Source organism: Crotalus tigris, unplaced genomic scaffold (assembly GCF_016545835.1).
Source record: "Crotalus tigris isolate CLP2741 ecotype Arizona unplaced genomic scaffold, ASM1654583v1 scf7180000017611.44802233496:7321179, whole genome shotgun sequence".
In the NCBI taxonomy this organism is placed as follows: Eukaryota; Metazoa; Chordata; class Lepidosauria; order Squamata; family Viperidae; genus Crotalus; species Crotalus tigris.
The window spans coordinates 2,244,935-2,348,520 of NW_024096511.1; the positions used below are offsets into that span (position 1 = coordinate 2,244,935).

The 103,586-nt window shown below is 40.6% G+C and overlaps 1 protein-coding gene across 4 annotated transcripts; it reads left to right on the forward strand.

Annotated features, from left to right (window-relative positions):
* Positions 1 to 7,158: 7,158 nt before the first annotated feature.
* On the forward strand, positions 7,159 to 97,043 carry SGK1 (serum/glucocorticoid regulated kinase 1). 4 transcript variants are annotated; one of them, XM_039323619.1, is made up of 14 exons: positions 7,159 to 7,928; positions 37,322 to 37,537; positions 67,962 to 68,037; positions 89,413 to 89,488; positions 90,174 to 90,249; positions 90,485 to 90,589; positions 91,042 to 91,125; positions 91,490 to 91,621; positions 91,957 to 92,069; positions 92,379 to 92,502; positions 93,358 to 93,453; positions 94,231 to 94,386; positions 94,488 to 94,577; positions 95,721 to 97,043. In XM_039323619.1, the coding sequence occupies exons 1-14, from the start codon at positions 7,794 to 7,796 to the stop codon at positions 95,886 to 95,888; spliced, it is 1,647 nt and encodes a 548-aa protein (XP_039179553.1). In that variant the 5' UTR covers positions 7,159 to 7,793; the 3' UTR covers positions 95,889 to 97,043. The 4 variants fall into 4 exon arrangements, with proteins under 4 accessions (XP_039179553.1, XP_039179569.1, XP_039179577.1 ...); XM_039323635.1 differs by lacking the exons at positions 7,159 to 7,928; positions 37,322 to 37,537; positions 67,962 to 68,037 and adding an exon at positions 83,851 to 84,018; XM_039323643.1 differs by lacking the exons at positions 7,159 to 7,928; positions 37,322 to 37,537; positions 67,962 to 68,037 and adding an exon at positions 85,131 to 86,895.
* The last annotated feature ends 6,543 nt before the right edge of the window (positions 97,044 to 103,586 follow it).

The window sequence follows — 103,586 nt, forward strand, 5'->3', positions numbered from 1 at the left end:
CAGGAAAAAAATAATTAGCTACACAAATGAAGATGAGAGGAAAGATTTAGTTTCAGATCATCCTAAGTTTTGCATTGTATTACTACCAGAACAGGGTGAGTAGCATTTTATAAGGATGGTTAAAAAAAAATAACAACATTTGGCCAAAGCCTGATGAACTGGATTAAGAGGTTTTAAACTGAGTTGTATGGGAGTAAACAGACAAAAAACAAAACAAAACACTGAAGTCAGAACCTCAGATAAAGAGTTGTGATTTATAAAAGGAAATGGGAATGTTGCTGCATTAGGGATCATTAATACCTGAATGTATGAAGATTAACAAGATACATTTGACTCATAGTACAGGAGCTGAATAGGCATATAAATAATTTATTAAGTATATCAGAGACTTGATGGGATTGATTGGTATCATGGTATGTGGGAATGACCTTGGGAGATGGAGGGAAGAGATGCTGCCTGGGGAATGATCAGCTGGGAATGTCCCAGTTGCATTACAGGCAGAGAAAGGAACTCGGAAAGTATCCCCCCTAACTTATCAGGCTGTAAAAAAGAGATAGTGGGAGATTTCTACTTTTGGACTTATAAGATTCAGTTAATATAGTCTTACAATAATATAGAATTAGCTCATCTGGTCTGTTTCCTGCCTGGGAAGGCTGACATCAATGACTGAAGTAAGTAGTGGTAGTATACCATTTGTTATAACAATCAGAAAGAATCTGACAACACCTTTCTCTACTCAATTCATCAGATATATACAATGGATTAACTGACATAGAATTTCGTACTTTGCATACATTTCATACACTGAAATCACATACAAACAATTCTCAGGCTATTTCAACAGATGTAAACCAAACAAGAGTCTTCCAACATATTACAGTTCTTAATTGATAAGGGAATCTTTTTTACATGTAATCTGCACCTGCATAGCCAACCTGTTTCCCCTTCTGTCCCACTCCCCAATTTAAATGTGGTATCAATCAAGCCATTCTATGGATCTGATGGAGTGAGTTCCATCCTATGAAAAACTATGCTTATGTTGCACTACATGTTGAAGGCACTGTACTCCCACCTGCTCAAGTAAATAAATGAATGGGGTGATAATGTAGAGAGCATCAAGGCTAAAATAAGTAGAAGTACTAATGTAAATTGTAGATCCTTCATCAAGACATAAAATGGTAGGGATTGAAGAGAATCATGACTTTTGACTTCTCTTGGGAGACAAACTTTACCAAATATGTTCCTTCAGGGAAATTCCTGATTTATTCTGCTGACAGCTTTCTTCTTCTGAGGATGGAGGAAACCATCAGAGAAGTAGCTATCTATTCTTGATTTGATATGGAACAATAGGGATAACTTAACAGAGGAAGTAAAACTATCTTTGAAGGAAAGTGATTGTGTATTGCTACAATTCTAAAGGAAAATGAGTAGAATGAATTTTTGAACTGCAGGAAAATGTTTTTAAATAAACTCAGAGCAACAATTCTGAGGTTCCATAGCAGCAGCAGCTAATTAAAAAGGAGCTCAAGATGGATGGAAGTTCTTAAAAAGGAGGTATTGAAAGCACAATTACAAACAATTCCAGTATGTGGGGGGGGGGGAAATAGAAGACAGCAGAAGAAATCAATGCTGCTGCACTAAAAGCTTAGTGAAAACACAAAATGTTACATATAGGATATATGCTGCTCAAAAAAAAAGGGAACACAAACGTATAGGATCCTATACGTTTGTGTACCCTTTATTTTTTTGAGCAGTATATAAAGAGACTGAAACCACCAAAGACTTACCAAGGAGTAGGTTATGGTCTACTTTATCAAATGCCTTACTGAAATCTAAGTATACTACGCCCACAGCATTTCACTGGTCTACTAGTTTAGTCACTTTATCAAAGATTTATTCTATTTAATTTATTCTATTTAAATTTCTAGAGTCAGAAAAAATAAACTTATGACTGCTATGATTTATGATAGTTGTAAATTCTGGGCTCCATTATGGTTGGGCATTGGGCAGAATTGCTAATAATTTAAAATAAGGAGAGTACTTATGAAGATTTCGGTCAAACTGTTTCAGAGAAGGCTGACATAGTAAATCGCAGAAGTTATAAATTATTCTTTATGAAAACAGACTGAAGGAATTGGGAATCTTTATTGTTGAGAAGATGAGGGAAGATTTGATACCATTCTTCAAATATCTGGAAGAACGTCACATCAAAAGCAGGATCTCTGGCATCTAAGTGTGCAGGGTATGAAATTTAAGGAATGGAAAGAAAGGTTTTTCTTGATTATTTAAAATATTTCTAATTTTAAGAGCAGTTTGAATATAAAAGCAATTACCCAGAAAAATAATGGTTGTGTTTAAGCAGAGTCTAGACAACAATCTGCTAGGGATACTATCTACAGTAACTGATTCCATACAATTCTATGATTTATTTTATTCAAATAAAATATGTGTGCAGGATGCAGATTGCTTCTGTTAACCACACCAGAATGTGTGAAAATAAAAGTGGAACTGACAAATTTTCCATTTTCTCTGGTGCACAGATGAACAGATAAATAATTGAATATAGTAAGAAGGTGAACAATAAAAAATAGATTCTTCTAAGAAAATAAAAAAAACTTCAATATTTTTAGGAGGCAAAGCTATGGCTTTGATAAGGAACACTTGTACGAATTCAAGCAAGGATATTATCAACAGAATGTTATTAGCTGTTTAATGAAGTGTTCGTTTCCTCACTAACAGGAAAGTGAAAGATTTATTGTTATTTCCTGTCAAAATCCACAAACTCTTCACGATGACAAAATGAAAATAGTACAAAGAGGAAAAGAGCTAGGTTTTCCCCATTCCCTAAGACAGCCTTGTGCCATATGTAACTGATATCTGGCAGATGGACTGTCAAAAGTTTTTATGGATTGCCACGTCGGTAGGTTTATTTTCAGGATCAGTTTATCAGACACTTTGTGTAATGAAGTTGATTGCCATTCATTTTGCATAACTCACTGGCCAACCAGGACTTACCCTAATGGGGTAATAGAAATCAGCTTAATCTTACTACTGCTAAATCATTTCAGAACAACAACAGAAATAGAAACCTGAATATTGTGTTTGGATAATAAAGTGATATCCCAAACTTTTGGAAGCTAATGAAAGGGAAAATAAGTTTTCAAACATTTGTGGCCATGTAAGGAGTCCTGTAGCAGTAGGTACAGTTAATCTAGGTAAAATGAAAGCATTGTTCCTGTCAGGAAAAGGCATCACAAATTTGTGATGCATTGTTCATAAGCTAAAAGAACAACCGCATTTAAGCAATTTACAAAACAGCAAAAGGAATGAAACAATGTTATAAAAAGAAATACACAATTATATTAAACTACAGTAGATAGAGAAAGACTGAAAGGGATGGATCAGATTTCATAAATAAAACTTTAAGGGAAAACATCTAGGAATTCATTCTTATGAACTCCTAACTGTGACATGAACATACTTTAATAACACTTTTTATATCATGAATCAATTTGATGTTGCCTTTTATTCCAGCCCACAACATACGCAGTTAAAAGATAGCAATAACAATAGCGCTTAGACTACCCTCTCTAAGTGGTTTACAGAGTCAGCATATTATCCCCAACAATCTGGGTCCTCATTTTACTGACTTTGGAAGGATGGAAGGCTGAGTCAACCTTGAGCTGGTAAGAATCGAACTGCTGACAGTTAGCAGAATTAGCCTGCAATACTGCATTCTAACCCCCTTGTGACCATGGCTCTCTAAAGAGGTCTTTAGTTGTATCTGTATTAATGTACAATTTTCCATATCCTCTTGACTCAGTTTTGGCCACGATTATATTCTTGCATGCTTTATCAATGATGTAGTTGCTGATGTGGTCAAAGACAGGATCTGCCCAGCTCTCACTGAACATTTTAGGCTGCTGAAGACATGTCCTCTCCTTTCTGGTCCCTGGGAGTTGCCTTCCATGAAAAACTGAAACAGGCTACTGTGGAAGCATGGACCTTAACCAATGGTCTTCAAAGTGCCCTTTGGATTCTATGGATGCATGTTATATATATGGCCTTCATTTTGTTTTGAAAGAATGCTAGACCTGGGTTGAAAAACAGGATTGGTAATCTGAGAGCAGTAGTCTTGTACTGCATAGAAGATCAATTTAAGCAAGAAAAGAGAGCCAGCTTCTGTCAGATGTATATTGCTGATTCTGTGATAACAGATTTTAGGCAGGTAAAGGGCTTTTATTACTCTGGTGGGAGAAATATCATTCCATATTTAATATAGTTGTTTCAAAACAACATACAATTCATATTAATGTAACCCTCAGAAATTCAATCTTATTCTCAATTTTGAGGTCTTTTTCATCAAAGATCTTTGCTCTTCTTAATCAACATTTCTTTTCTTTTGATTATTTGCTTTAAACCTGGCTAGTGCACCAAAGTCCTTCAAGTTCTTCATTTTCTGTGACATTATTAGCTCTTGTACTAGATCAGGAGTCCCCAACCTTTCTGGGTTGGCAGCCTGGTGGGAAAGGGAGGAGCAGGCACCTTTATGTTTGCATGCGCACAGACAGAAATGTGGCTGCGTGCACGCAAACAGGGCCATGAGCATGTGCACTTTGCAAATGGGGTTGCTAGTGCCAGCAGGCAGCTCAGCACTGGCAAGAGGCTCGCAGCTCGGCTAGCACCGGTGCAAGGAACAATAAGTGCGCCAGCCACTTATACAACCTGGTGGCCAAGAGGCCACATCCCGCTAGTGAACCTTGGCCCATAGGTTGAGGACTTCTGTGCTAGCTCATCAGCAGAGACCCTCAATTTATGTCTCTTTTTCAATTTTCAAACCCATTATTTCTAATGTTTAATATCTCAAGGGAAGTCCATGTTCTCTTGTATCCTTTTCTGATAGCTTGGGGGATTAAAAGTGGGTACCCTGGTTGTGCCCTTAGTTGTTATAAGAAATAGCTGACTTTTGGCAATATACATTGCATGCAACTAATTCTATGCAGAAATGTAGACCAAGAAGTCCAGGTGAGGCATGGTTCCAGAAAAGTGTACACATGGAGCTGAATCAGACAGTGAATGGGTTTATTTTACACTGGGAACACCGATGTGTGAGATCATTTGTAAAGATTTCTACTTTGTCCTACCTTTTGAGGGAGATTTTTAAAAAAATGTATGGGGAGGAAAATTTTTGATGGCTTCTGTGAACAAAAATTCAGTTTAATCTTTCTAATTAGTTATAGAGAAAAAGCAGTAATGCCAATCAATTCTCATGGAAAGATGTTCTATTTTATCCTGAGCAAAATAAATTTGCAGCCTTCCATGGGCCAACATGTACCCCAATTTATTGTATTCTTTTATCTGAAAAACCAAACCTCTCAGCATGAGGGATAAAAGTATTTGGCTCCATGGCATTTATTAAAAAAAAAATGAATAAGGAGAAAAGTTTTGAGCTCTGCTATATGTTTCCAGAGCTTCATCTCTGTGCCAATAGAGAACTGGAAAGTGCATAAAAGGATTTCACAGAGTATTCCAAAGGATCTTTAATTTGGGATAGTACAGAATGGTGAATGGGATTTGGACACAGGTTAACAAAGATTTGAGATTTCTTATTCTGTAACTTAACTTACTTTGGCTATGTCATGTGGAGAAATTTACTGGAGAAAGCAACTATGTTGGGAAGAGTTAGTGGTAAAAGGAAACTAAGGTGCCAAAGAGCACGATGGCTGGACACCATCAAAATTGACACTAGCCAGTGCATAGAAAAACTCAAAAAAAAAAAAATAGTGTAAGATTGGAAGATGTGGCGAGACCTGGCTCATAGAATTGCCAAGAGTTGGATACCACCACCACCACCATCATCCTGTAACAATAACAATAATAAAATGATTTTCCCTTTAAATTACAAACTGAAATGAAAGAAGCTTGAGACAAGAATGTAGAATTTTTCTGTGTCGCAGACATGTAATTCTGTTTAGTTTTTTAAAACTCAAAACATTTGGTAGTCCAGGAATTCTTTCCTAGTATATTGTTGTTCAGACTTTAAGTTAATGGATCTCAGGGTACTGTCATGAAACAAAGTAGATTCCACGGTGCAGAAATGGACGTGAATTATTTTCCAGCCAGGTCTGAAGAACCTCTAATCCCACCATGCAGAAGCCTTTTCTAGCACTTGATTCATTCCAGACCTGGCAAAGAATGGTAGCAGCTGTAGCTCCAATGTGCAAGGTGTCAATTTTGGGAAGGCTGAGTGAAAAGGGGCAAGGCAAGGCACAACCAGAGTTCTGGAGAAGTGTTTGTGAAGATAGAAGAATTGGAAGACAGGAAGGTCCAGGGAGTTGCCCTGCTACTCAATCTTGCTCATATTGTGGCCGCTATCCCAGAAACATCACTAGACAAATATATTTATCTTTGCTAGCTTGAGAATTACATTCCCTAAGCAGGAGAAATTGAGTAACCTCACTTCGATCTTGCACAAGAAACCCATTTGGATAATGGAACTGAAAAGGTCCTGAATATGTCCAGACTATAATTTTAGAGCGAAGGGGAAAGCCCTTTGCACATATTTTGAAGTTCCTATGATGGTTCCTAAGATCAAGTGTGGTGTATTCTGATCTATTCTTTTGATTGATTGATTGATTGAGTACCATCGAGTCATTTTTGACTTCTAGTGACTACATAGATAGGTTTTCTCCATAACAATCTACCCCTAACCTGTTCTTTCATATCTCCCAAGGATGCATTCATTGCCATTGTAACTTAGTCCATCCACCTTGCTGCTGATCTTCCTCTTCTCTTTCCTTCCACCTTTTCTAGCATTAAAAGAAGCTCCTCCTCCTCCTCCTCCTCTTATTATTCTGTCACGAATCCCCCTATGAGTACAGCAGGAGATAAATTTGACTAAGAAACAGTGTCGCTCAAGGGCTGAGCCATGATGCTTCAACAAGGACCTGGTCCAGATAAAAGCTCTGTAACAGCAATACAGGCTTGAACACTTCCCGCCTGTCATCCCTGCAGCAACTGTAATGGTTTTATCAATAGTTCTGCTCCCTTCGTCGTACCACGTTCCTCACATCCTCAAATCCATCTTTTGGGGGGGGGGGAGGGAAAGAAAGAGAGAAATAAAAAGAAAACGGCGGTCCTCCTAGCTCGCTTTGCTGGTTGCTTTGCTGCAGCCCTGGGCGGGCAATAAAGAGAGCGAGTCAGAGGCAGCCCAGCACCCGGCGTCTTTCTCCCCTCGGCAGCACCGAGATGTCTCTTCTGGACGCCCGACCTGCCGGTATCCGGAAACACATCGCCTGGGGCGCTTTTAGCTTCCTCTCATCCCTTGCCCGGCTTTCTGCTCGCGCGCTCCGACTCTCCGGGGCTCCGCATCTCCCTCTGGAAGTTGCCCGGTCAATCTCTCTCGCCGCCTCTCCAGCCGCGCCGAATCACCTCAGCGAGAGCCGCCCGGAAACGCGCCCGCGTCCAACCGAGCCGCGCTCCCGTTTCCACAGTCGAGGTTGAACTAAGGCTCTTTCGGGTTGCGGAGCAGCCTGGCCGATGCGGATAGGGGATGCCGGGCAGGTTTTAAGCGAAAGGCGGGGGGGGGGGAGAGACGAGAAGGCAAAGCAAGGCAAGGCGGGAGAGGCAGCTGGTGCAGAAGCAGGCGCAGCAACAATGAAGGTGTGAGGGCGAAGTCGCCTGAGCTGCCTCTCTGGTCCTCCTCCTCCCTCTCTCCCTCCTCCTCCTCCTCCTCCTCCTCTTCCTCCTCGGTCTTCAGTCGCCGTCTCCAGGAGGGGCATGGAGGGAAACGGATGTCCGACTCGCTAAGCAAGCCCTGCTTTGGATCTATCCCCGTGGACGCCCCTCTCTCGAGGAAAATGGTCAATAGAGACATGAATGGCTTTCCTGTCAAGAAGTGCTCTGCTTTTCAGTTTTTTAAGAAGAGGGTAAGAATGTTTTCAACACATGGCTGGTTGATGATGCCAAAAGCCTACTTGATTGACGAGCGAATCTCGGGATCTCTTGTCTGTCTGTATCTGTGTATGTATATCGTAAGGGTCATTTTACAAGTGCAGTGGAGTGACACCGGGACTCTTTATTTGTTTTAAACGAAAGTGGACAAAGTGGGAGTGCACGGCACTACATAAGCATCGGTTTTAATTTTGTGGTCAGAATGAAGCTGAACGGTAGACTGATGCCCGAATAAGAGCTGTATACAATGTGTGTTTATATAGACTGAACTCTGCTTTCTACAGAAATTCGGCAATAGTGGCTAGATGGAGCTTCCATGCTCAGATGCAGTGTATCTTTGAATATCAAATGGTGGGGACAAAGGATAGAGAGTTTGTTGCCTTTGCATCTTGTGGTGATCCATTGTGATCTATCTAGAGAGTTATCTGGTTAGCTAGCGTTGTAAAGAGTTCTCTGATTTCAATAGATCTTTGATTCGATCCATCACAACTTTGTTTATAGCTCGATAGTCTTCTGTATTTAGCTGTATGGTCTCTGGGGGAGGTTTGTTCATTTTTCTCTCCTTCCACACAGTTCCTCATCTGAAAACGGGAATGCACCCTGACCTACTTTGTTCCCCCTCTAAAATGGGGGTTTGGTCTTTGGACAGATGGAAAGGACAAACATTGGAAAGAACTGTGCATGAAAATAGAAGGCAAAATGATGGCTGTCCAGCCCTGTTACATAGTCTCTCTCTCCCATTGTGTGGCTCTTTTAGCTTTCTCCATTTTATCATTCAAGCAGTTTGTGACCCTTTCATTCATAATCTTCCAAAGTGCTGCATTATTTCGCCTCCATTCATCTCTGGATGCTGAGCTATTTGCAGGTTCAGCAGAACTGTGCCCACAGCCTATAATCTACCCAGTAACCATGGTTTATTCTATTCAATCGCAATCTAGGTGCTAAGGCAGGAAAGAAGAACTGGCACTGATTGTTTACATTGGAGGGCTATTACAGAGCTTATTTCACTAAATTCTCTGGCTCCTTCTTAGCTTGTTGCATGATGTGATGTAACATAAAATCCAGTTTGCTTTTGAGGTGGGGAAAAATTGTACCCATGATGTAATGCTTGGCTGATGATGCCTCCTTGTCTGGGTACAAGCTCACAGCTGCCTACAAAGTCTTCCTTGTTAGTCCTGTTAACAGCATCCACTCTCATTCAGCAGTTCTGGGTACCATGAGATTTAGCTAATCAACCAGGCAACATTTTCTCTCTTAGAATGGCAATACAGAGGTCGAGAACAGATGATTAAGAAACAAGAGCGAAGAGGTTTCCAGCCCTGTTTCTACCTAAACCCTTTCTACAAGGATGTCTCTCTCTCTCTCTCCCTCCCCCCCTCTCTCTCTATCTATCTATCTATCTATCTATCTATCTATCTATCTATCTATCTATCTATCTATCTATCTATATGAAGACCAGATATTTCATGTGAAGTACAATAGTAAGAGCAGGCAGATTGTGCAGTTCCTTCATTCACCAATTTCCATTTATCCTCCCTCTGCCTTATATGGAGGAGACTGTCACTTCCATTTAGCCCAGTGGTTAAATGCAGAAAAGAGATTCCAGCCGGAAGCTCCATCTCTCTTAGCTCGCCACAGCAGCAAGCATGACCCAGTTGCGCACTGCAAGGAACTAGTTTTGATGCATGAAGTGGAAAATTGGAAATAATTCCCACAGCTGTGCATTTGGTGTAACAGAACATGGTCTTCCCCCTCTCCATACGGCCCTATGGTCAGGCTGCTTTCCTCAGAATCTGCTTACCTTGCCATCTTACAAGATTTACCCTGACAGAAGGGTAAAACCCTTGAATTTAATAATGTTATAAGTGACGGTCACGGCCCTAGTCTTAGATAAGGCTACAATTAGCCTTGTAGGTAGGTGCGCTTTCTACAATAATGTTGGCATTGTTGTGGATAAAGATTGAGTATACGGTATTCTATTCAAGTTCACATTTGCTTAGTTTGTTTTCTGTACAGGTAGACTCAATGTACAACCATTCGTTTAGTGACAGTTACAAGGGCACCGAAAAAAGTGACTTATGACCATTTTTCGCACCTAATGACTGTTGCAGCATCCCCATAGTCATGTGATCAAAATTCAGACGCTTGGCAACTGACTCGTATTTATGATGGTTGCAGGGTCCCGGTGTCATGGGATTAGCTTTTGAGACTTTCTGACAAACAAAGTCAATGGGGAAGCCAAATTCACTTAACAACCATGTTATTCACTTAAACAACTGCAGTGATTCACTTAACAACACGTGGCAAGAAAGATCATAAAATGGGACAAAACTCAATGACTGTCTTGCTTAGCAGTGGAAGTGTTGGACTCAATGTGGTACGTCAAGGACTTACCTGTAATTGAATTGTAATCGTACCTGAGAATGGGTCTTTGAAGCTTTGTCAGGGGTTTATCGCCGCAGCATGCCGAAACCTCTCCCCCCTCCCAGTGCTGTTTGGAATGGCATCCCTGATGGACACATGTCTTGTATCAAAAATGTCAGTGCTACTTCAGCTGCAGCCCTTTCTTTTTCTCTCACATGCTCATCACTCTGTACATTCTGGCCGAACTGTGGAATGTGAGAAATGTACGCCACAATAATTGCTGGTTTGTATGAACACCCATGCCTTGTGTTTGGTTCACTTGAGATGAAATTCCATTTGAAGAAATTTCTGGCTTTTAATCACTCAGCGCTCCAGGCCAAGGCAAATTCTCATTTCTCCATCTGCATAGTCCCAATCAGAGACATTAGAGGTCACGGCATTCTATTTGTTTATTTTTTTTAAAAAAAATGTTTCTGCTCATCTTGACCCATCACTATTGCCCTATCAATAGACAGATCAACTTTCTCAGTAGAGACTACAGTGCTTGTGGTGAGTGAATGGATTTTGTCCCATTGATGGCTAGTTAGTCAGTGGAATAATATTTGGGATACATGGCAGCTCAAAACTCACTGGTATGGAATGTGTGGCTTAGGGCAGGGGTCTCCAACCCCTGGTCCATGGACAGGCATCGCTCTGCGACATGTCAGAAACCGATCTGTGCAAACAAACAAAGCCCCATCTGCGGGATGCAGGCAGTACATGAAACCACACCCCCTCCAATCCGCAGAAAAACCTCTCTTCACGGAATCTGGTGCTCAAAAGGTTGGGGACTTCTAGCTTAGGGTATTCTGTTGATACTTGAGGAGAAATATATTTAAAGTTATGGGACATTGGATATTACACGGGAATGCACAAGAGTTAAATATTGTTCTTAAGCTCAACCACATATTCTAAATTTCACTTATCCTGTTTTCTTCCACATGTTTTAACTAGTCTGGTATGTAATACTCAGTAACTGAAAGATAGGTGTGATATTGTTACAAAATATCTGTTGATTTGTGCTGAAATTCCTAATGCTAGATATTGCAAATACAGTCTAACCAACAGTAGTGGATCTTAGAACAAATTAAACTTGCTATTGCTTCCATTGCCACTGGCTTTAAAAGTAAAATGGTTCGCATGTATGTGTATGTGTGTATGGGTGCATGTGTAAAATTCATCTTCAATTCAATGTCAGAATAGTTTCGCAAACATATATTTCAGAAAATAAAAGTGGTAAAAATCATACAATAACCAGTTGGAAGGGATATCACACAAGGAATATCATATGTATTGTTCAACAAAACATGAAGCTAGTCCACTGTTCATTTCTGCAAAAGTTTTGGTAAGGCCTGCTAGCAAGCTATGCTGGTCAAAAGGGAATTTTTGAGGCAAACTGATAGTACAGAGAAACAAAACTACAGTAGTAGTTTACCACAGTTTCCCAGTGATAGTATATTTGACCTTGAAAAATGAACCCCATCACAATTCTGCTGCAAACATCCCATGCAAATCCTGTAGAACCATGGATCTGCATGACTATTATTTTACAGGAGCATGGGGGGGGGAGTGTCAAAAAAGGTGTGACACTCCAAAACCTACAACTTTTTGTGCATTGATGGAAATCCCACCCCACTTGTTTCACCTTCCAGTAAAATTAGCAACATGACCACATGTTTTTCTTAAGCTTCAACAAGCATTTCTCACAAAGATTGGAAGCCCACAAATCTTATAATGCCAACTATCAATGTAACTGTCAGATTTTTGTTAAAAGTGTGTGTGTGGGGGATTGCCTATCTATGCTTTTGAATTTGGCTAAGTCAGGCGTTTTTAGACTTTTTTAGGCCATGGATTTAAACAAAGTCCCAGAATTCCTGGTCAAGAGGCAAAGCTGTGGTGATAAAAACTAGCTGTGTTGGAGTGAACTTTAATTCTTTAGTCTCTCAGATAACATCAGGTTGTTTCAGAACACTAAATACATTTTTAAAAACCCTGACCAAGTCATGCTAGAGTCAAAAGAGAGAGGCAAGGCTTTTGATTGAGGAAACAGGAGGACCAGAGAGTTGCTTGCATAGTACTAACAGATACACCACATTGAAAATCACATTCAGATTAATATTACAAGACTAATTGTTAATATAAAGCCATATCATTCTCTGTGGAATAAGGTTACATACAATATTCTGTACAAATTCTTGCTTTTTCTGGTGCTGATTGAGAGTCGAATGAATAATAAAAAACACTGACAAGGTAAATCCAAAAATAATTTGGATGCAATTCCACATTATCATTCTTTGCTTAACACAAACCTGCATATTTCCCATTTCCATTTTTCCTGTGTACTCCATTCTTGGCATCCCTCAATTTGAATTGAGTTGGAACCCCAAATATCCTGCTACTGAAAATATATTACTGAGTAATATGAATGGCTTTTATTGTAACCCAGATTAAATGTAAGAAGTTTTGAATAGAATCAATTTCCACTAAGCTTTCCATGTTAGTTGAAGAAAGATCTATATATTACTTGCTCCCACGGAGATCTGTGGTTCAAAATTATTCTCACAACAGTGCTGTATTCACACAGCCTATGCCCAAGCTAGAATTCAAGACCTATTACTTTGCAGAGATTGGTTTGCAAGCAACACTAGTCCAGCAATATCCAGTTAGATCCCTAGCATGCTAAAAGTGCACATATAGGGACAAGCAAGCGGATTCAAATATAGTATTAATTATATTCAGCAATATCAGGCATCCAAAGAATCCCTTTTCACTTTGTCCTTCTGATTTATAAAACGTTTTCAGTTATAGTGGAAATGAACTAAGTATTCATAGTATGAGCAATGAAACTGACTTTCAGTAAACAGGAAATAAACGCATTCTTGTTCTTGTCTCCACAACCCTATAGTCATAAGAGCACAAAAGCAATAACGTACAATTCATAATTGATATGCACCCTGAAGCAATATCCTGGAATGCATTCTGTATGCATTCCTGCAGTCTGAGCTTGTTTTTTTTCCCCTGAACTTCATGCCATCAGCTTAAAATATGGTACAAGCAGAGTCTCTGTATTACATGATTTACCAGTATCAACATGCAAATAACTTATACACATAGCCGCCCACATAGTGTTAGGGCTGCTAACTGTAAGTAGAAGGTCAAAAAGAAATAAAATGCAGACAATATAGATTATTTCATTCATGTTTTACATATGTACGGTTTTCAAAAAACAGAAATAAATCACTTTGGCATTCAGTTACATCCATTAACAGATCTTAGCAGTTTTCTTGGCATGGTATGAAAATGGTCTGCCTTTATTTTTTTGTGGGAAGTTTGTTTGTTTCTTTGTTTTTACTTTTCCATCAAGAAATTTGTGGAAAATATTAATTCAGTTCAGAAAATAACCTTTAAAAGTATCTTTAAAAAGAACTAAGTTAAAAACAGAATCCTTTAATTTTTCTGGTGCTGTCAGATATATCCCTGTATCCCTGCAAAAGGAGAGACATTGGCTTATTTCAAATAGAATCTTTAATATTCTATTTATTTATTAAATTTATGTCCTGCCCATCTCTCTCTGCAAAGTGACATCAATTTTAATTAGAAGGCAAAGATCAGTCATCCATCAACTCAGTTCCGTGAACAAACTCATTGAATTAAAAAGCACATACCGTAGTTCCAGAGAAAATAAATACAGTGGTACCTTGGTGCTCAACTCCTTTGAAACCCATCAAATTTGGTATTCAATGTATTTTGACACGAAAATTTTGTCCCGATACTCATCATTTATTTGGTACTCAATGCACAAGCTAGATTATTTACAAGGGTCTTCAAACGTGGCCCTTTTACGACTTGTGGACTTCAACTCCTAGAATTCCTCAGCCAGCGTGCCTGGCTGAGGTATTCTGGGAGTTGAAGTCCACAAGTCATAAAAGGGCCAAGTTTGAAGACCTCTGAGTTAGAACCTGTTGGAGTCACTTTGTAACTCACTACATTATTGCTTATGAGAAGAATTTGTTTGGTACTCATCGTGCCTCCTGGAACCAATTAATGATGAGTGCCAAAGTACCATGGTATACTTTATCTTATGTTTGTCAAGCTAAAACAAATATCTTCCTTTCAAAAACCTTATGCCTCACCATTTGAACTGAAATTGAGGTCTTTCTCGTTCATTCATTCATTCATTTTCTAAACTGCCCCATCTCCCTTGCTCTTTTAACCTCTACATTCCTACTGGCTAAATACTAATAAAAATAGGTGATTTTAGAATTATTCCATTCAGATTTGAGCCATTATTGAAGCAGTCTTTACAAACAAATCTCCATTCATTTATTTATTATTTCTTGTAAGCTGGCTATCTCTGGGTTCTTAATTCCCACTGGTTCCATCATCCTAACCCAGTGGTTCTCAACCTGTGGGTCGGGACCCCATTTGGGGTCAAACGACCATTTCATGGGGGTTGCCAAACAATGCAGTCCGCCATTTTTTTCCCCTTTTCCTTAGCTGTGCTACTCCCTTTTATTCTTTTGGCTTTTGAAAGCCAATAGAATAGACTCTCTTGAATAGAGTCTAATTCTATTGGCTTTCAAAAGCCAATAGGAATTGTCCAGGCTGTCTCTGCCCTGCTGAGCCCGCCAAAAGTCCCAATCTGCAAACGGTGCTGCACCAGTTGAGTAGTCCTCGACTTACGACCGGTTGAGTAGTCCTCGGCTTACGACCGGTTGGGGGTCGCGGCATTAAAAAGGTTGAGAACCACTGTCTTAACCCCTGCAAATTTCAGAAAGATTTTACAAGTAGATTCAGCTACAGGGGGATTTGTGGAAGGATTTTTAGTCAGCGTTTACATCAAAACTCCATGAGTTTGAGTGAATAATCATTATTAGATAAGTGGCTTGTTTGTAGCTTTTATTTTGGTCTGCTACAGGTTCTCCACAATTTTATACTTAGAATGCTTTCTAAGTCAGAAGAAATTTTCCTGGGAAAGGGGAAGCTTTGGAAATCAATCCTTCTGGTCCCCTGGATAGCTGGACCCTCTTAGAGTGCTTCTTGAAGAAGAAGTAATCAATTATAATTGTTAGATAGGTTTTTCTATATTCTCCAAATTTAATTTTCCTTAAAGTTGCAGAATGATATTTTTTTTTTCAAACAAGCACAATATTCTGCAAAATGAGATTGTGGGGAGAATATATTTTAAATACATTTGCTATGTTATCTAACCTAAACAGTTGTCACCTTTTTCTGTAGGTCTAAATTGTCTCCAGATGGTTTCAATAAGAGCTCTTTTGAAGTGCAAGTTTTTATTCTTTCACTTATGTTGGCTTTTCATTCTGCGTAAAGAAAGACTAATTGTTCAGCCTGTTATGATAGACCAGCTCCAAGTTTCATGAAATCATGTGGTGCAAGTGTGGGAGAAAGAGAGAAGAAAGGGAAAAATAATGGCAGTTTCACAACTTCTGAAATGATGCCCTACTTAAGCCCATGACAGATAACCCAACTATCTCCTATCTTATTAAAAGAAAGCTTATTTATCTGCTGGATAAAGGCCAAAAAGACAAACAGATGGTGAATAGGAACAAGAATGTAGCATTCTCCAAAAGACAGAGGAATTAATTTTCTTTGCTTTTGAAAAACTGAAGCTAGGATTTTTGAATCGCAGTGCTGATAATAGATCTAGTTCACTTTTTAAAATTAGACAGTGATTATTCTACCAATTTTGGTGAGGCTGTTGAAAGAAGACATAGAAGACAAAAGAGAAACTTCTTGTTTTCCTTTCATTATAATTTCAAATAAATGTAAAATTCATTTTCAAACTAAATTCCTCCCAAGATACTTTTGAAAAAAAAAATAGAGCTTCACAGCATATGAATATTATGCTTCTTATTGACAGAAATGCTTCTGTTCAAGTAACAAAGTATCTTTCTTTGACTCTTGCATGTTTGATCCATTCTTCCAAGCCTCTTTACTGTTTTTTTCAAACTTGTATGTCTTTCCCTGTCCCAATTTTGACTCTACCTCCCTCCTGGCATGGTCCAGTGTTGATGTTCTGAAAGTATTTCTGAGTGGATTATACACAACTGGGCATAATTTTCATCCTAATCAAAACACATTGAATTTGTTGTCACAATATAATCACTCTCTCCCAATTTGGATTCTCTTCTTTATGTTGCTGAATCTGATAGCATTTCTATTTCCAACATCAACCTACCATTTGCCTCCAGCTGTTTACAAAGAAGTTATAATTATTATGGCCTTTTACTGCTGTTTGTTCGTAGTATTTGGAATGTAAAGCCACTCTGTTATTGAAGAGAACAATTCCATTGACTTTATCAAGCTAACAATTTATTTATCATTAATGAATGTTTGTGCTTTCAAAAACATTTCTATCTCACCCAGTGCCATAGATCTTATGTGCAATACAAGAAGTATAACAATAGACATTAAAATTACAAGCACACTTGCATCACTATGAAGTCACTACTTGCAAACAAGCCAAATCTCACTATTCTGATAATTAAGATAAAAAAGCTTATGTTGGATAAACAATTCAAAGAGCTTTAACCAAGTAAAAATAAAGTCAAGTTTAGCAACAGCATCAAGGTATGTTTGAATATTTTCTACCACTGTCTTCCGAAGGCTGTGCTTGGTAGCTAAAGAGTTTTGGGTCTCAGTAGTACTAAATTGAAAAATCTCCAGGAAATTATAGGACTGGAGGTTTGATGAAATAGGAAAAAAAAAAATCTGGAAGAAGTCAATGACAATTTATTTTCATATAGTTGCCACTTGAGTGTCTCTGAAATAACTAGGATTCAAGCTTGACTTGAACAAAACACCCTCAGATTTATATGAAAATTAACAACAAAAGAGGTAAAAGAGGCCATTTATGTTAACACTTAGCAGCCATCTCTCAACAGAGGGGGAGGGGTAAGACACCACCTATCTCCTGTCTCCAATGGACTCCTTTCAGCAGTTTCACAAAGATTCCACGCCCATTTGCATTCTGATTCAGGTGACCCTGGGGGCAAAAATAACCCCCCAAGTGGCCTCAAGACCTCTCAGGGAGAGTGCTAATGACCAGACGACTGCAAAGAAATACAATCTTTCCATTCCCCCACCCACCAAAAAAAAAAAAAAAAATCCGGTCAGAAACTATCCTTCCATCCCCCCCACCACCACCATCCAATCTCAACTCTCAGCACCTGTCCTCCATGATCAGTCCTTGCAAGAACAGATATTACAGCATCTCCAATAGAAGGCTGCCAGTCTCTGTTTGAGCTCATCGTGCAAAGGGAAGTCTCCCATCTCCCTAAAAAATTGGTTCTGCTCTTACTGTTGGAAATGTCCTTCAAGTGGAATCTGCTTTCTTGTAATGTAAGAGCTTCACTCTGAATCCTGAATTCTTGGATGACTAGAAAAATACGGCCTTCTTCTGTACGAGACCCCTTCAGATATTTGAAGACAGTACGCATCATTCATCTTCTCTTCCTAAACCTACATGCATCACCTTCCTTCCTTCCTTCCTTCCTTCCTTCCTTCCTTCCTTCCTTCCTTCCTTCCTTCCTTCCTTCCTTCCTTCCTTCCTTCGCTTCCCCCTCCCCTTGTAAGACTAACTATTCAATCTTCTTGTTATCTTATTCTTCCCTGAAGGTATTCCAAATATTTATCCAAATTCTTCTTAGTGTGATAACCAGAACAGATAGAATCCAGTCTATTCTTTCAGAATTGTTTTGTTGCACTTTTTTCTAGGATTGACTCTTTTCTCTATTTATAGTTTGCAGGCAAAGAGGAGGGGATAAATTTCAAATGGGTGCAGACTGCATGGAACAGTATACCGACCTTGAAGGCTCAGCTCCTGGGAAATGGCAGGCTGCAGAATTATTTGCCTGGAACTATATTTAAAGTCGTCTGGGGTTGCCTGGCTGTGTTGAATTGCATTTCCAGTTTAATTCATCTGAAAGATTCCTTATGCTTTGTTTTCTTGCAATGCTGCCATTAGAAAACCCAGGAAAAGGTCCAAGAAAGGGCTGCAAACTAGACTCTTTAGGATGATAATGACTTTTCCTATGGGAGGGAGGGGGAATATCAAAAATGCCAGTTAGATCTGGGCTAGCTGCCCATTTTTTAACAGAGTCCTACAGCTATAAAAATAAGTGGAAGCAATTTCTTTCTCTCTCTCATTTCTCCTGTTCTCAGTTTGGTTATAGTAAATAGCATTTTGAATTTTTTTGTTAAAAAAAAAATAGGTGATGCAAATGTGGTTCCCATCATGCTTTGCTCCTAAGACTAATCAACTAAATCACTGAAATTCAATTATTTTTAGTAAAAATAATGCAAATGCGTAGCATCTTTTTTGGCTGAGTCTTAGTTTGCTTTTATTTATTACACCAGGGAAAGCAGATTTCTCTTGGCACTCCATGTGCTACGCAGATGGAGAAGGAGACATGCTTCTGAGAAGCTGAGACTTGTGTACAGATTTAGTTCAAATTGTATAAATAAGCTAATACTAAGGCCAGGCAATTGTTTAACCTAAGTCCAGTTTAGACGTACAAAACACTGAATGACCTGAATAGTGCTCTTCAAATTCCTAAATGTTACAAAAATAAAAGGGATAAATATGAGGACTGCTGGAAAGCTTGCTTTTCTTTGTAGTATGGATTAGGTCAACGGATCATGAAGGATTGGACATTCTGGCTCCAAAGCCTAAGATGCATGGCCTTGAACACCATGCATCTTAAATATAAGCACATGCCAAATTAAAAATATTACTAAACGCTACCTTGTGTTAGGTAAGTAGGAGGCACCATCATTTGCTTCTGCCCCTCAGGCAGCAAAATTTGTAGGGCCTCCCTTTGATCTCTAGCTTAAGGGCAACACTAAAATCACAAGGAAGATTGCTTTGAAACTTCTGAGCAATGATTATGTAAACATGAAAGGAGTAGGAGAAACCTGACAGAAGGCTAAAAAAAAAAAAAAAAGGAATTAGGACTTCTTCTACTCTCATATCTCATCTGAGGCAGTCGTGTTCTGTTTTTATTTCTTCATTTTTTCCTAAACTTTTGTGTCTTTGGGTTTGTAATTACATGAAGGTGATGTGGGACCAGGAAAAGAAAAGTAGAAAAAAGAAAGAAAGAAGGAAAGAAAGAAAGAAAGAAAGAAAGAAAGAAAGAAAGAAAGAAAGAAAGAAAGAAAGAAAGAAAGAAAGAAAGAAATATCATTTTAGGGAGGCCTTTCTTTCACTTTAGGTGGCTGAGGCAAAGGAAAAGATGGTACTTGCATCTTATTTTTCATATAAAAGCTGAATGGATTTGCAGGCTCCACCACATGTATCAAATAGACTAAGAAGAATTGCAAAAGCCTCATTTTAACATGTTTTACGCTACGGTATGTCAGCTATTTCTGCCTCCAGAAGGAGAAATAGGACTCGTTGTATAGATTCCTAGAGTCGCTTGTCTGATTATCATGATTGCAGCTTTGTCTTCATAAATCATCTCAACAATCTCTGTATTCTGGGATCCACCTTACTAGCAAGGCTGGGGCCAAGAAGGAATTGCCTTTCAACCAAAATACAAGTATGTCCCATTGGCTATGAATGCTAAAGATTAGATATTTTCTTCTTGTCACTGCTGAATGTTGTCAACATTTCAAGAACTGTATTTCCCAGACAGCTTCCTTAACAATCTGATAATTGTGCCAAAGAAAGAAGTCTGTGAGTGTGCTTTTCCATCCCTGCCAAATTTAACCAGAAGTCCTAAATATGTGATTGCTTTGCAAATATTCCTCCCTTATGCAATGAAGGTATGACTTCATATACCTGATAAAGTAGACTTTGGGCTTTTCTATAATCTTCCTGAAAGATACTAAGAAGCTACTGTTAGGTAAGTCTTTGAACACTTATTTCACATTCTCCAAGGACAGGTAGTCTTTAACTTAAGGCACAACCGAGCCCAAAATTTATGTTGCTAAGTGAGAAATTTGTTAAATGAGTTTTCCCCACTTTATAACTTTTCTTGCCACATTTGTTAAGTGAATCACTGCAGTTGTTAAATTTAATAACACAATTATTAAGTGAATCTGGTTTCCCCATTGACTTTGCTTATCAGAAGGTTGGAAAAGGTGATTACATAACTAACCTTTGGACACTGCAACCAAATTTTGACCAGGGGGATGTTGCAACGGTTATTAAGTGTGAAAAATGGTCATAAGTCACTTTTTCCAGTGCCATTGTAACCTTGAACGGTCAATAAACAAACAATAAGTCCAGGATTACCCGTGGCAGATACTTTGAAAGAGAATTGACAGCCTAGGTTTAACTGCTCCAGCTTCTCCTTCAGCTAAATGAGTTGTTCATTTTTATATAGACTCCTTAACCAGAGCTAAGGTGGCAGATGCATCTTTTTGACCAAATTGGATCAATACGTATCCTCTCTACACCAACTAATTAGTAGGGAAACCTCCACTGTCAAGCATATTTTTTTTTTAAATTCTATCATTTTCAGTTAAATGATTTCAGTACAAGCTTATCATAAATCAGCCAGACCACAAAATGTTTTAAGTTTGGCCAGTGGTAGATCCATGAATAAGGAATGCTTACTCGACACTTGTGTTGAATGTGCTCACCTTAAGAATTTCTGCATAGAGTGTTGTTACCACTACGTTTTGAAATGTGCCAAGTGTATTGCTGCAATTAACCACACTGGAGGCTGAAATGCCAGTTTTTCAGCTTGAAAAATGTTAACATAGCCTTATAAACACATCACGTCACCCATTGTTGAGGTTATTTTTTCCATTGTTCTGTCCAAAATTCCATAAACATAAACCACCATCTTGCCACGAGACCAACCACCTCTCTGAATCTCAGGCAAAGGAAAATTCATCCTAATTAGCCCTACCAACATTATTAAGTCCCAGACTGACAAAGAAATCCATCTTTTACTTCCCCACTAAATGTCATTGTGTTTTATTCCTATTATGTATCAGTCCTTCCTTCAGCTTTAGTGATTCCTGGTTTCAAATTGAGCTTAGCAATTTCTTTTAAAAAAACATTAATACTTAGCTGCCACAGATTTCTAATGAAAATGTTTTAAAAAAATATAGTACAGGTGGTCTTTGTTTAGCAATTACGATTGGGTCCAGCAATTCTATCATTAATCGAAGCAGTCACTTTCCTTTGCTTTACATTCCTCAGAAGGTTGTAAAGGCAAGGATTAATTGCAAAATTACTTTTTCATCATCGTCTTAACTGCGAACAGCCACTTTATGAGGGGGTTGGTAAACCAAGACTACTTATATACCAAAAATTAAAAAAACAAAATCCTGAACTGTTCCCCAGGCAGGAAAACTGCCCTTTCCCAATTCTATGATAGATTTTGCAGCCCTGGGAAAAAGGAGACCGACAAGAAGATATGTCCCCAATAACCAATTGTCAATCTTCCACCTCAACTTCCATCAGCTTCTAAAACAGATACTAAAAGAGTTAATCACAACACAGTTGTACAATACAAATTTTACATACTCAAGATCCTTTACAGCAGTGGTTCTCAACCTTTGGGTCGCGACCCCATTTGGGGTCGAATGACCATTTTATGGGGGTCGCCAAACAACACGATCCGCCATTTTTTCCCTCAGGGGGCGGTGCCACGCATGCGCGCTGCGCATGAGGGTGGCACCACACATGCGCGCATGGAGGCGGCGCCACGCATGCGCGCTGCGCATGAGGGCGGCACCACGCATGCGTGCCGCACGCAGGGGCGGCGCCACGCATGCGCACCGTGCACGGGGGTGCCGCCGCGCATGCGCACCGTGCACGGGGGCGGCGCTGTGCATGGGGCGGTGCCACGCATGGGGGTGCGTCCTTATGACCAGGGTCGCCGTATAAAAAGGTTGAGAACCACTGCTTTACAGGCATAGGATTCCCCTGCACGACTGGGTTGAGAATAGCTGGCTATGAAGTTTGGTTCCATCTAAGCCAGGTCCAAGGTATATCATCAGAATCAGTTTGATGTACTGGTTAAGGCACTCAGCTAGAAACCAGGAAACCATGAGTTCTAATCCAGCCTTAGGCACAAAACCAGTTGGATGATTTTGGGCCAGTCTCCCTCTCTCAGCCCCAAGGAAAGGGCGGGGCCAAATCACTTCCCAAAAACTTGCCAAGAAAATTGCAGGAAGCAATCCAGTTGTCAAGAGTCAAATACTGATTTGAAAGCAAAGCCCCCCTCTCCCCCAAAAAAGTATTTACCAACAACAGCAGCACTGGTATAACCCAGACTGGACTCCTGGGTAAATGCTCTTTACTTTTAAGTAATTAAGGAAGCTATATATATTTTGCAGGGCAAAGCCAGTGATAATAAACTGGATTTGAATGTAGACTGGAAAGGGATTTACCTTATCCAATGGATAGGCTGAAAGCCACACATTTTGGGAAAGAACATAAACTCTGACACTCTAATGTCCGATCTGTCTCATTATCATGAAATGGTATATGCTCAATGGTGGGATTCAAATATGTGAACAACCGGTTCTCTGTTTGGATGCCGCTTCTGGAAGTCCATTCTGGGCCTCGGCAACAAAACGTTAGCTACCAGTTCTGCCAAAGTGGTGCGAACTGGCTGAATCCCACCACTGGATATGCTTATAGCTCTAGATCTAAGTTCTTGCCTAGGGACAAATTGCAAAGAGAAAAACCATTATCCTTGCCCATTGGTATCATTTCCTACAGGAATAAGGTTGCTGAACAAACACACAAGCTTCTTGATCAGTAGCCTTCTCTAGTAACTGTAAAAGCATAAATCATTTAAAACACACACACACACACACACACACACACACACACACACACACACACAAACACCTGGAGAGCAAATTGACACTTAAGAAAGTAAAGGGCACCAAAATCCTGAAAGTGAATTTGGAGGCTGTATATTTCGTCAGGATTTCATAACCTGGAAGAAGCAAGGGGAAGCAAGGGATTTTATAAGCTTTTTTTCCTTTCCTTTTATGCTAGGCTGTAGTGTGCATGGTCAAATGAAAGACAGCACCTGTGCAAATTAGTTCAGATAAATATCATAAAGGATGAGGGAAGTTACCCCCCCCAGAAGGAAATATTAAAAAGGAAAATATATTTTTCCCCAAAAGGATTTTTTGAAAAGCAGACACCAAACCTGGCCCCAAATTTCTTTGCCCCAAGCAAGAGCTAGCCTCATACAAATGCAAATGTAAAACCATCAGGAAGGTTGGAGCCACGGAACTCAAGACAAAGAAACTCTTAAGAGTCATTAGCCCAGCCCCAGGGTAGCAGGAGATGACTTTTGGGATATAATAGGACTAACCCATTACCATCAAGTATACCATAGAGGCACACCTAAACTCAGGTCAGAATACGTGACACAGGAAATAGCCTCAAAGTTCATGCCACAGGAACAGGAAACTATTCCAAACAAAAGGCTAGAGGGGGTATAAAAACCCCAAGCCCATGTGCTCAGCCCTTCTCTCCTCTGCTCTTTCCTGAAGAACCATCTTTCTGCAATAAACTGTAACCTTCTTCCCAAAGCAGTTGCCATGTTTGTTTATTTATTCCCGGCTTGAATGAACCAGGATGAAGACTTTACTTCTAACAAGGGGATATAATCATAGGAAGAAAAAAACTAGGAATGTTCTACATATCCATAGCTTTTTCATTGGAAATTGTATATGGATGGAGAGGGGATAGCATGCTTTTTAGATGTTTACAAAAAGATAAAGAGCCTGCATCTAGCATCAAAGTTGCCCATCACTTCCTGAAAAGATTCTTTTGGAGAATTCTTGCCTTCTAGCAGGGCTGGCTTCTATTCAGTCCTCATCATTCTCTCCCTCCAGGCACTAATTGCCATTCATGAGAGGCTCTTTTTGAATTTCCTTTGAACTCTTTCAGCATGAAAGGCAAGCAGATATAACAGAATATTTATTTGTGATGCACCTCTCCAATAAAGATAAGAGCAATCTGTCTCCTCCAAACTCTGTCTAACAAATCAAGGGCACAGTCCAGCCAAAATTGAACACTTGGAAGCCTTGCTAATTTCTCTTGGAATAATAAGCTACTGAAATTGAGAAGATTGAAAAGACTACCCAATGGAGGTTGTTAATCCTTCAACGTGATTAGAGGGGAAGTAGCTAGGGTGCAGGGTTCACTGAAGAGAATACATAGCTGGTGTGATTTTGAAGTGATTTCTATGCTTGGCTTAGAATTGACATATATTAGAGATTAAGCAATAGGGATATTCTTCTTACTCCTATGGAAGTGTTTTCAAAGCAATACTTTTTGTAGCTAATAAGTGATTCCAACAAGAACAGAGTTGCTGCCTTAGAAAGCCACTGTTTAAATATTAGTAGACAACACATGTCCCGTATTTCAAAAATATTTCCTTATCTGACAGAAAAACAGAATGACTGAGGGTGGGCAAAAAAGCAGTGGGAGAAGTGACTTCCGATTTCCTGCAGGCTTCCCCATTAAGTTTCCTTGTGGGAATCTGGCTTAGAGCATCGGAAATCTTCTTTCTTTCCCTTCCCAGCAGGGTGGGAGCAGGAGTGGGAGCAGGAGTGAGGGATTGCAAGACTGGCTGAGAAACAGCCGCACAACATTGAAAATGAAGATTAGGTGACCATAGGCAGCAGCCAATAGCACTGAAGCAGGCAAGCTTCCCCAAATTTCATACCCTTGGGAGTCATGGGTCCTGAATTCTGTAAGCATTTTGTAAGTTAGCACATTAGAATTACCTTGGTTCAAAAACTGTTGCCCTATGATGCAGTGTTTCACCCAGTTAAGGATCATAACAAGAGTTTCATTAGCTTATAGATCACGGGTGTCAAACTCAGTCGTGTCATATGACATATCATGATGTATCATGACATTTTTTGCCTTTGTGGAGCCAGGGTGGGTGTGGCCTGTGTGTGATGCATCTGGCCTGTGGGCCGCCAGTTTGACATCCCTGATATAGATAAAAGAGAACTACTCGAGTCTTCCAGATGACTATAGGAATCTCACTCATTCTTTTGAACCTGCTGTTTATCTTGCACTTGTAAATTTCACTCTGAGAGTGGCTTATTGATGAACAAATCCCTTGAACTTGTGTAAGATGGTTACACTTTTGATAATTAGGTTTGCAACTTTGATTCATCATGTTGCTGAATATTTCCTTTAATACTTTTAGTGCTGATTCCTCTTTGAGTCTCTCATTTATACTCTCTATCCTTCCTTTAGTCTGCTCAGGGAGGAAATATTTTTCATTTTGGCTTTCTAACTGGCAGCTGTTTTTTGAATTGTTCCCTAAATCAAGTTACCACATAAGCAAAAATTGCTTTGACAATGCCATTGACTGATTAACTTCAGAACCGGCTGTGGGTTGTAAAGAGTTATTATCTTGTGGCTTGGGCCCCCATTTGGGCAAATTGCCTGAGGCTAGTGGAGGCCAGCATGCATAAGGCTTACCAACAAAATATGTAATGACAGCCATGTTAGGAGTGTAGATTACTTTGCCATTTTCAAGAAACAAATAACTTGTTTCTGAGCTTGTTTATATGGTAGTTTCATAAAAACAAGATTGAACTGTACTTAAATAATTGTGTAGCTATTGCTACCAAGCAGCCTACCATTAAACGTCAGCCCTTTGTGAAACAATGCTTAGATAGTAAATGGGTTCCTTATACAAATGGGTTTAGCTATCTTTTGACAGAGTGCTAGACTGGTATTTTAAAAACAGGACTAGCTTTCTATGTTCAAGCCAGGATTTGCCAGCTGTGGTATTGGTGGTTCTGTCCAAAAGAATGCTTTTTTTTTTTTTTCCACTATTGGAAACTAGAAACATCATATGGCATCTGCATTTGCCATTTCTATATTTGTTTTGCCTACTCCTTTACATTCTGCTTACTCCATTGGCTATTTCCAGGTGCTGCTGGTCATGAAGCCAGAACTGATGACTTAGTCACTTACAGCAAACAAAAGAATAATTCAATTACACATTAATGTAGACATTCCTCTGAGGAATGAATGTATGTCTGTACACCAGCCTCATTAACAGGGCACAATACAAAAAAGGGAAGCAACGCCAATGTTTCATGCAATCTATTCTCCATGGCTGTGATCTATCAGTCAGTCAATTTTTGCATACAGGTTTAGCAGGGTTAGTTTAGCTGATTGACAGATCCTGGAGGCAAGTAGCAGGAAGTACCTAGTGTCAAACATGGGAAAAATCAGGAAGTCCAGGCAGTTCAAAAAAATATAAAAGTTTATTGCAAGCTTATGGTCTCTACAAGAATCTGAACTACTAACAATCAAAGCATTATTATGTAGATAAGAATCAATGGAATTCAAAGTGGGCTGGACTTACTGTAGATCTCTTTTGAGTGCAAAGGAACTTGAGACTGATGGCGTGTGTTTGACTGCTCTCTTAGACTCAGCCTGGTCATCTTCTAGTGCTTCTAACAACTTTACTACCTTGTTTTGTCAGTCATGATTGTGGAGTACTTCCATGCCTCCCATCTATCAAAGACAGCTTGAAAAATAGCTAAACCCTCCATTCTAGGCACCCACCTATTCTTGTTACGACCACTCCACCACATATTAAGGACATATTACTGCTTGTTTTTGCCACCAACATGTACTTTTAAGTGAGAAAACAAAATTGAGGGAATGTACCAATTACTTCTTATAACTTCTATTAAATCTGTATGGATGATTCCAGTTTCTGTCCTCATCAAGGGCAGTACAGAACTTGGTGATTAGAGACGAGGGATTTATGCTATTTTATGCTGTTTTGCTGACTCAAGGACTGGAGGAATGTACATTAATGCATCTATGAGAAAGAGCTTCTGTAAATAGTTTTGCATGGATACATGGAGATCCGCAAATGGGAATCTACCATGCAAAGCAAGAACAATTGTAAATGCTTTGAATAGATAATTTAGGACCACTCTGCTAGTTGCTTTTCTTTATTAAGACAGTGGCTTCAAGTAAGCCATCACAACTGACAATGATTTCATAACTCAGGAAGGTCCCTTGCTGCTGCACCAGATAATCTACACACAACTGTTGTAATCATTTTGGAGTCAACCACCCAGCTATGCTAGCAATACTAACATGCTAGTCCCACTCTATTCACTCACTTAGTCCCTCATCCAAAAGAGAATTATTAATGATCATCATTCATGGCTGGAATGGTGCACTTCAACAGGTAGTGCTGTATATGTCAACTTTTGCTCCTGGAGAAAAGGCAGATGTGTTAGTCTAGAAAATATTCCAGCTTTAAATGATAGCTGCCTAAGGCTACAACATCTATATTGTCTATGTATATGTGTGTGTAATAAAATTAATATTCTAGTAATAGTACCTGCCTGAAAGTAATATAATTCTTTCAAGTTATCATTATTTCTATATGTTCAAATAATATGCCAGCAGAATTGCCTCCAGTCAATATTGAAATAACAAAAGACATATACGATTCCTATCATTAAATGAAGATTGCTCGTAGTACAAATTATTCCTACCTGGGCCTTCCACACATCCCATAACTGATTATATCCTTTGAATATACTTCTAGGAATAGAGAAATGAAAATAAACCTTTAAAAATTCAGGAAGTTATTTTTGAAAGGACATCCCCGCTTTGTTAGATAATCACAACAGATTTGTTAGTGTACCCATGAACATACTGTTATATACTTATCATCTCTTCCTTGGATAGGATAATTTAAATGTGAAAGAAACTTGAGCCATTTTATTTTGAAACATTGACCCCGAAGAATTACATGAGGTTGTATCAGCGCCAAAATGAAATCTTAAACAACTTCCTATTTGTTCTCTATGATATAATGTACCATTTCAGTCTGATGTACAGCTTGCTATCATGCTGTGGAGATTATTCACTTTAGAAATCAGTGACACACATTAATAACAGGAAAAACAATATAGTACAGGTTACGTGAATAGCAGGGCAATTAAAAAAAAGCTACTTTAGATACAGGCTTCACCAGAGCTCAGACTGAAGATGAACATAGTAACCTGCAGTCCAGAATGAATGTTGAAAACAACATAGGATGTGCTTATTTTGCTTTCATTTTATCTAGGACAAATTTTTGCCTGTTAAATAGATTTATATAGCTGCCCAACACACATATATGTGACCACCATGTAAGTTAGTATGGGCTGAAAAAAATGACAATTCAGCCCATAATTAACCAGTGAGCTTCATAATAGAATAAAGGTTTCCACAGAGGGCTCCTTAAATCTAGTTATACCATCTAAATAGTATACCACAGCAGCTATTTAGAAAAGTAGACCTCCCAATTCTTCATCAGTGAGATTATGTGCAATACCGTCAGTGCATTTTTACTTAGAATGGTCCTTTAATGAGTTAGTTGCATTTTAATGACAGTGTATGAAAGAAATTCAGAATCTATATCCCCACATTTCACCTTACAGGATGTGTTACTGTTAATATTGGTTGATCAGGTGCGTCCACATATGGAACCTAAGTATTTGACAGTTTCAGTTTCCATGATTTGAATCACAGCAAACTCAAGGATGAGATTGTGGCCTCCATTTTATGTATAGTTTTTGATTAGACTGGTAATTGAATCACACAGTAACATCTGTGATGAAACTTCATCGTGTAGCAATAACAATAGCACTTAGACCAGTGGTTCTCAACCTTCCTAATGCTGCGACCCTTTAATACAGTTCCTCATGTTGTGGTGACCCCCAACCCCCCATCCAGCTGGCTGGGGAGGAGGGGCATGAAGGCCGCTCTGCCGGCTCTGTCCAGCCTGGGTGGAGAAGCGCCATTCCTCTCCCTCTTTCTCTCTCTCTTTCTCTCTTTCCTCTCTCTTTTTTTCCTCTCTCTCTCTTCTCTCTCTTTCCTCCCTCTTTCTCTTTTCTCTCTTTTCCTGTTTCTCTTTCCTCTCTCTCTCTTTCTCTTTTCTCTTTCCTCTCTTTCTCCCCTCTCTCGTCTCTTTCTCTTTCCTCTCTCTTTCCCTCTTTCCTCTCTTTTTCTCTTTCCTCTCCCCCTTTCTCTTTCTCTTTCCTCTCTCTCTTTCTTTCTCTTTCCTCTCTTTTCCTGTTTCTCTTCCCCCCTCTCTTTCCTCTTTCTCTCTTTCCTCTCTTTCTCTTTCCTCTCTCTTTTCTTTCTCTCTTTCCTCTCTCTCCTCTCTCTCTCTTTCCTCTCTCTTTCCCTCTTTCCTCTTTTTCCCTTTCCTCTCCCCCTTTCCTCTCCCCCTTTCTCTTTCTCTTTCCTCTCTTTCTCTTTCCTCTCTCTTTCTCTCTCTCTCTTTCTCTGTTTTCTCCCTCTTTCTCTTTCTCTCTCTTTCTCTTTCTCTCTCTCTTTCTCTGTTTCTCTCTCTTTCCTCTCTCTCTTTCTCTCTCTTATGGCAGCATTGTTAGGAGTCCCCGCCCCCTGCCTGGCCTCCCCCACATCTTCAGCTAAACGGGCGGGGAGGGGGAGCAGGATGGGAGGCAGCGGCTCCATTGGCGGCGGCATGGCTGCATCGGTGGGAATCCCCGCTGCTCCTGCCGGGACTCCGTGCTGCCCGGCCTCACCCTCCACCCATCGATGGAGCTGCGGTGGGGGCTGGTGCCGCATGGCCCCTGCCAGCCCCTCCGCCAGCCTGGCTGCTCCCCCCCCAGGCACCCCTCTTGTCCCGGCGCCCGCCCAAGCTGCCAGGGGGGGCAGCAGGAGGAAGAAGGGGAGAGGAAGAGGAGAGCAAGGAAACCGCCACAAGCGCCGGGCCCCAGGAGGAGGCTTTCCTCTCCTATCATTGCTGCATCTCCTTCTTCCTTCCTGGCAGGCTGGACTCCAGCGCGCCTTCCCAACCAGCGGGGCCAATGGTCGGGCTGACTGGGGATCCCAGGGTCTGGTCTCCCTTGGGCCACAGCTTGTGGGAGGGTTGGCCCGCTCAGAGGAGCCTCCAGCGGGCCGCTCCCAGCAGGGATTCCGGGGCTTCTCCGGGCGGCTCAAAGGCCACGAGGTCCTGGCCGTGCTTCTCCCAGGGGGTGGGGCACTCGGACGCAGGGCCAATCAGAAGCCCTGCAGGAGATAAGTCCGCCTGAGAGAGAGAGAGAGAAGGGAAGCGAAAGTGCCTCTCTGTCTCTCTCTCTGCAAATGGCGGAGGAGGCCATGCGGAGACAGATGCGGAGTGGTATCTCGGTTCTTCAGACCATTGGAAATATGTGTTTTCCGATGGTCTTAGGCGACCCCTGTGAAAGGGTTGTTTGACCCCCAAAGGAGTCGCGACTCACAGGTTGAGAACCGCTGACTTAGACTTATACTCCAATTCACAGCCCTCTCTAAGTGGCTTACAGAGTCAACATATTGTCCTCAACAATCTGGGTCCTTGTTTTACAGACCTCAGAAGAATGGAAGGCTGAGCCAACCTTGAGCCAGTGAGAATTGAACTGGTGAACTGCCGGCAATCGGCAGTCAGCAGAATTAGCCTGCAATGCTGCATTCTAATCACAGCACCACCACAGCTCTTACCACAGTATATGTGTGTTTATGTTAGGATTGCTAGAGGATCATTGTTCTTCTATAAATGAAGAACAATGTGGTTTAAAACTGACTTTAAAAGAAGGATGCTACGTTAAAATGACTGTTTTGTATTCAGGAGACTACCAAAGATTTATTTATAACATTTATGTCCCTTTTTTTTTCTCCAAGTTGCTCAAGGTGCCTTATTGACTTAGCAACCTTAAGAGACTGGCACAAAATCATTCTTTGAACTTCATGACAGAAATTGGGATTCTATCACTTTTCCTGCAGCAGGAGGCTCATCTACAGAACTGCACAATTTCATAGAAGCTTCTCTGCTCTTACACCTGTGGAGTTGTTAGCTAATACTGGCTTTTAGAGGGAGAGGGAGAGAATCAGACAAAACATGCTGAGAAACATTGCATCAATTATCTTTCACTGCCCAAACAGGCATGGTAACATCTATTATTCAGTCTTAGATAATCTGAGATTGCTCACTCCCAGATTAGTCCTAAATGAAGAACTCATTTGCTTTGTTAATTTTCTCCTCAAATTAATATCTGACTATTAGGAAAATGATAAGTTATACAGTTTAGAATGAAATAGTACCTCGTTGTTTCCCAAATGTTCTTCTGTTATGCCCTATTGGAAAAGGGAAAAAAACTGACTTGGTTTCTCAGTATTCCATTGGGGCATAACAGAACAAGTCAATTTAAAAGCAAAATAAACTGGTATGCAGGCATTACAGGTAGTCCTCAAGTTACTACAGTTTGTTTAGTGACCGTTCAAAGTTACAACTGCACTGAAATAAGTGACTTATGATGATTTTCCATACTTACAATCGTTTACAGCAGCAGGTCCCAACCTTTTCTATACCCCGCATCCCTAGAACACTTCTGATATATTCTCGCACCACTTACAAAAGTTCGAAATAATGGCAAAGAATTATGCATATATCCTGTAATTTTGAGACACATACTTCCACATACTTGTGATTCTATTGTGGCTGTACTATCAGAAAGCTGCCATATTTGGGATCCTTTGGTTTTGACAAAAATCATCACCACTGTTGAGAGAACTCCCTCCCCCCCTCCCCCCCCCGCTTCCTTAGACTTCAGGGACCAAGCATCTAACACAGAGTTTTTCTGATAGTACAACCAATCTTTAGGCAAGAGCAAACAAATCAGTTTGATTGAAGCAGCATTGTGCTACTGATATATAAGCTTTGTCCCTTTTTATATGTGCATTGTGATGATACTCAAATGGCCCAAATGGGAGGAGCTAGCAGGACAATGGTGCCTCGCTATCTTTGTCATTTTAAACATTCATGAAATGCAAATACAGCTTGATATCCTCTGCTTATTTTTTCTGTGTCAACAAAGATTGCTTCACAGAATATGTAGTATCTTTCATCAAACTCCACCTATACATTTTTTCCTGAAAAAGGTATTGCATTAAGTAGCAGACAAATGCTCTCAAATGCGGCTAGGGTAGTCCTCTCCTTTGACATGGTCAACTGACTAACCAATAAAGTATACAATATTATTCTGATAGTCTGCTCATAGCACAGATGCCATAGAAAGAGAAAAGGCCAGTCAGTCTCTTTCTTTGCAGCTCTGTCTACATTGCCAATGTTTTTGGATAGCCGTCAGTGATACGTTATCCCTTTTTTTCCATTGCATGTTCCAATGATAACAGGCATACGTTTCGTTAAATTGTTTAACATAGCCATAGTACAAGGTAGATTTCACGTCTGCCAACTGACAGAACGGCTAAGAAGTTTACCGAGTGCAGAGGATCTTAAATCCAAGAGCTTTGAATGTCTGCTCTGTTTCCAGGAGCTTTTGGCAAAATTCACCCTTGGCTTAAATGACCTTAAAAACCTTCTCTGGGTTGTGGGGTTCGTTTGGAGCAGCTCTCAGAACTGAAACTTAAACTACTTCTGCTAAACTAACAAACCACATAAGTCTTGGCTGAACACTGAACTTATTAAACTACGCCTAACCAAACACAATCAAGTCAGGTTTCCTTGATTCCAGCAGTAGAGTAGGCAAATCTACATCAGCTGGAAGGCAGAAATATTTCTTCAGAGTTTGGAACTAACAGGAAAGCTTTTGCGCTCATTGCTAAAAAAAAAAATATCAACTTTTCCATTCACGTAGGCTTTCTTAAATTATCCAGTTGCAATAAAAGAAGCAATGGATGTTTGCCACCTGGTGCAGATGAGAAGATAAATAGATAGATAACCTTTATTGTCATTTTTTACTGTAGGCACAATGACACACATCAAGAGTTAGGACTGCAAGTACCTAGTGATAGTATCTCAAGATAGTTACACAGGGGTGAGTGTTGGTCCTAATAATTGCCCAACTATGTTAGATGCTGATAGCAAGAAGAAGAAATTCATTTTTTTTTTTTTTACTAACTTACAAAAGCCTTCTCTTTCAGACTAATGGTTGATGCTTTTACCTACTAGATTAGTAACCATATTCCAGTTTTCCTTATGCTTATAACGGGAACTTCTTGGTTTGTTTCTCAGGTTCACTCAAATTAAGTTTCTGGGGTAGTTTTAGAATAAGCCAGGAACAGAGTTAAGACTTAACTGGAAATAATTGTTCTGGAGCAAAACATCCTCAAGCCTACATTGTTTTTGGCTTGACATGGTTTCTTAGGCTGCATCTGAGAAGTTTTAATCCCAAATAAAGCATATCTTTAGAATCCAAAAGCAAAGGAACAGAGCTAGTAAATATTTAATATCATATCATTTTCATCGCTCGTATGCCATACATTCCCGAAAAAGGCTCAAGGGGCAGTTAACACAGTCAACGTAAAACAAAATAACAACCCAAACCCCCAGGTACTCATAAAATGACAAAATCACAAAAAGGATCTAAAAACTGAAAAATTCAAATGTAACGTGGCCACAAGCCCCCACCTTCATTCGTAGCAAGCCCTCTTCCTGTGCCAGGCAGAAGAGGAAGGACATCAACAGTTTCCTGAAGCTGAAGAGGAACAAAGTTGACATATCCCTGTTGGTTTAAAAGAGCTGGGGCTGCTACGAGAAACACCATTTTCAAAGCCCATCAGATGGCACTCCCTAAGCGGGATGAAATGCGCAACAGATTTTGGGAATTCAGAGGAGGAACAAGATAGTGAACTTGGGGAAAAGGACCATTTACAGAGGCATCCAGGGAAGGAAAGCAGGAGGCCCAGAGTAACTCTGCCTCAATTGAGCTTAGGTATATGTTGTTCAGAAAAATTACTTTGGGAAATTTTCCAAACAAATGTCAAGCCCTGAGGGGCTGAAAAACTCAGGAAACTAAAAAGTATTTGGATTTCTAGAAAGGACTTTTATAACCAGAGAGTAATATAACAGGATGTAACATTCCTCTCTTAGCCAGTTTCATTGATATTTGATTGTGGACGAGTGTGGATCAGACCCACCGACCTGGCAGCAGCCAAAATCCCTGGGGCTGAAGGATGTGGATCTCTGGCTCCTGGTGTGAGAACTGAAAGCAAGAAAATGTACTAAACCTACTTTCACTCTCAGGGCCTCTTGCCCGTCACCAAAACCCTATTCCTCTATAACCCTCTCCCCTTAGTGGCCAGCACTTCTCTTCCGCCAAGTAATTCCTCAGACATCTAGCACAGGTCACATCTTAGTCTTCTACCTATCATCAGTACTGGCCACTATCCATTTCCATGATGCAGAAACAGGAGGGAGGGAGGGAGGGAGAGAGAGATTGAGAGTGAAGGGAGAGGGAAAGGGAGGTAAGAAACAGGAAAATAGACATTCAAGTCTTGCAAAGCACACATGATTCAGTCAAACTACCAGCTTAGCCCTGTTGCCAATCTACTGTAACAAGGACTGAATTTTTAAAATTGGCTTATGAAATAGCTGGGAGCAACAAGAGGAACAAGGTTAGGCTTCAATGGAGAATTGCCCTGAATCAGCCCCTCAAGCTGCTGTCTATTCTACATCTCTGTTCTTCTCATCCATTCCTGCTTTGCTTTCATCTGAGACAGGAAAGCCCTCTCGGAAATCTGAAGCCCTGTCCTGGGTCTCAGCCTTTGAATAGCCCAGAAAATCCAGCCCCCCACTTCAAGATCTGAATGGCAATGTCCCTTGAATTTTCTTGTGGAGACAGCTCATAGGAGATTAGTGCTGATATAATTCATGCGGCCAGACTATTCCAGGCTTCATTCTCTTTCCAACCAATAAGAAAAGGATCAGGAAGCTGGAAAACAGACTTCTCCAAATCAGCTTGTAGAATCCTTCAGGTCTCATCAGGCTGTGATATAAATTAGTCAGACTTAGATTTACTAATCACTGCAACACCAACTATGCTCAGATATGCATAACTCAACAATACACTTTATGTTCCAGCTTGAATGTATGTTCAGCCAAGGTTTTCTTTTCTTTTTTTATGTCAAGCTACCAAGCCTTGGTAAATAGGTCAAAGCGCAAAGTTATGATTTCACCCCTAAGAATGTACTTTTAGCTATCACAGACTCATTTGTCTTTGGCAAAAGGAATGCCACGCAAACCTGCCAATTTTTCTTTAATCAAGTTGTTGTGCTTGAAACAAAGGAGACAAATAGCACACACAAGTTTTTAAGAAATGGAGTAATAAAAGAACAGTTCTCGTGTTCTATTAAGGAATGAAGGAATGGTAAAAATATTAGAAGTTAGATCAAAAGCATATTTGTATTTTATATCTTGGAAAACTAATTTGCTTGCTGTTCTGTCCTGGATATGTGAGTGTGCGAAGGAAGGAAGGAAGGAAGGAAGGAAGGAAGGAAGGAAGGGAGGAAGGAGAAAAAAGAAAGAAAGAGAAAGAAGGAAGGAAGGAAGGAAGGAAGGAAGGAAAGAGAGAGAGAGAGAGAGAGAGAGAGAGAGAGAGGGAAAAGTAAAAAAAACAAAGAAATTTATTTGCTCTGTTGGAAAATATAGACAAGATCTGAGTCATGTACCCATCTGCAAATGCTCTGAGATTCTGAAGGATTGAGAAGAACAGAGGTCTCAAAGAAACATCAAAGGTACCCAGTTTTAAACTAATCAGCAGACACTGTGGACTCCGGAGGGGGAAATACAAACATAGAAAGCATGGAAAAATGACAGGCATGCTCTTTATTTGTTTTGTGTCCATAGAGAGGTTTGTTTATGTGATTAAAAAACCCCACATCCCTATAAATGTGATTTGAGTAACTCATCAGTCACCGTTTGAGTCTGTATTTTATAGTAGCTGTTTACCATGCATCCTTGGCAACCAGATGCCAGGTTTACTCTCAGGGTTTGTACAATACACAGGATGATTCATGAAATGGTTAATTGCTTCATTCAGAGCACAAGCCTGGCTATACTCCAGTACATATAAACAAAAGCCATCCCAAAAGCTCTGCTGAGTGACACCATGTGTGGTACAGGAAGTTGCATGGTGAATTGGTCAAACCATCTTGTGTTACTGTAATTAATTAGTCATCAAGTGCTTTCTTCCTCAGCTTAGCAACCCAGTAATATAGTTTAAGATCCATCCCCATGTACAGATACATCCAACTGCACCCTGTCTTCTGGGAGAAGAACAATAAATATTTATCTTCACTGCAACAAGAGAAGGGTTTAACCCCTGCTCTGCACAGCATGGTCTTGCCCTCCTCTTCCTTCATCCCCTATCAATGGCTGCAATTTTAAAAACATGCACAAATACTAATGCACACTTAATAAACAATTCAGCTTGGCTATGTGCATAGACTTCAATGTCTTAAGAATGAATCATTGGCTGTCTTTACTTTTCTATGGAAAAATAAAACACTTAGTAGGTCGACACCAGTCATAGGATGAACATTGATTAAAGGGTGTGTAAGGCACAAAGAAAGATACATACAAATATATGGAGATAAAAGAGAAGACATCTTTCTGATATAGTATTGTTTAAAAAATTTTGAAAAATTTATGAATAGCATGCCAGAGTTTCTTCTAGCCGGAAGCAGTTGGAAATAGAAGGGGAAAAGATAAAGAGATGAAGACAAGTTTCTACAATGTGCTTGTGTTTGTGGGTAACACAATTTCTACTATCCCCAGTCACCTTAGCCAGCGATTATGCTGGCTGGGAATTATGAGACCTAAAGCCTCACAGATATGGATGGGGATGCTTCACTGGAAGCTCAGAATTGACTCTTTCAAATCCTGCCTACATATTTCCATTATGCTCCAATCCATGTAACAGAAAGTAATGAGAAGGTAAATCAGCATGACAGTCCAGCTATGAGCAGAATAAAATAAAATCCGCTGAGTCAAAAAATGAACAGGTACTTCCAAAATGTATCACACCAAATCTATAATGCTTCTGTTATTATTTTTTTTGAAGTTTACATCCCCATCTTGTTTGTCGTGACTGTTAGATTTCCATGAGGAAAAGGCAATAATAGGAAATATCCAAGAAAGCTTTTATCTTTATATTTACAGGTTTTGTTTTATATTTACAGGTACGAAGATGGATCAAGAGCCCAATGGTCAGCATGGAAAAACATCAGACAAGTAGTCTCAAATATCCGGGCGCCACTGTGATGCACATACCTCAGGGGGAGCCTGACATTGAAGTGCCATTTTGCCAGATGTGCTTCAGTGATCACACATTTCCAAAAGGGATCATCCCGCAGGACTCTGAATCCTGCTCCTGGGAAGGACCCCGAAGCTGCAGTGTAAGCAGACTCCTTTCTTGTATATTAGCGATCGGTGGCTGTACTTAGATTTCCCACCCTAAGAAATGGTCACATATTTGACTGTTTTAAATATTCAGTTTATACGCTACCTTTCTATTCAGCCAGACATGTGTGGTAGCTAAGTACCGTACAACTAAAGTACCCCGAGCTTCAAAATACATACTAAAAACCAGTACTAAAATAATTAGCAATTAAAGGCTGGCAAAAGAAACACTACGTTGCTTCTCTTGAAAACCAGTCTGAGTGAGGAAGAGGCCTAATGTACCTCCTGAGAGAGTGCATTTCATAATTTAGGAACAATGCAGGAAAGGGCTCTTGCTCAAAAGCCCCCAAAGGGGCCTCTGAAACAGATATTTCTTCAGCAAGGCTTGGCTTCTACATTTTATTATCAGAACATAATCATAAAGGAACATAGTAAACTTACGGGGATGGGAATGGAGCTGCAGCTCCCTGATGCAAGAGTGAGGGAGATCTTTCAGAAGTGATTGAGTTTCTCACGAAACTCTACCTTGAAAGACAATGCCGGGTGGAAGAACATGTTCTTTCAGCTTCCCCATATCTTGCCATCTCTTGACCCAAACAGTGTAGCATCTTTCTGTTTGTATTGTGTGAAAGGGCTCCTGACAGTTCATGTGAAAGATCCTGCCTGAGATTCTGGAGAAATGTTAAGAGATAGAAGAGACAAAAGTATTGTTTCAATAGAAAGAATGAATACGGTAAATACTGTGATATGGTTTAAAGCCTTGCCTGTGGTCTTAATAGGAACTTGGAAACTGAAAGCAAGGTGAATCCCTTCCCCCCTTCTCCATATGTACGTTCATAGTTTGTTCTAATGTTGTTTGGCTAAATGTGTTTGTATTTAAACCAGCAGTTGTAGTCAATAAACCAGGGTAACTGGCTAAACTTTATATTAAACCAGGCCAACCGTAACTTATTCATCCAAGCATGATTAAGTAAACTATTATTTGGTGCAATGTATTGTCAGAAGAATAATTTACATCCAGATTTTGTGGCATCTGAGATTCATTCTCCAAGCAATTTTAATCATGTGTCATAGGGCCTAGTAGCATTATTCCATTCCAAGAAGCTGTAGAAAATTTGCCTTCCAACTTCGATGACTTTAAAGGTGATTAGGGAAATTCAAGGGGTATAAGATCTATCAAGATTTTTATTTTTGAAGATTTAATGTAACTCCAGGTCCTGAGGTCACATGCTTCCAAAGACCAGCTCCAAGGAATTAATGGTGAGAGAGAGATACAGTTTTAATTATGTTTACAGCTCCCCAAAGGAATCTGATTGGCCACTGTGAGAAACAAATGATTGAAATAAGGTGGCCCTCGGTCTGATCCAGCAGCATTATTCTGATATTCGGAATATGAATATCTTCAGTATGAAAATGGAGCTATTTAGTTTGAGCTATTCATGCTGGTCCATGCTTTCATAAAATAGGGAATATAGCCATTGCAACATTATTAATGGTGAAACTGGTATAGTGAATTGCCAGAAAACAAGTAGTTGTATATTCCTGGGGCCTCAAGGAAGAGCTTTGCAGCAGGAGTCCAGGTCTCTCTGAGCAAAATGAAAGAAAGTCTCCAAAACTTAGCTGACTGACCTAGCACTATTTGAATGGTATGGAATTAAATACACATTTCCACTGAAAATTAAGAAGGGGCTTAAATCCAGAACTTGAAATTATCTAATTGCACCACTGGCCATGTCACAAAAAAATGAATGTGATGTGTAAGCCTAATGTTGGCCTAACTAGAATCTAGTGGAAGTTCAGAGATATCAGAGATATGTCATTCAAACTGGGTAGGATGATAGTCATGGCTGGCAAATAGCCTTGGAAAGCTCCAACCTATTTGGAATGAATAGACTCAACAGAAAGGGTGAGAATGTTTCATTTTATGTAAAGAAAAAAAAAACTATCTTTGCACAGAATTTCAGGAATTGCAGCATGGAGGGTTTTTTTGAACGTGTTGAGGAAAAATAAAAGGAGAAAAACTAACATGATACCTGTTATGTCCCGAGCCTTTGCAAACGGCTCGGGCGTTTGCAGGCAGTCCCGGGCAGGTGCAAAGCTGCCCGGGACCAGACAGGCTGTCGCCAGCACCGTGCGCATGCGCGGGTGCTGGCGCGGGAAAAGTAACCCATTTACCCGGGAGTTGCCTATATAAGAGGCTGCGAGGCGTTTGGGCGAGGCTGAAGCCATCTTCCTGTAAGCTGAACGCTGAATAAAAGAAACTGAGAACTCCAGCTGCTTCTCGTGTCTGTTTTCCCGCCAAGGACGCAACACTGGCGACGAGGTGGGATGCCTTGCACTACCTGGAAAGGAAAAGTGTAAGCTTACCCAAGGAGTCCTGAGCGGCGGAAGAGGAACGGTGTTGACTCGGCAGCTGCCCGCCAATCCAGTGCGCATTCGGGGGTAGGCTGGCTGATAGACCCGTCTCCTGAAGATCCGAAGATGGCGAAAATCGGAAGGCTTTCGGAATTCGACGTCTCACATCCAGAGCGGTGGGAGTCCTACGTATCCAGAATGGAGAACTACTTCAAGGCAAACCAAGTGAGGGAAGATAGCTTGAAGGCCGCCACCCTGCTTTGCGTTTGCGGCCAAGACGCCTTCGAAATCGCAGAAAATCTTGTAGCACCTGTTCCAGTAGAGTCTGTAAGCTACGCAGACCTGAAGAAGCTGCTGAAAGAGCACTTCCACCCCAAGGTGTCCGTTATCTCATGGCGCCACACCTTCGAGCAGAGGGATCAACGGTCCGGTGAAACAGCCAAGGAATACATCGCCGCGCTACGGAAGGCCGCCAAGCCCTGCGAGTTCAAGGACCTCGAGGAACGACTGAGGGACCGATTCGTGTGCGGGCTAAGGCATCGAGAGCTACAACAGAGACTTTTTGCCAAGGAAGAATTATCCTTCCAAGACGCCTTAAGGGAAGTCACCGCAGAAGAAGCAGCAGGCGGCGCCATCAAAAACATGCGGCCGATCAGAAACAGTGCAGAGGGTGCGTCCGTGCACCAGGAAGACGTCCGACGAAACTCCGAGGAGGATCCGGACGAGGAAGTCGACCGTCTACACCCCGCGAAGGAAGAGAACCAGAAGGGAAGCTCTTCGGCTCTGCTCAAGTGCATCGGCTGTGGAGGTCGCCACAGGAGAACCGACTGCAAGTTCCGCTCCGCTACCTGCCGGGCATGCGGCAAACAAGGGCATATTGCAGCTGTGTGTCTGAGCCGACGAAAGGCACAACCCCAAGAAGAACGCCTGAAAGGTACCAGATTCCCCAGCCAGAATAGGGTAGGGTTTTGCGCTTCGCGAAGAAGCATCTGTAGAACAGGCACACACAAGCCCATGAAGAAAAAGCTGTCACTCAACGTGAAGCTACAAGGGGTTCCATTATCTATGGAACTAGACACAGGGTCTGCCCTGTCCATCATTTCATTGCATACATTTAGGAAGATTTGTTCCAGTAGTGGGTCTAAGGCCAAGTTAAGGCCTTCTGATATTGTATTAACAGATTTTCAGAACTCAAGAGTGTGTGTTAAGGGGGAGGCCACCCTTAACGTGCAATACAAGAGTTTTGAAGGTCCACTAGACTTATTAGTAGTAGGGGGTGAACGAACGAGTCTCATAGGACTCGATTGGTTTGAGGCCCTGGGGATACACGTCACAGGACTCAACAGCTTACAAACACTCGACCTACAGGAAGTCTGCAAAGAATTTGCAGATGTTTTCAGCCCCCAGCTGGGCACATTCAAAGGACCACCTGTGTCCTTAAAGCTAGACCCCACTGTCACTCCCATTAGGATTAAAGCAAGAAGGGTCCCTTTTGCTTTAAAAAGTAAGATTGACACTGAACTAGACAAACTAATCCAACAGGGAATCCTAGAACCTGTTGATTCCAGCCCGTGGGAGACCCCCATTGTCACGCCTCTAAAGGCAAATGGGGACATTCGCATTTGTGCTGATTACAAATGCACACTCAATAAGGCATTGCAGCAACATGCCTATCCTGTTCCTGTGGTCAGTCACATCCTGGCCTCTCTCAAGGGGGGGCGTGTTTTTGCAAAGCTTGACCTAGCTCAAGCATATCAACAGCTGCCTGTTGATGATGATGCTGCCATAGCTCAGACCATTGTGACCCACAGGGGAGCCTTTAAAGTAAAAAGGCTACAGTTTGGAGTAAATGTCGCTCCTGGGATTTTCCAAAGCGTAATGGAAAACACACTACGAGGTATACCAGGGGTCTGCCCCTACTTTGACGATGTCTTGATTGCAGGAGACTCCACACACATTCTAGCTGAAAGACTTAGGGCTGTCCTGTTAAGATTCAGGGAATCAGGCCTCAAGCTCAGAAAAGACAAATGCAAGATCGGGGTGCCTTCTACTGAATTTCTGGGATTCAAAATTGATGCTGCTGGGATTCATCCTGCTGAATCCAAACTAACTGCTATTTTACAAGCACCCAGGCCAAAGTCTAAGGCCGAACTTCAGGCCTTCCTAGGCCTCCTGAATTTCTACAATTCTTTTCTTCCACATAAAGCTAGTGTAGCTGAGCCTCTTCACAGGCTACTAGACAAACAAGCTGTGTGGCTGTGGTCACAAGCACATGAGGCTTGCTTTAAAGAAGTCAAGGCCTTGCTCACTTCTAACAGTGTTCTTGCACATTTCAACGAGTCTCTTCCTGTGTGCATCGCTTGTGATGCATCCCCCTACGGGGTTGGAGCTGTCCTGAGTCACCTCAGGTCTGATGGAACTCAGGTTCCTATTGCATACTACTCCAGAACACTGTCTTCTGCCGAGCGCAACTACGCTCAGATAGACAGGGAGGCTCTGGCTGTTGTTGCTGGAATTAAAAAATTCCACGATTTTCTATATGGCAGGCATTTCACGGTCTTCACTGACCATAAGCCTCTGCTGGGACTGTTTACCACACGTAAGCAGACTCCCCACATCATTTCCCCTAGAATGCTTAGGTGGTCTATTTTTCTGTCTGCATATGATTTTTTCATTACTCCACAAGCCTGGGAAAGAAATGGGCCATGCTGATGGCCTCAGTAGATTGCCTCTGCCAGTAGTAGAAGCTGACCCCGCGCCAGCTGTCAACATTCTATCAATCCAAGCCTTGCCCGAGCTCCCTCTTAGTGCCAGGGATGTTACCGCTGAAACAGGTACAGATCACACACTTTCACGTGTCCGCTCCTGGGTTTTGTCTGGTGGCCTGAGCACTGCCCTAGTCCTGAGTTTCAGAGTTTCTGGTCCAAAAGGAACGACTGTCCCTTTCTCAGGGTTGTCTGCTTTGGGGAAACAGAGTTGTCATTCCCACCTCAATGAGGACTAGGGTCTTAGAATCCCTCCACGAGGGTCATCCTGGCATTGTTCGTATGAAGGCTCTTGCACGAAGCCACTTGTGGTGGCCTGGTTTAGATAAAGATATTGAGGCTAAGGTACACGCATGCCACCTGTGCCAACGATCTCGCCCAGAGATGCCCCAAGCTCCTGTGCATAGATGGGAGGAAACACAGTCCCCATGGTCTAGGGTGCACATTGACTACGCTGGGCCCTTTCAGGGGTTCTTCTTGGTCCTTGTTGACAGCCATTCAAAATGGCTTGAGGTTGTGCCTGTCCACCACCACTGCATCGACCACCACCACTGCAAAGACTATTCAGGTACTGAGGGGGATTTTTGCTGCACACGGGCTGCCAGATGTATCGTGTCCGACAACGGCCCTCAATTCACCTCCTCCGAATTCCAAGCTTTCTTACAGGCAACTGATTCGTCATGCCACGTCTGCGCTCTTTTCACCAGTCCCCAACGGTATGCTGAACGGCATGGTGCGCATCGCAAAGGACGCCTTGAAGAGACTCACCTACGGGGACTGGCATCACAGGTTCGGCTGACTTTCTCCTTTCCTTTTTTTTTTTTTTTTTTTTTTTTATTAAAAGTTTTATAAATTTTACAAAAAAAAAACAAGAACAATACAGAACAAAAAACAACATATACAAAAGAAAAAAAAAAAAAAAATTAAACAATACATATAAAAAAAACCCCCCAACCCACACCCCTCCCAAAAACCCTCCCTTCCCCCCCCCTGAGCTTCCCAGAGCAGAATATAGGCTTAAGAAATAATAATAAAAAAAAAATAAAAATAAAAATAAAAATAAAAATTAAATTAAAAACTTTATATTTATATATATAAAAAAGATATCTATAATATATATAAAAATAAAACTTATGAAAAAGCTATATAATATTTTTGTATACCCAATCTAAATTGTATAAATTTTATCCATTTGTCCCAGATAGCAAAAAAATTCTCTTGCGTTTGTTGCTTTAAGAAAGCCGAAATCTTTGCCATTTCTGCCAGATAAGCTACTTTAAAAAACCATTCCTGCAATGTAGGCAAAGATTCCTTCTTCCAATATTGTCCAACTAACAGCCTCGCGGCTGTGATCAAATTTAACATCAATACAACCGCCTTTGTATCACAATCTGTAACAATACCTAACAAAAATAATTGCGGAGTAAATTTTACCCTCCTTCTAAAAATTCTCTGGATATTCCACCATATTTTGATCCAAAATGCTTTTATCTCTCTACATGACCACCAAATATGATAATAGGAAGCCTCCTTATAACCACATCTCCAACATTTAGGTTGCACGTCAGGGTACATGTAGGACATTTTTTGTGGATCAAGGTGCCATCTATAAAACATTTTATAAAAATTCTCCCTTAGATTCTGTGCTTGAGTAAATTTGACATTTCTCACCCAAATAGTTTCCCAGGTGTCCAATGAAACTGGCTCACCAAAGTTCTGCGCCCATCTAATCATACAATCTTTAATTAGTTCCGTTTCTGATTCCAATTCAACTAAAAACCCATAAATTCTCTTAATGTGGGTTTGTCTTTGATCCTTCAGTTGCTTAATAAGATTTTCATCTTCTCTAAGAAAACCCACCTTACAATCCATCTTCCCTCTATCTAGTAGTTGCCTATATTGGAACCAAGAATAAGTAAAATTTTCTTGTGCTAATTCTTCCCGTGATTTTAATTGCCTGTTTTGTCCATCCCATTTAAGTAACTGTCTGTAAGACACCATATCCATTTTAACCCCTCTTTTTATTCCTTCTATCGCATGCCAAGGTATAGCCCAGAATGGTACTTTAAAATCACTTTTATAATATTTTCTCCAAATCCTAAGTAAAGAAATTCTTAAAATATGAGATTTAAAAGCCCAATCTATTTTTTTATTAAATATTAAATAGGCATGCCACCCATAAAGTAAATCCCATCCCTCTAAGTAAAGTATCTCAGAATTTGTCAAATTTACCCAGTCACTAATTAATGTTAAAACCACCGCATCATAATATAATTTCAAATTTGGTACCTTGAGTCCGCCCCTCTCACGGAAGTCTTGCATTATTTTGAACTTAACCCTTGGTTTTTTCCCTGCCCAAATAAATTTATTGAGACCCTTCTGCCACTCATTTAAATTAATCTCATTTTTCAAAATTGGTAACATTTGAAACAAAAAAAGAAACTTGGGTAGAATATTCATTTTTATCACTGCAATTCTTCCCATGAGGGATAATTGCAGCTTTTCCCAATTCTTCAAGTCTTTCTGTACCCCGACCCACAACCTTTCATAATTATTTTTAAATAGTTAAACTTCAGGCCTTCCTAGGCCTCCTGAATTTCTACAATTCTTTTCTTCCACATAAAGCTAGTGTAGCTGAGCCTCTTCACAGGCTACTAGACAAACAAGCTGTGTGGCTGTGGTCACAAGCACATGAGGCTTGCTTTAAAGAAGTCAAGGCCTTGCTCACTTCTAAAAGTGTTCTTGCACATTTCAACGAGTCTCTCCCTGTGTGCATCGCTTGTGATGCATCCCCCTACGGGGTTGGAGCTGTCCTGAGTCACCTCAGGTCTGACGGAACTCAGGTTCCTATTGCATACTACTCCAGAACACTGTCTTCTGCCGAGCGCACCTACGCTCAGATAGACAGGGAGGCTCTGGCTGTTGTTGCCTGGAATTAAAAAATTCCACGGTTTTCTATTATGGCAGCATTCACGGTCTTCACCTGACCATAAGCCTCATGCGGGGACTCTTTACACACGTAAGCAGGACTCCCCACATCATTCCTCGAAGCTTAGGTGTCTATTTCTTGTCTGCATATGATTTTTCATCTACGCCACAAGCCTGGGAAAGAAATGGTGCCATGCTTGATGGCCTCAGTAGATTGCCTATAGCCAAGTAGTAGAAGGACCCCGCGCCAGCTGTCAACATTATATCAATCAAAGGCCTGCCCGAGCTTCCCTCTTAGTGCCAGGGATTTGTTACCGCGAACAGGTACAGATCCACACATTTCACGTGTCCGCTCCTGGTCCTGTTCCCGGGTGCCTAGCACTGCCCCTAGTCTGAGTTAGAGTTTCTGGTCAAAGGATACGAACTGTCCCTTTATCAGGGTGTCTGCCTTTGGGGAACAGAGTTGTATTCCCACCTCAATGAGGACTAGGGTCTTAGAATCCCTCCACGAGGGTCATCCTGGCATTGTTCGTATGAAGGCTCTTGCACGAAGCCACTTGTGGTGGCCTGGTTTCGATAAAGATATTGAAGCTAAGGTACACGCATGCCACCTGTGCCAACGATCTCGCCCAGAGATGCCCCAAGCTCCTGTGCATAGATGGGAGGAAACACAGTCCCCATGGTCTAGGGTGCCCATTGACTACGCTGGGCCCTTTCAGGGCCAGTTCTTCTTGGTCCTTGTTGACAGCCATTCAAAATGGCTTGAGGTTGTGCCTGTCTCATCCACCACCACTGCAAAGACTATTCAGGTACTGAGGGGGATTTTTGCTGCACCCGGGCTGCCAGATGTCATTGTGTCCGACAACGGCCCTCAATTCACCTCCTCCGAATTCCAAGCTTTCTTACAGGCAAACCTGATTCGTCATGCCACGTCTGCGCCTTTTCACCCGTCCACCAACGGTATGGCTGAACGCATGGTGCGCATCGCAAAGGACGCCTTGAAGAGACTCACCTACGGGGACTGGCATCACAGGTTGGCTGACTTTCTCCTTTCTTATCGCACCACACCGTCCACTTCTACAGGGAGAAGTCCAGCTGAACTTCGTTGGGGGCGCCAACTTACTACTAGACTTGACCGGTTGCATCCGGACAGACTGCCTTCATCTACCTCACATCCTAGGGCACCTAGACAACTACTTGTGGGTGCCCCGGTTTGGGCTCGCAATTACGGGCCTGGTCATACATGGGTCCCCGCTTCTGTGTCCAGGATCACAGGTCCTCTCTCCTACGAGGTTGCCCTGGACAACGGTCGTGTCCTGCGTCGGCACATCGACCAACTTCGCTCTAGGCGAGACTTTTCTGCTGAGACTCCTGGGTCTTTTCCAGGGGGGGAGGGGGACCCTTTGGAGCAAAGGGAAGGGCAAGAGCTACTGCCCATCTCCACTGAGGGAGCCACAAACGGCTCGTCCCAAGGTTCTGCAATTGCTCCGAAAAGAAAGTCATGGAGCTTACCCACACAACAGGCACTCACGCCTACTCCAGCCAGGGAGTCACCCCGGGGGCATACTCACTTTCCACACACATCACACAGCACTCCAGCAACGGAGGATACCCGGGGGCATCCCAACAAATCATTCCCCGCAAGAGAACTGGCACACAATTCCCAAGGTTGGCCTGACCTTACCCCAAATCCTACATGGGGTCAAACATACACAGAGTTAGTCGAGGAACCAAGTCCCGACTACAACAACCCTAGCACAAATCAGGGAACACCTGAGTTTGGGAAAGTACAGAAACCCACACGAGCCCGAGCACAGAATGGGGTTCAGGGAATGGACAGCCTCCTGACAGGTCTTGGACTGACCTAGGAGGTTCTACAGAGACGCCCAGCAGCGGCTATCACTTCAAGGGGCCTGAGGGTCTACAGCTAGGTAGGTCAACCAGGTCACAAAGTAACAGAAGCCCTGGCCTGACGAGCCCGGTGGGCAAGCAAGCAGGCCAGGCATCGGGGCACAGTCCTTGGAAGACACCAGGACACAATAGAGAGAACAGGCTCACGCCTCCCTCCAGTCAGGGACTTATGCCAGTAATCCACAGCTAAGAAGGTCACAGAGAGCAAAGAAATCTCCCAAGTACCTAGAAGACTACATAACATTGCTGGCAAGGCAAAGGCCAGTAAACAGTGGGAGCACTGGGGAACAAAATGTCATATAAAATAAATGTTGGATGTTGGTAGTAGTTTTAGCCCGGGGGAAAGGGGTGTTATGTCCCGAGCCTTTGCAAACGGCTCGGGCGTTTGCAGGCAGTCCCGGGCAGGTGCAAAGCTGCCCGGGACCAGACAGGCTGTCGCCAGCGCCGTGCGCATGCGCGGGTGCTGGCGCGGGAAAAGTAACCCATTTACCCGGGAGTGGCCTATATAAGGGGCTGCGAGGCGTTTGGGCTGAGCTGAAGCCATCTTCCTGTAAGCTGAACGCTGAATAAAAGAAACTGAGAACTCCAGCTGCTTCTCGTGTCTGTTTTCCCGCCAAGGACGCAACAATACCATTATGTGAGCTTATTATGAACTGCAGAAGAAATGGATAAAGCCTTTCTACATCAGATGGTAAGTCTTTCATGAAACAGTGATAATGGGAATCCAAATTAATCTGACATCGGTTGGGAATATAATTGTGCCAAGAATCAGAGATCCAACAAATATTTGCCCTTTCTTGCTGATAATTTTGTCTATCAGAAAGTAAAAGAAAGACAAGAGGGTCTGCTATCTGGACTAAATCTTTACCGAATGGGAGGAATTTGTTCAAGAAAGGAAGGTGATGGGTATCTTGGGGGAAAGCAAACATTATCACTGAAATCATGATACCCAGAGGGAGGAATTGAAAAGAATCAGGCCTACAGTATATATGGGATTCCAGAAGAGTAATTTTTAGTGAGATCCAAGGGAAGGTAAGCCAGATCTAATAAGCCTAGAAGCGAAAAGTGTCTGGAAGTGATGGAAGATTCTGTAAAATAAGCTACTGAAAGCACAATCACAATTTTTGAAAGAATGGAAAATTTGAGATATTTCAAAAAACCATCATGGATACAAGTAGAGCTTTCTAAAATACTCAGCAGAAATAGAGACATGTACAGGAAATGGAAGAAGCAGCACATAAGCAAAGAAGAAACAATAATTTCCAGAAACATAGGAACTGGATCAGGGAAATTAAAGCTTAGATGAGTTGAGACTAGCAACAGAAACAAAACACAAAAAAAGAGTTATATGAATACATTAGAAACAAAAGGAAAACTGAGAACATGCAGGTGTGTTAAAATAGGGGTCCCTAACCCCCGGCCCATGGACCAGTACCGGTCCATGGCATGCCAGCGACTGGTCTACACAAACAAGCAAAGCCCCATCTGTGGAATGCAGGCAGCACACAAAACGATGCACTCTCCGGTCCATGGAAAAACCTCTCTCCATGGAACCGGTCCCTGATGCTCAAAAGGTTGGGGATCTCTATTTTAAAAGAAGAAAGTGGTGAATTGGCAATGGGGATTGGCGAAAAGGCAGAACTTGTATTTTATATCTGTCTTCTCTTAGAAGGGTGATGGAAATCTAGCTGGTCATTATCACAGTATACATTCCTGGAGGAAAGAGGAAACTGCAGTTTAGGATAGAAAAGGAAAGCCTAAAAAAGTATTTTTGAGAGCCAGTTTGGTGTCCAGTAATGGTTAGAGACACCCAGCTAGAAGATGGGAAGCTATGAGTTCTAGCCTTGCCTTAGGCAGAAAGCCAGCTGGGTGACGTTGGCTGTTTTGCTCTTTCTCAGACTTATGAAGAAGGCAAAGACAAAATATATCTGAAAATGTTTACTCCAGGGTCATGTCCAGTAGTTGGCAATAGTCAAGATTGACTTGAAGGCATACACATACACGTAAGCTTAGCTAATTTCAAAAACTTTAAGTATCCAGGGCCAGGGTACAGCCAAAGAAGTTTTATTAATTTAGAGCCATAGGGCAATATCCTGTCCTGTCCAATTTTTTGTATATGAGCCAACAGCATGATCCAGCTGCTGAAAAAACAAATGCTATCTTTGGCTGTATTAACAGGAACATAGAATCCAGTTCACAGACTATAATAACACAGTACTACATTTATCTGTCCCAGTCAGATCTCACTTACAAGATTGACTTCAGTTCTGGGCACCCCAACTTTAAAAATGGAATGACAAATTGGAGCAAGTTCAGAGGATAGTTGTCAAGTAGGTGAGAGATCTGGAGATCAAGCTTTTTGAGGGACAATCAAAGGATCTGGTTGTTTAATAGAAGAGACAACATGAAAGCAAGTTTCAAGCATTTGAAAAGTTGTTGTATGGGAGAGAGGCTGTAGCCCCAGAGGGCAAAACCAAAAAAATATATTCAAACTACTAGGAAGTGATTTGTGTTAGACCTCAGAAGGAACATCTTGACTGTATGAGGTGTCAGTGGAGCAAATTGCCTCATAATGTACAGTAATGAGACTTCCTTTCCTTATATAGGGGTGCGATGGCTCAGTGGCTAAAGACATTGAGCTTGTCAGTCAGGATTTGAGACCCGAGCACCATGTTACAGAGTGACCTCCCATTACTTTTTCCAGCTCCTGCCCGCCTAGCCATCTGAAAGCATGCAAATGTGAGTTGATAAATAGGTACCACTTCGGTGGGAACGTAACAGCATTCCGTGTGCCTTGGTGTGTAGTCATGCTGGCCACATGACCATGGAAATATCTTTGGACAATTCTGACTCCCTTGGCTAAGAAACAGACATGAGCACCACCCCCTAGAGTCGGACATCGTTGGACAAAGGAAACCTTTATCTTTTTCCCCATCAGAAGCTGATGGTCATTTGTCAGAGATCTTTTAGAACAGCGGCTCCCAACCTTTTCTATACTCCACAACCCTAGAACGCTTCTGATATATTCTCACACCCCTTACAAAAGTTTGAAATAACGGCAACGAATTATGCATGTACACTATAAATCTGAAAACCCAAGTTTTCGCACCCCCTGGAATATTGTCTCCCACCCTAGGGGGTGCGAGCACCCCTGGTTGGGAACCCCTGTTTTAGAGGATCCTATGTTGAGAAGTAGGTTGAACTAGATCAGGGTAGACAACCTTGGCTCTTTTATGACTTGTGGACTTCAACTCCCAGAATTCCTGAGCCAGCATGGCTGGCTCAGGAATTCTGGCAGTTGAAGTCCAGGAGTCATAAAAGAGCCAAGGTTGCCTACCCCTGATACTAGATGAACAATAAAGCCCCTTCCAACTGTATGACTCCATGAATTAAAGCTGTATCCCTACAGATTTCTTGGTAATATGTCCTGCTTGACAAAACTTATTTCTGAACGGATGTTCTATAGTTACAGTAATCTTATTATGGGAATAGAATGCAATGGATCAATGAACATTTACTTGTAATAATTAATATCCAAATGCACTTTTTTTTTCTATGTGTGCATTCTGGAGTCTAAATTCAGGTTTCTCAGATAGCAAAGTTCACACCGTGAAGAAGTCATCAAGTAAAGTGCTAAATGGACAAATCTCAAAATAGCTGAGCTGTTTGGGCTTCGGTGGGTAGTCTGATAATAAATTAAAGTCATGGAAGGAGAAGAAAGAGCAGGAGAGACCATAAAAATGTGGACTTATATCATCTAATTATTCTTCAAAAGCTGGACTCTAACAGTAACTTTTCTAACTAATATGGTATTTTACAAAATTAATTAAAGAAATAAAAATTCACTTGTGTAACATTATGCCAACAGCAAGTGTAGGCATTCTTGTGCAAGTTATACAAAAGCACTGCAATAACTGGTTTTTATTATGCTTGTGTGCTCATGGAAAAGTTTTAGCATAATGTGATTTGTTCCTCAAATTTTTTTCCCTGTACTGTAGATAGTAAAGAAGATTTGAATTAGCATAAGGTTGTATAAACCAGAAATAAAACTTTATAATCTTGCCACAGTTTAAAAAGGCCACTTAAGACAACAAAAATACCCATTTTTAAAGCATGTACAATTTACTTATAGAAGATCAATAGGCAAGGATGAAGACAGACTCTTGACACACAAGGACTGATTATATATATTTCATAAATAAATAAATGATGCCATCACACAAATGACACTAACACAACTTGTGGCAATCCCAGACCCTCAGTAGTTTACATTATTTAAGAATATAAAACAGCAACCATCCTTACTAAAACATCACTGGCAAGAACTTAAATTATCCAATAAGAACCTAAGAACATAATTTATGAACATTGGAAACCCATAGACATCCCATCACACATAAGAGGTCCTCTGAAGTAATTTGATTTTCAATAATTCTGGAAGGTGAGCCAAGTTGGTATACAGTAGTGGTTACCTAGAATCCAGGAGAGTGTGAGATGTGGACCCGCCTTAGGATGAAAGATGGCTAGGTGACTTTGGGCTAGGATAAAAATATAATAGTTGGCATGGCAGTACCTGAAGACAACAAACTAGAAAAGAAGAAACTGGAGGAAATAGCAAAATACAAAGACCTGCAAATAGAAATAGGACAACTGTAGCAAAAGAAAGCAAGGATAGTACCAATAGTAACAGATGAAGTTGGGTGCAATCCCAAAACAATTGGAACACCACCGGCATTGACAAATTCATCATCAGTCAATTGGAAACGGCAGCTTTACTTGGATCAGCTTACGTCCTGTGACAATACCTGTAACAGCATCAAATGTCAACATCTGCCTATCCCAGGTCCTTGGGAAGGACTTAATAGTTGGATAAAAAATGCCAAATCCAGTCTGAACATCTGGCTACCTATGTGATGGGCCATAACAATAATAATAGCAACATGATTTCCAAAGAGAGGCTATTTCATAACATAGGCATTGTCTCTGAAAAGCAGTGCTTATGAGCCAAATATGGGGAAGTGAGTAATCAGTGGAAACATCTCCCAGGATACATAGGCCAGGTAGGTTGTGTGCCCGAATGCCAAATCACAAAGGCTTCTGACCTCTCACAGATACCCAAGGGCCTATGCACTTTTCAGGGGTCTCTGAGCATTAACCAAGGTGTACTAGGGATAATCTTTTTTTTGCCAGATATCTGAATCTTCACTGCTACATCTGAATATTAGTAATGTTGATACACTAAAGACATATCATTTGCTCTTAGGTAAGGTGACCAACTTTTTTACAACAAAAAGGAGGACACGAATAAATTGAAGAAAAAATATCGTAAATAAAAGAAACATTGTATTTATTGCAACAATAATACAGAATACACTATAATATGATCAATGCATAATAAAAACATTTGTAACAATAACATTTTATATTGTAATTATGCTTACATGCCTATTAATTATTTAAATGAGTACTTTTCCATTGAATGAATATTTTTTGTCAATGTATCATCTTCTAACAATATATTGGAAATATCTGAACAAGAAATGTCCTTCATATTGAATTTTACAGCAAGTGCTGCAGCTAGAGTATCAACATTCAATCTCGATTTCTCACTTGTCCAAAAATCTACACTGGACTGCGCGGGGGTGGGCGGCAGAGGCAGGTGTTGTGAGCCAGGCGCTCCAGGATGGCCACGTAGATGCGCAGGGTGAGGTGGTGGCAGCGCAGGTCAGCACTGCGTAGACCACCAGCTGGCGCGGCCCATGGAAGGTCAACTGCCCGCCACGCCCCCACCCACAGCCGCCCCGCCAGCACCGCTGCCCTGCCTTGGAGAGCTGGCCCCGCGGCTCGCAAAGCACCAGCCGAGCCAGCTCCGGCCCTGAGCCGCCCCCCAGCACCACCGCCCACCCTGCGCATCCCCGTAGAGCCGGCCCCACGGCTCACAAAGGCAAAGCACCAGCCGCACCAGCTCCGGCCCTGCAGCAGCTGCCCCCCAGCACCACCGCCCACCCTGCGCATCCCCATAGAGCCGGCCCCATGGCTCGCAAAGGCAAAGCACCAGCTGCTCTGGCTCCGGCCCTGCAGCTGTCCCCCCAGCCACCCCCCAGCACCACTGCCCACCCTGCGCATCCCCATAGAGCCGGCCCCACAGCTCGCAAAGCACCAGCCGCGCTGGCTCTGGCCCTGCAGCCACCCCCCAGCACCACCGCCTACCCTGTGCATCCCCGTGTAGAACCGAACAGGGAAGATCAAGAGAAACTTACCGCTCCAGTCTCCTCCAGCTATCTGCGGAACTAAGTAAGAGATGGTGTAGTTGGGTAGCAGTGAGGGGTGCAAAGTTCCTGCAACTTGCACGTGCAAAGTTTGCCGCCCGGGTGTTTTGGCGCGCTCAGCAGCAATTCCTATTGGCTTTCGAAAGCCAATAGGGGGAGTAGCACAGCTCAGGCAAAAGTTGAAAAAAACCATCAAAAAAAGTCCTGGAATGCCTTCTGGGCGTTCTATGAGGAAAAAAAAGCCCTGCAGATAAGTCTTCAAATATAGAAAAAGAGGACATTTAGGAGGACATTTTCGAGGGAGGACAGAACTCACAAAAGGAGGACTGTCCTCCCAAAAGGAGGATGGTATATGGAAAAGGAGGACATTTAGGAGGACACTTTTTGAGGGAGGACAGAACTCAAAAAAGGAGGACTGTCCTCCCAAAAGGAGGACGGTTGGTCACCTTATCTTAGGACTTCTAATTGTGCCCTAAAACAGAATATACATTTGAAATGTAGATACCATGTTTCCCTGAAAATATGACTGGGTCTTATATTAATTTTTGCTCCAAAAGACGCATTAGGGCTTATTTTCCAGTTAGGTCTTATTTACAGGGAAATACGGTACTAAATGCATCCATTTGACTGATGATCTTAACTGGGGCTTATTTTGGGGGGTGGGGCTTATTATTGCGAGTGTCCTGAAAAATCATGCTAGGGCTTGTTTTCCAGTTGGGATTTATATTTGGGGAAACACAGTATAAGAGAAAATGTCAGAACAGTATTGCAGAAATCCTTCCTATGCCATCAGTTCCTGAGCCATCTTAATCTTTTGGACACCTGCTATATCACCTTGATTTTTGTTAATTTAGCCCTAAAATTCTGGCATGGGTGCATGGAATGGATTGGAGGAATGAATGGACAGACAGACAGGTTACACAGAATTTTGGAAGATAAAACAGCCAGTTGTAAGTGAATAAGGAAATACTGTTTCACAATCTACTGGGTAATTTTGACCAAGCTAAGGAATATTACATGATTATTTTTTTTTATCCACTTGACTTCTGACTTTACGTAAACTTAGTCAATGAAGGTTATACTTAATTCTGCACTTTGTTTTGATGTATTTCAAAACAGAGGAAATTATGCATTATTATATAATAGAGGCTACTGTGAGTAATCTAGCTTTGAAAGAGCTAACAAAACAAGTTTGAAGACCAGTTTTCATTTAACTTAATATGGGTGATGTTTTCCTTCTCTAACAACAGGTTACACAACTCTTAGATTAGCATGGAAATGCTTAAGCCCTTCAGGAAGATTTTCTCAGCCAAAATTAACTGTCTTGTTTCTTTGTGTGTTTGTTTACTTACCTTAGGAGTGTGATTAGCAAAATTATAGCCATGTGATATGCTTATATCAAAAAAGAAACAGGAAAAAAGGCAAATTCCTGATTTTAGTGTTTCAGAAAAACTAAACATTTCAACAATCACCTCCAAATATTTTCTCCATAGATTCAAAAGTTATTTTATTAAATGATGCAGATACATGTTTTAATAGCATATTCATGTACACAGTTACAAGAAAGTAGGCCCCAAGTCATCTAAACTAATTTAATTTACTTAGAGTCATCTTTTTTTAAAAAAAAGCCATTAAACATGCAGAAAGGCCAAACAAATATCTATGGTAGAGAATTTACATGGTATATAGAGGGCTGCAAGTTTAATCCATGTCATCTTTATTTTTAACAGAAGTTTCAGAAAAAGTGCTTTACATACAGTCCCTAAAGCATTTCTGATATCATAAAATATCGCATTGCCCCACCCCACAGTCACATGACCACATTTAGGCAACTTGGCCACCAGCCTGTATTTGCAAGTGGTTGTAGCATCCCGTAGTCACAAATTGCAATTAGTCACTTTTTTATATATATATTTTCTGGTAGAAAAAAGCCATTGCGTATGCTGGATTCACTTAATGACCTCAAAAATCAACTAATAAAAAAATCAACTAACAAAAAAACCCCAAATCTTCAAATAGTTAAAAAAGTTAAATATTTGGAATTTATCTAACAGCAAGATGTGTAACAATAAAAGAAGATAACTATGTAAGACTGCTAAAACAAATAAAATTGGATTTGGAAAAGTGGAAAAACTTCCAGCTTTCAATGTTGGGGAGAATAGCAACAGTGAAAATGAATATCTTACCAAAAATACTCTTTTTATTTCAAATGATTCCTGTAAGACTGGGAAAAGTCTTTTTTGATGAACTGAATACAATAATATTGAAATTTATCTGGCAAGGAAAAAAAGCTAGAATTAGAATGAAAATGCTACAAGAAGCGAAAGAAAGTGGAGGATTTGGACTGCCAGACTGGAGATTATACTACCAAGCATCTATTTTAACATGGCTTAAAGAATGGATAATGCTTAGAGACAAAAGCCTATTGTACCTAGAGGGGCATGACCTACAAATTGGTTGGCATGCCTTTCTGTGGTATGGGAAGAATAAAATACATAGATACTTTCAAAACCATTTTATAAGGAATGCACTTCTTTCAGAATGGGAAAAAATAAAGGAAAAAATTTATATTAAGTTATCTGAATGGCTTTCAACAATGGAAGCTTTTGCTTACCCAAATTTAATTAACTACAATAAAGTTGTGACTTATAAAGATATTTTGGACAATGAAGGAAAATTGAAAGACAGACAAGATTTACAAGAACAAGGTATTGATCTAGCATGGTGGCCATATCTGCAAATCCAAATGAGATATGAAAAAGACGTTAAAACAATGGGATTTTATAAAGAACAGACAGAATTTGATCAGATACTGCTAAACACAGATGAAAAGTTTATTAAGAAACTCTATAGACTTCTGTTAAACTTAAAGATGGAGGAAGAACAAGTAAAAGAAACAGTGATAACATGGGCAAAGAACTTTGGATATAATATAGAATTAGAAGATTGGCAAAAGTTATGGGAAAGAAATATTAAATTAACTAAAGCAGTGGCATATAAAGAAAACTTATATAAAATGTTTTACAGATGGCATATGACACCAGTGAGATTAGCAAAAATGTTTAAAAATACTTCAAACAACTATTGGAAATGCAAACAAAGACCAGGTACTTATTATCATATCTGGTGGACATGCCCTAAAGCAAAAAGATTTTGGGTTAAAATACATTTATGGTTGGAGAAAATGACTAAAAACAAATAGACTTTAAACCAGAATTATTTTTGTTAGGAATAATAGAAGCTAATTATGAGAAAGATTGCAGATATTTAATACTACATGTACTAGCGGCAGCAAGAATTGTATTTGCCCAACATTGGAAAAATAAAAATTTACCAGCTGAAAAAGTACTAATTAAGAAAATTCTAGAGTGTGCAGAAATGGATAGATTGACTTTAAAGATAAAAGAGAAAGAAGATTCAAGTGTACTTTAGATTAGAACATGGGATAATTTCTATCAATTGCTAGAAAAACGAGTTAGAGAGAAAGGAATGTGATATGTAATTTTGAATATATATTAGCAAGAAGAATGCTATTGAGTGATTAATTAACATATTGTTTATGATAAATAACTATTGTCTATTATTGTTTGTTAAACACATGAACCCAGACATTATGCTGTTTGCTAAATATTGAGAATGTTATTTGGAAAAACCCCAACCCTAATCCTAACCCTCACCCAAATCCCAACTCCAACCCCAACCCCACCTTATTCCTAACCCTATATAAATTAATACAATCTATACAAAAAAAAAATGATGGCAAATGATACCATCATGATTTGATGTTCTAAATTTTGGAGTTTCTGATCTGAGGATACTGGGGGGGGGAGGGATGAACAAATGGGATTCAGAATTGACACAGGTTCCACTGCCTTTGGATCATTCCTTTTTGTCCTAAATGGGTAGCTGAATACACATGGGCAAAATAAGTAAACAGATGAATCAATACAACTTGACACCTGAGTTTTTCTTGAGAAAAGCATGAGGATAATTTTGGCTAGGTTTGGTAAATTTGTGAAACTGATATTGTGGCTTAAGATATAGATATCCCTTCACGCCCTGAAAATTCTGGCAGCTCTTTAATTTTACATTATTTGCAATTTTTCTTTCTTCCTTTTCCCTTCTGCCCTAGAAAATAGGTTACATTTTTGCTCATTTGCTCCATCGCAGAGTTTAGCTATTTCTTCTGAAAAGTTAACATGCTGCTAGAGAAGCAATTAGAATTTGCCATTTTCAGTGTTCTTCAGTGTTAAGTCCAATAGCAGCTGGCGTGCAAAGTGTTATGTTTATCTGACTTGGCAAAAGCCTTTAAGTCATTGTTTAACTTGGCAGACCAACACTCTGAAATGGAAAATACAGTTTTGCAGTCACAGTTTCAAGTTATTTCCTAAATGGTCCCTTCTCAACAACTAGGCTGACAGTTGATGTAAACATTGTGCTAATTTGATTTCAACAGAATCAAGAATGATCAAGTCTTTGCCTCTGGGGAGATATAATGGGGAAGAAATATATGTATATAGTGTTTTGTTTGTTTTGTTTGGACATAGAATGTAATCTAGTATTGCCTCTTCTACAGCAGCCTTCCCTCTTGGGATGATTCTGCTCTCAAGTAAGTCTTAAAAGAGGAATTCACTGTTCTGTCCTCTCAGCTTATATTCATCTCAGTCTCTGATCCAATCACATTGCAAAATAGACTGAAAAACAGGCTGAAAGACAGAATAGTTGCTAGAAAGATCAAGAGCTTTTGCTTACTTGTTTATGAAAACCTTCATGCGTGTATGTTTGCATCCCACATCTGCACTGGACTACAGATAGACCAGTGGTTCTCAACCTGTGGGTCGGGACCCCATTTGGGGTCGAATGACCATTTCACGGGGGTTGCCAAACAACACAGTCCGCCATTTTCCCCCCTTTTCCTTAGCTGTGCTACTCCCTTTTATTCTATTGGCTTTTGAAAGCCAATAGAATAGACTCTCTTGAATAGAGTCTAATTCTATTGGCTTTCAAAAGCCAATAGAATTGTCCAGGCTGTCTCTGCCCTGCTGAGCCCGCCAAAAGTCCCATTCTGAAAACGGTGCTGCACCAGTTGAGTAGTCCTCGACTTACAACCGGTTGAGTAGTCCTCGACTTACGACTGGTTGGGGGTCACGGCATTAAAAAGGTTGAGAACCACTGAGATAGACCTTGGTTCTCTAATGGCACTGAATAAGTGATACTTACAATCGGTCCTCAAGTTGTGGCTGTTGCAGCATCCCTGCAGTTATGTGATCTTGATTCAAGCACTTAAAATAGTTGCAGTGTCCCATGGTTATGTGATCACCATTTGCAAGGTTCCCTGGTGGCTTTCTACAAGCAAAGTCAATGGGGAAACCAACAGGCAAGGTTGCAAGTCAGTCCTTTTTCTCCTGAGGAATCCTTCTATAGAGTACAAGATCCTGAGGATCTCTAGCCTGCTGCACCCCTCTGCCCACACTCCATAATGCATATGTGCACACATGACCATCCTTGTTCCATCTCACAGCACCCTTGCAGCTGCACTTGCACTGGGCCACAGCATCCATCCCACCTGTGATTGGGCCTTCCTAAAGCCACCTCCTCCTCCACAGTCATGCCTGCATTCATCCACAGCACCTGCCCCCTGCCTACTCAGACTAAGCAGCACTCACCTGCCCACCACTTTCTCAAGTCTTCCCCATTGACTTTGCTTGTTGGATGCTGGCAGGAAGTTGCAAGTCCCAGCCATGTGAGTTCTTCACTTAATGACCCACAATCCTTAGTTAACAACAGCAACAGGGACTCCCAGGATTGTTGTCATTAAGCAATGTGATTATGTGATATTGCACTTTGCAATCACATTGCTAAGCAATGGAAATTACAGTCCCAATTAGTGTTTTTAAATGAGTCCTACCTTGTAGTTAAGAAATGTTTTTTTTCTTTATTTTAAATATTACTATTGTTCTTTTTCACATAGCCCAAATAAAATTAAAATACTTTTTTTAAACGAATCTTTAAAATATTCAGATTAAACCCATAACCGAAACTGTCTCAAGTCTAAAACCTATGCTTTCTAGTAGCTCACCAAAGACCATCCAGAACAGTGGTTCTCAACCTTTTTAATGCCGCGACCCCCAACCGGTCATAAGTCGAGGACTACTCAACTGGTGCAGCACCGTTTGCAGAATGGGACTTTTGGCAGGCTCAGCAGGGCAGAGACAGCCTGACAATTCCTATTGGCTTTTGAAAGCCAATAGAATTAGACTCTATTCAAGAGAGTCTATTCTATTGGCTTTCAAAAGCCAATAGAATAAAAGGGAGTAGCACAGCTAAGGAAAAGGGGGAAAAAATGGCAGACTGCGTTGTTTGGTGATCCCCGTGAAATGGTCATTCGACCCCAAATGGGGTCCCGACCCACAGGTTGAGAACCATTGATCCAGAAGAAAATGAACTCTACAGAGGCATTTAAAGATGGGCTTATCATTTTGGGGGATTTTGTAAAAACAGAGAAAGCAGGTCTTCTTGCCATTTATAATTTAGATAATAAAAAATAAAGTCTGAATTAAAATCTTGATACTAGTCACAGCTGAGGAGGAGCCCTTGATAAAGGCTATGAGACTCCATAGCTCCACATTCAGCATCAGTTTTTGGTTATTATCAAGTCATTGTACTGTACAAGTCATTGTAGCAATCAATCCTGGATATAGCACCATTTAAATAAGTGTTGAATTTAAATGAAAAAGAAAAAAATGACCCAAATTGAAAACGAAAAAAATGACTTTTAATTTTCTTTATTTGCATAGTTGAATCAATTGGGAGCAGAAGAATCAACTGGGAAAGCAAGATGTGCATTCTGAGGTTTATTTTAAGTTAAGGATATGCCTTCATGGCTTTATAATGGACTAACATATTATTGAGGATAATATTTATCTATCCAAACAGTAGTGCATAAAAGAGTGATCAAATAGGGAATGGCAAAGGGGGGCAGCCTGCAAACTGGTAGGATAAAATTATGTGAGACTCTAAACAACAACATAAAACTCTACAGTACACAGCTGCTGCTGCTGCTCCTCCTCCTCTCTGCAAGTAATAAATAGAACAAATGACACAATAAGGCAGGGGTGTCAAACTGCCGGCTCGCGGGCCGGACGTGTCATCGCAAAAGCGCGCCCACCCCATTGCCAGCAATGGCAAAAAAGTTCTGATACGTAGCGCGACGTCACATGACGTCGCGAGTTTGGCATGTCTGCACTAAGGGGAGTCTATAAATATGTTGCATGACTCAAAGTGGAGACATGGTAGGTCAGTTGCTTATTATATAAATAAACAGTGACTTGTACCCAACCATTTATAAGCCAGTTTTGAATTGGATACGTTGCACAGAATCATCCTGCATCAAATTTTACTGGTATAAATGTGATTGTTACTTTTTTCCAAGTGGAGAAGAAGGAACATTGATCTGGTTAAGTAAATGTAAGCATAAACAAGTAAAGATCATTGATTACTAGCAAAGAGACTGACTTTAGATAGCCAGACCAGACATACCACTACCGTATCTCAACAAATGTCAAGAAATATTGCAGATGTAATTTTATATATCTGTAGTACAGTTAGGACATTTTCAGTCTTTTTGACAGTGAATTTATTACATCAAAATTACCCTGTTCTTAGTATAATAATGCACACTTACTCTTTTAGATGCATCAAGAAACACATTTCCAATTAAAGTTACAGAAGATGTTTGTCAAATGGAATGTACTGTATGTCTGATCTGAAGACATCCTATAGGATTTTGATTATTTGGCTAAACATTATATAACATTAAATTAATATGGAATCATTAAGTTCTGTTTCCACATGTTTCTCAAAAACAATATTCCCACAAATATCAGAGTATTCTCCATCAGTATTTTACAGTTATTTTGAGAAATTTCTATGCGGGAATCTATGGCACAGGACAAAGATTCAAAATTAAAGAAACTTTACTCTTCCCTACATATATGAAAGCCTTATTTTGATACTGTTGCTCAGGGCTGATCCAGATATCAATTTTTGATCAGGATCTTAGAAAGATAGTAATGATGATGGAACCTCAGCTGTTGAATACAACCAAGTCTTAGGATTTGAAATCACCATTTGAAAAAAATGACTTGTATGTTTCATGCATACCTGTCTAAGTGAATACTTTCTATTAATATGTTAAACAGAAATGTATTGTGAAATCTTTAGAATTTATAAATTTAATGGTGGTTTCGTATGAACTCATTATATATAAGGTTTTCATTTCCAGAGGTGAGCTATGATTAATTAAACAAAACTGCTTTCATTATATGGCATATTATATTACACCAACTTAGATAGTCCAAATCAATTATTTCAAAGCTATTGTTTCTTCATGTCTTTTTTTAAAAAACTGATACATTGATTTATATTCTTTCTATTTCGTCAGTTAGCTCTAGTGATTAAATAGTGAATGAAAATGTAAAAGGGTATGTTGTTGTTTCGTTGCAAATGATGAAAGGCATGAAAACTACAATACTATTTCAAAAGTTTGTTTGTAAAATTGTATGTTGTTGTTGTTAATTGCGAAGTCGTGTCCGACCCATCGCGACCCCATGGAGAACGTTCCTCCAGGTCTTCCTGTCCTCTACCATCTTCTGGAGTCCATTTAAATTCACACCTACTGCTTCAGTGACTCCATCCAGCTATCTCATTCTCTGTCGTCCCCTTCTTCTATTGCCCTCAATCTTTCCCAGCATTAGGCTCTTCTCCAGTGAATCCTTCCTTCTCATTAGGTGGCCAAAGTACTTGAGTTTCAACTTCAGGATCTGGCCTTCTAAAGAGCAATCGGGGTTGATCTCTTCTAGGACTGACCGGTTTGAACGCCTTGCAGTCCAAGGGACTCGCAGGAGTCTTCTCCAGCACCATAGTTCAAAGGCCTCAATTCTTTGGCGCTCAGCCTTTCTTATGGTCCAACTTTCACAGCCATACATTGCAACTGGAAAAACCATGGCCTGGACTATACGCATTTTTGTTGGCAGGGTGATGTCTCTGCTTTTTAGTATGCTGTCTAGATTTGCCATAGCTTTCCTCCCCAGGAGCAAGCGTCTTTTAATTTCTTGGCTGCAGTCCCCATCTGAGGTGATCTTGGAGCCCAGAAAAATAAAATCTGTCACACCTCCATTTCTTCCCCATCTCTTTCCCAGGAATTGAGTGGGCCGGATGCCATGATTTTGGTTTTCTTAATGTTGAGTTTCAAGCCAACGTTTGCACTCTCCTTCTTCACCCGCATCAAGAGGCTCCTTAGTTCCTCTTCACTTTCTGCCCTTAGAGTGGTATCATCTGCATATCTTAGGTTGTTGATATTTCTCCCGGCAATCTTAATTCCAACTTTTGTTTCATCTAGCCCTGCCTTTCTCAGGATGTGCTCTGCATATAAGTTAAATAGGCAGGGCGACAGTATACAGCCTTGCCGGACTCCTTTTCCAATTTTGAACCAATCAGTGGTTCCGTGTTCGGTTCTCACTGTTGCTTCTTGACCCGCATATAGGTTTCTCAAGAGACAAATGAGATGGTCTGGTACGCCCATCTCTTTAAGAACTTGCCACAATTTGTTGTGATCCACACAATCAAAGGCTTTTGCATAGTCAATGAAGCAGAAGTAGATGTTTTTCTGGAACTCCCTAGCTTTCTCCATGATCCAGCGTATGTTGGCAATTTGATCTCTAGTTCCTCTGCCTCTTCGAAATCCTGCCTGTACTTCTGGTAGTTCTCGATCCACATACTGCTGGAGTCTAGCTTGTAGGATTTTAAGCATAACTTTACTACGTCTAAATTGTAACTCAGACTTTCCAAATGGTTGTGTTAAATCAGTGGTTCTCAATCTGTGGGTCGGGACCCCATTTGGGGTCGAACGACCATTTCACGGGGGTCGCCAAACAACGCAGTCCGCCATTTTTTCCCCCTTTTCCTTAGCTGTGCTACTCCCTTTTATTCTATTGGCTTTCAAAAGCCAATAGAAATTGTCCAGGCTGTCTCTGCCCTTCTGAGCCCGCCAAAAGTCCCATTCTGCAAACGGTGCTGCACCAGTTGAGTAGTCCTCGCCTTACGACCGGTTGAGTAGTCCTCGACTTACGACCGGTTGGGGGTCGCAGCATTAAAAAGGTTGAGAACCACTGTGTTAAATAGTATCATGAAAAAACAGCAAGAGGCCTATTTGATTATGTTCCCATTGCTCTACTCTTGACCAGTGATTCCCAAGACAATCAAGGTAAATTCCAGGTCTAAAGCATGATTTAAATGGGAAAAACAGTTTAATCTAAGAGTTGGCTAGAACAAGTATGCAGCGTTTATAGAAAATTAATGAATTCAAAATATTGCTAGTACTTTATTTCAACTGTTGTATGCAAAAGCAAATATATTAGTATCAATTTTTTTTTGCTGTCCAGAGTCACTTTGGAGAGTGAGAAGGGTAGCACTTAAATTAAATGCATAAACAATAAAGAAATGCATAAACAAAGAAACAAACAAATAAATAAATGCAAATGCTGTCAGTTACATTGATTATCCAAACTGGCCAAGGGTCTTTATTGTTTGGTGGGGAGATCTTAAATAGAAAGTTGTCCATTGAATCTGAATGGAGCCCCAGATGATCAAATTTTTATTCCTTATCCCTTTTCTGCATTTGATATAACATAGTTTGCCCCTTATGAGAACAGCATTCTGGGTTTTTATATTATGAGACTTTTAGTATTCTTCAATTGTTATTATTCTTCATGACTTGGAAAAAAACTATTACAATCATGCATATTACTTGTAGAGCTGAAAAAGATCTCTGTACATATGCTATGAAAAATATTAGTCGAATTTGGGGTGACAATACAGTACCTACTTGCTTTATCTCCAATTAAATATTTCTGCTATCTGGTAAGCCTAATATAAGGCAGCTTAAAAAAACTTCTGAACAGTTCCTCATTGTCTTTGTAATTGCCCAGTCAGTACTATACTGATCCTTGGTAATCCTGCAAGCTGAAGCATAGAGGTCCAAAATCTTCAGCAAAATTTCCAGTTCCCCTTTTAAGTTGCTTTGGCCATAATGTTCATGCAGAGAGAATAGAAAAAACTTGATTTTACATGTTCTTTTGACCAAAGTAGAATGCCCATTGCATTTTTTGTTCTTTTTCTGGCAAGAAACCTTCCTTGGTTATCATAATCAAGAGTCAGTTAAGTGCCAGGACCAAGGTTTCCAACTGGCATTTCATTGCCTGACAATGAAATATTATAATATTATATTATAATATTATTATATTATATTATATTATAATATGACATATTATAATATGACATATTATTCCAATAAGCCATTTGTCCAAAACAGCTGTTTTTGCATGGCTGGGCTGCTGCTGTGATCCTCTGGTTTTTCTTAATTACATTTTTATTCTGATTTTCCATCAGAAAGATACAGAGAAGATTCTACACACAGTAATTCTTTTACAGAGTTTACTGGTGGAGTCTTTAATTGTGAAGTTTGTGGTTAGCTGTTTTTATGACTATTGTTATCTGATTTTGTGAAATAAAACACTTGGCATCTTTTTGGAAATTGCTTTAAGGAAATTTCCAAAACAAAAGCCCCTTGTAAGTTAAAAGACTTTCTTGTATGGTATTATAATGTGCTAGAAGTGGTAATGAATTCATAAACATTTTCCAGTAAGGAATGCATCCCACTAACTCAATAATCATTGGGTAATCTTATTCCATAAATGAGAATCATTTGGGTAGATTATGTCCCAGCTTGTACTATATTGTATTTCTGTTGGTCAAAGGTGAGTCAACCTAGAAAATTGGTGGTTCTGTTTGTAATGTATTATAACACAGTAGGCCTCACAGAGTTTGGGAATTCTGATCAACCAGTCTTGCTAGCACTTTAAAATATCTGACCAGCTTTAGCCATAATCTGCCAGAGCTTAAGTGTACCAGACAATCACAAAGAAGAAATCACTTAATCACCTGATTATCCAGACTAACTTAACCTAATCTAAACCCTGCAGCTCTATCCCTACCTCTACTTTTATTTCCATATAAAAAAAAATAGGTAATATTTTGGGAAGTATCAAAAAAAAAACCCACGCAGGGTTTCTATTTGCTGTAGCAAATGTGTTTTAAATGACAGAACTGAAGGAGGAAAAGATACATTCCTTTTTGAAGGAGGTGGTAGTCCAACTGCTCTTCAAGAAGCCATTCTTGGATCCAACAGTCCTAAATCAGACTTGCAGCACGTCCTTCCTATCAAATAGGATAGGATAGGCAGAAACCACTGAAGAAAGATGGTTGTCCAGTTTCAAATCTTCCCTATTTGGGGAAAGTTGTTCAGACGGTGATAGGCTAACAGTTTCAAAGGACCCTGGAGGGAGTGAGAGCCCTGAAGTGTGCAATACTCCAGAGTTCAATTCCCACTCCACTCTTACTCAACATCCACATGAAGTTGTTGAGTGAGGTCATTAAATAGCACAGGATGGAGTGTCATCTTTGGCCTGGGTTGTACAAGTATGCCATCAAGGTTCTTTCCCAGTACCTGCAGGTGGTGAAGACCCGGACAATGAAGAACGAGCTATATCTCAACTCTAGCAAGGCTGAATCATTGTGGGATTTGGGACTTCCTGAAACTGAAGATTTCCCATTCATCATTAAATAGGGTAGTTCCCCACTAGACAGTTGATGTATGATCTGCGGTCCTGGATTGAATTGGGTTCCTGGATTGGGAGAACCTGTTCATAGTCCCTTAGACATTAGTCACTTCCTGAATGGCTTTGTGAATTCTACCTGATGCTCCCTTTGAAAAACACTGGAAAGCTTTAGCTGATCCCGATGAAACTGCATATGTATTATTGGATGCATCAAGGTGTGCCCATATGATGCTAGAGCTGCATGAGCTGCTCTGGCTCCCAATATGCTTCCAGGTGTAATTTTAGGTGCTGGCTATCATCTTTATAGCACTGCACTCTAAAGGGTCAGATTTCTTATGGAACCACCATCTCTCTTCACTGTATGGTTTCTTATGTGTATTGTTTCTTAATTGTCAGAGTTATCAGAGTTTAAAATAGGCAGTCATATAAACTGCAGTGAGAGGGGAGGGGAGAGGAGATGGGAGGAGAGAGGGATGGGATGGGATGGTGAACCAAACTTGGACTGTATTATATCAAAAACACCACTAGCACCAAAGCAAAACAAAATGCTGGATACATCTCACCAGTCATAAGGTGATCCCAACCTCACTCACACAAGTGTGCCCAATATAGTTCACTGTGATATCCCAGGAGATTCAAAAATCTATTCTCAGTAAATGCAGGAAGTATGTTGAGACAACTAACAAGGCCTTCCTCCTGCTTTCAGCTTAGTCAATTCTCTGCAACATCACATAGGAATGTTTTGAACCGAAAAGTTGCTGGGAGGCATAACTTGATTATGGATTCACTCATAAGATTGTGGTTAGTACTAGCATCCACTATCAGGATGTGACATTTGTTCAGGATACATACTTTACATTAGTGTTTACAAACATCATGTATACTAAAATAGCCTTTTTAATCTGCTGCCCTCTGGGTGGTGCATCAATCCCAACTAGAAAGCTAGGAGATGGCTGTATTAGAGGAATCCCTACAAAACCTATAATTGGAGTTTCCTACATGTAAGGCTCTCTTATTTTTACTTAACAACATGGATTTCTCCTTTGGGATATCAGGATTCAACCCTTCCAACTCTGGTGATTAGGCTGAATCTTAGGAGAAATTGAATAAAGACCTCCATTCTCTCTCCTTATTACAATACTTATTTTAACCAGCAATCTATGCTGCATGGAAGGAAAGAGGATGGAGGCAATCTAACTTCTCTCTTAATCCACACAGTGAACTTTAATTTGCCAAAGGGACACCAGTTAGGCATGTGCAAACAGCTAGACTGGTAAGACTGAAATAAGATTCTTTTCTAACACTGTAAACTTTAAATCAATCAAAGAAGGAAATGTAGGGGGAAAATTTTCCATGCTGGTTGATTAGGCTTATATTTCATGCAGGTCTTATTTCTTCCTATGCTTTTTTTTTTCTTTAAAAGACTTCCTTGTTTCATAGAAAGGGTTTCTAATGTTTTCAGGTCACAATACTCTACAATAAGTTCTATTTTTTTTCTTTATTTCTGGTTTATAGATAAAAGAACTCTATGGCAAAGAAGATTTGCTGACTCCATCTGATCAGAGAACTTTCTGGAATAGTGACGACTCTGGTAAGCATAGAAAAGTTCTTGCCTTTAATAAGAAAGTAAAAACATAAGCTTCAAAACACTACTTCCTTCCGACAGTCCAGAAATGCATAGCTATATATAGACTGTTGCTCCCCAACCACAAGCAAAGTTGAAAGACAAAACCTCTGGACGATGGTTTAATATTTTTGGTTTTAAGGTTTAATTGTGGGCTTATAGCTAAGCACAGCACATGATTGATTCCACTCCTTTGCCACAACCACAGCTTTGTGAGATATGTTATGCTAAGAGAGAGTGACGGACCCTAAGTTAGCCAGAGAACTGCCGGCGCTGAGGAGAGAGTTTAGCCTGGAATTCTCCAACTCTATCCTAACATCTTAACCACTGGTTTTCAGGAGTCCTCTGCCTGAGAAAGAACAGAAGAAGGGTCATATCAGGATGAACAGAGATCTAACTTATTAGAAGTCTACTCTTCTTGCTTTCCTAAGATCCTTCTTGCCCAGTGTATAACCAATAGCCAATATTTGTTTATTTGTCTAACTCCTCTTCATATTCAATGAGTTGGTGATCAGCTCATCACCTGCTGCTTATCCCATAGAAACCACAATAAGTTCTGATTTTGGAGATTATCTTCCATTCCAGTTTCCATCCTCAACAGTTGGCCTCACTTGCTGAATACGCCTTGGACTTTAAACCTAAGAAGGGATGGGCTGCTTCATACTTAGATAGGAAATCCCCAAGAATACCAAGGTGTGGGCTAGACAGGGATGTCATAAAAATACCCCTGTTAAAAAGGAAGGGCAAACCAATGCATAGCTGCTAAGAAAGCTACATGAATATGTCTGTGAAGCCAGCATGATTCAAGTTTAACATGGTGGGGACTTGACCTTTCATTCAATTTCCATATATGTAGCCTTGTTAATCTTTTGCAACAGGATTAGGTGGCAATGGCCCATTTTGTTTTACACTGGACAAACAGGTTACCTATTATGCAAAAGTATAAATAGATAAAATCTGACCTTGGAAATGCCCAATTGGTTCCTCAGGCTGCTTTGCCTATAATCCCAAAGTGATGATACTTGAGAATTTGAATGACAAAAGTTAAATTGCAATGAAAGCCAAGCAGGAATTTCTTAGAATACTCAATATCACTGATTAAACACAAATACGTTTTTTTCATCATGCTGCATATGTTAACATATTCAAAACAAGACAATCTATGTCATTCTTAAATGCCACTTAAAGTTTATTCACTCCTCAAAGCAATTCTGTCTCCCACTTTTTCTCTCTTTGTTCCCTGATTCTATTGTTCCTTTTCTTCACCTCCTCCAAGAGTAATCCTCTCAAGGGTTTATACTAGATTGTGATCCCAGAAGTTTATGTAAAAGCAAACAGATTTGCCTTTAAAATGCCTGGCTCTTTTCTTTCCATTGGAAACTCTGGATTTTTATTTTATGAATTTTATATTGTTAATCATCTAATGTATTTTGTGGGCAGAAAAGCAAAATGATATAGTATTTGTTTAAAAATGTAGCTTGAAGAATTATTATATCCTTTGGCTTATGCAACTTGGATACAGAGAATTTTGGCGAACCTGATGGCAGAGGAAGCCATATGTCTGGTTGGCAAGGAATGTTAGGTTCTTAGGAATGTTTGCAACAGTTTGTTTTGGAGGATCTGAAAGTGAAAACAGCCATGGAAAGAGATGGAGAAAATTGAAGCAAAACCTTCTTAGATTGAAAAAGCACAATAATACTAAAAATAAATTTAGGCAATCTGAGAGAAGGCTTATATAATTGCCCATTTAGTTTATTGGGTGCTTTTAATTCCTTTTTTTTTTTTCAAAAGTATAGCAATTGTCTCAAGAACACCAGTGATTGTTGATAGGAGCTGAAGGGGATGGGTTCCTGTGATCTGTATCTGAATGAAAAAGCTAACCTTTCTTTACATTATTAAGTCTTTGTTTATAAGAAATCCTTTAGATATTTGATGCAGTTTTTAAAAAAAATTGTCCCCAAGGATACTGTCTTTCACAGGACAGCTAACTTTCTTTAAAAACAAATTAAATTACAGCAGAACAGTAATTTGATCTGAAGTGGTCCATAGACCTAGGCTAGTAGGATTTTTTAGTATGATGATTGATATTTCTGCATGTTATTTAAAATAAAGTCAAGGGTATCTTTATTTTTGTATGTTATTATTTTTAGCAGCTTGATCAATTTTAACAGGACGGTATTATAGTAATCGATTAATTCCAATAGAAGAAAATATCTGTAGCTCAGGGTTAAATTGTAGAGTTTCTGTTGCTCTCTAATCTCGGTTGTTTGCTTGCAGATGATGTTACCTAGTTGAGTAATTCTTCAAACAAACAACCAAGCTCACAGAGAACCAAGAACTATTGATTAATTGAAACTAAATATGATGTCAATTGTCTAATCCCCGATATATAAAAAGTTCTTTCTTTCTTTCTTTCTTTCTTTCTTTCTTTCTTTCTTTCTTTCTTTCTTTCTTTCATTCATTTACCACCCTACCATAGGGTAACTCTGGACAGCTTACAGTCATAAAATATATATCTATACATGTATGGTTAATACATGAATAATTAAAACTTAAAGACACATGGGGAGGGCAGGGACAGAGTGAGGGGAGGTGGGATCAATTGTTACTTGACCAATCTCTGCTATTCCTCCACAAAGGTCCCAAGTCAGCTGACAGAGCCAGGTATTTAGGCCCTTAAGAAAGGATAAGCAGGTTGGAGCCAACCTCACAATGGGGGGGGGAGCAAGATCTTCCAGAGGGCAAGAGCAACAGCAGAGAAGGCCAGCCAGAATTCTCATGCTGACAGGACACACAGCAGGCCTCTTTTGCCAGCACTGGCCAATCCCAATGGGGTGAGATGGTCCCTCAAGTAACCTGGATCCATGTCATGAAAGGTTTTAAAGATCATAACAAACATCTTGAATTGCACCCAGAAGCAGACCGGTAACCAATGCAGCTCGCAGATCTGTGGTGTTACTGGGGCCATTCTGCCTACACTGCTCCACTCTGCACCAGCTGTAGCTTCTGAATACTCTTCAAGAGTAGCCCCAGGTACAGTGTATTACAATAGTCCAACTATGAGATGACCAGGGTCTCAATGACTGATCACAGGGAATCCTGATCCAGGAAAGCCCACAACTGGGGCATAACTCAAAATTGTGCAGAGGCTCTCCTAGCCACAACTGCCACCTGTTCCTCGAGCAGGAATTGTGAGTCCAGGAGAACCCCTAAGTTGCAGACCAGATCTTTCTGGGGCAGAGCCAGAGTCAAAGATGACGAAGTCCCAGATCCTGCAGCCCCTTGTACCCAAAGCCATTCATTCTTACCAGGGTTCAATCAAAGCCTGTGGTCCCCCCACAGCCTCCAGGCACCACAAGAGGGTGGCCATAGCATCTCTGTGTGCATATTGTGTGTATGTGTGTGTGTGTGTGTGTGTGTGTGTAATACTTGTCTCCTGAGTAAGAAATTTAGTTACCAAAATGGGTCTGGATCTACCACAGAAAAAAATCTGAAAGATTCCAGCAACTCCTAAAGATTACAGAATGAGAACAAGCAGTTTTGTGGTGCAATGTCAATGCTTAAATACCAGGCACAAAACAGATTTATGGTACTACTTTTATCAAATACAATGTTGATAACAAAGTTTTAGGTTTGCATGTCTTCATTTTTATTCTTCTGTCCAGATGAAAATGAGGATTTAGGGAATCTGGATTCAGAATAAACTTTCAATCAATTTTATAAATATGGAAAATGATTGTCATGATTCATAGAATTCTAATATCTTAAGAAATTGACCCCATCACATATTTTAGCAATATTCCTATACCTTATTGTATATATTTAAAGTATATAGATAGGCAAGTAAAAAAAATATTTGAATTGCATATCTGAATTCTTTTGATGTTATATATAATTGAAGTAAGATATAGCCCCACAGCACCTAGCTATCCTCAAAAACCAGATTAAGATCTGAATAGGACTTCGATGAGAAATCACCAAGAAATCCTGAAATTACAAACCAGGTGGAAAATTTAAAAACAAAATCCCACAAAAACTTTCGCTATTGTTAACAAAAAACAACAACTTAAACCTTTCCATGTAATCACCAAGGGTTATGCTCAACTTGAAAGAGACTCTACTGTGAATATATAAATCATCAGATTACAGATTCAGCTTCTGTTTTTCTAGGCTCCAAAAGAATGTGCTTTCTTAGACTACTTGCTAAGATATGCGTTATAATTCTTCCAACCCAACACTGAAAATAAACACTGACTGAATCCAGCAGTGGACTGACCCTCTTGTTCTTGAGCGACTGATAGACAGTTTCACTCCAAATTGCATTTTTTCCCCTCCATTGGCATGGCTGGAAGTGCCTTTTATGTTAAAAATGTTTAGATTTATGGAAGGACAGCAAATAATTGGAGAATCCCGCAAGAGAGAATCTTTATACTTCTGCTGTCTGTAGTTTTCCATAGATATACTGTATTTTATAGGCATCTATCATGTGAATTGGCTTGCAGATCAACTGTCCCACTGAAGTCTGACAGTAATGAACGTTTTTTCTCATTGGCCATTTTAATTTTTCCCCAACCACATCTTTCAATTAGGAAATCATAACATTTGGAAGGACACTTCAAAAAATGACTGCTAATTACTATACAAATTGTGCTGTGGTAGATCAAAGGAGAAAGGATCTTTTAAGCTAGCATCTAAACAGAAATGATCAACAAATATTTATGGAATGTAAAAACTAATACAGCACTTATTGTCCTTTTATCTGCATGAAATAAGAGTCATTACCTTATGCTTCTTCCATGTTTCCTTGAAAATTAGACCTATCCCCAAAATAAGACCTAACCTGATTTTTCTGGGTGGGCCTAATATAAGGCCTACTCCAAAACTAAGCCCTAGTTAGGACCCCGCTCATTCCGTCCCACCTCGCTGCCTCAATGGGGCAGGAGAGTGTATGTCGCAATGTTGCTGCCACAATAAGGCGAGGCAGGGGGGGAGGGGGTGGAGCTGCCTCACATGCCCCGCACCCACTTACTTCGGCCCCCCACTAGCCAGGCCATTCCTTGCTCGACGACCTTCCCTTTCACTCCCCTCCCAAGCTGGACTGCCATGCTACGGATGATGGGCAGGATAGGCCCGGTCCCCTCCACCATTTCAGAGCCAGGGGGGAGTGACGGCAAAAGGCTCCACTGCTCCTGTGCACCACTGGAGGGGCTTTCTTTGTGCTTTGACCCACAGATCACCTTCCCAGCAGCAGCAGCCACCTCCTTCTCCTCCACCAACTCTCTCATGGCTTGTGCCATGACCGGGCAGCACAAGCCTCCCCTGCCGCCTCTCTCTGCCAGCCCTCCATCACCGCCATTGGAGAGAATGGAGAATAGGGAGAAGAGCAGCTCTGCGCAGTGATGCACAGCAGAGAAGAGCACTTGCTTGCCGCTCTGAATGGGCCCCATGTCTCCCTTCTCGGTTCTGGAAATGGCAGCCCTGTTTCCTGCCGCTTATCCTCCCAGCACTGCTGTAGAGTTTGGCACACCACTGCCCAACTCCTCCCTCTTCCCAAAAGCATTTCTTCACTAACCTGCTTTCCGGCTCTGGTGCGTTTCTCTCCTGCTGCAGGGAAACGGAATTGTGGGACTAAAAACAATTCAGTCAGACCTTCCAGCTTCTCACGAAAAACAGAAAAAAAATCTGGCAGGTTCCTGCTGGATGGGGGTTGTTGGTGCTACCGCCGTGAGGCAAGGCAGGTGTCACAAAAAATATAAGGTATCCCCCCAAAATGAGATCTCATGCCTCTTTTGGAGGCAAAAATAATATAAGACCAGGCCTTACTTTTGGGGAAACACGGTTGTTCCTACACTTTTGTTTTCTTCACCAAAGAATTCACCATACTAGACAAAGAACTAATAAAACAGACTTCCTTTTTTTAGACATATGAAGTGTGTTTCTGAACATTCAACTCTTTAATAAATCCATGTCCATTTGAACTATGACAAGAGGCCATCCAATATTCTTCATATTTTCCTTGGCTATCGCAATATCCAAGCAATTCTCTACTCTAGGTTAACTGTTCTTATAATTTATCAGAATCACACGGCTCAAGAATAATGTTTTAAAGACAAAGATGGAAAATATTATTTTCTGGCCTTGATTTCGATGTATTTAGCTTTCTCCTTTTAAAAGAGATTCAGAGCCAAACTTGTTGAGATGGTAATCTATGTGCTCTCTAGTTATGTAAACAGCCAGTGTAAGGAAGCCTGGACAGCTTTGGACCCTGGGGCTGGAAGAAAAGATTTAACTTTTTTTCTACTGTGCAACATTACTTCCTATTTTATATTTTTTTAAAAATATGGAATATTAATTACTCAGATATTAGTTGGAAGACAAATTCTGCTAAGTATGATCCTCGTAAAATTCTGGACTTGTCTTCTTCAAAAAAGATTTAATTGAGGAAGGAGAAGTAGAAGAAGCATTAGTGATAGTGATCTTATAATGCTAGAGTTCTCAATTTTAAGGAAACTGAAGCTGACTAAAGTCAAATATCCTGGACTTGAATTAAGTGTATATTAATAAACAATTGTTAAGTTGGATTCCTTAACAGAATAAGCTGAAGTGAAAAGGAAATCAAGCTGGGCTGGGTTCCTAAAGAAGCAATATTAAAAGTACCATTGGAAACAGAAAAAAAAAGAATTTATATAAAAGAGAGGGTTATAGAGGTTTTCTGTAAATATGTATATATTACATTGTGAAGATTTGAATAGGCAGAGGGAGGCCTAAAAAAAGGAAAGAGGGAAAGTTCATCAAGGGAGGGTATACAATTAGGTAGCTCAGAATTGAAAGATATTATTAGGTAAAAACGTAGAACTGAGAATAATGAATGATAATAAAAAGGGTTCCAATATATCCATAATAAAAAGAAGAGAAAAGAGTCAATGTGACAACTGCTAACAAAGAAAGGTGGAACTATTCAATTGTTAAGCTGTCTCAGTTTTGTCCAACAATACAATACATGTTTTCCTAGCCAAATGTGAAGAACAGGATGAAGGGACAGGAAATTGTCGTTGTCATCATCATCATCTTCATCATCATTGGAAAATGTTCAATGCTTTACCTCTTAAACTGAAGGAACTTCAAAGACTGCTAAAGCATTAAGATTCATATTTTTTACAGTAGTTACACACACAAACACATTTGCGAATGAAGGCAAATATATGTGTCAAATTTACGAATGAAGGCAAATATGTGTGACCCAGATAATGTTCCAGGATCCAATGTGGTCAGTCACCGGGATGAGAGGTTTAGTCTTCTGAGCTTTCAAATTCATGCTGGAGCCCAGCCTCAGGGAACTTCTCTACACTGGAATGTGAGAGAGAAGTTCCCCTGACGATGGACTCTAGCACATCTAGAGCTCAGAAGACTAAACCTCTGGCCCATGTGACACATCCAGATTGGATGCTACAAACACAATTTTTCTAAGTCACTCCATATTTAAAATGCAATCACTTGAAGTCAACTTATTTAAGCTATTGATCTCTTGTTTGGCTCAAGCATGACAATAAAACATCTTCTAAATCTGCAGAGAATCCAGGAAGAATTTCAAAAAGATGAGTTTATTTATTTATTTATTTATTTATTTATGAGACTTATATACCGCTTTAAGTGCAAGTACTCTCTAAGCGGTGTACACCAGTAAGCAATGTATATATATATTTACATTGCCTCCAACAATCTGGGTCCTCATTTTACCTACCCCGGAAGGATGGAAGGCTGAGTCAACCTTGAGCCGGTGAGATTTGAACCATTGACCTGCTGAACACAGTCAGCTAAAGTGGCCTGCAGTACTGCACTCTAACTGCTGCGCCATTTTTGGAAGCAAGATGTTAAAATAACCCTAGACTGTTGATAAACTGTCGGTTTACTAAGGGAACTACAGAACAGAGATTCTCCTTTAAATTGTTTTTTCCCTATTTCTGGGAAATAAGGAAAAACAATTTAAATTCTCCTTTAAATTGTTTTTCCCTCCAGTTATCACACTTTTTTTTTCTGAAATTTGATCTATGAATGAATTAGGGGTGGTTTCTAAATACTGTTCCTAATCCTATTTTTATGACATGAGTGTAGTACTGCCATCATCACATTTTGACATACCTTGCCAGTAATAGAGCAGTGCTGATTGATGCATACCCTACTGCGATACTTATGTGATCATCTTTTTTAAAATAAACATTAACTTATGAATATAAGTTTTTTTAAAAAAAAATCTCGGTGCATTCAAGGCAGTTGCCCCAGAGAACCAGGAATTGTCTTGTCAAGTTGAGATTGCAACATGTAAAGGCAAACATTCCATGTGGATCAGCACTCCTGGATATGATGTGATTGTAGTTCTTCTGTCAGTGTGACCTCAGAAAGGTCAAAATCCAGAGGACCTAGGGACATGTCTCAAAAGCAAAATTTAATATATGCTTTTGTTATGCATGTATAACAAAACAAGGATTATCAGAATAGCTACAAAGGGTTTTTGTGAATGCTTATCTGGGGGAGTTACACAGGGGATCTGAGTTATTTAAGAACAACTGTAAGGTAATCTTGTTTTAGACAAAGCTGAGAACATTTCTTTTGCTATTTACATCAAACAGACAAGTATGACTTCAAACTAGGACACATAAAGAAATTAATGTTTGCCAGGCTATGAAAACATTTCTTATGTTTTAAACCTGGGCACACTTGGCGGAAACCTCAATATATACAGTTAAAAAACGTGAGGAATCACGGTGTTAAGGATCTAAATGCTTAAAATGCAAGCGATATGCAAGATCTAGTAATGAAAGTCAAGGAGCACTTTTTAAAAAATGGAACTAAGATTAAATATAAAAAGATCGAGTTAATAAAAATAGCCACAACAACCAGCCTTAGAATGGACAAAGAAGATAATGAAGTGGTGGATGTTTCTACCTTTTTGTGATCACCTATCAGCAGGTAAAGGAACCAGTATGCATAGGCTTAGTAGACTAGCTATAAAAGGCTTGGAAAATGGATATGGATTCTAGAAAAAGTCAACACAATGTTCTCATTCACAGCACAGATAACCAGGCTCAAATTATATTTCAAACACATTATCTGAAGGTCTAGTTCTCTGGAGGTCAATAATGCTGGGAAAGATGGAAGGAAAGAAGATGATCAGCAACTGGACAGGTTCAATAACTGTCTTGGTGGGTACACTGTTGGAAGATCTAAAAGACCAAGTTGGATACAAAACCTCCTGGAGAAGATCTACCTGTGTGGTTGCTAAGAATTGACACCAACCTGATGGCACCTAGTCAATCACATTACAAAAGATTTCCAATCAGATCTTCTACATGTTTCCAGATCTGTCGATGCTGAACAGATTTTGTTTACTATGTGAATTAAATGGATAAATAACACTAGTTTATATGCTAGAACTGATGGCAGGTGGACCAAGGCAGTCATAGAATGGATCCCACTTGATAAAAAGTGGCCATGAAAGAGATCTAAAACAAGATGGATTGCCGATATCAGCAAGTATTACTGGCCCAATTGGCAAAAGAAAGCTCAGGACTATATTGGTTGGAAACATGCAGAAGAGGCCTTCATCCTGCACTGGGTAGGCAATGGCTAAAATGATGATGATGATGATACTAGCTTAATATCTAGTATATATTTGAAGCTATTTTATGCTCAGTCATGTGCATCTTTGTGAATTCAATAGCATTATACCAAGTCCTATTGTTAAAACATGTTAAATAGTGGAATATAAATAACTACAGCATGAACAGGAAAAACAGTGAGAAAGGAATCTGTATACCGTACATTGATTAAAATAAACACAATAAAAAGGAAGAAAGAACTAATTAAAGACAAATGAAAGAAAAAAGATCTAATATACTATCCATGTTAAGAATACATATGGTCTAACTTTAATTATAACCTCCAGGACCAAATTTTATTATTGTGCGCTGCCCAGAGTCCACTTTGGGAGACACGAGCAGCTAAATAAATTCAATAAATAAACAAACAAATAAATCTATATTGATACTACATGGATACCATGCTCAAATACTTGTGAAATACACAGTACATCGTTCAAATAGACTCTGATGATTCACTCTGCAAGGGTCTTTTCAATGAACAACCCAAAAGTGTAAGTATCTAAATAGGAAACATGATTTTTCAGATCCAATTTAAGCACAGAACTAATTAAGAAAAAAACATGATTTTCCATATTGGGGAATTACACTGTCCAGGACCACTCCTCCTTACTTTATGATGTTACCTCTATAATCCCAGAACATTACAGATTTTTATTGATCATGCCATAAACATGCTGTATGATTAGCACTGGGATAAAATCAAATAGACAATGAATTTATGTTTGTCTAGATGATCAGGATGGTGGCACTCAAAGCAGATTAGCAGGACTCTTTCAACCAATTCTCTTCTGCTTGTTTGAGATTTCTGGCATCAATCCTTTGACAAGCATAAGTCTTAAACCAGTATAAATGTTCTGTATATTCGTTATCCATTATCCATTGGTCTATTGCTGACTTGTAATCCTGTTAGCAAGGTAACTGGAATTAAACAACCCCAGAATACTAAATGACTGTCCTATGACAATCACAATTATGTGGGCAAAATTATAATCATGTCCTTGAATATTTCAAGCAGAACATGTCCCAAAAATGCAGGAGATGATACATTAATGAAGAAATTTTACTAATCTTGTTTTGAATAATTATCTAGCAATATTAAATATTTTACTCAGAGATCTTTGGTCACTGGGATAACTAAAAATATAATTATATAAACAAAACAATCCATAAATCCAGTGGGGCTTATATCTGAGCAGACTGTACAGGTAGTCCTTGACATACAGCTGTAATTGAGCCTGGACATAAGTCAAGGCATCATGTGATTGGTTTCAAAATTACAACTTTTTTGACAATGGTTCTTAAGCAAACACAGTGGTTCTTAAGCAAACACAGAAGTTACTAAGTTAATCCATTTTCCCCAATGGAAACAGTTTTACTGGAAACTGACAAAAAATGTTGTAAATTGTGATCATGTGGCTGAGGGAAACCACAAGTGGCCATAAAAGTGAGCCTGTTACTAAACACCAAAAACGCTATCATGTAATTGTGGGTTGTGTGTGCAGCTATTGTAACTTTGAAAATGGGTCATTAGTAATTCTGGGGAGGTCCAATGTACTTTGAATGGTAGTAAGTAACCGGTTGTAAATCAAAAACTCCCTGTATAAAATTTAGATATTAATAAATGGAAGCCCCTGGATTGGCATTGTTTCCTTTTACACAAATCTGGAGAAGCGGAGCCTTAAATAAGACTAAAAGACATTATTATATAATGGGGGATTAAATCTTTAATGAATACTTTCTTATTCTTTGCAAACTAATATGCCAATTTCTGTGTGTTTGCCACCTTTTCTTATTGGTATGAATGATTTAAGCAGGTACTTTTCAACTAGAAAATATGGTTGACAGCAATGTCCAATCCAGCATTCTCGAGATATATTGGACTATAAGTCTCATCATCCTTAACCATTGACTGCTGGTGATGGGAACTATCAAAAGTCCTGATACACTAATTACAAATCTGTCTGTTGAAAGATTATATATATATACACACACACACACACACACACATACATATATGTATGTGTGTGTATACTGTATGTATATATATTGTGTAAATATCTATCTATATCTATCTATAGCAGCGGTTCTCAACCTGTGGGTCGTGACCCCATTTGGGGTCGAACGACCATTTCACGGGGGTCGCCAAACAACGTGATCCACCATTTTTTTTCCTTAGCTGGCGGCACCGCGCATGCACGGCGCGTCCTTATGACCGGGGTCGCCGGTATAAAAAGGTTGAGAACCACTGATCTATAGTGTATATATACTGTGTGTGTATATCTATATCTATATATCTGTATATATACTGTATATCAGGGGTGTCAAACTCGCAACGTCACGTGATGTGTTGCGACATATTGTGATTTTTTTTCCCATTGCCGGCAATGGGGTGGGCGCAGTTTTGCCATGACGCATCTGGCCTGCAGGCCGGCAGTTTCACACATACACAAACACACACACAAACACACACAAACACGTCTCTTACAATATGGTTACTAAATGACTGAAGTCCCTGCACAGTAAGAAATGCAGAGTCTCACATATCTGAGAGACAGAAGTGGTGTCTTTTTAATCTTGTGTCTGTTTATTTCCAACAGAGTATGGATAGTCATTTGATAAGCTTTAATTTGGATATGACACTAAGAATGGGTTGGACCTAAGTGGCCCCTTCCAAATCTATGATTTTTTATTTTTTTTAGATAGAGGGTATAATTTTATGTAATTTCCAGTTATTTGCACTAGCTTGTTTGCTTGCAATGCTGATGCAATATCTTTGCAGTAATAACAACTACTTTTACAAAAAAAATTTAAAAAAATCTAATTAATGCAGCAATCAGTACTTTTAGTACACTGCAGCCTAAGCATTTATTTCCTAATTTGGGGAGGAGGGAGAATTGGCCTCAGGTACATTTAAAGGAATGTAACATAAGACAGTCAGCAATTTAATAAGTATAGCATGGACAGGAAGTGGGGAGTAAGATAAGATGAAGGTTAGAAAAATGCTAGCACAATTTCCTATATTATTTGGAATTTCCACTAAACTGTATTAGATAACACATAACAAAATGCTATTATCCAGCTATTCGAGAGAAGGTTGCAAAGCACTTTAATTCAGGTCTCCTTCATTTCTGGAGTAGAAGGTTCATAGTTCAGAGACCATATTCATACACCACGCTTTGGTAGCCTTGCACGTAAGACTCCAGCTTCAGTACTGAATGGGATCTGTATTAAGACTGGTTATAACCTACAGAAGTGATGGCGAACCTCTCTGTGGGCACACCTGCTGCCGCTGCCAGCTCGCACAGGTCCATTAGGCCACTGCTGGAGCCCGGAATGGCAACCCCACCCAGCACAAAGGAGGTGAAGCAGTTAGCTAGCAAGGTCGAGTAGAGGTAGTAGAGCACGCCATGTGTTCGCTGGTCTCTGTGTGGGGGGGCTGATGGTGTCAGGCAGCAGCTGCCCCTGCCTCGCCTTGCCCCGCAGCAATGGCACCCCCACCCTATCCCCTGCCTCACCCCGCAGGACGAGCCTCCTGCCCACTGCCCCACCCACCAGCGATCCCCTGGATCTCCCCCAATCCTGCCCAGCCCCCACAGGCATGCCCCCACAAGCAATATCAAGGTGGCCACGTCCACCCTGGCCACGCCCATTCAGTCTGCCATCACCACTGCAGCCACATATCCTCTCCCCGAGGGCACCACAATACTGATGCGGCCCTGGCACTTTGAGATAAATAATTGGGTTTGGGGTTGTGGTTTGGGCACTCAGTCTCTAAAAGGTTCGCCCTCGCTGACCTACACTCTTTTAGTATCACCCACCCCCCTATCCACCACAATAATTTGTAAGAAACTTCCCTAAGTTTATCTACAAGTACAGTACAGGATTTTTTATGTGCTAGGCAACATATCAGAATATTATTATTAGACGGTTTTAGACTTGATCATGTTCATGGTCAGACCCTTTAGAATTTCTCACCATGCAGAATGATTAATAAAGCAAACTTAGCTGTAAGGCATTTTATTTTTCTAGTTTGAATATATGCAATATTTTCTCCCATTTTCCACCTTAAGTCTATAAGAAATATTATTCAAGTATTGCTTGAATATCCCAAAATGGTTAGCCTTTTGCTCTTCTTTCATTGTTCAATATTGTATCTAATTAATATTCTGGAAAAATCTGAAAGATGTTTGGTGACCTAATGTAACTAATCTGGGTTTTAAAAATTTTCTTATCATTAACTCAGCTAGTTTGGATTTTTTTTTTTTGGCATTCTCTAGAACAGGGGTCCCCAACCCCCAGTCCGTGGACTGGTACAGGGCTGCGGCATGCCAACAACCGGTCCATACAAACAAGCAAAGCCCCATCTGTGGGATACAGGCAGCACACAAAACCAGCCCTCTTTGGTCCACGGAAAACCCTTTCTCCATGGAACGGATCCCTAGAAAGAAGGAAATCTGAGTCGAGTAACAGATTTGATTCCAAAAAAGTGCTTTAGATGAGGGGAAGTGCAAACATAACACCTGTCTGTAGGTCTATACAGAGACACAGCTTTCCCCAGAATGAGACAGTCTCCATGGATGGCCTTATGCACTACAAAGTATCTTCTGGAAATCAAGTCCAAAGTGCTCCAGACCCTTAACAGAAAATAGCCAATGTACGGAAGAGGATTTGTCTAAAGTTGAGACTGCAATATAATCAAAGTGACAGATTCAGGAGCTTTTACTTAATCATCAAGGTCCGAATTCCACACAGGGAATTCCTCGTGTCTTGTAGGGTGAGGGCGGGTGGAGTGAGGACTGCTGCTTGGAAGTCACCCGCCTCAGCTTAGCGAGGTGGATGGCAGACTTCAACCTCCACTCTGCCAAACCGAGCCTCCATTTTCAAAGCCCAGTGTGCCGATCGCTTCCTACAAGAGAGGGCAGAGTTTCAGCGGGCCACCTTTGATCTATCAGCCCTAGTTTCCAAACCACGCCAGGCCTGGTTGTCAGCGGGCGGCGGCGCTCTGGAATAATAAGGGGCGATCCTGAAAGCGAGTCTCTACGAGGGCGCATGGCTGGCCTCGACGGCCACGCAGGAATCCCCTCCCCCCGCCGCCCAATTCAGAACGTGAGCTAGAGCGCCCCCGGCGTCCAAGTTGAAGGCTGCAGCCGAAGTCTGCGAGACTCGGGACTTCGCCGTCTGTCCTCCTTCCCTTTGCGAGGAGGAGGTTCGGCGGCCGCAGGCCGAGTATCGGACTCCGGAGGCGGGAAAGCCCTCCTCGCTGGGTGTCTCTGGCTTTCCTGTTCGGAAGTGCTTGGTGCCAGGACTGGAAAAGGGACGCCTGCTCCAGCCTCCACCCCTGGGCCGGCAGGAAAGCCCAGTCTCAACAACTTCTCTTTCCTTTGAAACGACACATGTTCGGGAGCCCAGATGTCTCCCGCCGCTGCTAAAAAGAGAGGGGAAGTCGCGTGGGAGGCTGGCTGGGTGGAGAGGGAGAAACGGGATGACACCGGCGGCAGCCGTCCTCTCGCGCAGCTTTGACGCAAAAATGGAGAGTAGGGAAACGTCTGTCTCCCGCTAGCTTTCATCGGCGATCCTCAAAGGCATTAAGCCGCAGCCCTAAGGAGTCACACAGCTGTCTGTGTATAGGTGCAAATACTCCAGATTAACCGATTTGAGAACCGGCCGCTGGATGTTTGCTGCAGCGAATCATGCGATTAAACAATCATTGCTACAATATCGCGCCCCGAAACGTCTAGCCTAACGATCCATCCCAATCCACTAATCCCATTCACTGAAATACGTGGGCAGTATACACCCCTGGCCCCTGATGCCTCGTGTTTTTTTTTTTTTTTTATAACACGCTTCTCTTCTTCAGTTGTGTTTTGATTCAAGTTTTGCTGGCTGCAGTTACAAATGCATCAATTATAGGCGACCTGCATTTCTAGTTGCACACCGGGTGCGCGCGTGGGCATGTTGTGTACATAATAAGCAAGTGATGATTTCAGTAAATTTCAGGGTTATGTTGCAACAACGTGGCTAACATTGAACTTTAGTTCTCAGTCTGTAAATCACCTTTAATGCAAGGTTCATAAAGTGGGCAGCTAGATCAGCTAGTTTCTTTCCTTCATTGCCCGCCTCCCGTCAAGCTGATTGGGAGGCGGACAGCAGTCCAAAACAGACGTATTGCTGGGGAACTATAACAAACTAAAGGATTTAACAGTACAGAACGGCACTGCTGTTGTGGGATCTTGAGCAAGAGAGGGGAAGAGAATCATGAGAGGGAAAGAAGAAAAGTCTTCACTAAAAGGTTGGTTAAATATTGTTTTCTTAACCGTTCTTTTGTTTGAATATTGATAAAGAAGAGGAAAAAACTTTTCCAAGAACTTCTCTGTAGGAAAAATGATAGAAACTTTGGAGGGGGGGGGCATACTTACAATTACAAATTGTAATTATTTTTATCAACTAAGGTCATAACAAGGGTTGGGGCTCTTTTTTTTCTTGGTGCAGTGGAAATAATGGAAAAACCCTCTTTGAAAGAAAAGTGAAGGAGTGAACAGAGGAAGTTGTAATGGAACTGAATGTCTTCAGAGAATCCTAGAGGGGTGGGGGGTGGGGGAGGGTGGAAGCTCTAGTTGCTTTGAACTCAGCTTGTTATGTAGACTTTAGCTTCCTTTCAGGGCTATTAAAGAGAAAGGATTCTATGGAGAAGGATGAAGCAGCACTGGGACCATGAATGGGTCAGTAAGTTCAGATAAAAAGCTTTCTTTGGCTTGAACAATCTTTGGATTAGATTTGTCCATTCAGATTGTAAGGTGTGCGAAACTTGTCACATATATTGAGGCAGACTGGCTAGCACTCTGGATACAGCTGCCAGTAGCTCTTCAGGCTTTAGACAAGCCCCAAGTACAGATGTGGGACTGCACATTTTTTTAAGGCTTCTCACCCTCACCCCCTTAATGTTCATATGCTGTAAGCATAGGCTTCCTCCAGAGTTTTATGGGCGCTTCCCATTATCCTTTGCATCAGTGTTAATGGCAGACAGTTGATTGGAACTAATTGACATGATCCTGGGCTTTTCTTCCTTTTATAAGTATAGAGGTGCTGGAACATCAACATTGTTCCAGGAGCATTTACTCTGAGCTGGCACCCACTGAGCGCCATTGAGACTTAGAATGGATAATTCCATAGTTCAAAAACCTTGAAAAGAACGTTGACAAACAGAACAAGAAAGAAAGGAACTCAAATTAGAAACGAATGGCTTTATGGTGCACCTTACAGAACTATAGACTTCTGCATTCATCACTTCTGGTCACGCTGGTGATGCTGCCAGGAATTGCAGCTCAGCATTACAGGGAGGGCCGAACGTTTCCTGCCGGACCGCCGGTATATTTTCATAGCTTTTGCGCCTTGATTAAATTCCTCGTTGGCTGAAAAGGAAAAAGTGAGACGGAGCATGCGCGTTGTCGGCAATGAAACTTATGATTTTATAAGGGGACGTTGTAGTCGGCCACAGGGGGCGCTCTGCCTTTCCTCGCTAAAGCAACTGGTGCTGGAAAACAGAAGCCATCTGGCAATCTTTTGACTCGGGGCCTGACTTCCTATGAACTGGCTTTGTGCGCCGATTGCTGTGGAATTGTCGCTGAAATGCAGCTTGATCTTGAGGTCTTTTCAGCCTCGATTTCTTTCAATATTCGGTGCCGGGTTAACCAAACCGAGATTTTGCTACGTTCTGCAATCTTGCATTAGCCAAGGGAGGTAGCGAGAGAGAATTAGCAGTGGGACGGGGCGGTTCAGCTCAGCCTCCCTGTAAGCCGAGTTGTTTCCTCTGCGGCGTAGCAAGAGCCTACACTTCAACGCATCTGTTCCGCTTACCGGTTGCGAAAATGTTTTCGGGCGCGCGCACGCAGATCTTAACGCTGAAAAAGGGGAAGGGCAGAATTTGCAAAAGGAAAGAAATCCAATTAGCGGTTATTTCCTCCTAAATCTCGTCTAGGAGGCTCTGGAGTCGTGGGTAGCCTGAAAAAAGAAGCACACACACATACACACACACAAAACCACCCCTTCGGGTCATTCAGTAGCATTCCTTCTGAGAACTTATCTAAGAAGTGATCCCAAGCGTAGGCTTGCAAGAACGGTTAAAGATGCAAAGGGATGAAATTTGAAGCTTCATCCATTCCACGCCCTCCTCCAAAACAATGGCCTCCAGAGTTCCCATATTCCCACCCATCCTTATGTGCTTGGAGAGGTGGTTACAACAGAGGCAGTACCTGGCGGCAGAGTTACACTCCTCCCCCTTATATTTTAGGTAATCGATTATGTATTATTTCATGCAATCTTATCAACAAGCGGCCAAGGCCTCCATCAGAAGGGGGGGGGGAAATCCGTTCCGGTTCCATCAAAAGGTGTCCTTTGAAGGAAAAAAAAGTCTTAGGGGCTACGGATTCCGCTGGCGCCGTTTCCGGGGTGATGGGCTGCCGCAGCCCCCTCCCTCGCCCATTCGCGCCCCCCAATAATAATCTGTTCCGAAAGTCTGGGCCTTGCCTACCACCTGCGCTTTGGATCACCAACTGGCTTTATCTGGGCCTAACCCATTCATCAACAAACCTCAGGGGCTCCGCTGTATTGCAGCGGTCGTATAAATACCTAAACAGTTTTTCAGGGACGCACTGTTGTTCTGGGATCACGGTGGTGATAATAATGGGGTAAAGCAATCAACTTATTTTTTTCCTGTTTCCTTCCACGACTTTTGCAAATAACTGTATGGAAATTTCTCCTCCCCCTCCCCCCACCTCTTATTATTTTATTTATTTATCTATCGACTTGTGTTGGAACGTTTTGGCCCCAAGGGTTCTCGGGAAACAGCCCAAGGCAGCCACGTGAACTCCCAAAGTCTTGCATATATCCAAGGGGGTTCTTGTTCGTTGAACTGAGAAAGCCGGGCAGGAAATTGCCCTTTCCCTGAGTTCCTCCCTGCGGTTCCTTGACTAAAAGGCCACTCCTGATCAACCTCCGGCTCTCGCTGCTGCGGTCGCTTGGGCTGCGGGACAAAGTTTGAACTTCTCCGCTCCCCCCTTCTTCATAACGGAGGTGAAAGATAAACCGGGCATTAATAGATCTCGTACGGAAGAAGGGATTATTGAGGCTCAAAGGGGAAAAAGTGCTGTTATTTCTGGCGAGGATTTCGGTAAGAAATAGATGGATAGACGGTTGTTAGGCTTTCTCTTTTCTTGGGGGCTATGCCTGACTTCTGGAAAGCCACGAGCTTCCTTTCCCCCTCCCGATTCCGACTTTGATGAGCCTGAGTGGCAGCAGACTTAATCCCCTCGCCCGCCCCCGGATGCCTCCTTTGGTTAATGATTCCTTTTAGAGCTGGTTGTTTGCGGCTTTGAGGTGGTACCAGCTTTTACAGCCAATGGACAACCACTCTGTCTGCTGCTGGTGGGACGATTTTGGATCATTAATAAATACCTTCTGATGAGCCCAGGCTTCGCTGAGGCTCCCGTGGTTGGTTATTGTTTCACTGCCGGAATTTGCTCCGAGGTGGTTTGAGAAAGAGAAAAGGGAGGGAGAGCCTGGTCTGGTTTGCAGAGAGACTGCCAGTTTTAAATACCAGTTAATTACCAGAGAGGGAACTCTAAATAGTTTGGAACTACAAGTTGCCAAAATGCTTTTGGGGTTGCGATGCTTTTGAATAGAAGCGAGAATGCTCACCCCGGCCGTGTTTACTGCATAATTAATACGGACCTCAATGAGCTGTATTCCTGTATAGGTGTGTTACACCGAGTAACTGATTTAGGAAGCAAAACTCGTGTATGCGGGCGCGGATAGGAAGAGAGAAATTATTCGCAAAGCACTTTGAATGCAGTTTACTGGCACTTTGGAGTTTCACGTCTCGTACGTTCTATAACTAGGCTGGCACTTAAAACAATTTATAGGATTAAGCAATGGGCAGACTAGTTTCCCAACCAGGCGCCCTCCGGGAATCGGCCTGCACGACTGGCTGGGAATTCTGACATTGCAAGCCCACCACTTGCGGGGGGCACCAGATTGATGAAGGCTGACTAACGCTCTGTTCCCCATGATTAGTAACGGAATATTTTGCTCGGGGGCCGAGCTGAGCAGATAGCGGGGGGGGGGGGGAGAGAGAGCGAGCAAAAGCACGCTGCCAGCATCACGCTCCGTTTGCGAGTTTCTTCAGGGCCAAAAGTTGCGAACTACCCGAAATGTCGCAAGGACCATTCTTACGCTCTTATCTGTAGCACAAGCTGATCTTGCAATAAGGTCTCCTCCCTAGAGGCATTTCTGACAAGAAAAAAATGCCACCATGCTCTAAGTAGATAAAAGATAGGTTTTCCTCGGGACTGTGGCAAAAGGAAGCGGGGAAAAGAGACGGATTGGTCTCAAACTTTCCTCGAGTTTGTAGCTTTTAGCGACACCCAGCATCCGATTCAGGAATGGGGGACACACTTCCTGTCGCTACAGAGATGGCAGGGTGTCGCCAAATGCCTTAAGCTACAAAGTACTAGAAGGACCGGAACCCTCGAGCCTCGCAGCGGGCTGCGCCCGTCTGAAGAGTCGCGCCGCCTTTGGAACGGAGCAAATCCGCCCTAGTCCCCCATTTGCACGAGTGTGAACCGCGCCAGCCCCCTTCCCCGCTTGGGCACCCCTCGGAGGTGGCAATGAGAGCAGCCAAGGTCACCCTAGTTCTCAAAAGGCGAACGGGGGGGGGGAAAGGGAGAAATAATTCCTTGTTGCTTTCGCTCCTTTCCCCCCCCCCCCCACCCTCACCCCGCCCGGGAGGACTAACAAAAATACACTCTAACCTTAACAAGATTCCGACCCAGCGTTGCACTGTTTTTTATCCTAACCTCTTGAAAAGCTTCTGAATTGCCCCTCCCCTCCCGCAGGCCCGCCTCGCCTGACTCTTGGAAACGTCAAAGCGAAAGAAGGAAGGAAGGGAAGGGCGGTCCGCGCGCTGCCTGCGGCCGGGCGCCAGGCTTTGCGTATCTTCTGGCGGCTCCCGGGCGCCCGGAACGGCGACTCAGCCTCTTCCTCATTGTTCCCGCGGGCTCCTCCCCTTTTTCCTCTCCTCCTCCCTCTCCTAGCGCCGGGCCCTCGTTTATATAAAGCCCTTGGTGAGCGCCTGAGACGGGAGTTTTCTTTGCAGCGTGACGACGGCTAAGTCGCTAGGCATCCTTTGCGCTTTTTCCCTGGGCTGCCTGGCGGGCGGGCCGGCTGACTGACTCATTCACTTAACTCGGTCGTAGATCGATCTGGGGTTTTTTTTTTCCCCACCCGTCGGCTTGGATTTATCGCTATTGCTGTTTTTACTCGCTCTGCCATGACAGTCAAAACTGAAGCATCTGGATCCACGCTATCTTATTCAAAGATGAGAGGAATGGTGGCGATTTTGATCGGTGAGTAAAGGGGTCGAGCAAGGACCGCCAAGCCGTGTCACCGCCTCAGCCGTTCACAGAAAGATTTCCTTTGAGATTATTTTCGGAGGCCGGATGAAAGAGCGCCTAAATAGCTATATTTTACAAGGAGCATCTAATTTTATTTTATTTAAAAAAGTTTGCTTTAAATACATTTAAAGAGCACCTAAATAAATCGCTTTAAGCGTTTTAAAAAAACAGGAAGGAAACGAAAATGAAAAGTTGCCGATCGATCAGGATTCATCTTCTGTCTTTCTTATTTGCAGCTTTCATGAAACAGAGAAGAATGGGGCTGAACGACTTCATTCAAAAAATAGCCACCAACTCCTATGCATGCAAGCAGTAAGTATGTTTTGCTTTTCTCATGGTAGATGCACGGAACTTACAAATTTAATTACAACCTTGTGAGATGTTACCTAACCTCTTCCCCAGGGAGAGCTAGGAGTTGAAACACGATCTGTTTGTAAATTGAACTTCTGTAGTCTAAGGATAACTACACAGAGTCAGGTTCCACTGAGTTCAGCATATTTAGGAAGTAGCGTTAAGAATGTGAGTTTGGCTGCTTTAATTAATTGTTAAGAGTTTCACTATAAAAGTATGTGTTACAGTGACTGTAATCCTACACCACTTACTTACAAGCAAATCTCGTTGAACTCAGTGGGAGGTTGTTTTTGAGAAGGCACAGGGCGTGTGCTGGCTTCAGAAAACACTGTGTGTTTCTGTTGCCCCAATAGGGACTAAAACTGTCCAGAGAAATGGCATCTTGTTTGAATTCTGTCGATCCCTCTGCCATTCCTTTTTCTCTCTGATCTATAATTACAGAAGAAACCTGAGTCTCTTTGCTCAGGTTTATTGTGACTCTTTTTCCATCTTACCTTTGAAACCTAATCTGTTTCAATCTCCTTTGCTAAGCTAGCCAGCCTGACTTTTGCTCAACTAGAGTTAGCCTGCCACCTTGTGGTGAGATAATTTCCATGTTCCAGGCATGTTGTAATTGGACTAATTCCATTCTGTCTGATACTTGCAGTCCTGAAGTACAATCAATTCTGAAGATCTCCCAGCCTCAAGAACCAGAACTTATGAATGCCAATCCTTCTCCTCCAGTAAGTGGCCTTGGTTCAATGTATACTTAACTTGGAAAGAAATGTTTTAAAATAAAGGTCCAGCATAATTACTTAAAAGGGAAGATTTTATTTTTTTAAAAAAGGGGAGGGGGCAGAGTTGTTTTCTGAAGCCCCAGCACAAAACAGCTTATAATTGTATTTGTTGGTTTTTAAATCTGTATCCAAGTATTTCAGTACAAAAATCAACACTTTTAATTTTTTTTTCCCATTGCAGCCTAGTCCATCTCAACAAATCAACCTTGGCCCATCATCTAACCCTCACGCTAAACCATCAGATTTCCATTTCCTGAAAGTTATTGGGAAAGGTAGTTTTGGAAAGGTAAGCTATGTCTTGATTTTGCTAATTGGTTTTTAAGGATAAACATTCATTGCTTTTATAACCAGATGGATAAAGTAAGTCTTCAGAACAGTCTGTTCTGAAGACTTATTTTAAAATGCTATTCCATGGCCTTGGGAAAGTCAGTCTCATCCAAGGCATTTGTCTTAGTATGAAGTTGAAAAAATAAATTGAATAATTAGCACTCTTAAGAAAGAACTATTTATTTTAAAGACTGAGAGAATTTGGATTATATTCAAAAGGGTTTGATGGCTTCATTGCCTGTCTCTAAAGTATTGCCCTTTACCATATTCAGGTACAAAACTTTAAGCCTATAATTATACTGAACTGTACAAGTAGCTGTATTTTTGCAATTTAACAAAAAGGAAAATGTAGTTTTAACTTGATTTCCTGGAATCACCCTTAAACTTAACAAGATCTTTGGTTTCTTTCAGGTTCTTCTTGCAAGGCACAAGGCAGAAGAACAATTCTATGCAGTAAAAGTACTCCAGAAAAAAGCAATCCTGAAAAAGAAGGAGGTAAATATTGACTTAATCTTGTTCCCAAGAAATACTAAGCAAGAAAATAATTCTACCTTAGGGCAGTTCACAAATTACATTACAATGAGTAAGCTTTCAGCTTCTCAGAACACCTCCTAAGGTGAAACGGTAAACAAAAAGTAGACAGGAAGCAGAAAAGACATCATAAAGCCTACAGAATGTCCACTTTTAAGCAGAATATGGAAAATTAATCCAAAGATGCTTAGTTGTCGTTTTATGCCCTGTTGGTGTACATTCAGGAATTTTCTTGCAGTCACTTAGTTTGCTTTATAACAATTCAGTTGTATTGTTATACTGGCCAATACTAACAACTGGTTCCATACCTCTTTTTTTCTTTTTCCAGGAGAAACATATTATGTCTGAACGCAATGTCCTCCTTAAGAATGTGAAGCATCCTTTCCTGGTGGGACTTCACTTTTCCTTCCAGACAGCTGACAAGCTGTATTTTGTGCTAGACTACATCAATGGTGGAGAGGTGAGCAAAAAGGACACCTGGGGCCCTCCAAAGTGTATGTGTGTTGGGGGGGGGGGTTGAATGGAGTTGGGTTCTTGCTTGGAAAGTTGGAGGTTAGTCCACAGTAACCCACACTTAAGTGCTCTTGTTTGTAATGAAAAAGGGGATTCTAAGGCAGAGATGCTAGATTCAGTCTCCTGCTTGCCAATCTCTAATAGCAGGAAATAGCCAGAGGATTACTAGGCCATTTCCAACAATTATCCTCTCTAACTTAGTATGCTGTGCTTAATTAAATAGATTGTTAACAGCCTTGGGATCAGTAATATATTCCCTCCCCCCTCCTTTCTATCTTGCAGTTGTTCTACCATCTCCAGAGAGAACGTTGCTTCCTGGAGCCAAGAGCTCGTTTTTATGCTGCTGAAATAGCTAGTGCACTGGGCTACCTGCATTCTTTGAACATTGTATACCGGTAAGCACTGTACTTAATGTATGCATATTTGTTTGAAAGGCAGGAACCGAGTTCCAATTTATAGGCTGTTTTGCCAAAATGGGCTTTGGGATCAGTAACTTTACTCCTGAATAATTGCCCTGATTAGCACTTGCTGTTTCTGGTTATGGATTGGGTGCCATTAGCTACCAGTTTAAATTGGCTAGCTAGAAGATCATACATGAAAGTGGCTTATTTGGGAAAAAGCTTATAAATCGGACAAATGTGAATTACAGAGATTCAGACAGGTAAGATTTGAAGTTGACTGGTCTTTCATATTCTTTGCCACAGGGACTTGAAGCCAGAGAACATTTTGCTTGATTCTCAGGGCCACATTGTTTTGACTGACTTTGGACTCTGCAAAGAGAACATTGAACACAATGGCACAACTTCCACATTTTGCGGCACTCCTGAAGTAAGTTTGAGATCTGCTTTGTCCCGTGACAGTGATATATGTGTACCATTGCATGACCATGGGCAGGAGTTTCCCTGATGAGGCTAGTATAGGACATTATGTGCCAGCTTTGTGAAAGTGGATGGCTGCCACTAGAGCAGCAGTTTTCAACCTATGGGTCGCGACCCCATTTGGGGTCGATCGACCATTTCACGGGGGTCACCAAGCAAGGCTGTCCACCATTTTTTCCCCCTTTTCCGGCGGGTGCCTTACCTCCCTTGGGCTGGGCCAGCTGGTGGCCCAGCTGGTGGTCGGCCTGCTCTGTCTGCCGCTTGCCAGCTACGCCTCGGCCGGCGCAGGGGGTGGCACCACGCATGCGGGGCACTCCCGGACAGGGAAAGTCCTCAACTTACGACCGGTTGGGTAGTCCTTGACTTATGACCGGTTTAGTCCTCGACTTATGACCGGTTTAGTCCTCGACTTATGACAGGTTGGGGGGTCACGGCATTAAAAAGGTTGAGAACCACTGCACTAGAGGGTTAAAAAAAGAAAGTCCTATTGGAGTTCCTGTAGAAAAATGCTCAAGGTGTAGAAACTGGTTTGATTGTCCAGATTGACCTGGCCCCTAGTTCGCATATGCAAGCCCCAGGCATTTTGCTGTTTCTCTTGGTGAAGAACCCTTGGTCCCCTATATCCAATCCACCTTAGCTGACAAGATAGTAGTCAAGAAAATTGGAGTTGTCTGTAGGGCTGCAGGCTCCCCATGAGCAAACTTTGAGCAAAACGCCTAAAGAAGGTAGATTTATCTTAGATTTGCCATTAGCCATCAGGTTTTTTCTAATCAAATGTTCCCATTCTTTTATTTGTGTCCAATAGTACCTGGCCCCTGAAGTCCTTCACAAGCAACCTTATGACCGGACTGTGGACTGGTGGTGCCTTGGGGCAGTTTTGTACGAGATGCTTTATGGACTGGTAAGTAAGAAACAGAAATGACATATTTAATCTGCTTACTGGGAGTGTTTGCCACTCCAGTAATTGCAGCAAAGGAAATAAATACCAACTTTGGTGCTAGTGAAATCCCTTTGGAATTTATGAGGCGATGTCAGGGAGGTTCTTAGCTCCAGCAGCCCTTCTAATGGGTTAATTAATTCATGGAAAAATGTTTTTTTTAAATCCTCCCCTTATTATTTTTATAAATAACTCACAGGCATTAACATACCTAATACTCCGTCCTTCCCCTATTTTCCCCATAATAAGCTTGCGAGATAAGTTGGGCTGAGGGAGACTGGCCAAAATCATCCAGCTTTCATACCTAAAGTTGGACTAGAACTCAGTTTCTTGGTTTCTAGCCTGGTACCTTAACCATTAGACCAGTGTTTCTCAACCTTGACAATTTTAAGGCATGTGGACTGGCTGTGGAATTCTGGGAGTTGAAGTCCACATGCCTTAAAATTGTCAAGGTTGAGAAACACTGCATTAGACCAAATTGGCTTATTTAATGGGTATTGCATTAAAGTAAGTCTTGCTTCCAAGCTCAGAGACAGTGTGGTGGGGGTGGTTAAAATATTTGAGTAGGATTGCAGTCTGGCTTACATCCCAAGTGGTTGTGAACAAAATTGGAGAAAGGAGTGGCATGCATGATACCCTGGGCTCCCAGAGGAATGACAAGATGCAAAACTTTGCAGCTCAAATCAATAAATAACAGTAAGGTTAGACAATAGATAGTAAATATTTCTTCTCTCCTTGCAGCCCCCTTTCTACAGCAGAAACACAGCAGAAATGTATGACAACATCTTGAACAAACCTCTACAACTGAAGCCAAATATCACCAACTCTGCTAGACACCTTTTGGAAGGACTTTTGCAGAAGGACAGAACTAAGAGGCTAGGAGCAAAGGAAGACTTTGTAAGTATAATTTTGAAAATAGGGGAAAGGCATTTGAGAATTTGGATAGACAGTTTCAGCTCTTTGCATTTAAACTAATTTAATTTCCATTATTTCAACAGATGGAAATTAAGAATCACATTTTCTTCTCTCCAATTAACTGGGATGATCTTATAAACAAGAAGATTACACCACCTTTTAACCCAAATGTGGTAAGAGCTCTTCTAATTGCATAATGGCCAGGGAAGATTTATTCTATTGGGGATGCCGGAAGTGTTGTGTGTGTGTGTGTGTGTGTGCATAAATCAAGAATGAGTTCACACCAGGATTCAACAGGAAGTCTCAGTTCTCCAGACACTTAATACCCACCACCCAAACAAAGATTGTATTTGACTTAACAGAAGGCTTAAACATATTGCCACTAGATTAATGGAGTTGTAATACATCTATTGATTTGTCCAGTGCAAGGCAAAAAAATTCTGAGCGTTTTTACACACACACAGACAGACACACACACACTTTCTTTCCGCCTGTCTAAGTTAACTAATACTTTTAAAAGGTTTGCTTTTTAAACTCGAGAACACAGTAGTGAATTTAAAGTGGTATTTCAAATGATTTTTCAGAGGTTGTCTAGACACTGGTGATAAGTCTCACCATACACACATGGTTACTTTTGAAAGCAAATTCACTGGCTTCAGTGGGCCTATTCCATAGTAATTTAGTTTGGAATTAGTCCTGCTGTTAAAGGTGCTTTTATACTGTGCTTTTGATACTGAGGCTGTCCTGGACAAGACAGACATGTCAGGTTAGATCTAGATAGGCTGCAGGAAAAAATCCTTCTTGTAAGTTTTGCCAGAGGGAGTTCTTGGACTTAAGAGGTAGAGAGGAGGCTGCAGAGAAATGGGAAGCTATCCTGTTCTGGCATCTGCAGCAAAACCTCTTGTGGATCCAACCTTTTTTGTCTGCCTGGGCTACTGAGCGAGGATGGACGTTAGGCGAGCTTCCAGGACTAGTTAATATTAGCCTATTACCCCCTTGCAGAGTGCCTAAAATGGGCATCCTCACCTTAGTACCCTTCAGATAACCTGGAACTACAACTTCCAGAATTATTTGGCTACATTAGCTGGGAATTCTGGCAGCTGCCATTTGAGAACTCCAGATTGCAGAAAGTTGGCTTGGACCTTCTTTGACCTCAGGAGTGGTGAACAGGGAGAAGAAACCTGAGAATTGGTTTCCAGTTACCTCTAGGGAAAAGTGGCTTCATTAGATCCTTGTTTGCCTTGAATTGGAAGATAGTGTAGTATTAAGTGTCCTTGCAGCCTTTATTAACATCCAAATACCCTGTTTTCTTGCAGAGCGGGCCTAACGATCTGCGACACTTTGACCCCGAGTTTACAGAGGAGCCTGTCCCAAACTCCATTGGCCAGTCTTCAGACAGCATCCTCATCACTGCCAGCGTCAAAGAGGCTGCCGAAGCATTTCTGGGCTTTTCCTATGCTCCCCCCATGGATTCTTTCCTTTGAATTTTGTGATTTCTTTCTTTTTTTAAAAAAAAAATAAATAATCGTTCTTTTGGCATTCTGATCAAGCTGCCGGTTGCCTGGTCATCTTGAAAGATAAAATTTTGCACATCTTCCCACTGTGTGGCAGCTTTGCAGCCTTAATTTCAACTGTATTGTTTGCTGAAAGCTTTTGTGTTTTTTTTTTTTTTTTGGGAGAGGGGTGTTGTTCTTGTCCAATTGGAAGAGCACATTTAACTCCTTTTAAGTGAACTCATGACATTTCACTACTGGTTCTTCCCACACACCCAAGTGGTGCTACATCAAGGTCGCAAGTACTGAAAGGAGAAGGAAAAAAGCAACTGCTGCCATAGATTGCTCTAGAATGTAAGCCTCAAAACAAAACTCTTTTGTGTCCCTGATTGGTGAGCAGAGCCCCAACATGGAGATCTTTCTGGATGTGAAAGAGAACTTTATGAAGATGTGCCTTTTTTCCCCCCTCCTGACGTTGAGATCTTTGTGAACTCCAAAAGTTTTTATCAGAGAGTGCTTTCTGGATTCATGTGTGAGCGAGTGTGTAACGTGGACAATGGCAGGAGTGTGATTTGTATATTCCCACAGATGGACTTGGCTCAGAGGTGTCCGTGTGACACTTGGAGGACAGTATGGGGCATTGTTTGTTCCTTCCATATTTGGAAGAAAATAAATAAATGTAGATAGTGATTTTTTTAAAGAAAAATATGTAAAAAAAATATATAGTTCAAATGGGCTTCAACTACTTGTATCCCAAATGCTTGAAGAAAGCATTGCTGCTATGGAAATATATATATACAGATATATATGTATATAAATATTTCTATTTTTAGAAATGGTTTCTATGGACCAAAATGCCCCAGCTGTTGTCTGCTAATCTGCTGGTTTAGTTCATATTTTTTTTTTGTTCATAATCTGTAAACTTGGGCATTATTTATGGGTATTGTTTGCTTGCATTCCTTGTATGTATTTGTAAAAAGGTTTGTACAGTTGATTGCAATGCTAAATGAATATTTAAAAGAAAAAAAAAACTTTAAAGGCTCATAATGTATTCCACCATTGTAATGTACTTAATATGGTTATAATATGTACCATTTTTGTGACCAAACCCATTGGTTTGCAGTAAAATCTTGGACAATATTTCTATTAATGTTTTCAGTGTCTTTATAAATTCAGATTATGTTTCCATCTTTATTCAGAATGCACTTTAGAGTCAAAACCACCCACTACTGATTCAGAATTTTTTTTTTTTTCAGTATTGAACAATAGTACTTAAAGATACATGATTTTTGGATAGTAAAAAAAAATGCACATTCTGAAGATGTTTCTGATTTACAATTTCCAGTGGCCTAGCAGGATGTACCACTAGAGCAGTGTTTCTCAACCTTGACAATTTTAAGGCATGTGGACTTCAACTCCCAGAATTCCACAGCCAGCATTGCCTTAAAATTGTCAAGGTTGAGAAACACTGCACTAGAACATCAGAAAAATTATAGTAGTGGGGTATTATGTGGCTATCTATAGGGCATGGAACAATTACAGATCTGAAAGTTATCTCTGCCATTACTTCTCCCTTCCTGCCAGGCATAATGATGTTTAGCCTCCAAATGTCCTATCCCAATGCAATACAAAATAGAAAACTCATCTGGTCAATGACCTCTCCTCAAGTTTATTTCATTATATAAAATCTTCCTCAATGGTGTCCTGGTTGTGAATGCTCCTTGCTAAATGAAACACACACAATATTGTACAAGCAACATTTGTAGCATACTTGATTATATCTTCAATAATGATGAGTACTCTTTTTAACAAGTTTTAACCAAGAAATCTCATAGTTAGGCAATTCTTCAACGTTTAGCTGAAATCTCTTGAAAGGTGGACCCAGTGTTATAGTCAGTAGAGCAACAAATGTAAGTCTAGACCAGTGCTGGTGAAGCTATGGCACGAGTGCCAGAGGCAGCACACAACAGCCCTCTCTGGGCACGCGCACTGTCGCCCCAGTCCTAGGCCTTCAGCTGGGTTTTATAAAACCTTTTTGCTTTAGGCCTCCGACGCCGTGTGCAAAAAAAAAAAAAAAAGGTTCAATCAGTCAATTTCAACTTTTCACGGCGAATCTTGCAAAGTTGAAATTGATTTAACTTTTTAGTCCCACCACAGCCATGCCCACCCAATTTATTTATTTATTTATTTATGGGACTTATATACTGCTTTAAGTGCAAGCATTCTCTAAGCGGTGTACACCAGTAAGCAATGTGTGTATATGTGTGTGTGTGTGTGTGTGTGTGTGTATATATATATATATATATATATATATATATATATATATATATATATATATATATATATATATATATATATAATAAAATATAAAAATGAACACTAGGGTAATAAAAACTAAGGAAGTTTTTAATAGGTTAAAACTATAAAAGTTTTAAAAAGCGCCAAGCTTTCGCCGTCACCTGCCGGCATCCTCAGGCCTGGCGTGCTTAAGGAAGGCCCAGAAATCACTGTCTCCTGGTTTCTAGGCCTTCACCGCTACACCAAACTTGCCCTTATTGTGAGAAGAACTGGCAAAGCTTCATTATATCATCAACCCCTTTAGGGAGGCTATAATGCTATCATGCTTTGGTAGTGATCCTGCTTTTTCATTTGCTCTTTTTCTCCCTAGGTTTTTTTTTTTTCCTGTTCCCATAACATAGCAGACTGGGTGGTGTAGTTTTAAGTGTAATGCAAGAATTAAATGTCTTTGGAGTAAATCTAAATTAATTGCATGAGAGAATTGTCTCCTTGTATTCCCATGAGATACCACCACCAATGACTCAAATAATTACATTGTGCAAATAGTATACATGCTTGTGCCTGAATCAGGAAAAAGAGGGGTTTGGACATGTTTATGCTGTGTCACAGTTACAACAGAAGATCAAACAGGTGGAAATTTAATTTGGATGAACCTTCAGTATCATGTACCTCACCGGCCATCTGGTCCAATGCTGTTTGTTTTCCATATACCCTTCTAACACAGCCCCAAACATGTCCAAAGCTAAGCTTATAGTAGGCTTAACAGAAGAGATATTTTCAGATGGCATCTGGTGATTCAAGCGTCTGAGTCACCCCACCTACCATGGGGGCAAAGTGTGTACAAGTACTTTCATCCTCCCTCTCAAAACATTAGCCAGCTGGGTTTGAGGGAAAGTGCATCTGCAGGCACAAATACAACAATGTGCCAGGCCCTGAGTGTATAAGTATGTACACATACCAAGAAGTAATTTGCTGTAAAAGCTAGACAGTTTACAAAGGAATCAGAAAGAAAGGGGAATGGGCAGAAGAATACATTATATACACAAACTCTATTCAAACGCTTCCTCATGGGCAACTGAAAATTTCTTTCAGATCATCATTCCTCATTTTTGAAGCTTATTTTGTAATTAAAGAAACTCCTCTGTTTTGGACAAATGGCTTATGTGGCAAAACAGAACGTACGTAACTTTGCGTATGTTGCACGTTTTCATTACCAGCAAACACACTGTTCGTAGAAGGTAAAATCCACTTGTTCCATGGCCCAGAAGTGGCTCCCCAGATGATGTTGAATTAAAACCCCAAATATGTCATTGGCTATGCTGAATAGGGCTATTGGATGTTATAGTTCAGCAACATCATGAGCACTGCAGGTTCTTATTTTGTTTCCCAGTCAGTGGCTTTTCCGCAATAGGAAAAAAAATGGAAAAAACAATACAAAAACACTGGAAGGTTAGAAATGAAAAGTGATTATACTTGTATCCCCAGTAAATCTCTGTAAATGGGTCATTTCACAATGAAGCCTTGTTTAGAATCCATCATGAAGTCAGCAGGAGATTTCAAATTTACAGTACAATTTTCCCTTGGAATAATCTGCAACACAGTGAAATGTAGGTAAAAAAGTGACACCTTGTGGTTTGCTAAAGATGTGCAGATCAGTTCTTTGTTCCACAAAATGGAACAAATCGCTTTTTAATCCTTTAAGCTTCAAATGGCTAATACAACACCAGGAAAAATAAGGTACTAATATTATCCTAGTTTTGGGGGGGGGAAGAACTCTGGAGGTCTATATTGCAAATTGTGTGCAGATTTTAAAAGTATAATAACAAGAAATAATTTTATTTATTTATTAAATTTGTGTGCCATTCATCTTGTCTAGAGGTGACTCTGGACGGCTTACAAACATCTTACCTAAAAAGGTAGAAAGTTGCCAAAATGTTGGAGATGGAATTTTGAGGAATTTGGAATTTTCAGTCCAATTGCTCCTAATCAACAGCTGATAAAATGGATCATCAAAATAGATATCTTAAAGGCTTTGAGAATACTGGATCAGAAAATTGGGAAAAATAAAAAACAGAGTGCAGCTGTATCTAGATACAAAATGGCTGCCATGGTGGAAAGAAAGGCAGGAGGGAGGAAGGAAGGGAGTCAAAGCAAATGGATGAGACTGCCTCTTGTTTATTCTTACAGCTTCTCTATCCATGATGGTTTCTCTTTCCCTGTCTTTTTGAGGGGGGGCGGGAGATGCATAGACTCCCACATTAAATACAGACTATATCCATTTTTTCATTTTGTAAGAGTACCTATGATGGCTACAGGAGGCCCAGAGGAAATCCTGTAAAAAACAGGTGGATAATGCCTGGCACTTTATTTTGCAGCATACATGGTTCCATCTTACAAATGAGAAGTTGCCAATAAAAGTATATTGTTTAAAAATCAAACAAGAGAGAAGTCTGGTAAGAACCAAGGATATGACTTGGACACAGTACATATGGGGATCACATTTACTATTCCTAGTTCAGATCTTTTTCCCCTTTTTAGTTTTCTAATTTCAGATGGGATTTTTAAAAACCCAGTTTATTAAAAGAAACCGAATTGTACATATTATGTCACAACTGATTATTTTTCCTTTCCCAGTTTAGGAGGGGTAGAAACATGCACACCCACCCACCCACACAAGCACACATTTTATTTTAATCAATTAATTATTGCTGAGGATCTTGGCAGATGTAGTCTCAAGAATCAATATGTCTAGGACAGGAGTCCAGCTTTTAGATAGATTTGTCCTGATGATGTAAACAATGTCTTTGAGGAAACTCAGAACCAATTACATGCAGCCCTACAGGGATTCTCTTTGTTTTTTTTTATTGAAAGTTTTTTAAATTTTACAAAACAAATCCCCTCCCCAACCCCCCCCCCACCCTCCCATACCCTCCCCCACCTCCCCAAACCTCCCAAATCCTCCCCCAACCTTCCCAGAGCTGAGTACAGGCTTAATTAAAATTTTTCAGAAAAAGAAAAGAACTTAAAACACATATAAATCCTAAACAAATCTAAATACATTAAATTAAATAGGTTATCTTCTCTAAAAAATAATAATTGCAATCATTAAACACATTATAATATACTCTAAACATTTTCTAGTATCATACTTATATTATTATCCATCATTCTGTATAAACTCCCTCCAAAACACAAATTTAAACATTACTTTCTTTGAATATCTATACCTACAATATAAAATCTAATCTCTCCCTCTTTCTTTATCCTAAAACACAAAAATAAACATATAAACCTTCATTATACCATTAAAACTAAATACTCTTTGAATACTTAAACTAAATACTTAAACTTAAACTTCTTATCTAAGATTTTCATTCAATCTCCATAATCTTCTCTCCTATCAAAAAAAAACTTAAAAGACATATAAATCCTAAACAAATCTAGGTACATTTAATTAAACAAGTTATCTTCTCTTAAAAATAATAATAATAATAAAAAAACAAAAAAACAAAAACCCAATCATTAAACACATTATAATATACTCTGAACCTTTTCATACCATACTTATGTTATTATCCATCATTCTTTATAAACTCCCTCCAAAACACAAATCTGAACATTACTTAAAACATTAGAATTCCCTTATACACATTTAAATCTTTACCAATAACAAATTCCATCCACAATAAACACATTCCTTATCAGTCTCTCTTGTCCATAAACCTCAAAAGAAGTGCTTTGAAAACTGCCCTTAAAGCTAACTCCAAAAAGTTTGTAAATCTTGCTTCTCCCACAGACTCAGTACTCTTTTGAATACTTAAACTAAGTACTTAAACTTAAAGTTCTTATCTAGAATTTTCATTCGATCTCCATCCTTGTCAGTCTCTCTTATCCATAAATCTCGAAAGAAGTGCTTTGAAATCTGCCCTTAAAGGTAGCTCCAAAAAGTTTATAAATCCTGCTTCTCCCACAGACTCAGGAGCCAATACTTGTGAGGCTTCCTTAAACTCCTTCTTCTGTTGCTCTTTTTCTTTACGATTATATGTTGCACGAGTTGTCCTCTGCTCCTTCATCTCGACTTGTTGAGGCCCCTCAAACTGAGATTTCCCATTTTTCATTAATATAGGCTCTTCAGACTGCAATTCTACCCTTAAAGGTTGCTCCAAAAAATTTATAAATCCTACTTCTCCCGCAGATTCAGAAACCAATAGTTGTGAGGCTTCCTTAACCTTCTTCTGTTGCTCCTTTTCTTTACAGTTATATGTTGCACAGGTTATCCTCTGCTCCTCCATCTCAACTTGTTGAGGCCCCTCAAACTGAGGTTTCCCAATTTTCATAAGTATAGGCTCTTCAGACTGCAATTCTACCTTCTTTTCTTCCAAAGCTTTAAACTTAATAGATGGCGATGAACATACCCCCAGGACCGAAGTATAAAAGTCTTTTGCTTGAGAAACAGTATTAAGTCTATAACATATCCCCAGGTAATTCACCACCATTCCAATCGGAACATCCCATCTGAACAAGATTCGTCTCTTTTTAAGTTCATCTACTAAAAAAGCAAACTCCTTTCTTCTTCTTAAAATTTTAGATGGGATCTCCTTTAGAATTATAACATCTTGTGAAGCAATTTGAAATCTCTTCTTATAAAAAGCTTGTATAATTTCGTTGCGCAGGGATCTTTTCCCAAAGTAAATTACCACATCTCTTGGCAAATTCTTTTGCACTGCCACCACAGAGTTAACTCTAAATAATTTTTCAATTTCACTAAGTATTTCCTCTTTTTCTTTATTCAAAATCACAGCAAAGTCCTTTGCAACCATCTCTCTCAGATCTCCTTGCACAGACTCTCCCAAACCTCTGATTCTTAAGGCATATTCCATTTGTCTATATTGAAGCATAAGAATCTCATTTTCCATTTCTTTTTCCATGCTTTCAAATTTTCCCTCCATCAATTCCACTTTTTCTTCTACCTCTTCTACACGAGAGTTCAGCTTTTCAAGAACAGAGGCAACTCCTTTTAGAGCCAAAACTATCTCTTGCCTCAAAATCTTATTATTTTCCTCTAAAATCTCTTTCATTTCTGCCCTAATTTGAGATATAACATTTCCCATCATATCTTGCAAATCCTTCACAATTATTGGCTGTACCAAGGAAGAGGGTGAAGCTATTGATTTAGGTTGTTGCACTGATGATAACACCGAAGAAGAAACCACCTTAGGAGCTGTAGGAATTACTGGACGCTTTGGAGCCATCTTAAAAAAAATCTTTACTCCTTCTTAAAAATTACAAAAATTAAGCAAAAGAAAAAGAGAGATTAAGTCCAAAAAAATTCAAAAAATCCTTCAAAAGGAGATCATTATAACAAAAAGATACTGAACGCTTTGGAGCCAT

What these genes read in the sequence shown, in the direction of transcription:
- SGK1 (XM_039323619.1), top strand. Translation starts at nt 7,794, where the DNA reads ATGTCCGACTCGCTAAGCAAGCCCTGCTTTGGATCTATCCCCGTGGAC. An exon ending in TTCAGTTTTTTAAGAAGAGG is followed by an intron (nt 7,929 to 37,321) that starts GTAAGAATGTTT and finishes TTATATTTACAG; the next exon opens with GTACGAAGATGGATCAAGAG. An exon ending in TAGGAGCAAAGGAAGACTTT is followed by an intron (nt 94,387 to 94,487) that starts GTAAGTATAATT and finishes TTATTTCAACAG; the next exon opens with ATGGAAATTAAGAATCACAT.